At 40.5% G+C, this 121,910-nt stretch overlaps 5 protein-coding genes, 1 long non-coding RNA gene, 4 other non-coding genes and 2 pseudogenes across 10 annotated transcripts; 8 read left to right on the top strand and 4 right to left on the bottom strand.

Annotated features, from left to right (window-relative positions):
* Nucleotides 1–2,330, top strand: part of LOC131225962 (peroxidase 5-like) — a 6,899-nt pseudogene extending 4,569 nt beyond the window's left edge.
* Nucleotides 2,331–5,774: 3,444 nt separating this feature from the next.
* LOC131225423 (peroxidase 5-like) lies at nucleotides 5,775–12,633 on the top strand. The gene is made up of 2 exons (XM_058220954.1): nucleotides 5,775–6,042; nucleotides 11,714–12,633. The coding sequence occupies exons 1-2, from the start codon at nucleotides 5,833–5,835 to the stop codon at nucleotides 12,539–12,541; spliced, it is 1,038 nt and encodes a 345-aa protein (XP_058076937.1). The 5' UTR covers nucleotides 5,775–5,832; the 3' UTR covers nucleotides 12,542–12,633.
* A 6,608-nt stretch (nucleotides 12,634–19,241) lies between these two features.
* TRNAF-GAA (transfer RNA phenylalanine (anticodon GAA)) lies at nucleotides 19,242–19,314 on the bottom strand. The gene has a single exon. It is a non-coding gene; the product is annotated as a tRNA-Phe (tRNA).
* A 16,008-nt stretch (nucleotides 19,315–35,322) lies between these two features.
* On the bottom strand, nucleotides 35,323–35,395 carry TRNAF-GAA (transfer RNA phenylalanine (anticodon GAA)). The gene has a single exon. It is a non-coding gene; the product is annotated as a tRNA-Phe (tRNA).
* A 4,258-nt stretch (nucleotides 35,396–39,653) lies between these two features.
* LOC131225963 (probable beta-D-xylosidase 5) lies at nucleotides 39,654–41,515 on the top strand. The gene is made up of 2 exons (XM_058221588.1): nucleotides 39,654–40,145; nucleotides 41,067–41,515. Exons 1-2 carry the CDS (start codon nucleotides 39,654–39,656, stop codon nucleotides 41,400–41,402), a joined length of 828 nt encoding a protein of 275 aa, XP_058077571.1. The 3' UTR covers nucleotides 41,403–41,515.
* A 1,311-nt stretch (nucleotides 41,516–42,826) lies between these two features.
* Nucleotides 42,827–46,264, top strand: LOC131225964 (probable beta-D-xylosidase 5; the record flags this gene model as incomplete). The annotated part of the gene is made up of 3 exons (XM_058221589.1): nucleotides 42,827–43,169; nucleotides 43,940–44,353; nucleotides 45,450–46,264. Coding segments are annotated over 3 exons (1,371 nt in total), but the record flags the coding sequence as incomplete, so codon positions are not given.
* An 8,675-nt stretch (nucleotides 46,265–54,939) lies between these two features.
* LOC131225259 (autophagy-related protein 8i) lies at nucleotides 54,940–60,643 on the top strand. Its single transcript, XM_058220757.1, has 5 exons — nucleotides 54,940–55,097; nucleotides 55,184–55,239; nucleotides 57,760–57,812; nucleotides 60,163–60,281; nucleotides 60,381–60,643. The coding sequence occupies exons 1-5, from the start codon at nucleotides 55,067–55,069 to the stop codon at nucleotides 60,467–60,469; spliced, it is 348 nt and encodes a 115-aa protein (XP_058076740.1). The 5' UTR covers nucleotides 54,940–55,066; the 3' UTR covers nucleotides 60,470–60,643.
* Nucleotides 60,644–63,303: 2,660 nt separating this feature from the next.
* LOC131225258 (E3 ubiquitin-protein ligase hel2) lies at nucleotides 63,304–79,165 on the bottom strand. Its single transcript, XM_058220756.1, has 7 exons — nucleotides 78,839–79,165; nucleotides 74,494–74,799; nucleotides 67,864–68,072; nucleotides 65,799–65,847; nucleotides 65,597–65,686; nucleotides 65,343–65,405; nucleotides 63,304–64,961 (listed from the first exon to the last, which is right to left on the bottom strand). Exons 1-7 carry the CDS (start codon nucleotides 79,004–79,006, stop codon nucleotides 63,339–63,341), a joined length of 2,508 nt encoding a protein of 835 aa, XP_058076739.1. The 5' UTR covers nucleotides 79,007–79,165; the 3' UTR covers nucleotides 63,304–63,338.
* A 2,257-nt stretch (nucleotides 79,166–81,422) lies between these two features.
* LOC131226539 (small nucleolar RNA snoR83) lies at nucleotides 81,423–81,552 on the top strand. Its single transcript, XR_009161914.1, has one exon. It is a non-coding gene; the product is annotated as a small nucleolar RNA snoR83 (small nucleolar RNA).
* Nucleotides 81,553–81,796: 244 nt separating this feature from the next.
* On the top strand, nucleotides 81,797–81,928 carry LOC131226538 (small nucleolar RNA snoR83). The gene has a single exon (XR_009161913.1). It is a non-coding gene; the product is annotated as a small nucleolar RNA snoR83 (small nucleolar RNA).
* Nucleotides 81,929–82,440: 512 nt separating this feature from the next.
* Nucleotides 82,441–84,061, top strand: LOC131225716 (uncharacterized). The gene is made up of 2 exons (XR_009161496.1): nucleotides 82,441–83,632; nucleotides 83,749–84,061. It is a non-coding gene; the product is annotated as an uncharacterized LOC131225716 (long non-coding RNA).
* Nucleotides 84,062–87,817: 3,756 nt separating this feature from the next.
* LOC131225965 (glutathione S-transferase U9-like) lies at nucleotides 87,818–99,414 on the bottom strand (annotated as a pseudogene).
* Between the last annotated feature and the right edge of the window lie 22,496 nt (nucleotides 99,415–121,910).

A 121,910-nucleotide genomic window follows, 5' to 3' on the forward strand; every position in this document is an offset into this window, starting at 1 on the left:
TGATATCAATTTTCTCAGAGGGTTTGAAAATCATCCAAACATCTATTTTCCCTGGGCTTGTTTGAATACAGTGACTTCATAGGCTGATATAATCATTATCCATTGACAATTTTTCTGCTCATAACAGGAAAGTGAATTTTAAAAAATTGAATTATATTTAAATAATTTAAATTTATTAAACAATAGTCACCTCATATCTGATATAATTTAAATGGTACATGAGAGTAATAATATAATTATATATATATATATATATATATATATATATATATATAAAATCTATGTATTCAAACAACTTATATCTTATCATTATCCCCACTATTTCCTCTTGTGTGATCCACTTGAGTTTTGGATTTGCCTCATGTTTGAACTCATGTCCTATAATGAGTTGCCAAAAGATAAAATACATACAATGAAGCCACATAGCTTTGACACCAACTAGCTAGCTAGTGATCAGGTTACTAGCCAAACCCCATCCTGATACATGGAATCCATAGGTTAAGGTAATGATTATCTGGTGATAAATTTCTTATTTGTCATTAGAAGCTGGATTTTTTTTAATAAAAAAATAAAATAATAATAATAATAATAATAAATAGTTGCATTTAAATAGCAATTGAAATGCTTAAATTCATTAAACAATAGTCATTTCATTTCTAACACTAAATTAAATTTAAATAATGTATGAGAATAATAGTTTACTACAGATTTCATGCATTCAAAGAGGTTAACTATCTTGCCAATGGAAATGAATTTTTATTATTGCATGAATTTGATTTAAAAATTTTAAAATAAAAAAAAATTCAATTACTTTTCGACGCTTCCGAATGAGCCCTTAATTAAATTTATATTTTGAAATGAAATAGCGACAATAAAAAAGATTGCTTCTATAGGGTTGTGATGCTTCGGTGCTGATAGACTCAACGGTTAAAAATGCAGCTGAGAAGGACTCATCAGCCAACAACCCTAGCCTCTGTGGCTTCGAGGTGATTAACGCAGCCAAGGCCGCATTCGAAGCACAATGCCCAAACACTGTCTCATGTGCCGACATCATCACATTCGCTGCTCGAGATAGTGCTTCCCTCGCCGGGAACATATCGTACCGAGTCCCCTCAGGCCGAAGGGATGGTCGAATCTTCACTATAGCTGAGGCTAACATTAATCTCCCACCGCCATCCTTCAATGCCACCCAACTAGTTGCCAACTTCACGGCGAAGAACTTAACAGCTGAGGACATGGTTATACTTTCTGGGGGGCACACTCCATAGATGTAGCCCAATGTGCTACATTCACTGATAGGCTCTACAACATCAGTGGCACTGGTAGACCAGATCCAACCCTTAGTTCATCCAATGTCGAGCTCCTCCAATGCAAGTGCCCATTAAATAGCAGCCTAACAGATCCAATCTTTGCTACACTAAACATCATTACACCTATCGTTCTCGATAACAAGTATTACGTGGGCGGCCTTATTAACAATTTGGGACTCTTGATATCGGATCACGCTCTTGTGACCTATACTTTGCTAGCAGTGATAGTGAATGAAAGTGCAAATAATTAGAGCGGGTTTAGGGGTGTACATCGGGCCGAACCAGGTCGAACTGGGCTCAACCCGGCCCGGCTTGGTCACCAGCCAAACCAGTCCGAACCCGGCCCGGCTTGGTCAGCAATCGAGCGAGTTCGGGCCAGTTTTAGACCCACAATTTGGACGGCCATAATTTTTTGACTCTGCTCCAACTACTCCATGGGAAAGGCTTTAACAGGTAACTTGAACGGCCTTAATTTTTAGGGAGGACTTTTGTCATAGATTTTTGGGACTTTGGTCCATCTATAAAGGGACCCACAATTTGGACGGCCTGGATTGCTATAAATGGTTATGGTAACTGGGTAAGAATTTAGGAATATATATATATATATATATATGAAGAGTGTGCTTAGCTTGTACAATCCATAGATAGGCCAAGTCGGGTTTCGGGCTGAGTCAGGCCGAACTCAGTTTCGGACCGAAGAAAATGGCCCGTCCCGACCCGAACTCAGTTGCGGGTCGAGCTGAGTCAAGTGAGTTAATCGTGCTAGCCTAGTTTGTGTACAACCCTAAGTGGAATGTTTGCAAAATTTGCGCAAGCAATGGTGAAGATGGGCAATATTGAGGTTTTGGAGGGCAACCAAGGTGAGATCAGAAGGAATTGTAGTGTAGTGAATAGTGCCAGTTCCTGCTCTCTCATCAAGACATTGCTTGGGTATGATCTTGCTAGCAGCTGAGTGCAATACATGATGAAGAAATGTATCTCAATAAAGGCTGGATTTAGATCAATCGAAATGAATCTAAGCCGTTTATCTTTATTGTGATTGCAATTACCGTTAGGATTACTGGTATGAAGAGTGTGCTTAGCTTGTACAATTGTCCACTCGGTTTCTATTTTGACTCATATTTCTCTAAGTGATTGTCCCAAGGATGGTACCATGAGTTCCTGCCAATATGATAATATATTGGACATCAGTACCGTGAAAACAGTAGGCCCTACCATGAAGATCACCATTCTTGAAAATCAAGCTGATCGGCTCACTAGATGGGCCACACTTGTATGGTGAGCAAAATTATGAGTTGTCCATTATTTCAAATGGTGGGGCTTACGTGATAGTGGGCCAGGCTGATTTTTTTAGTGGGTGATCATCTTCAAAAGAAGGTACAGTATCACAAGTGTGTTTGGGAATTATTCCAATCAGATCAATGTGTATTAACAGGTGACCTTGGTGGCTTATAATAGGTGGATTTGATTGTGTCATGTACTCCAATCCAAATGTTTTAAATTAAGTTGTTCCAATCAGATAATGTTAAATAGCCTAATTAACTCCTATCACATGAAAAAGTCCGGGTGTCCTACCTATATGCAACTTACTTATATCAGAAAACTCCACAAATGAATATGAAATGTTCAACCTGAGGTGGTGGGATTTAATTGAACCATGTGTCATTATCAGAGCCACGCGCTTTGAAAGTTCTTTGGTCGAATAAATGCTTGACCTGCCCCAGCTTTGGCTGTTGCTAATGACCCAATCAATCAAATCCAGACGTGAATTTCCTAACCAAGCCTTCCTGCGCAAGGATGCTGGGTGGGGCCCACTCCAATGTATGTAAGAGATCAATTTAGCACGTGTGACGAAAAATGAAGTGGATACAAAATTCAAGTGGGTCACAGGAGAGGAGAAATTGGGAAAGAAATTCCTACAGTAGAAACCTTTCTGTGGCCTACGCGACAGGAAAACTGTTTATAAGGTCATTTGCAACGGGATGAAGTGAAAACACTAAAAATATAGCCTTATACAAAACTTTTATATCCATAAGAATTCTTCAACAGTGCTCTTTCCTCTCGTGTGGCTTACTTGAGTGTTAGATACACTTCAGTTTTGGTGGAACATCCTTTAAAAAAATGGATTAGAGAGGGGTGGATTTCTTACAAACATCTCGGAAAGGCTTTCCTAGGAAATCCGTGTCCATCAAATCCTGATAGAGAAGATCAGGATGGTCAAACGATCTTAACCATGTATAAATCATCATCATCATCATCATGGTTGCCACCTCAGCCATCATCATAGCCTATTTTGATGAGTAGAATGGCTTATTTTTGAGTGAAGTCATGTTCATGAGGGAGTGCACCTGATGAAAAGCCTAGATCTTGCACGTGTACGTACCATCCTGTGAGGACTCGTGCGAATATCTTTACATTTCTTCTCGTAAATGATCTCAGTTAAGAGACGCAACAGACCTGGGTCTGATCCTGGGTGTATCAGGCAATTAATTTTCATACACGTGGCATGCATGTGATTGATCCGGACTGTTCATCTATTGTACCCCACGTTGGATAGATCATGTGCCAAAAATCACACGAACCAGATTATTCTAGGAAATAATTAGAGGTTGTTGGCCCATTGAAAATGGGCCGTTGATTCGACCTTCTCTTCATATTTGTATCACACGACCAGTGGTACTTTTGTGATAGACTTATCCTCCGTATGTCCCAATGGATGAATGGTTCAGATCTCGTACACGTGGTGGACCACCTATGTTAATCTAGAGTCGGCTGCTTCATAATAATTTTATATTTTTTTATAATTAATTAAAGTAAAAGAAACAATTAAGACTTAATAACACAATTTAGTCTGCGGCGGACCCAGTTGCCTACATATGGGGCCTACGCTCTGTGATCTAAACCTTCGATCTGCCACACCATGGATCGATGATGACCCCAAATCTACAAGAAATCTAACCTTCGACATGTGGTCCATTTTGATCTGAACGTACACCATTAATCTACTCTTTCTCTCGACTGTTAATCTATTCACCAAAAATAGAGGGTTATGGAGCGTCCAAGCTAGCATATGTTGATACAATCGTCCATCCTAACAGATTATCGGTTTGGATTACTGGGAAAGTTCTCAGATATACGAGAATCCGCTGCTTGATGAGAAGGACGCCATACTTCGCTTCGGAGCACCGAGCTCGTGATATTTTAAGAGTTTGAACCGGTAAGTGTAGTACACGGCGGTGCGCATTGTTATATTTTCTTATTCAAGGGAGAAGGCATTTTTTAAAGGAGTTTACTGAGTACACGCGCATGTACATGGCTTCTCATGTACACGTTATCACATATGTCATCATGGACAACCCGTGTAAAATCCACTCCTTCCATCAGGTGGGTATGGAAGTTTAGATTTCTTCTAGTAAAAAAAGAGTTTATTCCATTCATCATGTGGGCCACTGCGTTAGAAATTTTTTTACGGTTAATAAAACTTCATCCAAGCCTTCATCCGCACATTTGTTTCATAACATGTACTCCACCTGACAAGTGAAACTATCTGGATCGTGTACTAGAGCGTCTACGTAGTAGTACTCTGATGAACGAATTGGATCTTACGCCAATATTCCATGCTGTCACGTGTGGCATGTACATGAGCTATTGTACACACGTGTGAGTTTTAAAAAGTTCCATTTGTTTAAAAAAAAGGAGAAAAAATTAGCTCTATAAACGCTTAACTTTTATATATATTTTTTTATGAACGTAGAAAACTTATGTTATGAAAGTAGATTTTTCGGGTACGAAAGCTTATGTTAGGAAAGTAAATTTTTCAAGTACCGAAAAAGGGTTTTGGACAAAAATATCTCTATAATTTTCTAGGTAAAAGCAACCGAAAAGTAAAAGTATTTTCACCTTTATTGTTTTGTTTATACCAATAGAAGTCTAGGTTAATAAGATAGATATGTACATGTTCAAAAAAAGTCAAAAAAAGGAAGGTAGATGGAAGATCCCGTCTATAATAAAAAATTGAACACGGTGGGTAGAAGTGCCCTTGTGATACCATAATTATTCTAGTGAACTATTTAATTAGTGCCCATGGCAACAATCTGGACTGTCCAATTAGTGGGCCACCCCAGGTTGAGGGTCCTTCATTTTTTTATTTTTTATTTTTTTTTCACGACGGTTGAAAAGGATGAAAAAACTATATAGTTTTCCTAGACCCACATGTGTGTACATTACTGTCCATCCAATACATCTTGGCCGAACCTAACCCAATGTCGTTTTTAAATTAAATAGAAATTTAACAATACTTTTCACTAGCCATTTTGTCAGTACCTTACTTTTCACTAGTCATTTTGGCAGTACTTCTCACTAGCCACAAATGCCGACGCATACTTAGTCAACCTAGCTACATAAACAATGTTCAATCTCTCTCTCTGTCTCTCTTCTATAAATTCATCTCTCAGCCCATGTAATTTCATCACAAGACAGCAAAGCTAGCATAACAAAGCTTGTGTAATTAGCTTTCATTACAATGTCCGCAACTCCCATGCATTGCAAGGTCTTCGTGTTGGTGGCCGCATTATCGACGGTCTGCGGAGCCGCCCTGACCGTTGGTTTCTACAACAGAACATGCCCGTCGGCTGAGCGAATCGTGCGGCAGGCAGTTGCCAATGCCTTCGCCAACAACCCGGGTCTCGCCGCGGGTCTCATCCGCATGCATTTCCACGATTGCTTCGTAAGGGTATGTATTTTGTACGTCTGATACAATTTAAGTCATACAATTCTCTCGTAGTGAATATCTGATCCGTTCAATACATGGGCCACACCTTAATGACAATCTAGGCAAAGGTTAGGATGGTTTGCTCATCACGTTGGTTAGCTACACCATAGAAAACTGACTCATTTTATGGGGATGGCCCACCTTAATTAAGTTGGTGGGAGAGAGAGCATTGCGTGTGGAAGTTGTACTTGAATATTTCTCCTCAAATGGCCTTCTCGTAGGATCATACATATAAAATCATTATACTAGATAATGGACAATCACTAGAAGAAAAGGAGACTTAGCCTTGGTTCAAAATTGTGGTTAAGAAGGTTAAAAATTGAGGCAAAAGCCTTTAGCCTCAGTTTTGCCTCAATTCTCCAAACTGAGGTTGGAACCGCTGTGGCTAAAGGTTTTAGCCTCAGTTTTAACAACCGAGGCGATTCTTCAAGTGAGGCTAAAATAATTTTTTTAACTTCAATTTTCTCGAAATAGTGCTAAATCAAAATTTTAACCTCAGTTGCCTTTAATCGAAGCTAAATCCATTTTTAACCTCGGTTCTTAACAACCGAGGCTAAAGCCTTTAGCCACAAGGGTTGTGGTCTCAGTTTGGATAACGGAAGCAAAACTGAAGCTAAATTTTTTATTTAGTTCAGTTCTAAACTGTGGTTAAAAATGTTTAATTTTTAAAATATTTGTTTAAAAAAAATCATAAAAATACAATACCAATAAAGCAGCTAACAGTCTATTTAAGGTTTTCAAAATACTACAGGCACAAATAACACTAAGCATAAAAATACAATACCAACAAAATAGTTAACCACCTATTTAAACTAACAAAAAAGACAAATAACACTAAGCATCAAGTTCTGCTTCCTGTTGCCTTCTACGCAAGTTTGAAAGCTGCCGTGTGCTGCAGGTTTTGAGAGCAGATTAGATAAATGCCCTATAGACATTTTCTGATTTCCCCACCTCAGTCTTTGCTAACATTTCCCTCTACATACGAGCAAACGTTCCTCACCATCGCACCCATCTGCTTCAGTCTATTTTCTTGTTGCACGCTCAATGTTGTGTTCGACTACAACCTAAAACAAAAAAAGAAATAATTCAGAAGTGAGATCCATGGTAGTTATGCATATGCACTGTATGTTTTTTACATGTGAAACCATCTGCAAAGAAACGCGAATGGTAAAACACCTTACGCTCATCGATAAAATGCCATACCACAATCTCAAACACGAGACCATGATTTGAAGTGGATTCCACTTTACATACCTATACCTTAAGAGTCCAAAGCAAGAAAGTGGGACCCACTTCCATTGCTAAGTTACATACGACGTAGTTGTATGTGATAATTCGAAAACGCGTTGCTCTGGATGTTTGGAAGATACCGACACCGTGTGGAAGAATTTGTATGGTCGTCATGTGTTACAACGTTAAATTTTCCTGCTGCGCAAGTCTAAGAAAGTGGGCCCTAAATTTAGGTGATCCAGACCGTTGATCTGATAGATCTAAACTTGGATAAAGGGTTTGGAAGTATATCCCATTTGAGGTGTCCCATAAAATCAACTTTCTCGATCCGCAAACGACAGCCACACATACGGGGATTGGGTGCATCAAGATATTAGAACTCAATTCAATGCCTGTCTGTGGTTTGGACCGGAATCCTCCGCAAAACCTGTTTTATGCAGGCGTAAAATACAGAAGCTCTATGTGGTCCACCAGGTTGAGTATGTAAAATCTACTCCGTACATCATGTTCCTTCCTTGACTCTAGAGCGTAAAAAGAAAATTTAATGGATATCATAAGTAAGATGTTTGAGTAGCCAATATGTTTCCATCTCCACCGTCCATTATATGAGCCACCTCATTTAGGCTCAGATTGACAAATCTTGCTGTGATGCATAGGTGAACCACATCAAAGAGAACTATGCAATTGTGGCTAAAAATTAGACTTTTAACTTTGTTCCTGTGTTACTGAGGAAAAATAGCAACTGAGGCTGAAAAGTAGACTTTTGTCCTCGATTCGTATGCAACTGAGGTTAAAAAGTAGACTTTTGGCCTCAGTTCGTATGCAACTGAGGCTAAAAAGTAAACTTTTGGCCTCAGTTTTTCATCAACCGAAGTAAAAGAGAAGACTTTTGGCCCCAGTTCTCAACAACCGAGACAAAAAGGCAGACTTTTAGCCTCAATTACTCACCAACCGAGGCAAAATGATAGACTTTTAACCTTCTCACCAATCAAGGCAAAAGGGCAGACTTTTGGCCTCAATTTCTCACCAACCGAAGCAAAAGGGCAGACTTTTAACCTTCTCACCAATCAAGGCAAAAGGGCAGACTTTTGGCCTCAATTTCTCACCAACCGAAGCAAAAGGGCAGACTTTTAGCCGCAGTTGACAGACTTTTGGCCTCAATTTCTCACCAACCGAGGCAAAAGGATAGACTTTTGGCCTCAGTTCTCAACAACCGAGGCAAAAAGACAGACTTTTGACCTCAGTTGCTCACCAACCGAGGTAAAATAACAAACTTTTGGCCTCAGTTGCTCACCAATCGAGGTAAAAGGGAAGACTTTTGGCCTTAGTTTCTCACTAACTGAGACAAAATGATAGACTTTTGGCCTCAGTTTCTCACCAACTGAGGCAAAATGACAGACTTTTAGCCTTAGTTGCTCACCAATAGAGACAAAAGGGCAGACTTTTGGCCTCAGTTTCTCACCAACTAAGGCAAAATGGTATACTTTTACCCTTAGTTTCTCACCAACTGAGGCAAAAGGGCAGACTTTTAGCCCCCTTTTGCCTCAGTTACTCACCAACCGAGGTAAAAGGGTAGACTTTTGGCCACAGTTTCTCACCAACAGAGGCAAAAGAGTAGACTTTTGACCTCAGTTTCTCACTAACCGAGGCAAAAGGGTAGACTTTAGGCCTCAGTTTCTCAACAATCGAGGGAAAAAATGAACTTTTAGCCTCAGTTTCTTAACAAATGAGGCTGAAAAGCATATTTAATTAGCCTCATTTTTTTTGAATCGAGGCTAAAGGCCTACTTTCTTGTAGTGAGTCATGAGAAAATGAGCCACTGTTGGATGGTTAGGATCATCTGATCGATGTGTCCACGTGTCCAGTAAACTCCATTATCACTTTAAGTAGGTAGGAAAAGGTGCATAGGTTTATTTATCATGCTTTAATGTCCTTCTGAAATATCTATCAGGTAGGTCGCACACGTATGAAATCAAAAGACCACTTGAGAAAAACGTACCGCATCTTTTAGACCGTCCATTTTTTTATGGTGCATCTGCAAGAACCCATCTGATTTGTGGGGCTACAAAACCCGTATAACGATTGGATACTCGACTCATGTGCCAGAGGGCTGCATGCAGAGGTCGTGTGCCAGTGCTGATAAAAGTAATACAAATATATATATATATATATATATATATATATATATATATATATATATATATATATATATATATATATATATATATATATATATATACACACACACACAGCCTTTGATTGATGAATAAGCTTATTCCAGTACAAGGTGTGTAGGAATCACAATGATGTTTCATGAGATCTGGTCCGTCCATCATGTGCTCCTCCTAATGTTCTCTCTTGAGCCCAAAAATCAGGCTGATCCAAAACTCATGTGGATCAAAAATCTATAAAATGCCGTGGTGTGGTCCACTTGAGTTTCTGAATGGATTGATTCTTTAGATTAACGATTAATCATGGTGGGTCACATCTCGTGAATGATTGGATTGATATTTAAAAATGGTGGACCCCACACACAATATGGAAGATTTTAATGGTGGCCGTTTCCACCCCAATTCTTCCCTAGGTGTGATCCACTTATGGTCTGGATCAAAATGATCCTTTTCATTTGAGGATAAATCGAAGGGGCACACAGTTTGGACCGATTGGATTTGAGCCTTCTATTACGGTGGGCTCCACATAAATCGAAAGGCCGCACATTTGATGTGGGGCGCTAGGAAATGGTGGTGACTCTTCAACCGTACCCATGTTATAGTTGTATGGTGATCCAAACCGTCCAACCAAACCACCGATCCAGTTGAGATGGAGCATAACCCAAAAGGCTAATATGAGAAGATGTTAGTAACTATCTGATTTAGCCTTACTCACTATTTTACTTTTAACCATTTATTAATGTCCTTCGATTGGATGGTTGTGATTGCATGATATATATGATTTTAGAGATTGGATTCACCCACAATTTGGCCCGCAATTTAAATGGTCTAGATAACCATCCATGAGTGACACATGCAAATAGTAAGAGCCATCATATCCACCGCCATTTTCCAAGTGGTGGTAAACCATCATTGGAGTGATGTCCTTAATTCAGTAGACGGTACTGCTACAAGTTGACATGTTTCTTCACTCGGATTCGGTTTTTTTTTTCCTGTAATTATCATCTGCGAAAAGTCAAATCATGCCCACGTCCTACCTAACTTTCTGTATACTGGGGTGCGTTTGGATGCTCAATTGAATCAAAAGTCAAATCATGCCCACATCCTACCTAACTTTCTGTATACTTGGGTGCGTTCGGATGCTCAATTGAATCAAATAGCAATTCATTCAAATCATAATAAATCAAATGCAATGACCAACGACATTAAAGTGAAATGTAGGTACAATATCGATTTCAATTTTTTCACAAGGGTTTGAAAATAATCCAAACTTCCCATTTTTGCTTGGGCTTGTTTGAATGCACGGAGTTCATAGGTAGATATAATCATTGTCTGTTGATAGTTATCCTGCTTATAAGAAGTGGATCTAAAATAATAAAATTATATTTAAATAGTTTAAATTTATTTAACAATAGTCACCTTATTTCTAATGCTAAAGCATTTAAATGGTAAATGAAAGTAACAGTACTTTATATAATCTGTATATGCAAACGGCTTCCATCTTGTCATTGTCTCCACTATTTCTTTTGGTGTGGTCCACTTAAGCTTTGGATCTACCTTTTTTTTATAAAAAACACACGCACCCGCCATATACCCAAGCACGCCTTAGTGGGATTTCACCACTTATGGGTTTCAAACCCAAGTCCCCGTGTTGAAACTCCTCGGAGTCTTCCACTCAGGCAAGGACTGAACCTAGGATCTGCCTTATGTTTGAACTCATATCCTAAAATAAGTTGTTTAATGAATGGATAACATGGATAAAATAGATACAATAGATCTATAAAGTTTTGACACCAACTAGCTAGCTAGTGATTAGGTCACCAGCCAAACTCCATCCGGATGCATGGAATCCATAGGTTAATGTAATCATTATCCGGCAATAAATTTCTTATCTGCTAGTGGAAGCCGAATTTTGAAAAAAAAAATAAAATGAAATGGAACCGCATTTAAATAACAAATGAAATGCTCAAATTCAGTAAACAATAGCCATTTTATTTATAGCACCAGAGAATTTAAATGATAGAAGGGAATAATAATTTACTATAGATTTTATGCATTCAAACATCTTAATTGTCATGATAGTGAAAAATAATTTTCAATCTTGCACGAATTTGATTTAAGATTTTTAAAATAAAAGAATTTTAATTACATTTTTACGCTTCCAAACGAGCCCTTAATTAAATTTATATTTTGAAATGAAATAACAATATTAAAAAACATTGCTTTTATAGGGTTGTGATGCGTCGGTGCTGATAGACTCAACGGCCAACAACACAGCTGAGAAGGACTCACCGGCCAACAACCCTAGCCTCCGTGGCTTTGAGGTGATTAACGCGGCCAAGGCTACACTCGAAGTTCAATGCCCAAACACAGTCTCTTGTGCCGACATCATTGCATTCGCTGCTCGGGACAGTGCTTCCCTCGCCGGGAACATATCATACCAAGTCCCCTCAGGCCGAAGGGATGGTCGAATCTCCAATGTGACTGAGGCTAACATTAATCTCCCACCACCAACCTTCAATGCCAACCAACTAGTGGCCAGCTTCGCAGCCAAGAACTTAACAGCTGAGGAAATGGTTATACTTTCTGGGGCACACTCCATAGGTGTGGCCCACTGTGCCACATTCACTAATAGGCTCTACAACTTCAATGGCACTGGTAGACCAGATCCAACCCTTAGTTCATCCTACACCGAGCTCCTCCAATGCAAGTGCCCGTCGAATAGCAACCAAACAGATCCAACCGTCGTCGCACTAGACATCATTACGCCTATCGTTCTCGATAACAAGTATTATGTGGGCCTTATCAACAATTTGGGACTCTTGACGTCGGATCATGCTCTTGTGACCAATACGTCGCTGGCGGCGATAGTGAATGAAAGTGTAAATAATCCGAGTGGGTGGGCCGCAAAATTCGCGCAAGCAATGGTGAAGATGGGCAATATTGAGGTTTTGGAGGGCACCCGAGGGGACATCAGAAGGAATTGCAGTGTAGTGAATAGTGCCACTTCCAGCTCTCTCATCAACACATTGCTTGGGTATGATCTTGCTAGTAGCTAAGTGCAGTACATGATGAATGAATGTATTTGAATAAAGGCTGGATGTAGATCAATCGAATATGAATGAATCTAAGCCGTTTATCTTTATCGTGATTGGAATTATTGTTAGGATTATTGGTATAAAGAGTGTACTTTGCTTGTACAATTGTCCACTCGGTTTCCTTTTGGGTCATATTTCTCTAGGAAGCGATTGCTCCCAGGGATATTACCATGAGTTCCTGCCAACATCAGTACCGTGGAAACAGTAGGCCCTACCATGAACATGGCCATTCTTGAAAATCAGGCTTATCAGCTCACTAGGTGGGCAACACTTGTACAATGAACCAGACTCCATTGTTTGGAATAGTGGGGTCTACCTGATAGTGGTCCAGGCTTATATTTTTTAGGACCTGATCCCAAAAATTAGGTAGATCTAAATCTCAGGTGGACCACACCATGCGAAAACAGTAGTGATTGAATGTCCACCATTAAAAAAACCTCCTAGGCCCACTGGAATGGTTATTTGACATCTAACCTATTGATTAGGTCATACAGACTTGGATGAAGCGAAAAAAATATATATATGTCAGCTTGATCCAAAACTTTCATGGCCTCAAAAAGTTTTTAATGGTGAACGTTCAATCAACACTGTGCGGTCCACTTAAGATTTGGATCAACATCATTTTTGGGCTCATAGCATAAAATGATCGGGAAGAATGGGTGGACTGCATGGATGAAACACATACATCATGGTGGGGCCCATGTAGCACCGACTACTAGCCATTAGCTAGTGGCAGGGGAAGTAGTCAATCCCTTTCCGGCCTACCATGGCTGGATTTGATTGAGTCATGTACATTGTCATAAATGAAAAGTTTGAAAGTTGTTCCATTCCTGATAAGTGTCACATGGCCCAACTAAATCTCATTATGTTGGTGTCTTGGTGACCCACCAAGCAATATGCTTCTATCACCAAATTTCATGAATAAATGGAAATTGTCCAATTTAACATGGTGAGATTTAATTAGATCTTGTGCCGCTGTTAGAAACTAAGCCCATCACCTCATCTTTGACTGTGGCTTATGGCACAATCAAATTCTACCATGTTGGATCCTCGCTTTTGCTCGGGTGGTAAGACTCTCAGGAATTTCAACACCAGGTCAAGGGCTCGAGTATCCATAGGTGGTGAAAGCACACTACAGTGTGAGTGTGTGGGGGTGTGTGTGCGTAACATTTCCATGCTCCTAATGAGCTCCTCCTGAGATCTTGTCAAAGGCCATTCAAGTCATGATCCTGCACAAGGTCAGGGTTGCACGGCTCGAAACTTACAAGGGTGTCTCTACACCGTACAATAAAATGAAGATGATGGTCATCCTCAGTGCCTTCAAGACACCATTAAGGTCCCAAAGGAAGACAGCTCGACTCTGCTGCTCGAACATTTGGCCACGAACCTAGAATTCAACAGAAGGCCGAATAAATATTGAAAGAAGAACTGACCACAGCCTACTAAGCACCTAGCTCAGGGAGGTCATCATCAGAACGGCCATAGGTTTAAATCCTTTAGTTAGCTTGGATTGTCGACCTCGGTCACCAACCTCATATATTACCAAATTTCAACCATTCAACTTTATCATCACCGAGGATCTTGGGAAACCGCTGAGAAATGGCTGCTAAACGCATGCATATTATTTAGGGAGCGTTTCTATCTACGTAATTGACTCTTGGCCTATAAATAGAGGGCAAATCCACAATAAAATGTACGCATCGGCAAACCCCTAACTCCATTAGACCCAGATCGTTTGATTCTAAGTTAGGCATCAGAGGGTCCCCCTGCTACAACTAGGGTCTCCTTTTTCATTTTCGTGTGCAGGTATTCGGAGGTCCAGTGAGGGTTAACCAAATTTCAGCATCAACATCTATTATCAAATGGACCACACGAGGGAAGGATGAGACGTCTATCATTAAAATCTTATAGATTGCATTTAGGGCCCATTGTAATGGGTGGAAGACATCCAATCCGTTTAGTGTATGTGCATGCTTTAATACTCTCTTAGGGCCCCTAAAAAAAAAAAATCAAGTCTTTCTTATGGGATTTGCAGATTTCGGAAGGTTCACCGCCCATGCTCTATGATATGAATACCTACTTTATTTATTATAAACATTTTACAAGCTAGCCAAATATACAATTTTTTTACCTATAAATAGATTACTACTTAAAAGCCAAATAGAATAGCATGTAAACAGATTACACATGAAATTATTTTCATGTGTGATGTGTTTACAACTAAAAAAATTACAAGCATCCAAGCGACCCTAAGTAATTTCTTCTTCCTTCCATCCAGGTAGGGTGTCAATGGGCCGGGCTCAAGCCTAAAAATCAGAATAATAGGCCCAAATGATGGCCCGGCCCAAACAGTTCAAAATTCGGGCTGAGACCTATCCAGGCCTGGCCCATTGACAGCCCTTCATCCACATTAGTTGGGTCTTTGCCCATTGAGAGCCTTCTAACCGGTAGCAGGTCACTCTTTCCTCAAGCAATGTTATGGGTGTCATCGGCTCGGTTAGGGAAGAGCTGAACTCTAACCTTGGGCCATGTTGTAGAACATAGGTCCAAGCTCAACTCGAGCTTGCGACGGTTCAAAACAGTCCAGCCTGCATGTTTATGCTGCGCCCAAGCTCGAAAACCCATCTTCTAAAGAAATATCCATCTTCTTCTTCTATTAAAAATTCATCAACTTATCTGATTACTTCTTCTTAAAGTTCCGATAATGTTTAAGCTCTGAGTGGCTTTAATTAGAGTCGCCCAACAATTCCCCATATCTCACTTTTCTCTCCTTCTTTTCTCCACAGACATGGCTTAAAGTTCTATCATGCTACTTATATATTCAAGACATTATTATACCATATCCTGTTTCATCCAACTCTTCAGATTTGCTGTAGAGCTGATAGAATTGGAATACATGGCTTTGATTAGAGAGAGAGAGAGAGAGAGAGAGAGAGAGAGAGAGAGAGAGAGGCTTTAAATGGGATGTGTTTTTGGAAAAGATAGATACTATAAAGGAAGATGTGTTTTTCTGGGAGAGAGGGAGGCTTTAAAGAGTATGCATTTTTTGAAGAGAGAGATACGTTTTGGAGAAAGGGAAAGATGAGGAAAAACTAAAATTTGATTTTTTTTAAAAAAATTAAAGTATATTACCCAGGCCCACCTCAAGATGAGCTTTTGGACAACAAAGTCCAAGCTTAACCCGCTTGAAAAAGCTTTGAATTTTAAGCCCGAACCCAACCCTCAGGCTCAATACTCCAGCCCAAGCCCAACCCGATGTGGACTAGGCCGGCGCATTGACAACCCTAACATAGTTCTCACCTTCTTGGTCTTTTTATACAAGGCCTAACTATAATACTTTCTTTCCCTTATCCCGAATGCATGCCAGTGCCACTCTTAAATTCTTTCCCTCACATTCATTTCTATGTCTATCATTCATCTTTTCGTAACTCATCATTTTCATTTCTGCCATACTCATCTGATGAACATATTATTCTTTAACTATCTAACATATATCCTATAAAACATGGCTAGTCTTATAGTTATCTTTTAAAATTTTCATTTTAGTGTAAGTAGTACATGACGACCACATAAAACTCTAAAGGCACATCTCCACTTCTTTTGCATATCTTGAGATTGGTAAGTGACATTCTTTTCTCTCCATTCTCCTAAATTATTAACCCAATATATCAAAAGTCATCATTTTTTTTCTAGAAATCTTAACTAATTCCTCATTACCACTAATATTGTTACTATAATTGCATCCCTTATACTCTATTTTAATTTTATTGATTTTAAATCCTTTTTATTCTAAAACACCTCTTCGTAAATCAATTAAAATCATTTGATGTGCAAGAAGCATGTGCTATAAAATCTCTTCCTACAAGTGCCTTTCTAACTTATTCATAACCAACACAAAAAACAAAGGGTTCGATGGCAACCTTGGTGTAAGCCCACTATAACTGAAAACTCAATTATCTCTTTGCTAGATGTCACCACATATGTTACACACCCTTCTACATATCCTTAATTATAATAATATTTTCTTAGATAAATGTTAAGAGTCGTGTGGCATCTCTACTAATAAAAACTTATTTGTTTATTCTAAAAAAGGAATGAGCTCCTAGTTTTTAAATCGACTCTTTAATAAAGCTCTAAAATTAATGCTTTTTTTTTTTTCATAAACTAATGTAAAAGCTCTTAAAAAATAAATAATTGGGATGCCACTTTTTCTTTTAGAGATTATTTAGCTTAAACAGGTAGATATATTATGTTAATTCTTTGACAAGTTTATCCTTAAACTGCTTAAATAATTCCCATTTTTCTTTCATTTCATTTCTTTACTATCTCTTTAAGGTAAATCTACATTATGAGTAACCAATATTGAAGGTGGGGCTACACAAGATGAATGATCCACATCAAAGGTGAGTTCACATTATGTATGGTCAAAGGTAGGACCCTCATGATGGATGATGGACACTGAAAGTAGAACCACATGAGGGAAGGTTGACATCAAAGGTAGGCCCATATGATGAATGACCCATATTGGAGGTTAGGCCCCTCATGATGGACGGTCCACAGCAAAGGTGCGACCCACATAATGGATAGCCCATATCAAAAGGTGGCTCCACATGAGAGACTATTTACATCAAGTGGGCACGAGATGATGGATGGTTTGTAGCAAAGGTGGACCCACATGATGGATGGTGGGCATCAAAGGTGGGCCCACATGATGAACGACCTATATTGAAGGTGCCCCCCACATGATGAATAGTCCACATCAAGGTGGGCCCATATAATGGATGGAGGACAACAAAGGTGGGGCATATGATGGACCATCCACGTTAATGGGCCCCATTTAATGGATGGTTCTCATCAAAGGTGGGACCCACATAATGGATGGTGGACAACAAAGGTAGGCCCATGTGATGGACGGTTAACATCAAAGGTGGGACCCACATAATGAAAGGAGGGAAACAAAGGTGGGCCCACGTGATGGACAGTTGACATCAAAGGTGGGCCCAGATGATGAACAATCCATATTGAAGGGGGGGCCATATAATGAAAGGTCCACATCAAGGTGGCCCATACAATGGATGGAGGAGGCCACGCATGATGGATGGCCCACATCAAATGTAGTCCCTCGTGATGGACAATCCACATTAAGTGGGCCCCATCTAATGGACGGTCCACATCCAAGGTCTCGCATGATGGACCGCCCATATCCAAAGTGGCCCAACATAATGGATGATCCACATAGAAAGTGCATCTCACATGATGGGAGGTGGACATAAAAAGTGGGTCCCACATGATGGACAACCCACTTCGAAGGTGGGGCCCACACAATGGACACATCAAATGTGGATCCACACATTGGGAAGTGGACACTGAGGGGCCACATAAAGGACAATTAGCATGGATGGTGGGGCCCACATTATGGATGACCTCAATCAAGGTAGTCCACGGATGGATGATGGTACACATGAAAAGTCAACTCCTAATGATGAATGGTCGACATCCAAAACAAGCCTCGCATGATGGATGGGCCACTTTGAAGGTTTTGCTCACATGATGGACGATCTACATCAAAGGTGGGCTCCATATGATGGAAGATCCACATCAAATGTTCGACATAATGGATGGCCCAAATGTCTTAAAACATGAAGGTTGTAGATATCCATTCTTAACAATTCTATGGATCTAATTCTATAAAAAAGACTTTTATTTAAATGTTTTACCAAACATACTTATTTTACATAAGAGCATTTTTTTAAACTTTTTTTTTTTTTCTTTTTATTAGGTTAGCTTGTTAGCACACACCCATGTCAGTACACACACTCCATGTTAGCCACCGCCGCTAGGGATCGATGCCAAGACCTCAAGTGTTGACACTAGGTATCTCCACTCAGTCTGCCAATTGAGCTATGGATCTGCGTGTGCATTATTTTTTAACTTGATTTTACCAAATAAACTTATTTTAAACAAGAGATAAAATAATAATAATAATAAATTACTAAGGTAGCTTTTATTTAAAAAGTTCTTGTTAGATTATAGTACAAATGCCAAACGAGTCCTTATTATTGTGAATTTATCGTGTAAACTTGAACACAATATTGGACAATCAAGAGTAGTTGACAAAAATAATTAAATAAAAAGAAGGTAAGATGGTCCAGATTGATATAATGTACATTGCTGAGTAATTGGTCATCAACATGGATGATTTATCCAAAGTAATTGATCAAACATAATGGACAGTCCATATTAAGGGAAGAAAACAAAAAATAAAATAAAATATATATGGACATAATAGACGGTCTAGATTGGTTGATCAAAAAAAAAAAAATACAAAAAAAAAAAAAAAAAGGAGAAAAAAAGTTCTGATTAACACAATGGACACTCCACGGCAGTTGGTATAAACACCGACATAATGAACAATCCAGAGTAGTTGATCAAACAAAATGGACAGTCAAGATTAATTGATAAAAAAAAATATATAATGAATATTGACATAATGGATCATCCATATTAATTTATCAAACATAATGGAGGGCCCAGACTAATTGATTAAAAAAGTAAATATGGACATCATGGACCGTCCAGATTAGTTTATCAAAAATAAAAATAAATATGGGCATCATGGACCGTCCAGATTAATTGGATAAGAAAAAAAAAAAAGTAATTTTGCGGTGAGCGTGGATCGAACACGCGACCTTCAGATCTTCAGTCTGACGCTCTCCCAACTGAGCTATCCCTGCCGTTAATACTCATATATTTTGGTAAAAAGTAATATAAATTCACATATTGTTTTTGGGCCCTTAATAAACTTTCGTGACATCCACGCCGTCCGTCATTTCAGAAATATCATATGGAGAGAAATCTCCAATTCAGGTAAATGAAAAACTCAAATAAGCTACACTAACGGCACACATTGAGAATGGGAACACGCACCATTGAAACCTTCTTGGGGCCCAGAGTTTCGTCTGGTTATTCCCTTATTCCTGGTGGGCCTCACCATATGAATAGGTTGGATGGCATATAAACATCAATTTGGGACCCAGAAGGGATGGCACAAACATCACTGCCTGACCCAAGTTGGTTTCAACGGTGAGCATCGTCATTCCCACTTTTCCCTTCTGTGTGGCCCACTTTATTTTCTGATCAGCCTGATTTTTGTTCTCATGCTTCTACATGAGATTGAGAAACTGATGGACGGAGTGGATGTCACCCAAACATCAGGGTGGATCCCGCACAACGGTGCTTTCGTTGCACCACGAGGATTACAGGCCGTGCTAGTGTGGGGAATCCCGTAGTATTAATCACTGATTAACTGCGCCAGTCATATATATGAGGCAGTTGCATAACAAACATCACTCGAACAATCTCAACCATCCAATTGGCTGTCTTAAAATGTTGACAGTATAAGGATGGTTGATGGCCCACTTTGGTAAACTGTACGATTAAGATCGATCGTACATGTACGCAATTTTTGCATGGTCACGCATCCAAGAAAATCCTGTCATTATCAATCAAGGGAGCTGATTCAATGCCCCTTGAGGCATGAGAGTCATGATAACTGATTCAATATTCAGGTCTCTTTATTTCGAAAATAGCCATGCATTTCGAGTGTCCATCTTTGTACTTGCATTGGCAGGCAATGTATATTTATTGTCCATCTCCCTAACTATATTTTATTGACTGTCCATTTTTTCCATGGATGGCATTTATTTGTATTGATTGTACTTATTTGTAACCTTTCAGCTTTTGTACAATTCACATGTTATACATAGATTATGTTGATGATGGAATCTGGTTCTCCTTGTTAACCTGCCTTCCGCCTGTAATTTAACGGAGAACAAGAGAAGTCCTACTTCACCTCTGGCGAGCCGCTAATTACTTGTAATTTAATTGAGAACAAAATAATGTACTACAAGTGCTGATAAAGGCTGAGGACTCTTTGATGCCTAAGTCAGGCATATGGACTCATACTATGCGTAATAGAATAGGTATATTTGTGTGTACCTTTTGATTACTTGTGTGTTTTGATTGGTTTGAGGATATGCTAGAGGAACCCGTATTGGAGTCGGACTGTAAGCTCAAGAATATCTCTGACTTTACCTTGATAGGCGTGATTTTGGTGGAGATCTCAGGACGTAATCCACCTATATACGGAGAGGATTCTTCTTTCTATTCCGAGGTCAACGTCAATACCTGAGGTCGAGGTTGGTACCCGAAGTACCTGAGGTAGATGTCATTGGTCGGCACCTGAGGTCGGGTCGATACTCCACCATTCTCTGGGGAGTCTCCTATGATCCATTTGTTTTATTCTTAGTCATCAAGTCATTCTGATTTTACCCATAACAATAGTCGAGCGCTATCTCCAAGGGCTGAGGAAGTAAGTAATTTTGGATTGATGTGACCTTAACTCATCATGCGATCAAGAGGCTTCAAGTGTATGGGAGATTGGCTCACTTAGTGTGCACCTCGTCATTTTACTGCCTGGTATTTACTGTGGGGGTAAGGATAGGCCTGTTGCAGTGATCAATGAGGATATTACGACAGTATATCCGTACGAGTAGTCATACATAATGTAGCGAGCGTCGTTTTGCCTTTATGTGTGGGTGGTCGTGTATAATGACTTATTATATATAATAGTTGAGCATGTAGGGTTTTAGTCGATAGCTAAACATATAGATTTATAGTCGATAGTCGAGCGTGTAAATTTTCAAGTCACATCGCAAGTAGACAAAATATTAAGAATGAGAAAGAACACCTTCTTCCCTTTAACTGAACGAGGTCACTCACAATCAAGCACATAGTAGATCGGATGAGAGACCTTTTCCCTTCAACAGAGGGGGTTCCCTGCGGTCGAGCATGTACGTTTAACAGACCAGATAATAGAAATAAAGAAATATTTTTTTCCTTAACTGGGGAAGGTTTTTTTATGGTCAAGCTTGTAGATAAAGATGGTAGACAATACAATAGAAGCAAAAGAGTGGACCTTTTCCCTCAACTGGGAAAGGTGCCTCATAGTTGAATACAAGTAACCTATACTGAGGCAACTAGTCAAGCATAGTTGTTTAACTTGTCAGATTTCCTCATGGGTAGTAGATCTTTATATGCTCCGCGTTCCATGAGTGAGATAAGAGCTTACCCTCAATGTTTTCTAGTTGATACGTCCCTCAATACCTGAAGTCGAGGTCGGGGTTGGGCAATGACCTTTATTACCGACCTTGGTTGAATGGTTCAACTCGGTCATCAGTTTTCTTTGCTCAGCCCATCTTCCCTAAGTACCTGCTCTGACTTTGTGTTTAAGGGAGTGTACCGATGGAAGCGACTTTTCAGACGTCGGTTGGTATGCTAGCCTCGATTTTGGTTGTTCTCCTTTCTTTTGGTGTTAGCGGCAGATGGCTCTTCTTCTTTCTTTCGCTTCATATCCTTAGTCAAGTTGTTTCCTCTTTGAGTAGCTCTTCGTAAACTGAAGAGTTTCTCAATGTTGAAATATTTTTGAGCTCGGTTAAGTAGGTCGACGAGAGAAATTAGGGGTTCTTACCAATAGAGGAGAAACTTTCCTTATTTAAGACTGGCTACCATGGCGGCCAGAGCTATCTGGTCAGAATAATCTCCGACCTCGATAGCTTCAGCCTTAAAACATATGATGTAGTCTCTTAGAAGCTTGCATTCCCTTTGAGTGATCGTAAGGAAGTGGGTTGATGGCTTTCTCATGTCTTTTCCATCGATGAATTAAATGATGAAAGCATTACTAAGCTGGTGAAAGAATTGATAGAATTTGGCTTCAGTTGTTTATACCACTTTCGCACCGCCCCTGATAGAGTCAACGAGAATGCTCGGCACATTACGGAGCCAGATGCACCGTAAAACTCCATCTAGGCCCTAAAGGACTTAAGGCGGTCAATTGGGTCCCTGGACCCAGAGTAGGGAGCGATCTGTGGTATCCGAAACCTAAACGGGAGCTGAACCCCCATAATGTCTTCGGTGAAAGGTGGTTCGGTTTCCTCGAGCATGGCTTCCATAGAAGTGGGTCCCTCGGCTCGACATACTTGTTGAATGTCGCCGAGCTGGCTCCAGATTTCCTCGAGTTCTGCCTCCCATAAGACCTTATTCTCTACGACGTCTTCAGGGGCCTTCCCATGCCTCATCTTTTCTAAGGTGTGACATATGTCGGACTCAGCGAGCTCAATTTCTACGGTTTGCGCGGGGATGCACTTACTTCGTGCTGGTCGATCCTTCACCACATACGAGCTAGGAGGCGGTTGTAGAGATTGAGACTGGGTAGAAGCTACTCTCAATGCTACACCCTGGTCGGGGATGGGGTGTTGTTGTTCTAATATACACATGATTCGATCAACATTTTTGGCCAGGGTCTTAACTTGATTTTCTAGAGAGACAAGTTGCCCTCGATTCCTGGACCTCTGCACAACCACCGATGAAGGGAGGTGTTGAGGGTCAAATATTACATATTATCCCTCATTTATATCTTGGTTTTATGAACATGATAATTGTCACGCCCCAAACTCGAAAACCGGGCTCACCAAATTTTCGATCGCTGAATCCGACACCGACAGCCTTTGTAGAATCTCATTCTCGGCTCCCAGAGCCCATTCGCCAGGTTCCAATCCTGGGATGCTACGAGGAGGATTTTCAACATCAGTTTGATTCGTAATAAGCATAACCAAAGACATAACCCACAAACAATAACCAAAAACTCCATCACATTTTTACTATGATCAAAAACTTTACAAGTATAATGAGCATAAAGGGAAATACAATGATGATAAACAAAACTCCAAAATAATCTGCCACGTGCTCAAGCCTCAGCGCTGCTGCGATCCAACATCACCTGCACGCAACGGTCGTGCATAAGCTTATAGAAAGCTTAGAGGGTGGTGAAAGTGTGTGCTCAAGGTGGTAATGCAGTTATGTAGTATCATAGTAATGCGGAACATGCTGATGAAAGCCAAGAATACCATAGCCGTACCAAAGGCCATGCGGTGTAAAACATGAATGATGTCGGCCATACCAAGGCCCTGCAGTGCAAAATGCAACTCAAGCATACAAATCCTCATCTAAGTCCACATATCAATACAGCTAGAAATCTGAAATATCACCGGGGTCTAGTACACTCCAAGCCAGATTGTCGCCCCATCGCGCGTAATAAGGTGAGTAGAAAAGACTTCACTATCCGCTTGCCAATATCGGGCTCGGCTCGTCAATAGCGGACCTATTCCTCGAGCTAATCAGACTCAGCCTAGCTTTGCCCCCTCCTCTCGGGCGAGTAAGGCCGCACCCTTTTCCAATTGATCACGACACAGTTGAAAGCGCAACTGTCTGGTAATCGGCACTCGGCACTCATACACCCACTTGGTCTAGACGTTGGAGCAACGTCTTGGTACCATAAGGGTTTAGGGACTTTTACCTAGGGATATCTATAGCACCCCATATAGAAGAATATTTCTGGTATCCAATCCTGCTAACCACGATACGTCAGTAGAGGCTACGGCCCTGATGTCACTAGGGCGTATAGTAATCATATCACACAATGCGAATGCATGAATCATACTATCCAGTCATACAGCAATCTTGTGCGTATCATGCGCTCATGTAGGGCAACACCCCCTATCCGGGAGCCCCTAAATAATCTGCCCGAAGGCATATGCTATGATCAGTTACTCCTCATATCAAGCATATATATGATGCGTATGATCATGAGTTATGGAGTTATACTACACATGATATAAAGTAATGCACTATCTTTACAATGCAGATGGCCTAAACGGCCTACATACAACAAGCACGGGTCAAACAATGGGCCCTAGGGAGAGTTGTAATGTGGACATTTAACCAACATTATACTTGCATTGTGGACATCAAACCAACATTGCTCCCAAGGCACGACCGTCGTAAACATCATTGCATAAACCATGTTGAGATCACACATTGCAATGGACCTTAGGTACATCCCATTGGGCCTTCAATATATCAAATGAGCCGTATCACATGAGCCTTACATTCATCAAATGGGCCACGTTAATGGGCCTTACTAACGGGCCTTATGTACATTGCAATGGGCCATAGCCCATGGGCCTTAAAATACATCACAATGGGCTTAATCACATGGGCCTTATGTAAATCAAATGGGCCGCACCAATTAGGCCACATATGTTCATCAAATGGGCCTCATAACATGGGCCTTATAAATGCTAAGGTGGGCCCTAAAAAAATGGCCACAAATACATACATATATATAAGTATATACATGAATCATGTCAAAGGATTAACCGATCCTCACTTCAAATAGTAGTGGCAGGACCCACTTGAACCACGAATCTGACTCATTCTTTAGCTCATGCCTTAAAATGAGCTTGCAAAGTGGATTGACGGTTGGGGTGCAACACAAGCATCATGGTGGGGTCCGCATGGATGGGCAGCATGGAGAGAACACATGCATCATCGGGTCCGGGCTGGACGGTGTGCTGAAGACACATGCACCATGGTGGGTTCCACCGTCCATGGTGGACGGTGTGAATAAAACAAATACATCACCGTGGGTCCCATGTGGGACCCACCATAATGCTTATGTGCCATCCATTCTACCCATAAGGTCACGCAGACCTAGATGAAGGGTGAAAACAAATTTCATCCTGATCCAAAACTTCTGTGGCCCACAAAACAATTTCAAAGGCAGAAGTTTAAGATCACCGTTTCCTGCAGTGAGGGCCACCTGAGTTATGGATGGATCTGAAACTTGGAGGGGGCCCACTGCTGGGAGTGGCCCACCTCGTGAACGGGTTGGATGATAAATAAACATTAAGGTGGGGCCCATGGCTAGAGTCGTGGGTTGCTGACCGCCAGTCCGTCCGCCCGAGCGTGCGCAGGCAACGCCTGCTGCCTTTCTGACACAGCAGCATCGACTGCTGTGTTAAACATCTTATTTTTTTTAATTTCAATTATTTTGTGGTTTTCATAGGTGGGGTCCACATCTAAAGAATCCACTCCGTCCAATGGCCCTCCATGGCTCAAGACAAGCAAAACAAGCCCAATATTGGGTATATTTCAGCGTATAACAATATCAGGGAAGGTTTCAATGGTGAAAACTACCATTTGCTATGGTATGGCCCACCCGAAGGTCTGATTGGTCCCATCTTTCGGCTCAACGCCTAAAAGGGGCTTGGGAAAGGAATGGATGGTATGGATTGTAAACATACATCAAGATGGGGCCTACACAAGTGGACCACCCCCATTGGCTTGGAACCAAGCTAATATTTGTGTTTTCCAACAAACGTCCAGCGTCCCTGGACGCTGGACTTTTCATGTAGCAATTACAATAGAGGTGGGCCCTGCTTAGGTGGGCCACCTCATGGAGAGTGGTGTGGATACAACACACACAAAGTGGGCCCCACTTGTAGATGGTTTGGATAGAATGCATGCCTCATGGTGGGGTCCATTCAAGTGGGCCACACAACCTCATTATCATGATCTTAAAAAAGGAAATGAAAAAGAGAGGGAGAGAGAGAGATAGAGAGTGGGACACGCGTGATGGAGGGACCCCGGCACTATGGGCCCTCCTTTGCACTAAATCATATATCAAGTGGGTCTCATTACACATAGGCCCATTAAATCAAAATCCAGCGGTGGAGATCCCTTTTCCACTAAATTAGACGGTCTAGATGACCCTAAATATGCAAGGAAAATAAACATCATGATGGGGTCCATGGAGAATGGCCCCATCATGGAATGATCATGATGATCCAAGTGGGCCATTGGCCACATCTTAGGGTCCAAAGTGAGATCCAAACCATTGATCGGTTGGCCTCACTTGGCCCATCTTAAAAACATTAAAACTACCCTATCAAAGCACCCACCACTTGATCTTCTTGCTCCCTTAGCTTCCTTAGCTCCTTAGCTTCGATTCCAACGGAGGAGATGAGGTTTGGATGGTTGAGATGGGGGATGAAAGGGTAGGAAATGGGCCACACTTGAAGCTTGGGAGGAATGGGAGAGGCTTGGACGGATGGTGCTCTTGGGTTACTTGGATTGATTTGAAAATGAAGGAGAGAGAGAGTTGTAAAGAGAGATGGGTGATGTGTGATAGAGTGATGGATGGGAGAGAGAGGGATGGGTGTGTAAGAGACTTTTTGACTTTAGGGGTTTGGTGTAAGAAAGGTATGGGCTTGTAAGAACTTTTTGACTTTGGGGCTTGCTTGGGAAAGGGTGAAAGGTGATGTGTACTTGACATGATGGGATGGATTGATTGATTGATTGAGGTGACATCTCGTAGAGATTCTCTCGGGTTTTGCAACATGCGGCGTTTTCCTTACACCGAATGCTAGCCCACCTCCCGACCAGGGTAACGCCTCGGCGCGCGAGTCACAGCATCAAAACCACGGTGACGATACGGTCATTATGGTACAAGTCTTGGGTTGAGTCAACTCGGATTGACGGCATGAGAATCAAAGTCGCGCAAATACCGGTTAAGGGTCGAAGTTGTCAAAATTCAACCGAGAAGATCGCGGAAGTCTAAGGAACGGTACGATCTAGAATACGGGGCTTACAATAATGCTTAATGTTCTATTTTACTCATGTTTGTGTTGCAAGATGAATTTAAGGGCTTGGATTAAAAAGGGTGCTAAAAGTATAGATTTAAAGCTCAAGAATCACCAAGGCAGGGGATGGAACTTAGGAGACCAAGAATGAAGAATTCGCATGCCAAATATCCAAGAAAACCAAGTGAGGAATGAAGATATTTAAAGATTTGAAGTAAAGAAAAGGAATCCTGAAATCGTCCTAAAAAACGTATTCTGAAACTCTTAGTCATTTGTGAAATTGCGTATAGTGAAGTCTATTTTAGCAAATTGTATAAATTTAAGGTGGTTTTTAGAGTTTTCCAACTAGGTGCGAAAGTTGGAGTTCCGCAACTATAAATAAGACTCTCTATGATGTGCATCTTATAGGGTTTAAAGAGTGGAGTAAAATTGTGGAGAAGACGTTGTCAAGAGTTTTTTCTTCTTCCTTAGTTGTTTTCATATTTTTCTTAAGAGACTTTGGTCCAATTATGTCTATGGTTGGCTAAACCTCTTAGGTATGGCTAAAAGGTGAAGCTTGTAAAATGATAGGATGTTTCTATTGCTTTCATTCATGTTTATGTTGAACTCCACGGATTCTAAATTAATATTTAAGGAATACTTTCAGTTTTTAATGGTTTATTGTGACTTAAATTACAGTAGATCTGCAATAGCTTTGAATATCTTCTTTTCCTGATTTGAGATTGTGAAATTAGTAAGTTCTGTTGTTTACCATCATCCCTTGGGCATCGTAGGGTGATAGAATCCTTCCTAATCTTCACAATTCTCCTACTTTTAGATTATGGGATTGGTAAATCCTATTATTTGTCATCATCTCCTGGGCATAGTTTGATGATGGAATCCCTACCAATTATCATAGTTATTCTTCATTGAGAATTAGGTCAATGAAAGTTCAGATTTGGTTTTATTGATATATTTTCCAATTGGATAGGATAGGACTTCAATTCTAATTGTGTTACTTGAATCAAGCAAGAGGGCTCCCTAATCAGTACAAGTGGATCCTTGGCACCCTAGTTCTTACCTTCAAATTCTTAGTTTTAATTACTAAATTCACAATTACTCTCTCAATCACTTCAGAATTAGTTTCACATCTTTTTCTAGTTCTACTTTTAGTTAATTTCAGAAACGCACAAGATCAGTCCCTGTGGATTTGACCTCGGTCTTACCGAGATTATTACTACATCGCGATCCTACACTTGGGGTTGTGAATAGGAGGTCAGGCTGAGGATCTAACTGCGACATTTGGGAGGTCTCAGGCTGGCCTTCTAGTACGAGTATTGGCTCAGTAATGGTAGTGAGAGCCTTTTTCTTTCCTTGAACCATCACTGAGCAGATGAAAAGTTGATGATTCTCTTGATGTGAAACTTTTAAGGTGGTTTTGTTATTGTTCCCACATACGACGCCAAATTGTTAGTGCTGAAATCTAGTTATCTTTGCTAACCCGCCTTCCACCCACAATTTAATAGAGAACAAGAGAAGTTATAACACCCCGTACTTTTGCGTACTCAGGTATTATCATGACATCGTAGCTTATTAAACCATTCTCATACACTCTAGTCAAAATCTAACCGTAGGAATGATCTTCGTCTAGAGATCGAGCTATCCAACCCTTGATTTTAAAGATAAACCATCACACCATCACGAAACCCACATTTTAGCCCAAATCTAGCTCTTAAGATTAACCTACATTTCTGGATCGAGTCTTTAATGACCGATTTTCCAATCCATCACTAGATCATTAATTAAGATTAATAGTTAAGCTGTAAATTTAACAATCCTTAAAGACTTAAGAACCCACATGAATCAGTTATAGATCGATCTAACTGAAAGATTGCCTAGAATCGACAACGAACATCATAGATCATCCTAAGCAAAACAGATTAAACCATTCATCTTTCAAGTCGGGAATCAAATTATCAAACCCACCTTACATTTGGGTCCAACTTAAAGGCCCATCACTTAATCATCACACATAGACCACCAAATTAAATCCCATTTAGGCAGACTCTAGAACTCTATTAAATGCTAATGAGTAACTTGAATACAATCTAGCCATTAGAATGGTAAGAATACAACTAAATAACCAAGAATCTGGATTTGTGGCCATTCGGAGATTAGGATGCTCTGGCTAATTTACCAACCGTCGAAGTGTAATTTCACTGACTTTGGAAACCTATAGAACCACTAAGATCAGGATTAGAAGCCTTCCGATCGTCGGATTTCCTAGAACTGACACTAATAACGAATTTCATGAAGTTTGGCCCACCTGACCTTTTGAACATGCAAATTACTATTCAAAAGTGATTAGTGGACCTTCCACAAACGAATGGACGGTTTAGATCAACTCCGGTATCAGAGCGGGAGGTTTCGTGTTCGAGACTCCTCACCAGGGGTGATTAATACAGGGGCATTTTCACACCGGGCTCGAGTGGGGTGGCCTGTGAGATGCAGGGGCACACTCGGGGTGGACGGCCTGTGTGAGACAGGTGGCTCGTGAGATGCGGGCCCCACCCGTGTGACTCAGGTGGCTTGTGTGAGGCGGTACCCATGTGATTTGGGGCCCACGAGGGGGGTTCGACCGAGGGCCTAACCCATGAGACGTGGGGCCTCGACAATGAGATAAAGGGATTAATTCACCATACTCTAACAGTTCGAGCTTTTAGAGTGCACACACCAGTAGCGTGCTCACACTGCACACCGTAACCGTCAACACGATTTGACCGTGTTGCCCTGTTAGAAACGAGAAATAGGAAGATTTTCTCTCCTTCATCTTCCCGCCAACAGAGAATTTAAAAATGGGCCCGCTGATTGTGTCCCAATTAATGATCAGGACCATCCATCTTGACCAACGGACCAATCCTACGAGGACTATAGGCGTTTCCACACGAGTTTCAGGCGCACCTGTGAACAACTCCATCCGCAAACAGGGCTTTGTGTGCACGAGATTTCTAAAAACAGAAATTTCATTTCGCTGCCAGTGAGCTGGCGATCCATGTGCGGGAGATCCTCTCATCTAACCGCACACTAGGAAAATCCAAACCCTTCATTTTGGGGCGCTCATCTCATTCTTTTTGCAAGAGACTTCGCCGCCGCCGCACTTGGAAACCTAATCTCCGTAGAAAACCTAAACGACCATTCGAATGGTGGGTCCCACCGTGTTCTATGATGAAATCCACACCATCCATTCGCCTCTGATCATTGGATCAACCATCCAGCGGTGACCCGCCATTAAAGGCCGGGTCATCTCCTTCGTTGGCTGAAAGGACCCACCTCCTCTTAGTGGGCCCCATTCCTTGATCTAAGCCGTCCATGTGGTGGCTCATGGTCTTAGATATCCATCCATAACATTCGATCCCAGCCACGCAAACAGTCCTTAACGATATCAACAACAATCTCTCTTTCTTAATTAAGATTAATGGACAAAGCTTGTAATAAATCGGTGGATTAGTTATCGGTCCTTTTAGACATCTATGAGGGTATAAATAACCCTCTTTTCTTTTAGGGCAAGGGATTCAAAAAGTTAGAAAAGAGAAAAATAAATAGAGGGGAATAAAGAAGGGGTGCCGCTGTGATGCTGCACCAAGTCGGCTCAACCGGGTGTCGAGTCCTGTATGAGTTGAGACTCTCCCTGTCTAAGGAGAGTAGAAAGGAAGGAAAGGAAGAAGACAACAAGAGAAGATGAAGGAGAAAACGAGAGAAACGGGTGGGTACGGGTGCGCCTCTGTTACACCGTGTGTGCAAACTCGCTGGCAAGTCGAACCGAGTTCGGCTGAGTCCCATTGTTGGGCATTAACTGCGGATAGGAGAAGGAGAACGGAATTAGAAGAAAATGAGAAGAAAGCAAGAAAAGAAAGATGGAAATGGAAAGAGGGAATACAATCCAGTCGAGTTCGGGTTGCTAGGCTGATTTGAATCCAAGTCGAGTTTCACCGAGCTTGTCCAAGTCTAGACTGAGTCCAGACCCATTTATAGTCATCTGGTGAGAAGAAGAAGAAAAAGGAAGGGAAAGTATGGGAGGGAGAATGAAGAAAGAAGGAGAAAGAAGGAAGATAATAAAGAAGAGGAAGAAGAGAAGCGAGTTGCTGAGTCGTCTCTGACTCATTGGCTGGTCAGGTCTAGACCTTGCTGGAAATTCTTAGCAAAAGAAGAAAAGAAGAAAAGAATAAGGATGGGAATGAAGAAGAAAGAGAGGGTGAGAAAGTTACCGGCTGCCGAGTTAAGCTGAGTCGACTCAGTTGGACCTTTCCCAAATGTTCCACATTTAGTTCCACGGTCAAACCAGGCTTGAATCCATGCAAGTTCAAATTCATAAGGTGAGGGATATCCCACATGGCTTCATCATTTCATGAAATTCTAAAATAATTGTAGAAAGAAATTCTAATTGTGCAAATAGTAGTTGTGTTTCTTTAACTTTGAATTGACATAAATAAACATGTGAGAATGCCTCAATTTATGTTACCCTAACATATCTTATGAGAATTACTTTAAGATCACCATGCCATATTTGGAATTGCTTACGTACACGTATATGTCTACATGTTGCACATTCATTATGCCACATTTGAAATTACTTAAGTTTATATATAAATCTTCTAGTTGTATTAAATGTAAGAATTCTTGCTTCCACTACAATGATAAGTTTGCTCCATTTCTCATTATATGGGTTAGAATTGTTATAATTTGATATTAAGGAAGTCTTACAATAATACCCATAGTAAGTAACCCTTTAGTTTCCATATGGATGTGATGAACATGAGTTAGTATATTAAATTCCATTACTCAAGCCCCACAGTTGGTAACTATGTAGTTGGAATTTAGCATTTCGTTCTCTATGATATTTTAGCATTGGCTTGATTTTGGGCATAGTTCTACTAGTAATGACAAGGGTCATGATATTCCATTTCATCCTATTTTACAAACTAACGTTATGTATGGAATGTGATCTTTCATGAGAAATGTTGAATGGATTTGTTAACAATTTAATATGATGGAAATGTAATAATTATAAGCCCTCCTTTGGACCTTGGGAAAGTAAAGGAATTTATATTGAGCTCATATTTAAATGTTAGATATCCTATTAAAAGACCACAAGTCTTAATCATGCTTATGAGAGTAATCTTGTTAATCCTATGAAATGTGCATGAGCATCATGGTACATGACATTCACGCATGACATATGAGCTTTTCTGAGTGCTCAATGTAAGCCACACTCTGATTAAATTTCTAAAGGTTCTAGTACTTCAGTTAAACTCACAGAACCTATGCATTTGGGTCACTTTGGGCACTCTTCTTTCATGAGGCTTTTTCAGGATTTTAGAACCTCCTCGGGCATACCCCGTGTATTTTTTCAGGAGGTTAGACATCCTTGGGCGCACTCACTTACATGACTTTTTCCAGGTAGATAATCTACCGCGGGCGGTCTACATGGTCTTTTCCAGGCGACTAGTTCTCCTTTGGCGTACCTATGAGTATTTTTTTGGGTGACTAGTTCTCCTTGGGCGACTCTTTATTTTGACAGCTGGATGTGCATCCCCAGACTGCGACTTGAGCATACATTCATACTTCCAAACATTTACATTTTCATATTATCCTCATTATGATTGCATATGTTTGATTTAAACTATTTTGTAATGACATAGTATGCATGAATCCTTACAGAAAATTTTCACTGAGTTTTCACTCATCCAATCTTGCGGTTAAACCAAATAGATGCAGGATTGATGACAGGTGGAGACCCCTATGATGGGAACTTACGGATAACTAAGGAGGAGCTCGACAAGGAGAGCCTTCATACCGATGTAGTTGAGCCGTTGGAGCTCAACTGATAATTTCGAATTTGCATATTTTCATGTTTCATACTTTACGTTTTACTTGGATTGTAATAAAAATTTCCCTGTTGTGGGATTTCATTTTGTTCCCATTTATATGTATTAGACTTCTTTTTTGTTACTCTTGATATTCTAGTTTACATGGTAGTGGCCTTGTTTTACGTCATGAAATCTTCTAGTAATTAGATGTAAAGTTGTTCACTTCGTAGTGTAATACTCGGGTTCTCGTACTCGAGTGATCGTCATCGGGTTATGAGAACCAGGGTGTTACAGAAGTCTTACCTCACCTCCTGCAAGTCTCTAAGTACCTAAAATTTAATGGAGAACGAGATAATACACTAGGGGCGTCGGTTAAGGCCGGGGACCCTCTGATGCCTAAGTCAGGTGTATAAACTCACATTAGGCATAGTATAATCGGTATATTTGTGTGTACATTGTTCCATAGTGGGGAGCCTATTTATAAGATCTCTCGATCACTTGCATGTTTTAGTTAGTTCTAAAATATGTTGGAGGGGCCCGTATTGAGTCAAACTCTAATCTCAAAAATATTTCTAACTTTACATCGATTGGTGTGATTTTTGGTGGAGATCTCAAGAGGTAATCCACCCGTATACGGAGAGGATTCTTCTTTCTATTCCAAGGTCAAGGTTAGTACCCGAGGTCGAGGTCGGTACCTGAGGTCAAGGTCGATACTCGAGGTAACTGAGGTAAAGGTCATCTTTTGAGGTCGGTGAACAATGCCGACCTCCAAAGTCATTGGTCGACACCTGAGGTCGAGTCGATACTCCGCCCTTCTCTAGGGAGTTTCCTATGATTCCTTTGTTTTATTCCTGGTTGTCAAGTCAATCCGATTTTACCCATAATAGATTACATGAGAGAGAAAACTCTATCACTAAAATTTAAAAATTCTATTGTTTTGTAATTAAATCTATATTCCTATATGGTATCGGAGTGAAGAGCAATTTACTCTTCTTCCTCATAGAACGATCATGCACCTTTACATCTTGCACCTCCTCTCAACATCTTATCTCTTCATGATATGGATAGTGTTTTGATTAAAAAATATTTTTAATAAAAAATTTATATATAAATATCTAATAAAGTTTTGTAAAAACATAGGTTTATGTGTTTTGGGAATAGTCACATGGATGTCTACAATGCAGGTAAGGGACCCATGGAGAAGGAGCTCGAGCCCCAAGGTCCCCATCATCCTGAGCTGATCAAGTCGACTAACGCCAAAGGCAGTACGAGGAACTTATAGGGAATCTCGCTTTAGTCCCGGGACAAGAGGATCAAGCTTGATCTCGACCAAAAATTACTTTGACAAGTGTAAACTGACAGTGGGTGTACTAACAAGTTAACCACAAAATGCGGGCTTGACAACATGAGACAAATTCTCATAAGAATATGGGCTCTCCAACAATCACATTAGTACACGACAGTTTCAAAACTGCCTTTGAAACTCTACATATACAACCACCCTAAACCAAAATAAAGGATGTGAGATGTAAGCCCTAATCTACATCTTTGAGATTATCTACATGTCTGACTTAAGCATCAGAAAATTTACTGCCGGCCATCAACACTTTCCATTTTTGTACATTCCATATCTTTTGCCGATCCATTAGAGGGCGTAGTTACACATTCTTCTATATCTGTTGGCTAGAATCTTGAGACAACACTATTTTAACCCAATTAATTTAAATCCTTTTGATTTTAAAACACTTCTCTATAAACTAATCAAAATTATAACATCTACAGACAACAAGCGACATAAAATCTTTTTCCGCGAATATCTTATTAACTTGTCGGTAACCAATGCAGAAAGGTAATGCTCAATGTCAACCCTTGCACAAGCCTACAGTACCTATTAACTCATATATCTCCCACCAGCAGTCATGGCATATGTCTAGATTAGTTGATAAAAAAAATAAAATAGTTTAATTAATCAAACATAATGGACGGTCCAGATTTAAGTGAAGAAAACCTTTTAAAAAATGGACATAATAGACAGTCCAGATTAGTTGATCAATTTTAAAAATAAATACCTGAGAAAAAAAGATTTCAGATTAACACAATGAACACTCAGCACAGTAGGGCATAAAGACGGAAATAATAAACAATCCTAAGTTGTTAATCAAACATAATAGACGGTCCCAATTAATTGATCAAAAATAAGAATAAATATGGATATAATGGACAGTCCAGATTAATAGGACATAATAAACAATCCTGAGTGGTTAATCAAGCATAATGGACAGTCCAGACTAATTGATTAAAAAATAAAAATAAATATGGACATAATGGACCGTCCAGATTAATTGTTAAAAACTCATGCGGTGAGCGTGGATCGAACACGCGACCTTCAGATCTTCAGTCTGACGCTCTCCCAACTGAGCTATCCCCGCAAGTGATGTACTTTCTTAGTAAATGATGATATATATTTATAAATAGTTTTGTGGAGCCACATCTTCACCGTCCATCACCTTATGAATGGGTTGGATAGCATATAAACAACAATTTGGGACCAGAATGGATGGTACAAACATCGCTTCCGGACCCACGGTCGTCTCAGTGGTGACTACCGTCATTACTACTCTTCCCTTTGATGTGGCCCACTTGAGTTTCAGAGCAGTCTGATTTTGGTTCTCATGGTCCTAGATGAGATTGACCAACTGATGGACGGACTGGATTTCACATGGACATCAGGTTGGGTCCCACATCACCTGCTTTGGTTGCAGGACTCGAGGTCGAATTAGCGTGGGCGAATCACGTAGCATTAATATACTTGATTAACTGCTAAAAGTCACGTATATCGGGCAGCTACCAAACAGGCATCGCTCAAAAAATCTCAGCCATCCAATTGGCGGTCTCAAAATGAAGACATTATGCAGATGATTGGTGGCCCACATGATAAATTGTACGGTTAAGATCGTACATATATCCAATTTTTGCATGGTCACGGATTCAATGCCCCTGGAGGCATGAGAGTCACCGTGCCTCCACATCCATTACACTACACGTGGCAACATGCCTTTATCCGGGCTGTTCATCTCGTGGCCCCACTAATGCTACCAATCCCAAATTGACTTCGCCGGACGCTCCGAACTAATAATCTAGTTGTCCATTTATTAAAAGAAGGGACAGGATTGTTACATCATTCTTATTTCGTACAGTGGTCTTTCAAATTTAGGGCCCACAAGATTGTGGAAGAGTACAACTAGGGGTGCACATGGGTCGGTTTGGTTCGGTTTTAGGGTGAAACCGGAATCGAACCGTTCCTAACGGTTCTAGAATATTCGAAACCGAAACCGGACCGTTGGCACCCTAGAACCAAACCGAAACCGAACCATTAAAACCAGTTCGGTTCTGGATCGGTTCCACAATTCTGGGCTTTTTATAATCCAGCCCAATTGCATATTTAATTCTATTATCTGGCCATGTTCATCCATGTTGTGGTCTATCTGATGAATGGTTTAGATATTGTATAAGGTGTGCAAAAATACATTTATAAAAATAATTAAGTGGTGCATTATAAACCATAAATCATGAGTCAAATATGGAAACAATCAAAGGGTTCTTAGTTCGGTTCCAAGTTCGGATCCATGGTCCAGTTCTACAGATTGGATTCACGGTTTGGTTCTACGGATCGGTTTACGGTTCGGTTCGGTTCTATATACCCCCAAACCAAGAACCGAACCGATGTAACCGGTTCTTTGATTTTGGAACCGGAACCGGAATTGGTGCACTCTAGAATCGGATCAAACCGAACTATTTGATCGGTTCCAGTCCAGTTCCACAATTCTACCGGTTTAATATGCACCCCTAAGTACAACAAGAAAGACCTGTGCCGATCATGTTGTCTGTGAGACAATCCAGTCCGTCCATCAGGCGCATAGATCGGTGCTAGGCCCTGGTGCACAAAATCATCTGGATCCACGACTCATGTGGGCCACACTAAAGGAAATGATGATGTATGAGAAGCCAACCATAGGTTTGTACGATTATTTTTTGGAGAGCATGATTTGTGGGCCCCACCCGCATAACAAGCTTTACCTGCCAAACGTAGCACAGCGAACGGAAAAGGTTTATCCTTCCTGCCTAGCTCCCGTTTCTAGGGAGACCGTGTTACGGAAAGTCTGTGGAACCCACCGCGATGTTTGTGTGATATCCAATCCGTCCATCAGTTTCAAAAGCTCATTTGAACACATACTACAAAAAATAATGGATATCTGTAACTTGAGGGATCCACACCATAGAAAAAACTGAGTAAAGAGACGCCCACCATTGATTCCTATATGAGGTTTACTGTAATAATTATACGCGATCCAATCTGTTCATAATCTGATTTTCCCAAGGATAACTGGAAAAGACAAATATCAACACGATCCAAAGCTTTTGTGGGTCCCACGAAAGTTTTGATGGAGGTCGTCCAGTGCCCACTGTTTCTTGTAATTTTGCTCACTCGCATGATTTCTGAAATAGACTAACATGACTTGGCAAAACGGATAGACGTATATGCCACGTGGATATCACGGTGGACCTCACATAGGCTTTGTGGAAACGGATTGGCTACTCCCTTGGCACTAGCCCGGTGGCTGGTAGTCGGTCCTCTGCGGGCTCTACTACCAAGAATATCTTTTATCCATGCTGTTTATCCATTTTTACATATCATTTCAGGGCTTGATGCCAAAAATGAGACATACAAATTTAAGATTGACTACACCACAGGAAAATAATAATAGTTGGATATCCACATTTAAAATCCTCTTAAGGCCCACTATACTGTTTATTTGACATCTAATCTGTTGGTTAGGTTATACAGACTTAGATGGAAGGGAAAAAAATGATCAGCTTGATTCAAAACTTTTATGCCCCTAACAAGTATTTAATGGTCGACGTTCAATCAACACTATTTCCTATAACATGGTCCACTTGAGATTGGGATATACATAATTTTGGAGCTCATACCATAAAATTATCTAGAAAAATAGATGGACGGTTTGGATGAAACACATACATCATAGGCCACAGAGCACAGGGTAAGTAGCCAATCCGTTTCCGGCTGGACTCGGATTGCGTAGCTTAGGACACATCACCCACATTGGTACTGCCTGCTGCTGGAAAAGCTCTATAGACCCCACAATGATGCATGTGTTTTATCCATTCTGTCCATCAATTTTCCCAGCTCATTTTGGGCCATGAGCTAAAAACAAGGCAGATCTAATCTCAGGTGGTCCACACCACAGAAAAGAGTGGTAATTAAACACCCACCATTAAAAACTTCCTAAGGACGACTGTAACCTTTATTTTCTATCCAACACGTTAATAAGGTCACATAGACCTGGATTAAGTGAAAACACAAATATCGATCTAATACCTTTGTGACCTCATGAAGTTTTTAATGGTGGACGTTCAACCACTATTGTTTTCTATGGTGGGGTCCACCTGAGGTGTGGATCTACCTTTTTTTTTTCTTGTGCCCTAGAATGAGCTGTGAAAATGGATAGGTGGTGTGATAAAACACATACATTATAGTGGGCCCGTAGAGCTTTTACAGTAGCAGACCGTACCGACCTCGGTGCTGTGTGCTACGCTAGGCAAACTGAGTCCTGAAAAACTAGGCAAGACAGAGTCTTCTCCAATGAGGACTTATATGATACTCGAGTTGCGTATGGCACTTTATACTCAGCATTTATAACTTGTACACGTGACATATATTATGTTAAACCGACTAAATCCTGGAACCCACTGTCTCTAAAGTCACAATCCAAAACTTAGATCGATTGAGGAATCCTAACCCTTCATTCGTGTATACTTGTTTGTCCAAATAGGACCACTGAAATTTTCATTTTTAACCGTTCAATTAATGTTTATGAATCCAATAGTTAGATAATGAAATAAGCCTATTTTTTTTAATTTATGATCAATCTGAAAAGGGAAAAACAATTTGGACGGCTTATATTAACTTAATTGTATTCCACACATGCAAGTCCTAAGTAGTTTTTAAGTGCCTATGTATCATCCATCACTTTCTTTCAGAGTATCCAAGTTATGCCCTTTCAGATACCTGTTGCGAAATGACAGTGACCTATTGAGTTTAAACAAAATTGATAGTTAGCCAGGTGCATGGAAACCTTTCAATACACACCGTTGCATTTAGTCATGGGCATCCACATATCCAATCTGCACCGTACATTAGTTGTAGTTCACTAGTCATTGCCTGTCCCAAAAAAATTGATACTAATCAGATGATCCAAATCGTCTAGTTACTGGCATGAAAATTTGGATGGACTATATCATTTGTGGAAGATACATCAAGCCATAGATGTTCAGGACCATCTTATTATTGCATAATTTACACCATATAAGGAAAAAAAATTTTGGAATTAATGGACGGTCTAGATAGGAGATACGTGTGCCAAAAAGTCCAAATGCATCAAGTGTGGCTCGATATTAGATAAGAGAAGCTTGTTACTCTCATTCCACACCATAAGTAAAAATTCTCCAGGTTAGATTAGGATACTTCATTGAATTCAAATTAGTTCTTTTGGATCATCCAAAATTCAAATTACTTCATTTGGATAATGTATCATTGCTTATGTTATCCAACTACACACTCTATATAAGGAGGATTATCTTCTCTCACTAAATTACTCTAGAACCATGGCTTCTCTCAAGCTAGTTCTTTTTACTTCTCTTGCTCTTTTCTCCATATCCACAGCCTCTAGATTGATCCCACAATCTCAAGCCCCATCTCAGCAGGGCCCACTAACTACATCTCCATCACTATCTCAAGCAACGCCATCTCCGCCGGCATTTACCTATGTGTGTGACCCACAAAGGTATTTTGATTTGGGCCTAAATGTTTCATCCTTCTCTTTCTGTGACACATCGTTGCCATTCGATGTGCGGGCGAAGGATCTTGTCGATAGTATGACGGTCGAGGAAAAGGTTGTGCAGCTTGGTAATACGGCAGTCGGTGTGCCGAGATTAGGCCTTCCTAAGTATGAATGGTGGTCTGAGGCTCTACATGGTGTATCCAATGTGGGTCCTGGGACTAAGTTCACTGATGAAGTGCCTGGTGCAACCAGCTTTCCTACTCCCATTCTTACAACAGCTTCTTTCAATGAGACCTTATGGAGAACCATTGGAGAGGTAACCATGTTAATTATATTTTTATTGAACTAGTCTTATTTTTACTATGGTCTTTGAATCTAACCCATTAATCTACGGCACATAGTGTGTGTGTGTGTATACACTCCCAATTTTCAGCTTGAACCAAAACTCTAGTAAGCCATAGCAAAGAGAAATGCAAATTCTTGGAGGAAATTGTTTCCTTTTGCCATGGTCCTTTGAGTTTTCGATCAGGCTAAAAGTTTGGCTTGTAAGGTTTTAAGGGGTGCTCATCACGTGGATTGTTCAGATTCTTTTAAGACATGTGTGCAAAGGTATGCATGTGTGCTCATGTAAGACGGTCCACGTGATGCAGCAACCCTTGAAAACCTCAGGGCCCACCTTTTACTTTGATCCAGAACTTTAGTGGGGCACAAAAAAAGATAATAGTTTCCTCAATTGATTTGCATCTCTCTATTTTATGGCCCACCAGAGTTTTAGATTAGGGTGAAAATTGGCCTATTGGGGTTTCATAGAACTCCGCATATATCACATGGACAATTGGGATTAAACGCCCATTTTGTTAAATGACCTTAACCATTCATTCTTTTCACTATCCATTTAAAATTTAGAATCTTATTTCTTAAACTACTTCATGGATGGGGCCCACAACTATGTACATAGCTTGGATATGTGAATTCTCCTATCAATATTTTGTCCCCCAACGTGAATGGCTCGCTTTGTGACCTTAACCATTCATTGTTAATTTAAACTTTAATTTTCAAAATTAAAATCATTCTTGCTAAAATAGCTTTTTAGGTGGGCCATCACATCATCTGCCAATGATCCCCACACAAACCACCATTTACATAGTTTCATTGGTACAATGAATCTAGACTGTTAATCTAGTATCACTTCTTTGGCCCAATATAACCTATGGTTTCTTTTCTTTTTTTGTTGCAGTCTGTTTCTACTGAAGCAAGGGCCATGCACAATCTAGGTGCAGCTGGATTGACATTTTGGAGTCCCACCATGAATGTGGTTAGGGATCCTAGGTGGGGTAGGACCCTCGAGACACCTGGTGAAGATCCATTTGTCGTCGGCCGCTATTCTGTTAACTATGTTAGGGGCTTGCAAGATGTTAAGGGCCATGAAAATCCAACTGACTTGAAATCTAGGCCTCTTAAGGTTTCGGCATGTTGTAAGCATTACGCAGCCTATGACGTTGATAATTGGTTAGGCGCAGATCGCTTCCATTTCGATGCAAAGGTAATCGTTTCCAGCCTTTGCCAATTTTAAATGCTTAGTTGATTTTTTGGTAGTGTTTGGTTGCACTAAATATCATGATATTCATGGTATTTCATGATCAGTTATTCTAATTTGGTGTAATATATATTAGGGGTTTACATGGTTCGGTTCGGTCCCAAAATATATATTAGGGGTGTACATGGTTTGGTTCGGTCCAGTTTTGGGGTGAAACTTGAACCGAACCGTTCCCAACAGTTCCATGAAAACCAGAACCGAAACTAGATCGATTGCACCATAAGACCAAATCAGAACCAGATTGTAAAAAACCGGTTCGGTTCTATAGTTCCAGCCTTTTTATAATCCAGACCAATTGCATGGTTTGTTTTTATAATCCAGCTCAATTGCACATATTTTTTTAATCCAGTCCAATTGCAAATTATTTGAAAGACAGAGAGAGGCCGCGAAAGAGGGGGGGAATAAACAAAGATTAGGTTTTTTTTTGTTTAAAAAATTAAAATTTAAATAATTATTGGCTTAGGCATCTGGTTTCAAGCTTTGATTCTATGGACCGGTTCACAGTTCAACTCAATTCTATAGAACCCCACACCGAGAAGTGAATCGAACTAACTCATTCTTTGATTTTCAGAACCGGAACCAAAATTGGCGTGCTTCATGATTAGACCAAACAGTGCGGGTTTGGTCTATTTCGGTCCAGTTTACCAATTCCATCGGTTCCGTGTGCACCCCTAATATATATCATAAAATTCATGATATTTTGTATGACTAACCCTACCCTTAAATAAAGGAAATTAAACTATAATTTGAACATTTCCTCTCTATTAAACTAATTATTACAATTCAATTGACTTGTGCATCCAAACACACCATAAATAGTTATGATTTACTTAATCTAATCATCTTTTAATATATTTTTAAAGGTGACTGAGCAAGACATGCTTGAAACATTCTTGCGTCCTTTCGAGATGTGTGTGAAAGATGGCGATGTTAGTAGTGTTATGTGCTCGTACAACCGAGTCAATGGCATCCCAACATGCGCTGATCCGAAACTCTTGTCCGAAACAATTCGAGGAGAATGGAATCTTCATGGGTAATTACTTTTGTGTTATTTTTAAAGGGAACATATACATTTCTTGCATTAACTTCTACTAAGAACGTTTATGTGCCGCCGCATTCGGTTTTTTAAATACCTTGATCGATGGATATTGAACTAACCATCTAATCATCCTTCAATATATGTGCTCTTCTACAACAGTTACATCGTCTCCGATTGCGATTCGATCGAAGTTATGCGTGATGGCCACAAATGGCTAGATGACACCTCAGAGGATGCTGTTCAGCAAGTGATTCGAGCTGGCAAGTTCTCAATTCCACTGTGCCATGTTGCATTCAATATATAATTTCTATCTTTTTATGATTATTTTCTTCTTCTTCTTCTTCTTCTTCTTCTTTTTTAAACAGGGTTGGATTTAGATTGTGGAGATTTCTACCCTAAGTACACAAAGCCAGCCATTGATCAAGGAAAAGTCAGAGAGTCTGATGTAGACAAGGCTCTAAAAAATCTATATATTGTTCTGATGAGGCTTGGGTACTTTGATGGCAGTCCTCAATATAAGGACCTAGGAAAGGATGATGTGTGCTCTGAAGAGCACATTGAGTTAGCAGCTGATTCAGCTCGGCAAGGAATTGTTCTACTCAAGAATAACAACCTCCTACCTTTGAGCCCCACCAAGTACAAGAAGTTGGCGGTTGTAGGCCCTCAGGCCAATGCCACCAAGGCCATGATTGGAAACTATGCAGGTAATTAAAAAGCTTTTGTTGATGACATCCAACCCATCCATGCAAGCATTTTTTAATGTGCCCAAAAAATCATCTTTTTTCAATCATCAAGTGGGCCACATTAAGGGGATAGTTGGCTTGATCAGGTGCACCCTAAAATGTTGTATTCACCCTTAAATTAAATTTTAAAAAAAATGTTGTGTTCACCCTTTAAAAAATGAATATGAATCCCCTATTTACTACAAACATAAAAAAATTTACTGCATTGTGATTGGTCCAGCTTCATTAACTGCAGTTTAAGATGATATCGCTCAATCATATTGCAATAATGACAAGCAGGATTTACTGCATTTTGATTGGTCCATATCACCAGTGGCATTACCAACACCACAGCATTAAATGCTGTGTAAGATGACATCGCTCAATCACATTACAATAAACAGGTTTTTTCCTTTTATGACAAGCATATGATCCCCATTCCTATTATTAAAAAAAAATTTTAAAAAAAAAAAGACCATAAACAATCACGATGACCCCAACAAGCAAATGTATCTTTTTTTTTTTTGTTTACTTATCTCGGCCATCCATTTTTAGTCCTTTGATAGTACGGTTTGAATGATCCAATTGGTGTCATTATTTCATGGTAGCCCATGAAAAGCATGATGATCCGCTTGGATGGTCCAGATCATGCAATAGGACAATCCAAGTGGCCATACTAAGTATATTCCCAGCATATTTTTAAAATACACACAGTGCGTAGTTTACCCCTAATACGTCCTTCGTTTTTGCAGGCATCCCATGCAGGTATGTCTCTCCCTTAGAAGGCCTCTCCAAGTACGCAGAGGTCGACTACAAGATGGGCTGTGATCAGATCATATGCCGCAACGAGACATTCATCTTCCATGCCGTCGAGGCATCGAAGCATTCGGATGCTACAATCATTTTCGTTGGATTGGATTTGTCCGTCGAGAATGAGGGTTTGGATCGTACCAATCTCGTCCTTCCCGGCTACCAAACACAGCTTATTAGAGAGATTGCCGATGCCGCTAAGAGCCCCGTCATTGTCGTTGTCCTCTCTGCTGGTGGGGTCGACATCAATTTTGCTAAGAACAATGGCAAGATCGGCGCCATCCTCTGGGCTGGTTACCCCGGCGAGGAAGGTGGTCGTGCTATTGCCGATGTTATCTTCGGAAAATACAATCCTGGTATGAATTCTTTGCTGATGTGATATTATTCAATTACCTAATTCCTTCTTATGTTTTGTTCGCTTCAGTCCATCCACTTTGGTGGACACACCACAAGAACCAATGTACAATCATCCCTAAAGCCTATATACCAACCTTCTGTAGCCCACCTGATTTTTAAAATGACCTGAGTATCTGTCTGTCCCTACATCCTGGTGGGACCCACCTGATGACTGAGTAGTAGGGCTGAAAGTTGGGCGGGTTCAACCCGACTTACCCATGACCGACACAACATAATTGGGTTGGGCTCGGCCAGGATGCATCAGGTTCGGTCTCGGGTTAGGGCTATACAAACACCAACTTGATAAAACTTGGGTTGACCAACCTGAATCTGATCGATAAATAAGTTACTAATAAATTATAATTGAGTGGGTCGGGCTCGGGTTGCCGGACTTAACCCAAATTTGATCGATATATAATTTACTTATAAATTATAATTGAGTGTTGATAGTCTGTCTTGAAGCCACAAGAAATTTTAGTGTTGTCTGGTTTCATTGTTCAAATCGTTTTGGATGACTAAAGCTGACAACTTCTCTCCCAAATGGATTGGGTGTTACAATACAACTTTTAAAAGAGTTATATTTTAGGAAAAATGAAATTTTTTACTAATCGGGCTTATTTGACACTTCAATGAACCGTATCGATCATAAATAAGTAAATTGAATTAATATCTGAAGATCAATTCTCTGCATAAGATACAACTTGGAACAGAGAATTAACAAGACATATTGAAAATATAATAGACTAATATAATAACGAAAATATTAGCATGTATAACCCGAGGTTGAGTTGGGTTAGGGTTAGGTATAAGAACCTTGACCCAACCTGCCCGACTCCCAGCCCTACTGATAGTCGATCCAATAAAGAAACAAAGCATTCAATTTGCAAAAGGAGAGAGAGAGAGAGAGAGAGAGAGAGAGAGAGAGAGAGAGAGAGAGAGAACTATACCGGGTTTCAAGAGGAGCTATCAACCACTATCTCTCCGAGAGACAGTCTCTATTTTAGGCACCATTTTCCTGATTTCAGTTACATACTGAAATGTTTCTTATTCTACCAGGAGGGAGACTACCGGTCACATGGTACACGCAAGACTACGTGGACAAGCTCCCAATGACGTCGATGCAACTACGGCCCAACGATGCCTTGGGTTACCCTGGAAGAACCTACAAATTCTTCAATGGATCAACCGTCTACCCGTTTGGATACGGCCTGAGCTACACCCACTTCGATTACTCCATCAAATCATCAAGAAGGTCCCTTGTGACGAAGAAGGGCCCATACCAACACTGCCATGCATTGCACTACAAGTCCGACGCATACGTTCCACCCTGCCCGTCCTTGCTAGTTGAAGACACCAAGTGCGACCAGACGATCGACTTTGAGATTGAGGTTCATAACAATGGGACGATAGATGGCTCACATGTCCTGATGGTCTACTCAATCCCTCCGGCCGACTACGTTGGGGCCCCAGCAAAACAGCTGGTTGGGTTCCAGAGGGTGTTCGTGCGAGCTGGCCGTTCCGTTACGGCGAAATTCTCACTCGATGCATGCAAGACATTGAGCATGGTGACCGACACGGCGTATATTGTTCTTCCATGGGGGGAGCACACTATCCAGGTTGGTGATGGAGATGGTGCTGTGACTTTCCCGGTGGAAGTTAGCTTTCAGTAGGATATGGAACGAGAGATTCATGGAGGGTTATTCAACGTAGGGTTGAATATCAGGGTTTCTTAGTAGAATAAGAGAAAGAGAATCTAATCTTTTAGTGTTTTTATTTTATTTTTTGTAATTTTTTATACTTCTTGTTTGATGCTAATAGTCATTGAAATCTGTTTCAGCGAAAGTATTTATGAAAATTTGCTGTTTGATGGGTGGTACTATGCGTCATTTATAATTCGCATCAGTTGTTAATCTTATCCGTTGAATACAATTTCATGGTCTACTAAATAAGATAAATTCCTGATTCCAAACATAAAGATTGGATGGTTTCATTTAATGTAATTCCATACCATTTAATCCTGCGGACCAAACAGGCCCTATCCATGGTTTTCATTCATTGCGGCCCACTGTATCAACGGTTCTGATGGTTTAAGGCACTGTTCGAATGGTGCTCCTCTTCGAACTAATTAACATTTAAAATGGATATGACTGTTCTCTACGTGTGTTCTACATCTACACGTCAGTCCGGCCGTCTAAATCCTGTGTTCTACATCTACACGTCAGTCCGGCCGTCTAAATCCTGATCTTGTGGCATTTCGATCATCTACCACATATCATAACGGCCAGCTCTTGGATAAGCCATTGGCTAATTTTCAGACTGATTCGATCGTCCAATACATGCAGAAACTTTCCCACTATATCAAATTTTGGGGTGACCATTCTAATGGACAGCCCGGATCTATATGAGTGCCTGTTTGGTCCGTGGAATAAAATGGTATTGAATTGTAATTAAGGGATCAATCACAACCGATGTCGTTCACATGTAAACATACATAAGAATGTCACTTGTAATAGGTGTATATGGATGGAATGGATAAACACACTAAATGCAATTCCTTCTCACCTAATCCTAAGCTTTCTCATCCTACCCAAACGTTGAATGGAATTTGCATCAATGTGGAGCCCAGTGTAGTGAATTTTAAAATCTACAAAAATTCCAGACCAAATGCAATTCCATCTCACCTAATCCCAAGCTTTCTCATCCTCCCCGGATGGATGTTGGATGGAATTTGCACGGCTACAAATACAATTCTATCCTACCTAATACCATCTAATACCAGTTTTTAACAGTAAGCGTTCAATCACTGCTCATCTTTGGAATCATGCCTTAAAATGAGCGGGAAAAAAGATGAATAGTGTGAATAAAACATATAAACTATGGTGGGGCTTAGAGAGCACCGACCGGTAGTCCGGAATCTGCGTCCTTTTATTTGGTGAGTGGGTGCGTCCCTGACCGTGGGCCCACCTCTGTGTAATTTTTGCACATCCACACTGTCCATTGGTTTTTCTGGCTCATTTTGGATAATGGACCTGAAAATGAAGTAGATACATTTCTCAAGTGGGCCACACCACAGGAAACAGTGGTTATTGACCATTAAAAACTTTTGTAAAACATTACGGTGGACCCTGGGAAGTTGTTGTAACACCCCGATCTTTTCAATACCCGAGTATTGAAAGTCCTCGAGTGTTACCATGAAGTTTAACTTGATACATGCATGTGTACGACACCAACTTAGCTATCCTAACCCTACATCCATTCCCCAACAAAAATTGAACCATTGGAAATGATCTTCTTTCATATATCAAGACATCTGACCGTAAACTTCAAGGTTAGACTCTCTATCATGAGATCTAACGTATGTGTCTTCCCTTAAAGGAATTGACAAATAACGCCCTATCCATAACAATTTAGATATACATTCTTTTCTAAGAATTGCTTAGAAGCACGCCTAAAACCATGTGGAGTCATTAGATTTCACAAAACTCTCATATCAGTAATAATTACAAAAACGCCATTGCCTAGGCCACTTGATTCTAGATCACGTGGTTTTCACTATCCGTTTAATGCAAAATTTTATACCATGCCTAATTACCAAAAATTAACCGTACACGTCGAATTTCAGGCCTTAGATCACAGTAAATCAACCACTTGACCTCTACATCCGTTCGTACACTTATCAGATCAAGATTCTGATCCGTCCATCTTATTCACACCGTATGAATATGCTTAGCCCACCATTAGAATCAGAATCTGAGAAACTTTCGTGTATAAGAAAGTCACTCGAATCTAACATTATATCAGTCTTACCCCTAATCACTCTGAAAACCCACTTTGTGTTTACCTATTCACAAAACTGACCATACATCCACTCATATGCATGGTTAGAGTGCTAACTATAAAGCTTCCTTATTTTTAACAAGTCACCTGACCGTCCATCAGGTTTGGATCCGCCAAATGGGCCATCCGAATATCAGGATGAATCGGTCATTGTGAAGATCTTCGGGTTTAAGTCCCAACTACCTGGTAACTAGTCAATTGGAGGTGTACAAATGTTATTTTGAATTACGGAGTGTGCAAGCCACTAAAGGAGCATCTTGGATATCCTTGGGAGATCGGGGCCCAAACTGGACCAAGAGAAAGAGCATGAAAAATGAACAATGTCCGCCAAAATTTAAGAAATTCGTGCGGCGCACTTTGACGTAATGGACGTCGGAAGCTGGTTGAGAAATGAATGGCAATATCGTAAATATTCATGAATGTCATTACATACTACCGTTGAAGCTAAAACATACCGTGCGGCCCACCCGATTAACAAATCTGCCCCATTTTTGGACCTTAATCCTAGTAGGGCATGTTAAACATAATGAATAGAGCGGATCGTACATCTACAAATAGTAAAGTGGACTTTTTGAAAAATATCAATTCATTTAAATTTCTACGTGCATGGGGATTTCACGGTAAATACCATTTAATGCATTATTTACTTCAAATTTTAGACCATGGGTTATCACGGCATGCCAAAGACGGTGAATGGAGTAGATCTTCTGAAAGATCATCACAGGTGGACCCCACCTATTTTGAAAAGAAACATTCAAAAACTGGAAGTGACGGTAGTTTCCACCACCATGTCCCTACAACATATGAACCCAATCATCTGGTAAATTCCAGGGACTATTTTAGCCATTGACGTTCAATTTCAGAACAATCTGACTATTAGATCAACGAGAATCCACCGTTAAAGCTAGGAATCGACCTGTATGACCCACCTAGACCTTAGATCAGTCTTATCAACGGCCAAGGTCCGTTAGTGGAGCTTCTAGAACTCAATGGATGAAGTAGATTTGGCAAGGAGTTGATGGACCCTACCCCTAGATTTAGAGTGTGCACACAGCACGTGTGCACCAGCAGCACACCAAATGGCATGCGTGGTCAGACCAGACTCTGTCCCACCATTTCCCGAAAATGGGAATCCTCCCGCTGCGCTGCCGTTTAAACACGGCTCGTTGTGTTTTTCCCTCCCCCGTTTGATTAAGAAATGGTCCACCATGAGGGGCCATATCAACGATCCGAACCATCCATCTGATCAAGATGGTAGAGCTGACCAAAACGCCTAAGTCCCAAATGATTCCACACATGTACATGCACACAGTCCTCGCTGAAAATAGACCCTACAAAACACTATGTCCAAAATTGGCAACTGTCCTCCTTGCCACGAGGGCAATCCGCGTGATCTCCTCTCCGCCCAACCTAGTCGTCTTAAAGGAAGTCATCTCAGCCATCCAATGGCTCTCCACGGGGGAGAGGATTCCCGCCCACAGAGAAGCAAAACCACGACCGGTATTTACAATACCAGCCATGTGCAAAAATGGTTTCCACCAAATCCAATCTGGAGCGTTTGTTGTCAATCCGACGGACCAGGAGAAGGCTAGGCTATGTTAAAAACATGGGAGGATTGAGCAACAGAAGCTCATTCTCTATTCTTGCAGCCGTTCGAGAGAAAATGATCGTCACCTTCCACCCTTGAACCCATCACCTAAACCTTCCTCAAGCTTCAAAAAGGCTTGTCTGGAAGCTTCCTAAGACCCACACGAATCGTCTAGAAGGAGCGGATTGGAGGAAGAAGCTCCATATCTGAATCCACCATTTTAGCCCGGTCATCTTCCTCGTTCAAACTACACCGAGCCGCAGTCCAAGTTGGGTCAGTTTGTGCCTCACTGGGTTTCCAGCAAAAGAGAAAGAAAAAAAAAAGGAAGAACCAGGGAGCAAAGAGAAATAGAAGAAGAAAAGAAAGAGAAAGAAGGGAGTGTGAGTGTGCACGTTCCAACTCCAAGCCAAACTGAGTCAGGTAAACCTTCTCTCCATCTCCTCTTGAGACTCCAAACTAAGCTAAACAAGGACTTCATCAGGTCTTGTATCAAGCTGAAATTGACCCTTGTATCAAGCTGAAAACAGGCTTTGAGAGGAGCCAAAATCAGGCCTTTCTGGCCCCTACAACAGACTGAAAATGGCTCTCCAGTTGGGCTATTATCTGGGCTAAATGCCAGCCCAAAACTGAGCTGAAAACAGGCCTCAGCTGGGCCATGATACCAGCCTTCAGCTGGTGCATGAGGTGGGCTAAAACTAGCCCACGTTCTGGGCCTAGACTCGCCTCAAAACTGGGCTAAGATTAGACCCAATTCCAGTCAAAAGGGACTGGGCCGTGGTCAGTAAAGTTTGGGCTGCAATCTGGGCCTGACTTCAGCCTTGCTCCATCTCAAGTTGGGCCGCAGCTGACTTCAAATTCCAATGGGCCTCACTGTACAATGCAGCGGGCCGCACCTAAGATCAAAATGCACATGGGCCCCACCATATATACAGTGGGCCGAACTCTGGTCCAGATCTGTGGGCTGAGATCAACCTTAGTTGGGCTGTAATGTGGGCCATGGGCAGCCCCTATCATGAGCCACATTTTGGGCTGAGAACAGTCCTGGATTTAGGTTGAAATTAGCCCCAGTCCAGGCCTAAAATCAGGCCCAAGATTAAGTCCAGTTCGGGCCTTAGGCAAGGGCAAACTAGTGGCCCAATTTCCCATATTAATGAGCCCTTCAGACCCACACTAAGCTATTATTTTTGTATTATTGCCATTATTACTGTTAGGATTGTTAATATTAGTAAAGATTAGCCATTAGTAAATGATCTATACTAATATTAGTTATGGTAGTCAAGAATAAAATAAAATAATATAATATCATTACTAAATACTAGTGTCTTGTTTTGTCACTCTTAAATATTATTATAAATAGTGGATTATAATGATAATTATCATCATAATGATTTTTAGTAGCATGTTAGCTAATATTAATACTGTCATTAATATTAATAATTAGCTTATAGTTACTAGGTTAGCATGGTAAATAAATTTTACATTAATTAGCGTTCAAATCCCAGAAATATGAGCTTAGAACTAAACTCTAGGATGAAAATCCTAATTTTACATCAAAGCCCTAAGATAAGTAAATTCAAAACCCTAGGCCATGATCTTGACCTAGGTAGTACGTAGAACTTGGATCTAATTGTACAAGTTCATGATTTTTGATAGGATACGATTCTAAGGGTACAATTACTTAGCGACACTAGAAGGCGATTCAAAGTGTAAGGTGATGATTCTTCCCCTTGAGCTTTCCATCTTCTCATTAGCTTAAGATATAGTTTTTATTTAAATTTATATTTAATATCTCTCTCTTATAATCACATGTGTTAGCTGGTGGAAATTGAATTACTACATTGGCTGTTTAATGTTCATCCTATATATTTGTTCATGAATTATTTGTGGATTGCTCATGGAACTTGAATTGGTACACCAGTGGGAAACCCCCACCTTTATGTGTACACCCATACTTGGGATGTAACCCGACTGGTTGTGATAGTAATGGACCTTCGGCTCAGTGGTTATTGAATAGTGGTTTAAATTAACCAATGATGTGGGCCTACCATCCAGGGTTGTTGTGTCCAACGGTTTTCAAGGATGGTCTTTTATCGTATGATTTTGATACTCGCCCTATGTGGCTTATTTTGATATTTGTCTTATGTGTCTTGCTTTGATATCGCCGCATGTGTCATTGTCCTGGTATTTTCCCCATATGGGCTCGATGTTTTTATACTGTGCAACCATGCGATGGCAAGCCCCATATGTTATAATATGATTGACCACTAGTCGACGGTTTTTCCATTAAATATCCTAAGGTGGTAGCCTTATGAGCCGGGGATGGTGGTAATGGGACACTATGCCCGAGCTGTCGGCCTACGTTGGGCTCTGAGCTCCCCGTAGTGACCTTGAGCTTACCTAAATTGGCTGATTGTAACTGGACTAATAACGATTTGGCTAATCATGCATCCATAGCATGTTAGCGATGACGGGTGGTTAATCTGGATGCTGTAGCACGTGCCCTTAGGATCTTCGGGGTATCGTTTCGCTAGCTCCCAGACCACCAACTATCGACCCCTGTCCGACTGGATGATTTTTCCAGGTCGATGATTTGCATGGGTGACGAGCCCAAGTCCGGCTGGATGTGCATCCCCAGGCCGATGTGCATTTATGCATCCATGCATTTAAAAAGATTGCATCATGTATGGTTTTGATTACCTTGTTATTTTATAACTATGCTTACCTAATGCGGCGGTGTGTAATCTTGAGGGGAATTCACACTGAGCTGGCCACTCATCCATCAAATATACAACCGTACAGGTAGTGCAGGTGGCCCTGTTTATTGGTGAAGAGCAGGCTATGGTTGACAAGGGTGCATGATTCTATTTACTAAGGGCTGCTACATGATTTTACAGTTCAAGATTGTTGCAGTTTACCTTGTTTCACATGTAATATTATGTCAATTTTGTATTTGTAAGAATGGGGACATTGGTTTGTATAAGTCATTATGGGCAGCCACTTGTATATTGTAAATGAAAATTTAAACTTCCCTTTTAGCTTACTTGTCCATTCTACGCTCATCTGCTTACTCTGATAAAGAAAAGAAAAAAAATACGTGAATTTGACCATCCTTTAAGATTAACACTCGGGTTTTTGGGAAACGAGTCATATACTCGGCTCTCTAAAACACGGGGCATTACAGTTGTTAATGGTGGTTGTTCAATGACCACTTTTCCTGTGTTAGAGTTCACCTGAGACATGTATCTAGGGGTGTACGCAAACAAAGCTAGCTTGGTTAGCTTGCTTGACTCGACTCAAAAAAGCTCGATTCAACTTGGTTCGAAAATGAGTTCGAGCCGAGTCGAGCTGATTTTTTTAGCTCGAAAATGAGTTCCAGTAGGCCCCAGCTCGACTTAACTCGGATCGAACCAAGCTCAAATTGAACTTGGATTGAACCAGATTGTGACTCGGTTACTTTGATATTAAGGTTGCTCACCAAGTGTTTGATGAAAAATAAAGTGTGGCTAGTGGCAAGGAAGGTATGTACGTGAAACAAATACCCTTTTTTTCTTGATTTTTATATTGCATAGAATGTATTTGTTAAAATACATGTAAAACCATTGCTAATGTTTTACATACAGTGGGATTTTGAAGGTGCAGTCCAACTGTCTGTAAAAATGCTACATAGCAAACTCGGCTCGAACTGGCCAAGCTGCTGACCAAACCGAGCTAGCCAGTAAGGCTTGAGGATCGAGCCGAGCTTAGTTCGAGCTAAGGTCATCTGGTGGCTGAGCCGAGTTGAGTTGAGGCCAGCTCGACTTGGTTCAACTCAATGTACACCCCTATATGTATCTACTTCATTGTTGGGGGTCTATATTCTAAAATCAGCCAGAAAAACCGATGGATGGCGTGGATATACAAAATATACATAGAGGTGGGTCCCACAGTCAGGTAATCACCCCCTATGCTGTTACATCGGACCGCGCCTTTATTTGATGCTTGAGAAATTGACCACTGTACACCACCTTTTACCCGGCATCTTTTCAAAATGCTCCCAAACTTTATTTTTCCAAACTAACCATTTTGCACGGACACTATTTGCGAGACAAAAACACCTTTGTATTAATGGTGGCAATATACTTCTGGATACGGCTATAATCCGTAGCTATAGGTCATTTATGCATGGTTATTTTCATATGCAAATAGTGTCCGTACAAAATGTATTACGCTGGGAAAGAAAAGTTTGGGAGCGTTTTGAAAAGACGCTGGTACACAGTGGTCACTCCGGTAGAGAAGTGGATTAGGTGCCGCCCCGGCCTCGGCCTCACCGAAGACGGTGCGCCCACATTGATGCATGTATTCTATATCTATACCGTCCATCCATTTCTCCGGATCATTTCATGGCATGGGCCCAAAAAATGAAGCAGATCCAAAACTCAGGTTTATGTGACCTTATCAACTTGTTGGATGGCAAATAAACATTACGGTGGAGACTTGGAAGTTTTTAATGGTGGATCGTTCATTCTATACTGTTTCCTATAATATGGTGCACCTGAGATTTGAATCTATCTCATTTTGGGTCTCATCTGCTAAAATAATATGGAAAAATGGATAGACTGCATGGATATACAATATACAAATCAAGGTGGGCCATGGTAAGGGCCACACCTAATCCGCTCCCTCCGGTAGAGTGTAATGATCGAGGGAGTTGTTTGATTGGACCACGTGCATATTTTCATCACAGCTGGAGTAATTGACCATCTTAGCTCCCCAATCCTTTCTTGGAGTTGTTTGATACTCTAAAAGCGTACGATGCTTGATACACATGCACACAGATACTGCACACGTGGAATGCATCAAATCAAATCAAACAGGAGAAATTGGGAAACAACTGTCCCTAGACCACCATCCCAAAATCAGATTGGCTGAACCGTTCCAAATTCTGATTAGGGACACTGGTTTAAAGTAGGACCATTGGTTGATTATCATTTTAACTGTCAAATAAATGTCCACCAATAAAATAATAATTTATTAATATAATCTTTATTTTTTAATTAACGGTCATTTGGATAGTTAATTTGAACCACGTCAGCATTTTCTAAGTGCCTGCGTATCATCCATCGCATTCTTCCAGAGTACCAAAGTTTTTCTGTCCCTCCCGCGTCCGTTTTCAGGAAAAGGTGAAGGGAAGAAACCGCTTCCTCGCGCTTTTCATCCCTTCTATCAAACCCTCTCTCTCTCTCTCTCTCTCAAATCGCCATCGAAGAAGATGAAATCTTTCAAAGAGGAATTCTCCTTAGGTTTTCGTTTGTCTTCTAAATTCTCAGAATATTTCTTTTTTTCCCCTTTTCAACAATCTGAATTTCGCCGTTTGATCTTTTTGCAGAGGAGCGAACCGAGGAATCTCGAGATATCATCGCCAAATATCCCGATCGAGTTCCGGTAAGTCCCAAGATCGACCCCCTCTCGTCGAATCATCCCCACCGTATATCACACAATTTCTCAATTCAATGTAGAAAGAGCGTTAGATGAAATTATAGATTTTTAGCCGATTTTTTGGGATATTTTAGGATAAATAATTGAATTTCTAGATGTGTATTTTAGAAATTCAAGTATTTTGGTGAATGATTGATTTTTTTAAGAGAAATGCAATCATGTGGACAGGCTTACTGGAAAAATCTCCATTGCACACATAGAAATAGTGTTTGGTGATCGGGACCGTTGATATTTTGGTACACAGCCTCGATTGGCAATATCACGAAAAGAAAAAAAAGAAAAAAAAAAAAAAACTAGGAGTTGGATTATGATGGTCATCCGATCAGTAGCCTGAAAAGGGATGGTATGCTCAAACAAGACCACAATCCACATTCAATAGGCAAAGCTTACAACAACTGCACGGTCAGGGGTTGCCTGATCACTGCAATTTTCGTCCTATCATCCAATCAACATAGTGGCCCACCAGATCAACGGTCTGATCACCATTCATGTTTGCCACGTGTATGGTGAGGAAGGATCTGAATAGAACTTCGATGAGTGCATGCCATAATCGTTATGGCATTCCTCATTTCTTTATATTGCTTTTAATTGCTGTCTTTGTTCATGTTTTCGGGAGATGTTGGGTGTTAATTAAAGAGGGTTTCTGTCCTTGTTGGAGCAGTTTCTGCAAACTAGAAATATCTGAAGTGAAGTGAAGTGAACTTTTGGTCAGTACTTTCTGAGTATGAGGAAGAACTTTTTCATATTCAGGTTTTCGTTTTATGTAGGTCTAATTACTCTGTAGTTCTTGGTATCATGTCTTCTTTAGAATTGTAACTGATTTAAAAACTCAAAAGAAGTCCAGTTCGAGGTATGTAACGGACTAAGAAAATTTGACTAATTTAGGACTGTAATCTGTTAAAATAATAAAGAAGTGTCATTCGAGGTATATGGAGCAGAAATATGCTGAAGAATGTATGTTCTATGGTGGCCATGTCAGAAAGATCCCTCTCTGATACCTAATATAATCATTTGGATTACCGATTCTCCTTTTAGTTGTTGATTTACCGTAACCTCTTTGGGTCCTTTTTCCAATAGATGACCGATGGCTCTAGTTTTCTGTGTGCCAGCCGATAGTAATAAAGCTGAGTCTTTTGGTTTTTTTTGGGATCCCATTCGCTTTGTTGTTTGTGCTTGGAATGTAACTTAACAATATCCAATTTGAAGGGTGACTAGTAGTATTTTCAATGATGAGCTGATTTGCTGATGGAGAAACATATTTTTAGGCATTTGTGACAGCTATATCTGCAAGAATTACAAGGTTTCATAGTAATAAATGAATTGAGTTTGTTTCTTTATTTGACGAAGCCAAGAGGAATGGTTGCAAATCAGTTGTGCAGGCATTGAAAACAGAAATCTTGTTTGTTTTATGCATTATCAGATATGGCTATTTTGGGAGTTTTATATGTTATTAATAGCAGCTAAACTGTCTTCTTCTCTGAGCTCTTTTCGTGAATATGGATCCAAACGTGTTGGTTGCTAATGCAATTGATCAAGGTAGAAACTAATTGCAATAAGATTCGACATCCAGACTGAAAGTTCGAATCACAAAAAAGAGTAAAGATGTGATGACTGTGAACAAGCTTAACAGCCCCCTAGTCTTATACTAGAGATCACTACTCCCCCTCTCCAACACACTACCATAGAGAAACAAGAGCACTTGCTTAGAGAAAATATCATGCACCTGTGTTTTATTCCATAGGGCCTATGCCTTATTCATAGAGAGTGCTAGCAAGATTTCCTCTTTGAGACAATATCCAACATAATCTAAAGAATCTAAAAATAGGATCCCTTGCCAACCAAGATCTCCAAAATAACAAAACAAGAAAATATAATAATACTTATTTCCTAACATAGAGATCTCTAAAATATGAAAGCATTTAAACAAGAAAATCTAATAATACTTATTTCCTAAAAGAGGGATATTTTCCTAACATAGGAATATGAAAGATAGGGAATTAGGAACAAGGTTAAATAAAATTAAAAAAAGGAAAGGAACCTTTTGCTTGTGCACATGTGTGGGATACATAGCAATTGCATCAGTTTCCCACGTACATTGGTCATTCTGTGGACTTTGCTCTACATTCTTCTTTCTTCTTCTTTTTTTATGTGTAATACTTAACATTCTATTACAACTTATCAATACCAGTGTGTTACTGTAAGTTGTATTTTAATCCCAGGGTTAGTTAAAGAAGCACATGAAGGCACCAGGATATAAATGTTGTGGAAGGTTTAAGGAATTGGCAAACCCCAAAAAAATAAATAAATAAATTTTAAAATGCTGCAAATATAGAACTCGTAATCCACATAACATATAATGATTATGATCGAGTTACGAATATGCAATCTCAAACATGAAGCAAGTCCGAGTAACTTGAAAGTAACTTGAAACATCAGATTTCACAATTGCTCTTTGTGCATTTGCAGGTGGTCGTCGAAAGATACTCAAGGACTGACCTTCCTGAGATGGAAAAGAAGAAGTGAGTCCAAGCTTTGACCTGGGTTATGCAAGTTCATACCTTTATGTTTTTCAGAGGCAGTGTTTTAAATAGCAAATAGCATGTTGCATAGCATTCACCCCTCTAAAGCATGAGACATAAGCTGCATGCCGTGTAGTGTAAGCAACAAGCTACTTGATTTTTAATCAAGATTGTGCTTGGTGCACCAAATATCATGAAATTTCATGCTACTTGCACCAAATTAGACTGATAATAATGAAATTTCATGATATTTGGTGTAACCAAACACATTCTAAAATAATAGGAAAATAGGAAGTATAAAAATAAAAAATAGAAGTGCAACCGATTTAATCATGAGCATCATCTAAGCCTTATCCCAATTAATTGGGGTCAGCTACTTGAATCCTGTTCCACCATTCCTGTTTTGATTTGTGATGAAAGTTATGGCATGAGTTTGATGCCGGCTCCCAACCTGACGCAACCCTCCTTTATCCAGGCTGGGACGGGCAATGAGAGCACAAAACTCCCACAGGTGCAATGTAGATACAGGTTGATTACAAACAAGCACTATCTAATACTCTATTACTTAGGTTGATGACAATTGACAAGTTAGTGGAACTGATTTAATACAATTATATTACTTGAAATCATTGAAAATATGAATAATTTTAATGTTTAGTGAAAAATAACTTTTAGTGTAAGCTAGAACTTGTAATGTAGGCTAATTACTGTATAGCATTGGTTACATGTGAGTTATTTTTGTGAGGTACGTAGCCTAAAGCCTAAGCTACACTACATAGTGTAAGCTATTTAAAACACTATTTGGAGGTAAATGATCATTATCACATGATTCACATCTGACATTCTCTCCATCATTATTTCACTGTTATCAGCTTCAAAGAACTTGTCACCTTCTCATTGACATTCTCTCCTTATTCTTTTGGGCATTGTGGGACTGGACACGAGACTTCCAGTTAGCTTGTATCAGAAACTCTACTATTGATTGTAGGAAGTTTATGGTCTATTCATGGTGAAAAGATGGCACCTGACACCATGTTGCAAGCTGCTATTTTGTTTTTGTATTATTTTAACTTCCATCTGCACAACTCCTAAAAAGTAATGAGGTAGCCGATTTTAATGAGGAGCGCCTATACCACAGATCTGACATAATCTTAGATCAAAAGACGTTATGGCAACTGTACAAAAATTCTTAAAAGGGTAATAAAGCACTGAAAAGTTGGGGTGGAAGACTATACACAGAGAAGAACCTTTATGACATCTCGTCTTTTCCATACCATAGAATTTTTTAAAGAAAAATGGCTACATTTATCATGGAAAAAGAGTCTGATGAACTATGCGCCACAGCCAAGACAGTGTGTATTAGCAGTTGAAAACGTACTCTACATGGATAGTTTACTCCAAGCATATGCCTATTTTGGACACATACTGATATAATTAATGGACACATGTTTGGATAACACTGCATGCATATTCTCCTAAGATAGTAATCAGATGATTTATTTGCGAAAAGGTCCAGAGTTTTGTCCTATTAGCTTTTGTGGGTCTCATTATAATACGAATGCAAGAGAAATGACCAGATGATTAAATAATATCATCCCTAAGATTGCCTTCCCGAAGAAAACCAAGATCATGGACGGATTAAACACATCATTTAGTGCTCTGTTTAATACCCTGCATAGAGGACATTTCTCCACAATCCTCTCACCTGTCCCCTGTAGCAGAACATAGCCTTCATAAGTAAAGAGAGCATATCACTTCTCTTACATTTAGTTTTGGAAGCTCTTCACTGTCATCACATTGTCTCTGGGGTTTGCTTGATTCTTCCCCTTTATTTTCTCCATACATCCCAAATCTTCTTAATTCTCCAATTAGTTGGGGTAAGGGCGTAAGGCTTAGATGATGATGATCGTGATGTCTCGTTCTTCTTGACCAATACTAGCTTCTTTCTAATTTAAGTAATAATGAGGCCAGTCCCAATTTTTTAATATGAAGAGGTTGTAAAGTATCAAATTAAGTCTTGTGACCCAAATGGCTGAGTGAAATTATTGAACAATAATATATCCAGGTTGGCAGCCAGGCTTCAAACTCCTGCCAAGCTACCATGAGAACGAATCCCATTTCCGATCTGATTGAATTGTGAAAAAGGATACTTAAAGCTGGGACAAGAGCATGACTATGATGAATAAGATAACAGGTTTTGCTGGTTTAATATTGAGCCCAGCCAGCAATTTAATTGCAGACAGCCTTCTCTTTTCACTTCTAAAGAAACAAACCACATGGATACAGCATCTCTTCCATTGTACTTTACTTTTTTTTTCTTTTTATTCTTCTTCTTTTTTTTTTTGGGCAGATACTTGGTCCCCCGGGACATGTCAGTCGGCCAGTTCATCCACATCTTAAGCAACAGGCTTCGTCTTACTCCCGGAAAAGCTCTGTTTGTATTTGTTAAGAACACCTTACCTCAAACAGGTACTGTCTGTCACACGTTTAAGGCCTGGCCTTGTAGCCAAATACTGTTTCTCTGATAATTGAAACTGCTAATATGTTCTCCTCATGCATGTTCTGCAGCCAGTCTCATGGAATCAATCTATGACTCTTACAAGGATGAAGATGGGTTTCTCTACATGTGTTACAGCAGTGAGAAAACATTTGGATAAACCTATATTGATCATTGTTTCTGAAATATCATGTATATTCTGTAAAACCTGTTGGCCTGTTTATTCTCCAACATGGATGGATCTTTTCAACTTAAAAAATGCATCCTATGTAGATACTAAATTGGAAAAGGCTATCAGACTCGATTCAGATTATGCTATTTAGTTTGATGTGTACATTGGAATATGTGACTCAAACCATGGCATCTATGGTTGTGCCATATGGTGCAAGGCCATCTTTGGTTGCTACGTGATATGCCATGTGCTTGCTGATGTTTATGGACATGGAAAGCTTTTTCCCAACGAAACAATGCATGCCACCCAAAGTTTTTCTTTGGTTCTTCATTTTCATGGCCTCCGATGTAGATTTCAAAACCCTTCTTGTTGTTGTTTTTTTTTTCTTTTTTTCTAAGACCCCATTTGGATAGGAGGAATTCGCAGAAAAAGAACTGGTTATGTAGAACATTAATGTTTCCATTGTTTGGATTGCAAAAAATAGTGAGCAATTCTTAATTTCAATTCTACTAAATTTATTCTAGTATGGAAATAATGAGTAAAGATTACCTATCTTAAGAAAATCATTATTTTGCACTGTTTGGATTGCAATACAATGTGAGAAACCGTATCTAGCATTTATCGAGGTTTTTTCCTTTTCTTTTTTATTATTATTATTATTTTGGTTGGAAGAGAAATCATGATTACCATCTCCACAATATCGGAAATTTGTGCTTGCGAAACAAATGGGACCTTCGAAAATGGAATCCGTTTTCGAAAAATGCCAATGGAAATAATCATTATTTTTTCCCTGTCTACATCTTAAACTCTGCCACTGAAACAAGGCCTTTCTTATCTAGATTGTTATCTAAGTTCTTGAACTGCTGCTTCTACTAATTCTTCTATTCATGAGGTGGTGTTTGGGTGTTCGGTGGTTGGTATCACTTCCTGAGCACCCATTGATGTGTTTGGGTCACTTTCTCACCTCAACAACCATGATTCGGTTTGATGCTAGCATTAGCTAGGGTAGCCGAGAGCACCCAAATGCACCTTCAGTTCCTTCAGATTCTTGAGAAAGTGTTCTACTCCTTGCACCGATCAGGATTACCGTTTGGGCACTAGGTTGCATCATCCATCCCAAATATCTGACCTGTCTGCTCATTATGGGCGCCCCATACATTGAATATGGACTGCCAATCAAACCATTTAAGCATATGTTTGTCCTACACACGTGACCTACCTTACAAGCAAACCTGCCTGATTTTTTGGCCAAAGCGCATACAGCAGGGGGGCCCTGCATCATGAACGGCCGCTTGCTTTGGCATGTATTGTAGCAGGCTTAGAAAGGCCTGTGGCTTGAGCGTAGCTCTTAGACTGGGACTGGAAGTGTATCGGCTGTGAGCTCTAAACTTGGAACCCAAGCGATCGTCAAGTTGTCCATTTGCACTTGGGGTAATAATGGGCTGGGCCGACACTATAAGATCCAGGCCTGCTACATCAGGGGCTTAACACAGCAGACTCAAGCGCAAGAATGAAAATTGGTTAGGCCCATACCCAGCTTGACCAGCAATGAATCAAATGCGTATTTTCTAGGTGAATGTTTCAAGCTGATGTATCGCCAATATTTTCGACAACATTATTAATATATCGGTCACCAAAAATTTGTTTATTGAAAAAACTCATTTAAAATTATTTTTTTATGGGCACATGGTTGTATGATGAAATGCATGTTTGTATGACGATGGATGGTTGGATAAATATTATGTGCACACACATGTAAGGATCATGCACATATATATGTATATATGTGGATGCATGGATAGATGGTTGGATGGATCCATCATTTTCAAGGATACATGCTTTTAGGCCCTCATTAAAGGAAAATTATGACTCTTAAATGTATAAATATGCTTTTTTTCACCATTATTTAATTCTTAAATATGCAAATATGCGTATTTTAGCATCTCTAGAAGTTTCACCGAAAATTTTCACCATTTTCCCATGTTTTCCTGGTGATATTATCAACGGAAACTATATTGTATCCATATCCTTTGCCAGCAAAACTTGTAGTGATACCAACACTTCAAACACTGGCTATACCATATCCCTTGCCAGCTAAACTTGTAGTGATACCAATACTTCAAACACTTGCCATACCGAGGAAAACAACTTGGAGCGGGACACCCAAGCTGAATGCCCGCACTTGATTTTTACCGGCCATTTCATGAAATCCATTGGCACCATCAGATGCCTCTTCCCAAGTTGAGAGACGTGCACCCTGGATTATTTTTTTAGGCCCACCGTGATGATCATATGGAATCAACTCCAACCATTAGATGCCACACAAAAATTTAGGCCTACAGCCCAAAAATCAGGGCCATCCATTCAAAAGAGAGAACAAAAGCAAAACATGGGAATCTAGGTTGCGTAAATTACTAAAAGAACAAAAGACAGATGTCAGGCAACTCAGAACATAAAGCCCAGCACCTGTATTTTTTCTCACGAGAACAAGGGAATAAAAGACGAGTATATATTGCATCCCACTTCACAATTTGATATAATCACCCACAAAAAAAAAAATGGAAGACCAAAACACTGCAGCTTGCCCGCTACCTTGCTCCAACCATTCAAACTATTTCCTTGCACCCCCATCGGCAATTAACCTCCAAACATACCTGCTTTTAGACAAAAGCACAAACACAGCAGAAAGATATTTCCTTTGATACAACCATATCAAAATGGGAAATAAGCAGTGAACACAGTTGTGAAAGAACAGGCCCCACTGCATTTTCACTCCACCAAACTCTCAAACTCCGTTTTCTTTTTTTCCTTTTTTTTTAAAAAAATCCGGCAAATAACTCCCAACCAAAAAAAGGTGTCATTTCGCGGGACCCTTCTGAGTTCGTGCTACGAGCTTTTGTCCACCGCCATTCTTCCAAACACCACGAACTGGCAAACCTTCGGATGGGTCCACGTTTTCTGCCGTTTCTTCCTCGCGTTCAGGGCTCACACCCGAACGCCCAATGCCAAAAAGAGCTGCTGCTGAGCCATCACCAAGACGGACTCTATGAAACTTTGATGTCTTCCGTCGCTGTTTGGTGTTTCCTCCACCGCCCAAATTCTGGTTAGAGCCACCACCATTTGACTGAGATTCATTGTTGCTGCTCAAATCGGCCGCTCCCAAACTAGCAGAAGTTGGTTCTGCTCGCTCTTCCATCGAAGACACCATTGGTTTTCCCTTGGCAGCACGGTACCCATCTTTCAACAATACCTCCACCTCCTCTGAAGGCTTGTAGCTTGCCTGCAGTTTCCTCACTGTGTTTATAACACTATCTGCCAATATATCCTTTGCATTAATTTCTGCACCATCCATGAATTTATCTTTCCCCTTGCGAGAACCCTTGCCACCTTTTGTGCCACTGCTATTGCCAATGCCATTTTCTTGCGGGCCATCACTCCGCAAACTGGCATTATAAGTCTCGACAAGCTCTCTCTGCTTCCGAGGATCAGGACACAGCTTAGCAAGCTCAAGAACGAGATGAGAAAGCCCAAACTGCTGTACATATGCAAGGTACTCTGGCGTACCAATTACACCTTGGCGATACTCTGACGAGATCTCCTTAAAAGCCGTGTACTTGTTTTCATCCATTTCTAACGCAGCTCGAATCCTCTCCACCAAAGACTTATTTGCAGTCTGAACATCTTCCACATTCAGCAAGTGCTGGCCAATTGCAGGCTGCACTTGGTTATGGCTGCTTCCTGAAGAAGCAACCTTACCAGACATGGAAGAGCTTGATGAACCTCTATCGACAAGGTTAGGAGCTGATACAGAGTGGCTAACCCTACCGATACTACTTGAATTCCACGGGCAACTTGCAGAGCTGGGTTCTGCATGTCCATGAATGGTTGCTGGCCTTGCCTGGGATGAACTTGAAGAACTAGATGATATCGGTCCATGATTTATTGCCGGCCAACTGGGGGTTGCAGAACTAGATGGAAGAAATACACCTGTTCTAGGTCTACCCCTGCCAAAGTTGAGAACCCTTTCACCGTCCTTGTTGAGAACCCTTACACCACCCTGCTTGCGACGAAGGCGGGCTGCCATCGTGCTCCCCTGTGGTCCTTCTGAATCATGTTTGGGCATCTGTTGGCTACTGCTTGGTGCCCCAGAGAGAGGAGGAAAGGAAGATGCTTCCAGAGGAGCATTCAAACTTTGGGCAGCCGCCGCCTGAAGGTACCTTGAGGATGGCTCTGAATCTGGCGTGATGACTAATGATTCAAATGGATCCAAGGCAGCACCAATTTCACTCACCTCCCCATGATCGTCAACTAACTGCAAACTTGAAGGGACATGATTCAAGTTGTCTGCATTGGCAGTTTCAATACTTGCTTGAATGGCCAAGGAAAATTGATCGTCAGATGAATCAGGACGGGATCCACGTCCTCTTCCTCGGCGCTGATCCTGAACACTATTGCGCCGATATCGGAAGCTCGTTGGTATCTAGATAGTAAGGAGTATGTCACGATCATAGTCAGAACAGCAGGCACCAAAAGTAAATTTGCATAGTTCGAATGCAAAAGCTGGCCATGAGAAATGACCATGACGTGGAAATGAGGTAAGAATGTTTTGACAATCATGAAAGTTATCAGCTGAAAAAATGGGGGAGAGAGAGAGAAGTCCACATTTGTGATAAAGGACTAGAACTTAAAAAAGAAAAGTTTGCATCCAGCTCTTTAATTGAGCTTAGTGCAGGACCCTACCAGAGGGAAGAACCAGGCTCAAGTCCCACCGATGTACAGCTTTCCATCCTACCGGAACCCCTATGTACGCCGAGCCACACACACACACACACACAGAGAAGAGTGAAAAGTTAATACACACCTGAAGTGCAGCATTGCGCTTAGAGCGAGACATGTGCCCCCCATGTTCAATAGTATTATGCCTCTAAACAACACAAATGACAAATAAAAATGAATTAAAACTGAGGGTTGGAATTTTTAAACCAAAATAAATGATGAGAAACCAGCACATGTAGCCAAAATAATGCAAAATTATGAATCGCATCAGCACAAACAAAAGTTAAATAATAATAACAATAAAACAAAGTATTCATGCACTATGCATAAAGAGATCACCTTCATTTCTGATTCTGATTGAAAAACAACAAACTTCTTGACAAGGCATGCTTCATTCTCACACAGGAAATGTTCATTGCGGAAATGAATCTGTGACAGATTTTATATTTAAATATAACAAGATTTCAAACTCAGCGAAGTAAAGAAACTGAATAAAAATTATGTCACCAGAAATTATAATGTCTGTGTGTGTCTGTATTACCTCTAAGTCATCATAATTTTTGTAATATTCATATTGTCCCGGATGCTGCCTGCATTTATCAAAGTAGATTTTGGGTTTATGTCAGCAGTTGTGTATAATTTTATAACTAAATTCTCTTTTCTTAATGGAGGGTCTTGGTGGGCTTAATCAGTGGATTCCAGATGGACTGGGAATTTTCAAGTGTCCCATCTTCAGTTCACGGACACCACTATATTATTTTGCGACATAGATTAACACGGGTTGACAATCTTAGAAAGATAATTTACTGCTTTTAAGCGGCGTGGGGATTGAGGGTGAACGTGCAAAAAAGTGAGATACTGAGTAGGGGTGGCCAAAGAGAAAGTACAGACGTTGTCAGGAGTGTTTGGGTGTAGGTTGGACTCGTTTCCATCTCTATGTACGTGGCGTTACCACTATGCATTAGTAAACCCACCAAGCAACTATGTAATCGGATCATTGAAAAGTTTGAAAGGAAATTGTCATTTTGGAAGCGAAGGCACCTATCTTTTTGGGAGGAAGGAACACTTTAATCAAGGCAGATCTATCAAATATCCCATTTATTTTCTAACAATGTTCAAATGCCCTCAAGGTGTGCTAAAGAAATTGGAAAGGCTTAGAAGGGACTTCCTATGGAGTGGACAGGAGGAGAGAAGTAAATTGCATCTAATGAAATGGGACGACATAAAGAAATTGGGCAACAAGGATCTCCTGGGAAAATGGCATTGGAGATTCAGCAGGGAGGGAAGTCATGGTGAGGTAGTTTAGGGCAGAGGGAAAGGGATGGTGGCCAAAGAAATCAACACTATATAAGGCTATGGGAGTATAGAAGGCAAAAGTGAGTGTGGGGGAAAGATTCAATAATGGGCTGGGATTTACAGTGGGAGATGGAAGAAGGATGAGATTTGGAAGGACGTGGGGGGGGGAGGGATGGTAGGCTGCAAGATGCTTACCTAAGGCTGGCAACAATTTCTATGGATCTAGAATGTTCAAAAAAAAATTTTACGTGGATGTAGAAGCAATGATAGCCCAATGCTTCCTCTAGTCACAGGCAGAGCATGGACGCCCCATTGTCGGAGGAATTTGAGAGGTGGAGGAATTCATAAGTTTATCGAAACAACTACTGGGCATGATGCTGTTGTTGGAGCCGGACTCGATCATGTGATAAGCGAACAATTCAGGACAGCTCTTAATGAAATCCTTCTACAAGATGTTGTGCGGTCCCTGTCTGGTAGTAGGAAGGGTGCACTGCACGTCCCTATGGTCATATGGTGTCCCTCTCAAGGTAGTGGCATTCACATGGCTAGTAGGGTGGAACAAGGTGGTTACGATGCTAACTAGGGCTGTCAATGGGCCAGGCCTGGGATTGGTCTTGGCCCGGTTTTTGAACTGTTTCGGGCCAGGCCTATTCAAAATTCTGATTTTGCAGGCCCAAGACCGGCCCGCTGGTTTCATAAGGGGACTACAACAATCTACCATAAGACAAAAGATCTTCTAAAGAGAGTTGATTTGGACCGGGTATCTAAAGACCTTCAAGAAGTCTTCCGCCATGGAGATAAGACCCAGTTTACATGGACAAACTAAGAAAGAGAGGGTTGTACGTTACCAACGCATGTATGCTATGTTGGCAGAATGAAGAATCAATTGATCATCTCTTCATTAATTGCTCTTTTACGAGGGAGGTTTGGGAAAGCTTCCTGAAAATTTTTGGGGCGGCCTGGGTGATGCCAAAAACCATTGTGGATTTTTTTAGGTCATGAGTCAGGGAAGAGGGCAAAAGGGTTTGGAGATTGGCAATGCTTGCAGGTTTATGGGCAATTTGGGGGGAAAGGAATAACCAGTGCTTTTGCAACACAACAATTGTGTTTCAATATGGCAAAGATGAATGTAATTGAATGGGCTTCGGTGTCCGATACTTCAATCGGACATGAATTATCCTGTAATGGACGGGGTGCCTTGTAATTTTTTGCCCACTTGGCCCTTTTTTAATAAAATAAATTCATCATCTTAAATATAAAATTAAAAATAAAAATAAAAAAAATCTATGAGAAAAAGAAAAGCAAAGTACCTTTGGCATATATGACAAGTATAGTGTTCAGTAGACATATGTAAGTACAGCTCATTATCTCCATAAAATGGGCTTCTGCAGAACTCACAAATAGGATGCCCTGAGAAGCCACCCCGTTCATTCTCACTGCCATCCACCTCTGAATCACCAGTGTTTATGTGTTGATTCAACTGTGCTCTAGTATAAAGCTTTTGTTCACAAATAAATACCTGCTTCAACATCCAAATTAGAGTCAGTAATAGCATTCTATAAAGAAAGAAAACAGGGTTGGAAGTATGCAGCTTGACAGATACCAGCTTGAAAAATATTAAGTGCATCGTTGTTCACATTTTTCCAGCAGAAATAATGCTATGAAATTGATGTTTTTTTGTTTTTTTTCGATAGAATGGATATATTTAGTTGAAAATTGGTTGAATTGTGGTTTTTCACAAGACATCCGCAATTGCCTCCGTAGCCCCTGCGACTACTCAAGGGGCAACAGAGGAGTTCGTTAAACCCTGGGAAAATGAAATGCTAACCCAGCAGCAGCAACTCTTACTTCCCTAAGGGCCCATTTGGACGCACCCTCCAAAGGGGCGTTTGATGGCTAAACACTGTTATGATCCAAACAGCAGTTGACGACATGCTTTTGGTTGCACTTTGCAAACCCACATCTCACCTTCCACTAGACAAAACAGGAGCTAAAACTCTGACTCGACAAAAACCAATCAGATTGGTTTTTGATGACTCAATCGAAAAAGCATGTTTAGAACCCCCATTTTATGGCACCTCCTCTTTGAGGAAGTGCTTCCAAACAGGCCCTAAAGACATCCTCAATAGCCTCAGGAACCCAGCAAACCGCTTTAGCCAAGAAACAACAGCCAGGACTGATCCTTCTACAATGATCTCAAAACTAGAAAAATTAAAGAGAATCGGCATCACGGTCTCCTGAAGCGCCAGAGCTGAGTCGTAAACCGAGCTATCAGCCACCACAGGCCCAGAGAAAGCTGGTTCCATCTTCCCTTGAGGGTTAAGAAGAAGGCCTCCGATACCAGCTTTGCCCGAGTCACAGCACCAAGCTCCATGGTACTGCAATATCCAGGTTTGTGCGCCTTGATTAAGATGATTAGGAACCTCGATCTCTTGATCCAGATCAGACCAAAGCATCTCTTTCCAACAAGGTTGGCAAGCTCACAACTCGGACTCAACTCAGTCAGCCCACAAAACTTGACTCGGGCAAGTCAACAAAGTGACTTGTGCTAGTCATGTTTTAATCAGTTTAAAAGTTTTTTTACACGCTATAAAATGTATATTATAAATATAGGAGAAGAGGGACAAAAAAGTTATTCATCTTCATGTAAAAGTAATTCATATACTACTCACCACCCAGTCACCTGCTTAAACCTATGTGGGACCCACCATCTTGTTTGTACTGCATCCAACCCACCCATTAAAGAGCCCCACCATGGTGATGGGATGCTTTGAACTCGGGCCAACGCAATCAGTGGGTGGCCCGCATCATAGAAAACAATTGAAAGCAGCCCACATGAGGGTTGGCTGGATCTAATTTATGCACGTCCAAAATTTAGTAGGGTGTCTCCCCCCCCCCCCCCCTTCCAAAAAAAAAAAAAAAAAAAACTCTAAATTTATGTGGTGAACCACATGAGGGTTGGCTGGATCTAATTTATGCACGTCCAAAATTCAGTGGGGTGTCCCCCCCCCCTTCCAAAAAAAAAAAAACTCTAAATTTATGTGGTGAACCACATGATGGTTGGATGGATCTAATTTATGCAAGTCCAAATTTCAGTGGGGCGCACCCTTTTGGATGGGTTTGGACGTGGTACACACTGATGGTGGGGCACATGCCACTCATTCCATAGGGCCTTGTAGAGGAATTCTTGTGAGAAACTTTGACGCTCCGACAGAGTGTCGGGGATGATGCGCAGCACCTATACATAACTTGGAAATTGCATATTTGAAATGTAGTTCGAATTTAACCACCCAAATTCTGGGTACCAGTCTAAATCTATCAAGACCCAAAATTTGCAATTATTTGATTAGCTAACTGTCCGATTGATCGACATTTATTGGACGGTTAGAAATGAGTCAATGACAATATCCAACAGTCTTGTTTCAAGAAACAGGTGTTCACAAATTGGGGTTTAGGACTGTTAGAACAATCTGGTTTTGGAAATTTGACTAAACAACAGTGAGTCCCACAATTTCACCGGTGCCATTTGACTCAATGCATGCCTCGTGTACAATTTCTCAGTGCCTGAGTATCAAGTTATATCATACATAGCCTGAGTATTAAATATTCTTGTTTCATGCCGTTTCCACTGCTCTTGTGCTTCAGTGGTTTGATGGAATGAACAGTGTGCATGGGTTCTTCAGATTGTTTATGGAGAGGAAGATGGAGAAGCAGAATTTAGATGTGGGAATTCGGGATTTTGATGGAGAAGAAGATGGAAAGGTGGAATTTGAATGAAAGAGAGAGAGGATTGAGAAAAATGAGGAAGGAGAAGGCTGGAGCAGTTGGAGTTCTGGAAACTTCTCCATGAGATGGAGAGTGGGACAGAGATGTCCTGACTCGTGCAGTTTTTGTCACTCAGATGAGTCACTTAGTCACTCAAAAACCAGTTCAATTTTGGTCCCTACTATTTTGACTCGGAAGGGTTTTAAAAATGATTGGCAAGTAATCCAACCTTGCTTTCCAACTTCTGGACACATCCAACGAGACACTGTTGAACAGTTTGTGATTCATCGCTGTTGAACAGCTTCATTGCTCACGCCATTGAACAATATGGGAAAAACCAATTAATTGATCTCTCTGTCGTCGTCATCGCTGTCAATGTTGTCATCATCATCATCATGCCCAAATTTCTTGCAGCCAAAAGTACAATTTAAAATATTATGAAGGGATGAAATGTGGCCAGAATTAAATTACGATGCTCTTCTTTTTCTTTTCTTTTTTCTCTTTTTTCTTTTTCTTTTTTTGAAAGTTGACAACAATTTTATTAAAAAGAGCAATAAGCTCAGAAACACAAAAAACAAAGTTACACCAGCCAAGAAAGACCAATCCTTTTGGTCAAAGTACTTTATACAAGAAGCCCACCCTATTTCATCCATTTTAGCCCTTTTATATACATCCGCCTCCTGCCAGCACTAGTTTTGGAAACACCTATCGTTACTGTCCCCCCAAATGGCCCATAATACAGCCATCATAACTAGCTTCCACACCAAGGTCCCCATTTTCCTCAACCCATCACTAGGCCAAGCTAATAACAAATCTCCAATATATTTCGTCATCACCCAGGCTATGCCAAAAAGAAAAAAAGCAATGAATTTTTCCCACACCTTCTGAGCAAAAGAACAGTGGATAAATAAATTAATCACCATTTCTGCCCCCCTCATGCACATCACACGGCAATTAGGTAAATACTAACAATCTCTTTTGGAGATTGTTGCGGTAAGGTTTCTACCTGCCAACCATGTGAAAGCCACTACTTTGGGAGAAGCAATGCTCAACCATACAAAAGAAAGAGCACCGCTTCCCTTGGCCAAAGCTGAATGCCCAAATAGCTCATAGAAGGATCAGACCAAAAATCGCCCCAATTTTTTCCAAGGACCGCACCATGGAATCCTTTTATCGCCTGAGTGAAATTTAAGACGGCGAAGCCAGTCCAAAAGTCAAGTGAAATCCTCTGGTTTGCCGTCCGAAAAATTCTTTCATGGTGGGTACCATACCACTGAATCACCAATAAGCGAAAAGCATTGATCAGCAGTCCCCTCCAAATCCGCTGCTACTTTGGCTATAGACGGAAAGGCAAATAGAAGCGTGCACTACCTAATCCACAAATCCTTCCAAAATCAAATTCTTTTTCCATCGTCCCAAGAGAAGCGGAGTGCCGGAGTCCATCATTAAACTTGCTTGTCAAAGATGTGACCCCTCTCCACAGCCCAAATGCCCTATAAAGAGATGAATTCTTCGCCCAACATCCCTCTCGAAGCCCGAAATAAGCCTTTTGGCGAACCATTCACCAATATTGAGAATCTAGTTGAACTAATACTCATACATCCAATTTCTCCATCACTGCCAACAAACCTAGACTCCCCAACATGTAATCGAGGAATCCCCAGTCTGTGTGGTCATACGCCTCTTCAAGATCCAAATTACACACAACCCCTTCTTCTCTTCCCTATGCCTCACACCCAAACATTAATGAGCAACAAGAGCATTGTCCAATATTGCCAACCCGTTACAAATGCTCCTTGGGACTCTGAAATAACCTTGTCCAAAACCACTAGAAACCCTTGTAGCTAAGATCTTTACGGGGATTTTACATTAGCCTCCAATTAGACTGATAGGGCAAAAATCACGTACGCATTCCGCTCCCTCTATTTTGGAATTAGTACAATGAAGAAGCTCCTAAATTCTAACGAGAGGTGGCTCCTCCCCCAAAACTCAGCGATAAAGTTGAGCAAGTCTTCTGTTTAACTGATTCCCAAAAGATTTGGGGAAAAAAATGCCATTAAAAAACCATCCGATCCTGGTTCTTTGTCCCCACCTAAAGAATCCATTGCTGCCACAACCTCATCCACTAAGATTGGATTTTCAATACTTTCTGCTTCCACCAATGTTAACTGGTTGAAATATAAATGATCCAATCGAGGTCTCTCCCAACCCTCATCTACCAACATTTTTTGATAAAATTGCACAATGTTGTCGCAGATACGATTTATCTTCCACCCTCCTACCTTCCACAAGTATGCTATGAATTCCATTGTTTCTAGCACAAGCATTGGCAATACTATGAAGAAAAAAAAAAAACTTGGTATTTTTGTCCAATTCCTTCAACCACATTGCTCAAGATCATTGCCGCCATTTTATCTCCTCTTCCAAGAGCCGACTAATATAATTTTGTGATAGCTTTACACTCAATGCCGTTTCCTCTTGTTAGGCAAAGAGGCCTTCTTAGGCTTGTTTCGGGTGAGAGAGAGAGAGAGAGAGAGAGAGAGAGAGAGAGAGAGAGAGAGAGAGACAGACAAACAAACAAACAAACATACATACATTTGGTTTAATAAAAAAAAGAGAGACGTTCCAGAAAGTTGAATGGACACCCTATATTGGTGATTACCCTTCGTTGGGTAATAATGATTATCTACGTTTGGACATGTAGTAATTAGCATACGCTTGAGATTTGTGGGTCCCACTCATGATCTGCATGTGGAATTCAATCCGTACATCTGGGGCGGAGGTGACAAAGATAGGCAGACATTTGGTTTAATAAAAATGAGAGACATTTGAGAAAGTTGAATGGACACACTATATTGGTGATTGCCATTCAGTGGGAAATAATGATTATCTACGTTTGGACGTGTGGTAATTAGCATACGCTTGAGATATGTGGGGCCAATTCATGATGTATTTGGAATTCAATCCGTGCATCTAGTGCGCCTCCTCATGCACACCATACATCCCTAGAATCATCCTAATCCAAAACTAGGTAGGAAATACCACAGGAGGCAGTGCACAATTATGCCTTAAGCAATGTCCCAATTGTTCCCTTTTGTGCAGCCCGCTTGAGTTGTGATTAGGCTGAAATTTTGGGTTATAGGCATGACATGAGGGTTTTCATCTAGCGAACAGGTTGGATGGCATTAAGCCACTAAGTCATCAACGTAGGCCCCAAGCATCTCCAAAATATGTAGTCATTACTGTATATATGATATATCTTCCACTTGATTTCACATAAAATCATAAATTCTCCCCAGTTACTACTAGTTTGATATTCAGGCATAGCATGATGCTTGATGCACAAACTCTAGAAATTGTACACATGGTTGTACATTAATCCAAGTTAAACTGACTAAATCGTGAAGTTCATTGTCTCTAAGTCACGATCCCAAACTCAAAGTGGTCGAAAGTGATTTGTGGACACTAGTTGGTTAAAATAGGTCTGTTGGATGCTATTCATTTTAAGTTTTAACCATCCAATAGATGTCCACCAATCGTGTCTTAATATTTAACAATTTAGTTAAAAAAATAATATTATTGGGTAAATTATGATTTTTTTTTAAAGCGGGTAAATAATGAAAATGCCTTTTGGTAATCAGGTAAGTGGATACAGATATATGGCAATATCCATATCCAACCTGCTTAGAAGTCCAGTAAGCAAGTAACTGGGTGATTGTGTAAAATTTTTGAATTGGCTAAAAAAAAAATGTCCCGTCCAATTTTCTCAGGTTGGATGTCGGGTGATCAGGTAAACGGATATCCATCGCCAGCCCTCCTCAAGAGGCTTGATTTAGTTTCAAAAAGTCACAGAAACGTACTAAGAAAATATGCTTTAAGGTTTTACTCCACTCCATCATATGTATTATTCACATTACGGTTTTTATTTAAAGGAAAGTAGAAAAGAAAAGAAGGAAAAAACTGTCTTCAACATTCAATTTGCAATTAGAGCCTAACAAACCCTTCAATAAACTATGAAGGGATGACACGAGGAATTATTTTTTTCTGAGTAACAATTCAGTATTAATTGTTTTGCATCAGAAATTTAAGCTTCCATCTTCCAAACTAAGGCACTAATGAAAAAACTTTCAAATTAAGGCAAGCAGAAGCCCAGAATATACAGTAAGGGTACTTGCCTTTCTCCCTTCCAAGCATAAATTGCACATGACCAATCTATGCCTGTGGTATAAATGGCCCTTCAATTGCTCAATGTTTCTGAACTTGCTCCTTCTCTTTACCCCATCACTCCCTTGTTCCTCTCCATATTTATCACAAATGCTGCATGAGAGCCTACACATCGCCTTAATCATCCTGTAGTGATCCACGTCATCGAAGTATGCTTGCGTGTCCTCATGGTACCAATATTCTCCTACTCGACCCTCTGTAGCATCACTTGGGAAGACAGAAAAATCACTTATTGTCCTTGTATAATCTCCCAGCGCCTGTCAAATCAACCAGAAATAAAAAGCCGTAAGTTCTAAAGGAAACGGTAAAGAATATATCCCAGACTATCAGTAAATATGAATAAAGAATAGACATGAAGAAACTGAAAAATGAGCAAAAGGAAAACTCTTAACTGTGAAGATGAACACTAAAACATAGAGAACAAGATTCTAAAAACCTATAATGAGGGTGCTTGGATCGATGGAAAACAAAGCAAACCATGGAAATGAAATTGATTTCCACAGCATGACATTCTTCCTTGTCTGCTTCGATTGGTGGAAACAACTGAGGAAAGGAAATCAATTCCCTCGTATGAGAAGGTTTCTCTCATTCGCGAAAGATAAGAGGAATGAGGAAATTGATTTCCTTTTCCTCTCTAAAACCTAGGAAATGGAGATTTCCACCCCTTCTTACCATTGACCATTTCCATTGAAATCATATATGCTAAAACAAAGTTATTTAAGGACTCTTTTCCAGATATTTCCTTTTCCATAGTTTCCCTAAAGATGTGATGTTTTCCTTTCCTCGTCCACTTAATGTTTCCACCAATCAAAACAAGCCGAAAGAAAATTAGGTCTAGAAATCGATTCCCATTTCACTTGTCCTGAAAGAAAGAGTAAAATCATTTCCCAAAAAAAATGTTAATTCTGCATTTCCATTGTTACAAGAGAAGACTTTTGCTTTTTTTATCATTGACTTCTTTTTTTCTTTTTTTTTGAAAGGAAACGAAATTTTATTAAAAGAAAGCGCTAAAGAAAAATCTAAGGTGAAAAGAATAGCTACATCCCAAACAAGGAAGACAAGTTACAACCATCAAGGGCCTTTAAACAAGAGGCACATCCTATTACATCTAGCTTTACCCTTCTAAACATGTCCAACACCAACCCACTCTTATTTCCAAAGCACCAACCGTTCCTTTCTCTCCAAGGAGCCCATAAGACTACCATCAACACAAGCCACCACCGACCCTTCCTTCTTCCCCAACACATTCTTATTTCGAAAGCACCAACTGTTCCTTTCCCCCCAAGGAGCCCATAAGACCACCATCAAGACAAGACACCACACCACCCTTCCTTCTCCCCAACCCCTCCTCCATGCCATGCCAAGAGAAGATCTTCAATTAACCCCAACATCACCCACAATACTTTAAAAAGAACGAGGAAGCTCTCCCACACCCTTTGAGCAAATGGCCAATGGATAAAGAGATGATCAACCAACTCTGCATTTTTCATGCACAACGCGCAAATGTTGGGAAGCATCATCACCCTTTTTTAAGATTATCTATTGTGAGCACCCTCTTCTAGCCGACCGATCAAACAAATGTTGCCATCTTAGGAGGGGCACCATAGAATCAAAATTAGAGGTGTGGTCACTTCTCTCCTAGCGATGATCTCCAAAGTTACTTGTAGAATGAACGGACAAAGAAGCAACCCAACCCATCCTTATTCCACACCATCGCATCCCTCTCACATAAGGATGGGTAGCAACAAAGATGCTCTAGAAGCCCAATGAACTCGTCTACTTTCTCATCCAACAAATTCCGTCTGCAAGTGGGAGACTAAACAACTACATCTCCATGTGTGTGACAACGTTGGGTAATAGGAATATTCATTCCAAAAATAGCTAGGCTAACCTTGGAAACTCAATCTGGAGTTCTCTCTCTGATCCATAAATCATCCCAAAAACAAATCCTCTTACCATCACCAAAAGAAAATCTAACCCCCTCCTTAAACTTAATTTCCAGCCTAGTAATCGCCTTCCACAAACCTCTAGTGTTATATAATAAAGAGTCCCTAACCCACCATCTCCTTTCCTCAAATCATATACTTGCTTGTGAATTACAATTACCTCTCTCCACAAGCTCCCTTCTTTTGTGTCCAACCTCCACAGCCATTTGCCTAATAAAGCAAGGTTCACAATTTCTAGATCCCTTATTCTTGCTCCCCCTTCTCCATAAGGCTAACACACCCTTACCCATCTCGACAGGTGAATTTTTTGTATTTCTTCAGTACCCCACTACAAAAAGTCCCGTCTTCACCCCTCCAGCCTATCCAAAAGACATTTTAGACACCTAAAGAGTCAAGAGAGACATGAAATCAAGCGGCAGATTTGACAAAGTTGTTTTAGTTAATATTAGTCGCCGCCCAAAGAGAGATACCGACTCTTCCATCCCGACAACTTTCTTTCTACCATTTTGATACCTTATCTCACAGATGCCTCGCAAGTTTGCCAGCACATAAGGGAAGACGGAAATACGATGAGGGGAAAGGCCTTGCACAACACACAAGCACCTCTGCCAATCTCACCACCCCATTCCTGGTGATATCACCTAGCATCACACTCTTAAAATTATTAACCTTCAAGCCTAAGACCACTTCAAAGCGTCTCATATTTTTTCTCAAATTTTCTACTATATCATCATATGCATCACAAAATAAAATGATGCCATCACCGCACTAAAGGTGAGAAATCTGAATTTCCGTGTTCTCCACCCTAAACCCCCTCGAATAAGGCCAACCAATTGACTTCTATCCAACATCTTACGGAGCGCTTATGCAACCACCACAAATGGAAGAGGGGAGAGTGGATCACCCTGCCGGAGTCCTCTTGATGCCTTAAAGAAGCCTTTAGGAGACCTATCGACCTAAATGGAAAACTTGGCCACCAATTCCATTTTTTGTTCTACCTTCTCCACTTCTGCCCGAATCTCAATGCCCCAACATATGGTCAAAGAAGTCACAATCAACATGATCATAAGCTTTCTCAATATCCAACTTGCATATAATACCCTTTTTTACTTCCCTATGCGATAAGTTGATGCACTCATAAGCTACAAGGGGACTATCGAGAATTTTTCTACCTGCAACAAATGCACATTGGAAAAGGATTACGTTTGCAAACCACATGAAACCTGAAAGGTGAGATTTTAGCTAAAATCTTATATGGTCCCCCAATAAAGCTAATTGATCTAAAATCTTTCAAACATTTTACGCCTTCAACTTTCGGAATAATAGCAATGAATGAAACTCCTAATTCCAACGACAATCAGCCTCTATCGAAAGACTCACCACAAAACTGGAAAAAAAAAAAAAAAAAAAGCTATAGGGAAGCCATCTGGACCCGGGGATCATTGACCTTCTAAAAATTTCATGGAAATCAAATGTGTTAAAGCAAACATGTTAAAATGAATTCTATTCCACATATGTACCTTTCCCTAATGTGATGTTTGGTTTTCTGTATCCATGTTTTGTTTCCACCAATCCAATCGGGATAAGCAAAATTGCATCCGATGAATAGCAATTACTATTTTCCAAGGCACTCATGGGAGAATCAACAATGTAGATGCTAAAAAACTTTTTTCCAATGAAAAGCATGAATAGTAAAAACCTCCACTTTCCAACAGGGATATAATCATGTCATCCTTCACTGAGGATGTGTAGTAACCTTGCCCCCCACTTGTACAAGTGAAGCCCACGGTTTGGTGATATGGACCCTTGATCAATATGGGCCCCACCATGGATAAAACACGCCACAAAAATCAGTCTGGAAGATCTGAACCCCTATGGTTCAAAGCCTGAAAATTGATGGTTAAGAAATATTCAGCAACAAATCCACGTTGAACTGAAAAAAGAAAAATAAAAAATAAAAATAAAAAAATGCCAACACTGGATGTCTATGATTTTCTTCGAATCATGGACCCCACTTGCACAAATCAGCCCAAGGACAATCCTCCTGATCACATAATTCCTACTCCAAAAAAATCCCGAATCCAAACAATCCAAGCAATCCAACAATTCCAGATAAAACACTACTCGAAAACAGAAAAATTAAAGGAAAAAAACAAAGCCAATCCGCCAATCAAATTCAACACCAACAAAACCCACAGTTTTCAACGGTAAAAATGAAAATCGAAGGAATCCAGCAATTCACATGATTTTCACAAAACACAAACCTCTCAGTCGAAGATAGATAAGATCACATATACAATGAATTGAATTACGGAATTAGAAACTTTCCTTGGATTCATGAAAATCTGACCTTGGTGACGAAGACGGATTGGGACTCCATCTTGCAGATGCAGCATCGGTGATCGTTGAGGACGAATCGAAGACGAGCCACGCAGGTTGAGCAGACCTCTCGGTGGCCGCACGATCCGTAGCCCACCCATTCCAGGGGCTCAGCGCAGACTGCACAGCTGTCGTCCATCTATGGAATCCTAGGGCAGTGGACAGAGAGATCTACGTTCTCGTATCGAGAGAAAGAGATCTAGATTTTCACAGAGCGCGCGCCTGGTTTTCCTAGGGTTTGTGCAGAGAGAGAGAGAGAGAGAGAGAGATTGCAGAGGATCCGTGCCAAGGGTATTTACTTAACCAGGAAGTGTCCGTCCTCTTTATGAAAATCGGATTGCGTACTGAGTTACTCGGTACGCTCGTATCGTACTGAGTAAACTCTATTGGATCCACCGTGAATGCGTGTGGTTTATCCATGCCGTCCATCCGTTTTTCCATATCATTTCAGGGCTTGAGACCAAATTTTAAATATATCCAAATCTTAAGTGGACCATATCACAGGAAAGATTGTAAATATTGATTTCCACCGTTGAAACCTTCCTACGGCCCACATTTTCCTAAGGCCCACATTGATATTTTGATTTATCATCCAAACTGTTCATAAGATCAAAAAGACATGGATTAATAAAAAACACAAATATCAGCTTGATCGAAAACTTCTGTGATCCCTGATAACTTTTCAATAATATACCTTCAATTCATACTGCTTCCGATGGTGTGGTCCACTTGAGATTTTTATACAGTTAATTTTTCGGTTAAAGCCATAAAATTGTCTGATAAAACTCATGGATGGAGTGGATAAAATTTATAAATGACATTAGACCCACAGAGTTTACTCGGTACGCTTAGCGTACTGACTTACTCAGTACGCAAACCGCTTCCCTCTTTATGACTGATTGGATGTGTGGCCCGGATTCGGGAATTTCTACAGTCATAAGCTCTCTGGGGCCCACCGTGATGAATTTATTATATCTACTCCGTTCATCCGTTTCTCGAGATCATTTCATGGGATGATCCCAAACATGAGGCAGATTGAAATTTCAAGTGGACCACACCATAGTAAAAAAATAGGGATTCAAAAGTTACTGTTAAAAACTTATCGTAGAACATGAAAGTTTGGGTTCAAGGTGATATTTGTATTTTTTATTCACACTGGTCCAAAGACACCTCACGAGCAGGTTGAACAGCATATAAATATCACAATTGGCCGTAACTATATTTCACCGTGGTGCATATCACTTTTCCATCGTCTCCTTTGTACGGCCACTTGAGTTTTAGATCTTCGAGGAATCGAATCCAAAACTGACTTCCCCAAATTTGACGTACGTTCGTACGGATGAGCATCTGAAGACCGAAGTACCCCTGCCTTCCTTTCGGAAGCTGATTGGCTGGTGTGCGAAGGCTAGCGCTGACGCTCGTGGGCCCCACCATGATGTATGTTTTTTATCCACACCTTTCATCCATTTGAAGAGATCATTTTTGGGCAATATCTAAATAACAAGTTAAATCCAAATCTCCAGTGGAGCCCAAGACAGAAAACAGTGGGACAATGACGGCCACCACTGAAAACTTCTAAAGGCCACAAAGTTTTAGATCAGGCCGATATTTGTGTTTTCCCTTATTTCATGTATTTTTAAACTTTTGAACAGGTTGGATTTCAAATAAATATTATGATGGGTCTTAGGATAGTTTCAACTGTGGGAATCTTCCCCGCTGTTTTCTTCGGTGGTCCCCTACAGATTTTTATTTGCCTCATTATTTGTTTCATACCCTAAAATGATATCTAAAAATGGATGGATGTCTGTTGTCGGTGTCGAGATGGAGGCTTTATTCAAAGCTTCAGTCACCTTCGTGGTCAGTTCCATCAGGGTAGAAGATGATGGAGACTCACCACGGTTGGAATTAGTGTTGGCCATGAGAGACGTACGGTGGGAAGACTTTAGTTTAAGAGGCTACAACAAAGAGTAGAGGATCGAATGTGTTGTGATACCATGACAACTTTTAGAGAATGTTTTATGTATATTTTTCAAATTTCATTGTACATAGATGAATGCTACATATAGTAGTCTCCTATAGCCTATATTAGTCTACACGCATATATTACACCTAGGCATGCTAAACTTGACCCTCTACTTAAGGAATTACAATCTTTCTAATATTACATCTAAACAACTCACGCTAACATATACTGCTAAAATCACTCTAACATACAACTCACACCAACAGTGAGTGCGTGGGTCTGTGTGGGTTGTGAGTGCATGTGTTAATAAAAAACAAAAGAAAAAGGTGAAAAATACTGATATAGTGCATCCATGTGCAGATCTAAACTCCATACATTTATTTGAACAATCTACATTCTAAACAATTTAAAAGAAATATGTTTTTTTGAAAATTGCTTAAAATTATATAAAAACCAACAAAAATTGAAAATTATTTAAACATGTTAGAATGTAGCAAGATCTGATCAATTTGGTAATATAGTGTTGAATTGATAAATTTGCAGCAACCTATGATTGAGTCCGGCAACTTGATCATGTTATTGTGTCTTCATAATCCCAGATACAACTTCATTCCAGCGTTTATCTGATTCATGGGAGACCAAAATTAAAGATGGAAGCTTCGCTGATAGTGCCTCCTTTTTGTTTTCTGGAAGGTGTTTTAATAGTAACTTGCTGAACACTATATTTCAGTTGCCCATAGAATTTTGTAGAAGCGTGTTTTTCTTTAACACAGGTCTTATGCTTAAAAGGGTTATTGCAAATGCAATGTGATGGATGTCTTCTTGATTCCCCTATCCTAGACTCCTAGTTGCTTGATGAATTTGGTTGAAGAGATAAAAGATCTCTTTTGTTTCTTAATTTTGTTAGCCCCTTTTACAAACTTTGTTTGATTTGGTTAGTTCAGCAACTTTTATCGTGCCTTCATAATCCCAGATAGAACTTCTTTTTGGTGTTTATCTGATTCATAGGAGGCCAAAATTAAAGATGGAAGCTTTGCTGATAGCACCTTTTTGTTTTGTTTTTTGGAAGGTGTTTCAATAGTAACTTACCATACAACACACTTTCAGTTTACCATTACTGGAGCTTGTTTAAATTATATTGCTATTCTAATCAAGAGCAATAAGGAGGTTCTATTGATTCTGATTGGTTAGCGACTTGAGCAGAGCATATGTTTGCATTTAGACATTTTGGAAATGGTTATGTACCTTATAAAGGATTCTATTTTCTCATTTTTTATTCCAGATCTCATTTTTGGAGTTCTGTGTCCAGTTTCTATCTCATTCTCAGTTGATATTTTGTTGTTATGTATCCCCTTCACTGATAAAGCGGAACTTGTTACTTGGTCCATCATCCAGTGTGCTCTTCATTGCTGAAAGGTCCTAAGAACTTTTTTTTTTTTTTTTTTTTAATAATAATGGTTATGTACGAACAAGACTGATCATGCCAATCCTTCTATAAAAAAAATACTTATCATGTCAAGACTTGGGAGCATTGTGACTTGCCAAGCTGTCTATGTTTTGTTGCAACATTTTAGTTCACAAATGCCTTCATATCAACCTTTTTTTTTTCTTTTTTTTTTTTGAAATTTTTATACACACGCACCCGCCACACACCCACGCACTCCGTAGTTGGATTTCACCACCTATGGGTTTCAAACCCAAGACCTCGTGTTGAAACTCCTCAGAGTCTACCACTCAGGCAAGGACTGGAACCCACTTATTTCTCAATGAGCTGTTGGACTTTGGATCCTAGCACTTGATGGTCCATTCTTTTCTAACCGATTGTTTGGTGCCTCCATGGTTTTAGGATTGATGAGTCCACCTACTGCCTCAATCTCCAACAGTAGGTCCCCTGTGCAACCATGATTGTCCAATACCCTCTCCCTACTCCATCCTCCTCTTACCCTGGCCTGTGTCTGTTTCTATGATAGCTGTCCAACATTTCCCTTTCTAATATTTCTGTCAACCAAACACCATATTTACTAATTTCAAGATCTGTAACTCCAGGATGTCAACCATCTCAAAAGATAAGGGAGCTGCTATTTACTCTCACCGTGACTGGTTAATAAAACTATCCTTTTCTACTTTTGGCTACTGAAACTGCAAAGACTGGATGCCTTCATAAAGTTCGGTTAAATGGTTGTTTACAAGGTGAAAATTTAATCTTTGCGAGACATGGATGTGCTTGTTTAACCATTTTATCGAGGCTGACTTTTATGATGAATGAAGGCTTTCTCATCGTATATTTACGTGCATGTGGCATTGTATATGTATGTGAGAAATTCTCCAACGCCCTCAGAGCGCTACAAGTTATAGTGCTCCTGTCTGCTTTGAGTAACTTGGTATTGCCTAACAGAAGTGATTGTTTAGAATCCTAAGCGACACATGATTTTATTATTGTTATTTTTTGAGATTGTCAGATTGGTGTGATATTTGCATCCCATGAAATATATGGATCCAATGTTCTGTCTAGGTCCCAATCATTTGAAATGTTTTTTGTGCAAATGCAACTAGTAGCACTGCAGCTTATAGTGCACTAGGAGCACTTGAGCATATCTCTCTCTGGATATAATGAAAATGTAAAGAATACCATCTTCACTTGGTAGTTGTGGAAGCCTCCATGTATATCCTGATATTATTGGTCTTGTCTCAGATTCCACACCTGAGACCTGCAGAATATAAGAGGTCAAGATTGTCAAGAAACAAGAGGACAGTCAACCGTGCTTGTGGTGGGGTTCTTTCTGGAGGAGCTGTTAGAGAGAGGTGGGCCGCTATTATTCCAATCACAAAATAGCTATTGCCTATAAATTATTGAGTTGCTGTGTGAAGAGGGAAGAAATTTAATTGTTGTCTGGTTTTCTTCATGTGTTATTTTATAGGATCATTAGAGCCTTCCTAGTGGAGGAGCAAAAGATTGTGAAGAAGGTGTTAAAGATCCAAAAGGCCAAGGAAAAGCTGTCCACCAAGAGCCGAAGAGGATAGATGAAATAAGCACAAAGCTTTTGGGTTTTTGTGAGCTCGAAAGAAATTTTGACTTGATGATGATGAAATGGTGAGATGTTTGAGTGCCTTCTTTAAAGGGTATTGATATCTTCTTGCAAATTTGGTTTTGGACCTCTGTTTTAGTACTTCATTCCATGTCGCAAAGCCTTTTGTTTTCAGATTGTTTCTTCTTTTAAGAATGTTTGCTCAGTGCTTGGGTTTTTGCCTTTTGGGGTGGATGGGAGATGCTCCTGCTTTAGCTTAAAAATCATTGTGAGGATTCTTTCCTCATGCCACCAGAAAAAAGATACTTGGGTTAATAGATGTATGCCCCCTGTGGGGTGGGGGCTGCCCCCCACAGTTGAGATGATCCTAGTCATCTGAATGATCTCAAGTGATGGTGATGAAAATCAGTAAGTGTTCAACATCAAGTATTCTGAAGAAAGTAATAGCTGTAATCATCTGATCAGTGTCATCATCTTCGTAGTGTTGTGCCGAACAATTGGGGTTGGCTACATGAATGCTGCACCAGCCATTACACTCTATCAAGGACTAAACCTTGTGGTAGGCTGATGGTCATCTACCTTCGTCCATGTCCTTTTGGGTCTACTCATAGCCCCTACAGATCCTCACTTAACTCTTTCACTGGTGCAATTGTTGGTCTTGGTTGCACATGACCGAACCATTTAAGTGTACTAATCATCTTATTAGCTATGGTGCTACTCCTAAATTCCCACCAATGCATTTATATCTAATTCTATCGTTCTTGCTACTCATCCTTCTCAACATCCTCCTCAACTGCCTATGTTCTACCATAAAGCATGGTCCCAAGCTGGATAGAAGGTTGCATCAGGTTGGTCGGCAGTGTCACACTTTTGGCGTAACTTTCGTCATGATCATCAGGAAAAAGTTATTGTACCAAAAGAAAAAGGTAATCGGTTGAAGCAGGTGGGCCATCCAACATGATGAGAATGTGCAATTGAAACTATTGCCAACGGTCTATCTTGTCTGCAATGTCACAGGCATCCAAATGAAAGATGCCTACTTAATTCTGACATATTTTCTAGCATATGTGGGCAGAAGCACTAGATAAAATTATGAGATCCAGTCTTGCTTGATTTTTGGTTCAATGCATGTTAAGAGCGGGGGATCCAGACACTGAAACGGCTGCTTGATCTTAAAACAATATAATATTTCGAGAGATTGAAGGCGTTGTGAATCAGCGCACATAAGGGGCCTTTTTGGGTATTATATCCTCATTGGTTGAGTTGTTTCTCCATAAGAGAGTTCCATGGATGCTGTTTACCCCCTGGCCGGGGAATGACGTATCGGTGCAATGCACTTGAATTTCTAACTTACATATTTCCTTTTCAGTTGGGGGCCATAGTTTCTTATCATCACGCATGGGGTTTGTATACGTTTTCAGGATTTTGAGAGGCTATTTATATGATGGAATGAGGTCACTGGAACGGGTTAGTTAAGATTCCATGCGCCAACAACGGCAATAAGGCATAGTCAAACATGGGATTCTGTTGGAATTGTAAGTTTAGGGCTTTTTCTTTGGTTGGATAAGAAAAGGTTATTTTACAAAAACTACGTTATTAATACTGAATTTACATCCGTTCCTTTTTGCAAAAGGCCACCTCATTAATAGATATCATTATTATTCCACTAAGAATCCGCTGGACAGCTGTGCCAGCATAGGGTAGGGGTTGGTGTCTCGGTGGGCTCTACCGTGATGTTTATGTAAAATCCATAGCCAACATCAGGTGGGCCCTATGTTAAGCTGCTGAGGGGCCAAAAATCAGCTCCATCTATAATTCCGGTGGGCCACATGATTAGAAACAATGTACAGGGCACTGTTCGCCCTTTTTCTCTCCCAACTACTTGGTTTGGTGGGGCCATTTTCATTAATAATCTCTCTGATTTTTTCTTGGCACCCACATGATGTGTGTGAAATCCACTCCGCTCATTAAATACCTAATTCCAATTCAGGCAAGAGCCAAAAGAATTAAGCTTACTAATAATTTAAATAGGCCACACCAACAAAAGTAGTTTGGAGAGATAGGTTCACCATGATGATTATATGAAATTCACTTTGACTATTAGGTGCCATTTCAAAATTTAGGTCTGGGGCTAAAAATCAAGCCCATTTGTGATTTAGGTGGGCCATACCAAGTTAAACAGGAGGGTGATCATTGCACTCTATACTTTTACCAATCGTGCGGTCCACTTAAATCATGAATGGGGTAATTTTTGGGCCCTTGGCCTAACATGAGGTTACACATCCGTGGTTGAATGGATTTTACATGAATATCGCGGTGAAGCCTACCCAACTACCCTACCGGCCATTAAAGAAATGCAATCAAGTTAGCTTTTTTAAATCCTTTTTGAAGAAGGCACTGCAATATTAATTATGTATTTTTATTTTTTTATTTTGTAAAATTTACTTTAAAAAATTGGCAAGGGTATGCAATGTTGAAATGACATGTGGAAAACTATTTTACTTTTTACACAGTTTTATGCTAAAATGAAAGCTTCTTAAAAGCCTTTTTCCAAGCTTTTGAAGTGATTACTGGCGATCAAATATTTTATATTTTCCTGAAAATCATGCTAACTAAACAGATAATCTTTTTAGAATTCTTTTCCATGAATTTTCTCATCCATGCCTTCTCTTATATGTGACACTTCTCAAATATGAGACTAAGCTTATCTTCATTGGAGAGCACTAAGGGAGCATTTGTATATAAGTTACTTTAGATGCTACCAATGCGACAAGTAGCTTATTTTGGTTTTTACTTATTTTACTTAGAAGTATGTTTGGTAAATAATATATTTATCATTTAAAAAGTAGAAAAAAAAAACACGTGTGGTTTTCAACATCATAAGCATTCTTCCCTTAAGTTTGTTTAGTCCCCATCAATCATTGTTCATCATGTGGGGCCAACCTATGATGTGGACCCTTCCTTGCATGGGCCCTCCTTTGATGTAGGCCGCCCATCATGTGAGGCCCACCTTGGATGTCAGCCATTCATCATTAGGGGATGACTTTTAATGTGCACCGTTTATTATGTTGGGCCTGACTTTGATGTTGGTCATCTATCATGTGCAGCCCACTATCGATGTTATTGTCCATCATGTGGGGACCACCTTCAATATCCACCACCCATCATGTAGAGCCCACTTTTGATGTGGACCGTCTATCATGCGGACTCCACCATTGATGTGGGTCGTCCACCATGCGTGGCACCTTGGATATGGGTCAGTCATCATTAGGGCTAACTATCAATGTGGACCGTCCATGATGTGGCACCCACCTTTATTAATTGCTCATCATATGGAGCCCACCTTTAATGTGAACTGTCCATAATGTGGGCCCCGCCTTCAATGTGGCCTGCCCATCTTGTGGGGCTCGCTTTGGAAGTGTGCCATTCATCATTAGGGGCGACCTTTGATGTCGGTCATCCATTATGTGGGACCCAACTTCAACGTCCATTACCCATCATGTAGAGCACACCTTTAATGTGGACCGTCCATTGCCCATCATATGGAGCACACATTTGATGTGGACCATCCATTGTGTGAGCCCACCTTTGAAGTGGGTCGTCCATCATGCCCGCCCATTTTGGATGTGGGCTATTTATTACTAGGGGCCAACCTTTGACGTGGACCACCCATTATGTGGGCCCACGCTAACATGGATGATCGATCATGTGTGCTCCCTTTTATGTGGACTGTCCTTCGTGTGGGTGGGCCCACCTTCGAAGTAGACAGTCCATCGTTTTGACAGGGAGAGAGAAGTTAAAAAGCTGAAAAATAAAAGAATGTATGAGGATAAGTTACTTTTACAATCATATTCACCAAACTAAATTAGGCGAAAAAGGTAAATTATATTGGTGGTATCCTAACAAAGCCCTGAACATGATACAATCACCCAAACACACCCTTAAAAGGGAGGCACGGCGCTTATGTTTTACCAGCAGCTTCGTGGAATTTCAGGGCCATCTCTTGGACGTGTCGCACACGTGCAACCAACATGTCATGTGGTGGGATCATTTCCTTCACCATGGGAAGCTCTTTGAATGCACTAAACCATGAGAAGAGCATTGGATTCCTTTGTGGGCCACACAACTGGACCCCAATTACTTCCTCTACAGCCCCCAGGAAGTAGAAATTAGAGCCCACAATGATATCGACAAGCCCGGGACTATCCCCGTTAAAGAAAAGAGACCCACCTGAGAAATCCTTCTCAACTCCCTCTGCTAACACCCTGAGGTTCTCAAACAATTCTTCCATAGCTGCCTCTTGTTCTTTCCCCTCGCCTCTTATGACTATTCCACTGCTCGGTAGAAACTGTATTAATGAATTTACGAATATTAGTCAACGAACCATAGACTGGACTAGCAATTAGATGGTTTTAAGACTCGAACGTGCCCCATCAGTCTACTCATCTGGTTCAACACCACCAGTCACCTTCATGGCTAACCCCTGACTAATTGTGGCTCGACTCAAAACTGGGCTAGTCCCCAGCAAGAGGTTGATGGGTTGGGCTTGGAGTCAACCTTTCAACCCAATTTCGTGTTTGGTCGTATGCTCAGTTACTTGGGTCGAGTCTACTTGGTCCATCTTGGTGAGTTGACCCAACTCCTTTGGTCCTGAGTCGAGTCGATGGTGACTTGTGGCGTCGAACTGGGTATGACCGAGTCCGATTTGACTCGGACGAGTTACATCAGGATGTATCGAGTCATTCCTTGATCGATTAGACTGCGTGTTGATGTTATCCATCTGACAGTTAGGATTCCCGAGCAGGCTGGGAAGAGTGGGCTGGACCATATGGACGATCCAGATCCATCTATGAATAGCTACATCTCCTAGTGCAACTTGGTGCACCATAACTAACAGTGCAGTGGAATTTTCACATATGGGTGTATGTTGTGAGGGAGCGTGAACGAACCTTGTGCTCATAGAAGTGGGCCCAAAACCGGGCTTTGGCTTTCATGTAAGGATCCAATGGTAGAAGGGGAGGATCCTTCCACGTCAAGGATGATGAGTGACTCTGAGATGGGCCGTCCATCATGAAGTAGGACAGGGACCTTCTTATACACAGGATTGTAGTGTAGCAGTGACTCATTGGGAAATTTCCAACTGTACGACCCATATATGGCCCATCAACCTTCTGAAGCCCACTTGCTTTTTACCTCCCAAGAATAAGCCCCGGCTGTACGGCCCCATTTCTCAGGTCGAAAATGCCCCTGCTTCTTTCCGGAAGCAGATCGCCTGGTGCTCGAAGACCAGCGCTTACGCTCCTCGAACTCCGAGTTGTTCGAACGGTTCAAAAGATATCAAAGTTACATGGGCCCCACAGTTATGTATTTATTATATCCACAACGTTCATCCATATTTGGAGATCATTTCGAAGCATTGTCAAAAAAAAATCACATCCAAAGATCAACTGGACCACACCACAAAGAGCAGCGGGAAAATTGATTTTCACCGTTAAAAATTGTAGGGCCCACCATAACATTTATTTTCCATCCAATCTATTCATAAGGTCACAAAGACCTGGATGAAGAGGAAGCACAAATTTCATAATGATCCAAAACTTCTGTGACCCCTAAAAAGGTTTCAATGGTAGCCCACAGCCTTTTACAGTGTGGTCCACTTGATAGCTAGATCTGTCTTATACTTCGTCTCAAGCCTTAATACGAGTTTTCCAAATAGATGGACGGTTTGGATATAACACATACCTCATAATAGGACCCACAAAAAGCAATGGGGATTAGGAGAGCAAAAAATAAAATAAAATAATAATAATAATAATAATAATAATAATAGGAAGAATATATGGCTATGGCAGCTTCTATAGCTACGGATTATAACCGTAGCAAAATCCGTCTTTTATATGTATCAAAGGTTTTTCGATATTTATCGAAAGTCTTTCCATTAATCGAAAAAAGTCCAGAACTGTCCAACGAGTTTCCTCAAAATTCCTGCAATTTTCGATACATATCGAAGAGCATTCGATATGCATTGAAGGTGATTTGACAAATAGCTACGGATTATAACCGCAGCCATAAGTATAGTCTGTGCAAGTCTATGAATTTTATTATTATTATTATTATTATTATTTTTTACATGGAAAACTTTATTATACCTACAATTTTCTCTAATACATATTTATATAAATATGTATATATAAGCATATAAAAAAAATTTCTCTCTTTTTTTTTCATTTCTTTATTTTTTCATTTAACAAGAATATCTTCTAAACCAAAATTAGTTACTTGACGTACCCTATATGATTTTGGGGTGGGAGAAGCTACTTTAGCCAACCAACCTGGTTATTTTTCAAGATTCCATTAGGTCTATGGTCGAAAATCCATTTCATTCACTTTGCAGTCAATTTCAATCAGTTCGCGGTCAATTTCATTCATTTCATTTACATCGCAATCAATTCCATGCATTTCATGGTCAATCATGGTGATTCCGTTTTGATTTACGGTCATTTTGATGCATTTCACGATTAATTCCCTTCACTTCACGGTCATTTCCATGCATTTCACGGTCAACTCGCTTCACTTCACGATCATTTTCATGCATTTCGCGGTCAATCCTAGCGATTCTGTTTTGATTCATGGTCATTTCGATGCATTTCACGATCAATTCCCTTCACTTCACGGTCATTTCCATGCATTTCATGGTCAATTCGCTTCACTTCACGATTATTTTCATGCATTTCACGGTCAATCCCGGCAATTCCGTTTTGATTCACAGTCAATTCCATGCATTTCACAGTCAATTCCCTTCACTTCACAGTCATTTCCATGCATTTCACGGTCAATTCGCTTCACTTCATGGTCATTTTCATGCATTTCACGGTCAATCCCGGTGATTCCGTTTTTATTCACGGTCATTTCGATGCATTTCACAGTCAATTCCCTTCACTTCACGGTCATTTTTATGCATTTCATGGTCGACACGCTTCATTTCACGGTCATTTTCATGCATTTCACGGTCAATCCCGGCGATTCCGTTTTGATTCACGATCATTTCGATGCATTTCATGGTCATTTCCATGCATTTCACAGTCAACTCGCTTCATTTCACGGTCATTTTCATACATTTTACGGTCAATCCCGGCGATTCCGTTTTGATTCATGGTCATTTCGATGCATTTCACGGTCAATTCCCTTCACTTCACGGTCATTTCCATGCATTTCACGGTCAATTCGCTTCACTTCACGGTCATTTTCATGCATTTCACGGTCAATTCCCTTCACTTCACGGTCATTTCCATGCATTTCACGATCAATTCCCTTCACTTCACGGTCATTTCCATGCATTTCACGGTCAATTTGCTTCACTTCACGGTCATTTTCATGCATTTCACGATCAATCCCGGTGATTCCGTTTTGATTTACGGTCATTTCGATGCATTTCACAGTCAATTCCCTTCACTTCACGGTCATTTCCATGCATTTCACAGCCAACTCGCTTCACTTCACGGTCATTTTCATGCATTTCACGGTAAATCCCGGCTATTCTGTGTTCATTCATGGTCAATTTGACGCACTTCACGGTCAATTCACTTCACTTCACGGCCATTTTCACGCACTTCACGGTCAATTCACTTAACTTCACTGTCATTTCCATGCATTTCACGGTCATTCTCAGCAATTCTGTGTTCATTCACAGTCAATTCAATGCACTTCACGGTCAATTCACTTCACTTTATGGCCATTTAAACGCGCTTTGCGATCAATTCACTTAACTTCACCATCATTTCCATGCATTTTACGGTCATTCCCTGCGATTCTGTGTTCATTCACGGTCAATTCGACGCACTTCACGGTCAATTCACTTCACTTCACGGCCATTTCCACACACTTTGCGGTCAATTCACTTCACTTCACCGTCATTTCCATGCTTTTGACGGTCATTCCCGGCGATTCCGTGTTCATTCACGGTCAATTCGACGCACTTCACGGTCAATTCACTTCACTTCACGACCATTTCCATGCACTTCCGCGGTCAATTCACTTAACTTCACCGTCATTTCCATGCATTTCACGGTCATTCCCGGCAACTTTGTGTTCATTCACGGTCAATTCGACGCACTTCACGATCAATTCACTTCACTTCACAGCCATTTTCACGCACTTCGCGGTCAATTCACTTAACTTCACCATCATTTCCATGCATTTCACGGTCATTCCCGGCGATTTCGTGTTCATTCATGGTTAATTCGACGCACTTTACGGTCAATTCACTTCACTTCACGACCATTTCCACGCACTTTGCAGTCAATTCACTTAACTTCACCGTCATTTCCATGCATTTCACGGTCATTCCCGGCGATTCTGTGTTCATTCACAGTCAACTCGACGCACTTTATGGTCAATTCACTTCACTTCACGGCCATTTCCACGCACTTCGTGGTCAATTCACTTCACTTCACCGTGCGCGTCGGGAATGACCGTGAATGAACACGGAATCGCAGGGAATGATCGTGAAATGCATGGAAATGACGGTGAAGTTAAGTGAATTGTCCATGAAGTGCGTGGAAAAGGCCGTGAAGTGAAGTGAATTGACTGTAAAGTGCGTCGAATTGACCGTGAATGAACATGGAATCGCCGGGAATGACCGTGAAATGCATGGAAATGATGGTGAAGTGAAGTGAATTGACCGCGAAGTGCATGAAAATGGCCGTGAAGTGAAGTGAATTGACCGTGAAGTGCGTCGAATTGACCGTGAATGAACACAGAATTGCTGGGAATGACTGTGAAATGCATGAAAATGACCGTGAAGTGCATGGAAATGACCATGAAGTGAAGAGATTGACCGTGAAGTGCATGGAAATGACCGTGAATCTAAACGGAATCGCCAGAAATGACCGTGAAGTGAAGCGAATTGACCATGAAATGCATGGAAATGACCGTGAAATGAAGAGAATTGACTGTGAAGTGCATGGAAATGACCATGAATTTAAACGAAATGCTGGAAATGACCGTGCAATGCATGAAAATGACCTTAAAGTGAAGCGAATTGGTCGTGAAATGCGTGGAAATGACCATAAAGTGAAGGCAATTGACCATGAAATGCATGAAAATGACCATGAATCAAAACGAAATCGTTGGGATTGACCGTAATATGCATGGAATTGATTGCGAAGTAAATGAAATAAACGAAATTGACTGCGAAGTGAATGAAATTGATTTTCAACCATCGACCTGATGGAATCTTGAAAAATAAACAGGTTGGTTAGCTAAAGTAGCTTCTCCTACCCCAAAATCATATAAGGTATGTCAAGTAACTAATTTTGGTTTAGAAGATATTATTGTTAAATGAATAAAGAAAGAAATGAAAAAAAAAAAAAAGAGAAAAAAAAATTTATATGCTTTTATATATATATATATATATATATATATATATGCATTAGAGAAAATTGTAGGTAGAATAAAGTTCTCCATGTAAAATAATAATAATAATAATAATAATAAAAAAAAATTTCAAAGACAGGCATAGACTATAGTTATAGCTACGGTTATAATCCATAGCTATTGAAAAAAATACCTTCACTATATATCGAATATTTTTTGATATGTATTAAAAATTGTAAAATTTTTTAGGCAAACTCACTGGGCAGTTATGGACTTTTTTCGATTAATTGAAAGATCTTTGATGCATATCGAAGGACATATCGAAAGATCTTCGATATATAAAAAGACTTTGAAATGGCAGGGGCTATGGCTATGGCTACGGTTATAATCCGTAGCTATATTAAAGCCTGTAGCCATAAGTTCTTGGTTTTTTTAATTTATGATTATTATTTTTTTATTTTTTGTTGTGGCAATTCCCACCGTTGTTTGTGGGTCCTATTATGAGGTATGTGTTATATCCAAACCGTCCATCTATTTGGAAAACTCGTATTAAGGCTTGAGAGGGAAAATAAGACAGATCTAGCTATCAAGTGGACCACACTGTAAAAGGCTCTGGAGGATTGAACGTCTACCATTGAAACCCTTGTAGGGGTCACAGAAGTTTTGGATCATCATGAAATTTGTTTTTCCTCTTCATCCAGGTCTTTGTGACCTTATGAATAGATTGGATGGAAAATAAATGTTATGGTGGGCCCTACAAAAGTTTCAACGGTGAAAATCAATTTTCTGCTGCTCTGTGGTGTGGTCCAGTTTATCTTTGAATATGTTTTTTTTTTTTTTGGATAATGCTCCCAAATGATCTCGAAATATGGATGAACGTTTCGATATAATAAATACATAACTGTGGAGCCCACGTAACGTTGATCTCTTTTGAACCGTTCGTACAACTCGGAGTTCGAGGAGCGTCAGCGCTCGTCTTCGAGCACCAGCCGATCTGCCTGCAGGGGCATTTTCGACCCTTGGGAAGGCGTCCGTACAGCGGGGGCTTATTCTTGGAAGGTAAATGAGGTGGGCTTCATCTCGGAAATGGGCCATAAATATGTCGTACAGTCCGAAATTTCTCTTGTTTCCAGGATCTGCTTCCACGTATTCGTATGGTATGCCCTTCAGCCCTAGGGCCATTTCCACCCTCGTGCAGAAAGGACTACCAAACATCCCATGCACCTTCACTCCCATCACCTCTTCCATGCCTCTCTCTTCCTGAACTTTAAGTGCATGCAAATGGGTGGTTTATATAGAGTTTTCTTTGCATTTTTGATGTAGAGCGGGTCGCAGACAATTACATGGCCAAGATGGATCAGAAAAGGCCCGGTCGACGACAGAAGTGATCCAGAAATGAGTTATCAGGCGTAAAATATATAATTTTGGGGTAGAACGAGCTACTTTAGCCAACCAACCTAGCTACACTGGGTTATGCAAGCTAGATTTGTGAAATACCCCTGGATTGACGGTCATTTCCTTGTTTTAATTTCGTTTTTACTATAAATAGTAAGTTTTAGTTTGATTATAACTCTTCATCCGTCGGGCTTTAGGAGTTGTGCCCAACGTGAAAAGAGCTTAGAATAATTAGGAGAACGGTTTGGTGAAGCCAAATAGGACACTTACTATTTTTGGCCGAAAACCTTGCGCACTAGTAGACATCACGACCGTCTATAAATAGTAAGTTTACTATTTATAGTAAGTCGCGGATTCTAAGAGTTTGAGTTGTAGTTTGCTTCTAATTTCTTTCCCATTGCTTGGTAGCCCTATTTAAAGGGTTGTGAACTCGTTTTAATTCATCAATTAATCAATTTCGAATTTATTAGAATTTATTTCTATTTTCTGCTTTCTTTTCCTCGTGGATTCGAGAAGTCTCTGTGAGGAGTCCAGAGAAGCTCCGTGGATTCGGGGTAGTTATCCTCATCACGTTCATCCCTGCGTCAATTTTCCTTGATTTGAATTTGATATTAGGTGGGCCGTACATTTTATTAGTCAATGGTGATTATGGGATTAATATAGGAATGAAAGTAACAAAATAAGGTAAATGTAAGAGTTTTGTCTTGGCTGACACGCAAAGTGGATATGGTGTCATGTGCTACAAAATGGTGGGGACTCGTTCATTCACCACCATGCTAAGTGTAGGTAGCATTGTGGATATTGCATGTTTAGAATCACATTCATCAAGCGATCCTAACCATCCAATTGATGGGTAACAGATGAAAGGTTAAGAGTGAAACATTTAACGGTCCCAATTTCTAAGGAAACAATAAGATGTTTACCGTATTGTCTAAACTAAAATTTGGGCCATACTCCATCAACAAATGGATCATGAATTGGGATAGTCTAGATTGCCTTAATGCTATGCCATGGGTGAGATTCAAGAGTCAGTGCCATTTTTTTTAATGGTGGTGAACTATCAATCGATCATACAAGTCTTGCTCCTTCGTCCCTCTTCAGTAGTTAATTACATTGATTTTCATACATGGAACCATTTAAACCCTTTATTTAACTCTTTTCCTTTGAACATTGATCGTATCCTTAACCGTTGCTTTGTGGGCCTTTGATAAAAAAGCATAGAATCTCTCTATCTTGGAGATCTTTGGGGCAGCCACCATCAGTTGTGTATTTTCTCATATTAATGATTTGGATCACCTAATATTACACTCGATCTAGAGTTATAGTCCAAACATATCATGCGCCAATACATAGACACATCAACCACTTAAAAGTTTTCTGGCCCCTACTTCTAACCGTCCATTTTGCATGTTGCCACTTTAATAGATCACAGATAAGAAAACTTGAGGAGATGAGAAGCAATTTGAACCAATGATAAAGGCATTTAAGTAATTTGAAAGTGCATGTCTACTAGGTAACAAATGGTTGAGATTTTACTTGCTTTGCCATGTTCCATCTATTAATGAGATTTTACTCAGTTTATAAGAACATCTTGTCATTTTAAAGTGTTAATTTGAGTAGCCTGCACCTGTAGGGAACCCTCACAAAGCAGAAGATGAATGCTCCAACGGCTCACCTATCTACTACTGGAACAGATAGATCTATTCACACCTCTGATCCTACGGTATAAGTGGTTCCGGATTGCGATATATGGATTAGATCGTCTTAAGGACTAGCCAAAATGGACAGACTACTGTGCACACTATATCTCTCTCCGTATAATCTCCGTATTACTTATAATCTTTTTAACGAAAGAGAGTCTCATCCATTTTATAGGAAGGAATGAGAGTTTGGATGAGACCATATCATCCGGTCTTATCCTTATCTCCTATCATAAATTAAATTCAAAATTAAAATTTAAAATATAACAGAAAAAGAAAATGCCGGAAGAAGCATAGAACATACCCACTAGTGATTGCTCATCAGTGGGCCCCACTGGCCCAGGTCCAACAACACCCACACCAAAAATGAAGATTGTTACGATACAAACTAACCTATTGTTTTAGTATACTTTAAGGACTTCAGCCTTTGGATGATGGGTATCTTCCAACGATTAAAAATGATTGGATGGCATATACAAAACACATTGGCTCCACACGTAGTTTGGAAGGGACGTAGGCAATTGCCTACTGATGCTGTCATAGCCAATAGCAATTGGACAGTGCTATGTGAACCGCATATATGTTTTATGCACTCCATTTGGTTTTTCAGATCATTTTAAGCCGTGGGACCAAAAATGTTTCAAAAAACAATATTGATTGAATGCCCACCATTAAAAACGTTACGGAGACCACAAAAGTTTTGGCTGAAGCTGTTAGTTGTGTTTTCCCTTTATCGAGATATGTGAAGCCTAATCAATAGGTGGGATGGCAGTAAACGAAAAAAAATGAGACATAGGAAGGTTTTAATGGTGGGTGTTCAATCACCACTATTTTCTTATGGTCCCGTCTACTTGAAATTTGGATTTGTCTTGATTTTGGGCTAATGCACTAAAATGATTTAGAAAAATTGATGAACTGATTTTATTTTATTTTTTAAATTCTTTTTTATAATAAAGGTAGATTTGATGGGGCACACATTATAAACCGAGTGGATGTGGACCCTAAATCATGGTGGCCCATGCATATAATTGTAGAATAAGCTTATTCCACAATGGTGTACAGGAATCAAGCTATTAGTAAATGTTAAAAACTGTGGCTTTTGCATAGACTTGCATTTAGGGAACTAATCACCTGTAGACACGTCTACGTGCACTACTCGTGTTACGGCCTTACAGGGCGTTTTAAGCCACCGGATGCATTAAATATTTTATTTTTTTTCTCCCCACGTCTAATGCATCCAATGACCGTGTGGAGAGTCACGACCATATATGTGATTTACCAGGATATCCATGTTTTGTAGCGGTTTGGCTCTCAGATGTCTTGGTATCGCATATTTCTTAATGCTTCTGTGATGACATTGGATCCTATGCATATGGGGCTTCCATGGTTCTAAGATGGATGGGTCCACCTGCCACCCTCAAATCTCCATCGCTAGAAATTGCCAACCTCCGGTGGACATGGTTAGATTTGATTTGGTGGCATGCCACTGTTAGATATGACGTTTATAAAAAGGCGGTTATACTTGGCTGACCACATATTTGACAATGATACATGTCCCAATTAAAGTAGACACAAGTCACCAAGCATTCTAATAAAATAAAAGACTAACCTATCTTAGTGTCATCAATCTAAGATTGATGACAGCTAGGATAGGTGTGGTCTAGTCATCAGAATTCTCACATGAGAACTAAGGTATATTGGGACTCGTGGAAGCATGTAGAGCGGAATCAAACAAGCTAATTACAATCGCACAAGCTAATATGACATAGAATGCTACAAATTCATGTGGACAGAAAAAAATTATAGCACAAAGTAGCAATGCACTATAAATAACAAAGTCACGAGAGAAGAAACCTTGTTGGCAGATTCAAAGCCCCGGGAGAAAAATCCTAGTCTTTTCTTTCTCCAAAATCCTATAAACACCTTAAGTATGTATTTACACATATATTTAAGGTAAAACGGATATAGAAGCAAATCGTGTAAAACCGTATTAATTATGCAATACGTTGACCTATTGATTAAAGTTTTCGACCTGTTAAAAACTCTAAAAAAGGTCCAAAGAGTCCGATTGAATCGACAAGTCAACTAAAGTTTTCGACACGTCGAAAACTAATCTGAAAACAGTACTAAGAGTTTTGCCAAAAAACCGATAATTTTCAATATCCTTTGACCTGTTAACCAAACTATCAAATCGATGGTCCATGTTTCAATGGGCCCAACTATTGTGGTGGAGTTGCTTCAAGATAAACAGATCATATGATCCTGGCCATCTGAACTGGGCCTTAAATGTGGGGCACAAGTTCAACATCAAGTGACAGCTAGCCAAGTGATGGCGCTATGATTGTCTGTTGAGTGTGATTTTGTGTAATATAGGCCATCCACAACGGGCCCAACATGATGGGAGCAGGTGGACCATCCTAGTATGATAAGGATGGGCAATTGCAAGTATTGTCGACTATCCACATACTGCAAATCCTACATTGTATCATGCCACCGTGTGCTGCGCTAACACTTGCAGCTGGTCATTCAATATACATGTGTGGTCCACCGGATAAGTGGACAACTCAAGCCCTTTTCATTTGCCAAGCTGAATTTACGATTGGTGTAGATCTGCACACGCTTTGCACGTGTGCTGTGTGTTAGACGTGCCTTTTGCCTTTCAAAACCCTCGGTTGTCTTCTCTACGCTTCTTCTGGAGACTGGCTGCCTTTCAAACCACTTTATTGGTGGGGCAATGCTACACTACGGTTTGGATTGGCTCCACAAACAACGGTCGGCCCCACAAGCCCTACAAACGTTGTACCCGATCTGAGCTCTTTTTATACCTTTGTGGGTCAATCAGGTGGACCCCAACGGCTTCTTTTATGGCATGGTATAAGCATAGGCTCGACCCCAAGATGATGTCGAGAAGCCCAGGGCTATCACCGTTCAAGTAAGGTGTCCCACCTGAGAAATCCTTCTCAACTTCCTCTTCTAGAATCTTCAGGTTCTCATCCAACTCCTTCATGGCTTTCTCTTGTTCTTCACCCTCACACCTCGTGATGATTGCACTGACTAGTATCAACTGTATCAATGAATAAACTGGCATCAGTCACCACCCTTTAAAATGAGTGTGGTGACAGGTTAGCCCGGCCCGTTGGGACAGGCTCATCCAAAATTCAGGTGGACCACACCATAAAGAACAATGTAAAATGCTGACTTAAAATTATAAATTCATGTGTTATGATCCACCTTAGCTTTTGAAATACTGTGACTTTTGGATTTGGTCCGTGGCCATGAATAATCATCACGGGCTGGGCTCGGGCCTATTTTTTGTACGTCATAGACCATTCTGGACCGGGCCTGGGTTTTACTTTTTGGGCCGAGTTTGGACAGACCTAGTTTAAAGGGAGTAAGAACAATGTTTCTAGGTTCCAACAATCAGTCGAAACGGAAACTCAGGTGGGCCATATAACAAGGGGACAATTTGAGAGAAGGGATGCCCACCGTTGATTTGCATGGTGTGATCACCATGTTGTCCATACTGAATCCAGGCCGTCTAGGTCCTTCATCTGTTACGGTGAAGAGTCAGAACAAAAATCAGCCTGTTCTTAGACTCAGGTGGGTACCGGTTTAAATCAAGGGCAGGCATCCTTTCCTATCTTGTTACCTGTGCTGTGGTCCACCAAAGTTTTGGATCGAGCTGATTTTCAGTTTTTATGGGTAACCTGAGGAAACTCATCCGAGGTACTGGTTGGATGTGATACATAGACTACGTGGGCCCCACTAACCGGTACCATTGGAGCACACCTCTTTTTCTTGTTTTGAACTCGAATATTTGATATCAGGTGAGTCAAACACGACTTCGGCAGGTAACAATTGCCATCGAGACAATAAAATAGCAAAGCTTAAAAATCAAACACGACTTCGGCAGGTAACAATTGCCATCGAGACAATAAAATAGCAAAGCTTAAAAATCTTGTCTTAATTGGGAAGGAAAAGCAGTTAGGCCCTAACGTTAGTTTTATGCTATTTAAAAAATGAAGGTGGCTATCATTGCTCAAATCTGGTCAACCCCATAAAAGGGATAACACTGGAGGCGCTGGTGGTAGTCAGAGATCCTCTGATGCCTAAATCAAGTAGATGAAGTCAAACTATGTAGGATTAGAGTTGGGATCTTTGTGTATGCCTTTTTCCTTAAATGGCGTGATGTATTTATACATTTGCTAGGCAATCTGCGTATCTGAATAGATCCATGACATATCTTGGAAGGACCCATAGTGAAGTTAGAATCTACTTTCGAGTATGTCTCGATTATGGTTTGATTGGTGTGATCTTTAGCTAGTATCTGGTTTGGTAGTCCTGCTCGGATACGGCATGGGATTCTCTCCAGATATTTTCATCCCAAGTGTTGAGGGTCAAATATTGCATATCAGACCCTATTTATTACTTAATCTTACGCGCATGATAATTCTTAATGTTCTATTTTAATCATGTTTATGTTGCAAGGTGAATTCAAGATCTTGAATTGAAAATGATACTAAAAGCATAGATTTAACGCTTAAGATTCACCAAAGCCAGTGACAGAGCAACCAATCAGCCACCTGATCTCTGGTTATGCCTCAATTTTGAACTCAACCACTTAAATTAGATGGGAAAGCCGATGGGCGAAGTAGATTTCTCAAAACATCTAGGTGGGTCCCACTTTTGTGTGGCTGGTGTACACAGCAGGAGTGCACCCGCTGTGTACCGAGCCACCAAGAACGGTCAAACGACATTTGACCCGTGAAAATTCAAAATTCGAATTTCCGCCTGCGTAAGCAAACAACGACTTGCGGGCAAACTCTGGTGGGCCACCATCATCAACCATTTCGATGATCCAAACTGTTAATTGAATCCGGGAGGTCAAAACGACCGTACCCTAAGCTGCGGCTCGATTTTCTCAAACATTGCACGTACATGAAGGTTTAAACAGAAGACGGACGGTGCCAAGAGAAATTCCGTGGCCCACACCGAATCCGATCCAAAATCGTGTATTTTCGACACGGTTTTTCTAGGAGAATTCAATGGACGGAGTGGATCTCCTAGCCAGAGCTGATCATGGGCCCACTGATCATCACAACACAAGAACTTGCGCAGGGCGTGCGTCTAAGAAAGTCGGACGTTTCGGCACCAAGAACGATCAAAACAGGGATCAAAACAATGATCTAGACCGTCCAAGCTTCGAAAAAGGGGATTTCTATCCTTCTGGTCTGGTCAGATTTCGTGGACCGGAGGATCTTTCGTCCCAGTCTCAAACCAAACGCAACCCATCTTTGCGTTTTCGCCGCATAGAACAGGGGTGCGAAAGAAACAATCACTGCCTCCCTACTGCTATAAAAGGGAAAAGGGGGGAAGGACGTGTGAGAGAGAAAGAGAAGGAGGAGGAAAACGTGAGGAAGAGAGAGAGAGAGCGTGGATCGGTCGACTATCTCCAAGAGGTTTTTTTTCCTTTCTCTTAATTGCTTTTGTTATGTTTTTAGAGATTCTAGTTTAATCATGTTTATGATTGGCTAAACCTCTTAGTTAGGGCTAAGTGGTGAAGCTTGTAGCGTGATGGGTTGTTTCCTATTGCTTTGATTCAGGTTGTTGAACTCTCTTTGAATTTAGTTTGATTATAAGAAATACTTTTAGTTTTTTATGATTTGTTGTAACTTAAATTCTAATAAATTTGCGATACTTTGAGTATATTCTTTTTATTGAGATTTGTGATTTTAGGAAATACTGTTGTTCACCATTGTCTCCCGGGTATGGTTGGATGATGGAATCCTCCCTAACTTTCACAAATTCTCTCAGATTGGTTGTGGATTGGTAAATTTTGTTGTTTGTTTTGTCTCAGGGGCATGGTTTTGTGATAGAATCAATTCTAGTTCTCATACCTTTCATCCATTGAGAACTAGATCAAAGGAGGTTCAGATTTGATTTTTAATGAGGTATCTTCCAATTGGATGAAGATGGGACTCTGATTCCAGTTGTGTTCGTGAATCAAGCATAAATCGCCCTGATCTCTACAAGTGGATCCTTGGAAACCTTAGTTTCCCACTTTTGAATTTCACAAGTTTTTCATTAAGTTTTCATAATTATTCTCTCACTTATTCAAATTTAGGTTTTCATCTTCTTTTAGTTCTAGTTCTAGTCGCTCTCAGAAAACACACAAGATTAGTCCCTGTGGATTCGACCTCGGTCTTACCGAGATTATTACTACATCGCGACCCTACACTTGTGGTTGTGAACAAGTTTTTGGCGCTGTTGCCGGGGACTAACCGTTGCATTTTTCTGAGATTAACTAGTTTTGGGATTAGTTTAAGATTAGGTTTTTATATTTTCTAATTTTAGGATTAAGTTTTTATGTTTGGTTTTTAAAAATAACCTAACTTTCCTGTTTTGTAGGATCCTAATATAGACTTTCTAAATTGGTAGTCTCTTTCTAATTTTTCTATTTTTTGTTTCTATTTCTAGATTAGGTTTTATTTTCTATTTTTAGAAACTTTCTAATTCTAGGTTTAGAACTTTCCTAATTAGTTTTTAGAAACTAGGTTAATTATTTTTGTTTTTAGAAACTTTTTCTAGTTTTAGAAACTAACCCATCTTTTTATTTAAAAAAAACTTTTTAATTTTAGAATTTCTATTTTAGAAACTGACTTGTTTTGTTTTGTTTTGCAGGATCTTGATTTAGGAACTTCTAATTTGGTAATTTCTTTCTAATTCTCTTTCTTTTTCTATTTCTAGATTTCTATTTTATTTTTAAGTTTATGTTAGAATCTGAATTTGCAGGCTCAGAGTGTTTCATGCCCAAGTGAGTCCGTGACAACACTCGACGTCTCTTAAGTGAAGGAGGATTGGTCGAGGGGTTATCATCGCAGGATTAGACACCACTCGAGATCCTCATAGTTAATTGAAGTGATGGCTGCAAATCAACAACTTCAACCTAGGGCTGAGGAAGTCCAGGATGAGAATGAGGTGCATTAAGCACCCCCGCCTCATACTTTACGAGATTATTTACAATTGGCGGGGGTGAGTATACCCTCATGTATGGTTTTTTCCAGAAAATACAGGATATATGGATATTAAGCTAGGGGTAATCCAACTTCTTCTAAAATTTCATGTCTTGAAATGAAAATCCATATCTACATCTGAAAGAGTTTGATAAGATAATAGCCACTCTATACCTTCCAAACGTGTCTGAAGACACGGTCAGGCTGAAACAGTTTCCTTTTTCTTTGAAAGAGAAAGCTAAGACGTGGTTGCATTCACTTCGTCCTCGATCTATTGATAGATGGAATAACATGACAAGGGAGTTCCTAAAGAAAATTTTCCCATACTATAAGACAAACACCCTTAGAAAGTCAATCATGAACTTCGCCCAAAAGAAAGATGAAACATTCTTCCAATGTTGGGAACAGTACAAGGATCTTGTCAGTTCATGCCCACAACACGGTTTTGAAACGTGGCGCATCACGAACTTTTTTTTATGATGGACTGACATCTCCCATGTGCCAATTAGTCGAGACAATGTGTAATGAAAAATTTATGAATAAAAGTGTCGATGATGTGTGGGACTACTTTGATAAGCTTGCTGAAAACACACAATCATGGGACGTCTCCCCAAAATCAAACACCATGTCTAGGTCGACTCAATCTAAAGAGAGAGGTGGAATGTATCTCCTGAAAGAGGACAATGATATTAATGCTAAAGTGACTAATCTCACCAGAAAACTCGAGGCCATGGTATTAAAAATGGATAAGGCTAAGGAAACTGTTTGCGGTATTTGTGCTTGTAATATTCACACAACTGAAAATTGTCCAACAATACCTGCCTTTGAAGAGGTGTTGAATGAGCAATCCAATGCCGTGAATAATTACCAAAGACCTTTCAATGGACCTACCTCCAATACATACAATCCTAGTTAGAGAAATCATCCAAACTTCAGTTGGAGGAATGGACAAACTGCTACCCCTCAAGGTTTCTTTAACCAAATTCCAAATCAAGAGAAACCTCAAGAGGATCCGGTTCTTAAACATCTTCAAAAGCGAGAGCTTTTCAATTAGGGGATGCTACAAGCCTTTCAAGATCTTACAAAAGCTATACAAGGGATTGACATAAGGAATACGAGTGGGAATAAGGGGAGTCTTCTAACTCAACCTCTTCCCAATCCAAAACCACAATATGAAGTTAGTGACTCGAGCTCTGTAAACCAAATGGAGCAAGCTAAATCTATCACCACCTTTAGGAGTGGGAAGACCATTGACAAAACCATTCCGGTTAAGGCTGAAAAGCCTAAGGATCCGGAAGAGGAGAACGATGATAGACCTAGCACTGCTCCATAAAAATTAGAACCGGAACTTCAAGGCAAGCCAATTACCCCATTATCCCAACGGTTGGTTGCACCAAAACCTCTCTCTAACTCTCAGGACATTCTAGAGGTGTTGAAACAAGTGAAGGTCAATATTCCTCTACTGGATGTAGTTAAACAAATACCTTCATATGCCAAATTTTTGAAAGAATGGATGTACGACCAAAAGACGGCAAAATATTCAAAAGAAAATCTTTTTAATTGAAAAAGTGAGTATCATCCTAAAGCAAGATGTGCTACAAAAATTTAAAGATCCCGGTAGCCCAATCATACCCCGTGTAATTGGGAACTACTAAATTGAGCACGCACTTCTTGACTTAAGAGCAACGTAAATTTGATTCCCTACTCAGTCTACAAACAGTTAGGTTTGGGTGAATTGAAACCCACCTTAACTACATTACAACTTGTTGATCGTTCAATTCGTGTAGCGAGAGGGATAATTAAGGATGTGTTGGTCCAGGTTGACAGATTCTACTACCCAGTAGATTTTATCATCTTGGATACAGAACTCATCAGTAACATGAGCACTCAAATTCTCGTCATTCTTGGTCGCCCATTCCTTAACACTTCAAACACAATCATTAATTGCAGGAATGGAGTCATGAGTATGTCTTTCGGGAATATAACATTGGAGTTGAATATCTTTTTCAACACAGGTAAACGGTTAGATGATGATGACGATTTCCATGACATTAACATGATTGACTCTTTCATGGATGATAGAACTCTTTTTACCTTATCCTCTAACCTCTAGCGACGTGCTTGGCCCACTCCCATGATTTAGATGATGATATGATTAGGGAGGCTGATGCCATGCTTGATACTGCACCGGTACTTGAAGTTAACCGGTGGAGGCCACACTTTGAAGAATTACCCCAAACCGATGAAGTGCCTCTACCGTCTAACCTCAAGGCACCAAAGTTTGACCTAAAACCTTTGCCCTCTGATTTGAAACATGTCTATTTAGGTCAAGATGAGACATACCTGGTGATGATTTCATCCCACCTTGAGCAAGAACATGAGAGTATGCTCATATCTACTCTCATTGAGCATAAGGGAGCCCTTGGATGGGCGATTGCGGACCTCAAGGGAATTGACCATTCGGTTTGTACTCACCGCATTTATCATGAGGATAATGTGAAGACCTCTCGGCAACCACAACGTAGACTAAATCCAAACATGAAGGAAGTGGTTAAGGCCGAGGTTCTTTAGTTGTTGGATGTGGGTATCATATACCCTATATCCGATAGCCAATGGGTACATCCAACTTAGGTGGTTCCTAAGAAGTTCAGAATCACCATCATAGCCAATGTCAACAATGAACTCGTGCCAATTAGAGTTACTACTAGTTGGAGAATGTGCATTGACTACAAGAAGTTGAATACTGTAAAAAAAAAGGACTATTTCCCTTTGCCCTTCATTGATCAAATCTTGGAAAGTCTAGCTGGTCACTCGTACTATTATTTCCTTGACGAGTATTTGGGCTACAATCAGATAGAGATAGCTCCTGAAGATCAGAAAAAGACCACATTCACATGTCCCTTTGGCACCTTTGCTTACCGAAGGATGTCATTCGGACTATGTAATGCCTCTACCACTTTTCAGTGATGCATGATGAGTATTTTTTCTGACATAGTGGGGCAATATGTAGAGGTCTTCATGGATGACTTCTTTGTTTTTGGTCTATCCTTTAACGATTGTTTGGAGAATCTTAAATGTGTGCTGAAGCGATGTGAAGAAAAGAATTTGGTACTTAACTGGGAGAAGTGTCATTTCATGGTTCGTAAGGGAATTGTCCCTGGACATATCATCTCGTCCAAGGGAATTGAGGTAGATAAGGCTAAAATTAATCTTATCTCTAACCTACCTCCACCCAAAAACATACGAGACGTACAATCCTTCTTGGGACACACCGGGTTTTACAAAAGATTCATAAAGGACTTTAGTCACCTCTCTCGTCTTCTATATAATCTACTTCAAAAGGAAGCACCATACGAGTGGACTGAGCAATGTCAGGAAGCTTTTACTAAGCTTAAGGGCATGTTTGTCACACCGCAAAGTCGGAAACCGGGTTCACAAAATTCCCGATCGCCGAATCCGGTGCTGACAGCCTCCGCAGTACCCCATTCTCGGCTCCTTGCGCCTGGGATGTTACAAGGAGGATTTTTTTGTACATTTAACTCGTAATAAGCATAACCACAAGCATACCCAAATCACAAAGGCAACATTATCATCACTTATCTACTAATATAAACATTTGAATACAATGCTGGAAGGGAAATACATAAATCAAAAATTAAGCTCCAGAAGACCGCTACACGCTCCAAGCTCAACGCTGCTGCAACCTAACATCACATGCACGCATCTATTATGCATAAGCTTATAGAAAGCTTAGAGGGTGGTGTAAGTGTGTGCACAAGGTAAGTGCCAAGTCATACACTACCGAAAATACTGGTAATCCATAAATCATACCATATCGGAATAAGGAAAAATATTGACAAGATCATGAATTATCAGGGTAAACAGAAATACTGACAAGATCATAAATCATACGATAACAAAGTAAGCGGAAATACGGACAATTCCATGAGTCAATCAATATCAGAATACGCAATATAGAACAGCTATACAAATGAGGAGTCGTAAAGAGCCAGGTATCAGATGCCGAGGATGCGATGCAATATGCAATTCTTGATGAGTCCATGAATAGCATCAGTCGTATCTAGACCATATAATGCAGAAATACAGTAACCCAAAATGTCATATGCTATGAATGTAATGCAATATGCAGTGCAAATGGAACGACCATGTTAGAGTGTGAAGTTGGGATGATAGTACGTAGTATCGCAAGCTATGGGGTCCATCACAAGAGACTTCTATCTAAACCAGTCCCATACCTAAATTTGGATAGTCAGACCCAATGTGGTAAACTCCTGATCTCAGGTTAGTCACGCTCCCAACCGAAATCCTGGCCATGCGAAGGTACACAGCAATTAGTTGTGCACCACCAGCCCGAGTGGATGGTGAATGAAATGAATGCATGAGTATGCAACTCCTACTCAATAAGTCCACATATCAGTACGGTTCCTCTCTGGGATCATCACCAGGGTTTAGTACACTCCAAATGACATTGTCGCTCTCCTAGCCGCACAGTCCAAGTGAGCGTAAGAAACCTCACTATCCGCCTGGCCAATAGTCTGTCAATACCTATTCGGCACGTCGATAGCGGACCCATTCACGAGCTAGTCAAACTCAGCCCAGTATTGCCCCTACCCTCAGGCGGGTAAGGCCACACCCCCTCCCATTCGACCACGACACAGTGGGAGACACGGCCTCCTGGTATTTGGCACTCGGACGCTCATGTATCCACTCGATCTCGATGTTGGAGCATCTCCTGGCCACGAATGTTTAGAAATTTTCACCCAAGGACATCTATGGCGCCCGTATGCTAGAACCAAACATTTTCGGTGTCCCATTTGGCCATCCACGATATACTTGTGGAGGCTACAGCCCTGATGTCGTTAGGGCGTACAGTAATCATATTGCGAGATGCATGAGTCATACAATCCAGTCATGCATCAATCTTGCGCATACCGCGTGCTCATGTGAGATAACCTCCGCCTATTAGGGAGTCTCATAACAACATGCTCAATGACATATGTAATGATCAACCGCGTCTCATAACAAACATGCAGATGATGCGTATGGGCATGTATCATGATGCTATGCTGTCACATACTCACAATCGGTGTCAATAACCGGCCTCAACAGTCGACTTCGACAATGTGGACATTTAACCAACATTTGCCCCCAAGGAATGGCCCACATAGATCCTAACATATAGTGGACCCATGACCTCACACAAAGGCCTGACATACAACATAGTGGGCCTTACTCAAGGGCCACATATACATAACAGGCGGGCCCTGCTCATGGGCCTTAAATACATGACATGTGGGCCCTACACATGGGTCTCGAATACATCGAATGGGCCATGAATACATCACAATGGGCCTTTCTCATGGACCTAACATATATCATAATGGGCTCTATCGCCTAACCCTCAAATGTATCGTAATGGGCTCACCATATAGACCTCATATACATCACATTGGGCCTTAGACACGGGCTGAATACACATCACGTCGGGCCACATATACTTCACATTGGGCCCCGACAATCGAATTCGGTAATCGGTCACGACACATCATAATCGGTAATCGGCCTCGATCGATAATCGGTAATCGGCCATGACAATCGAAATTGGTCGATAATCGGCCTTGATTGATAATCGACAATCGGCCACGACAAATCAGAATCGGTAATCAGCCTCGATCGATAATCGGCAAACGGCCAAGAAAAATCAGAATCGATAATCGACCTCGATCGATAATCGGCAATCGACCATGACAAATCAGAATCGGTAATCGGCCTCGATCGATAATCGGCAATCGGCCACGACAAATTAGAATCGGTAATCGGCCTCGATTGATAGTCGGCAAACGGCCATGACAAATCAAAATCGATAATCGACCTCGATCGATAATCGATAATCGGCAATCGGCCACGACAAATGAGAATCGGTAATCAACCTCGATCGATAATCAGCAATCGGCCACGACAAATCGAAATCGATATCGACGTAAGGCGGGGTCCATAGATGGATGACCGATGATGGACCAAGCAATATCAATGGGGCCCATTCGTTTGGGTTAACCCACTAGAGAATGATGAGAATGGGCCTAACCAGGCGTAAGGAAAGGTCACAATATGGACATTTAACCATCATTGTCCATCAAATGTGGACCTTTAACCAACATTGCTCCCAAGGAGTGCCCCATATAAACATCATTACATACATCACATTGGGCCTTGAATACACAACAGGTGGACCTTGCGCCCGGGCCTCAAATACGGGCCGCATATACATCATGTCGAGCCTTGCCAAAGGTCACGAACACATCACAGTGGGCCTCCTCACGTGGACTTATATACATATCAGGTGGGCCTCATACTTGGGCCTCATGTTCATCAAAGCAGGCCACATCTCATGGGCCCCGAATACATCGCAGTGGGCCATGCCCATGGGCTTCAGTACGCAGCAGGTGGGCCCCATCACATGGGCCTCAAATATACAACAGGTGGGCCGCATCAATGGGCCGCACTAATGGGCCACAAGTATATTAAAGTGGGCCTGACGGATGAGCCACAAACACATCAAAGGTGGGCCTCATGGATGGGCCATACACACATCAAAGGTGAACCTCCTCAAATGGGCCTTATGTATATACCAAGGTGGGCCTCATACATTCCCAAAAAAAAGATCATATTGAAGGATCTGGACCATTCCACAAATAGCAGTGGAGATAATGATTTTCACCGTTTACAATTCCAAGGCCCACCATCAAATTTATTTCCATCTAGCTTGTTAGTAAGGTTACAAAGACTTGGTTGAGAGGAAAAATAAATATCAATTTAACCCAAGACTACTATGGTCCAAAAAGGACTTCAATGATAAGTGTTCGTCTCTCCACTGCTTTCTGTGGTGTGGTCCACCTGATAAATCAACCTCATTCTTAGTCTTAAGCCTAAGATGGCTTGCCAATTAAATGGATGGTTTGGATGCAACACATGCTTCAAAGAGGGTCCCACACATGGGTTGCACACGTCACCAAGGTGGGCTCCACATAACCTGCTGCTTCAACAGCAGTTATAGGCTAGTGTGTGGTACACCTGCCAATCTAATCCCATCACAGGTGGGTCCCAAGTGGGGTCCACTATATAACATCATATAATATTTATATAATATTATATACCACTATTATTTATATTAGGAATTATTATATATTATTACTATATATAATCAAACACCAGCCTCTGGACACTCATTCCACGAATAGTGTGATTATAGAATATAGACAGTAAGGTGGGGTCCACTTGAACCTTAGATCTGACTTATTTTTAGTCTCAAGCCTGTAGGACGAGCTTGCCAAAGGATTGGACGGTTTGGATGCAACACATGCATCATGGTAGGTCCCATAGGAATGGACAGCATACCTCATGGTGGGGTCCACATGTGTGGCCCACTAGATAGAAGGACGGTTGGATATAACACAGACATGGTGGGGCCTACTGGCAGTCCAACGAATGCCTGGACGGCATTGATAAAACACATACATGTGGTGTCCACTGTCCACGGTAGTGGACGGTGTGAATAAAACACGTGCATCACTGTGGGTCTCATGTGGGGCCCACTATAATGTTTACTTTCCATCCAATCCGTTGAAAAGGTCACACGGACCCATATGAATAGGAAAAACAAATTTCACAATGTTCCAAAACTTCTGTGACCCAAAGAAAAGGTTACAATGGCAACCGTTCAATCACCACTGTTTCCTATGATGTGGGCCACCTAAGCTTTGTATATGAATGATTCTTGGGGTGGCCCACTTCCCGGAGGGGGCCTACAAAATGGACGGTGTAGGTATACAACACACATCACGGTGGGGCCCACGGCTGGGACCGTGGTCCCTGGTCCGTCCGCCTATGCAACAGGACGCTCGCTGCCGTCCTTTGACGGTAAGCAGCAACAGCAGCTGCTGCTGCCATTATTATTATTATTTTTTTAAAATTAGTTTTTGTGTGGTTTTGTGCAGGTAGGGCCCACATCAGTCAGATCCATACCACCCATTGTATTCCATGGCATGAGATGGACCAAAAAAGTCCAATATTCACTATATTTTTGGTACATCAAAATAATAGGGTGGATTTCAGTGGTAGATACACTGTTTGCTATGCTAAGGCCCGTCTGAGAGTCAGATTAACCTCATTTTTCGGCTCAACGCTTAAAATAATCAGGGGAATAGAATGCATGACTTGGATTAAATGAATGTATCAAGGTGGGGCCTGTATGAATGACCCATCCAAAAGTCTAAAATCCCACTGACATTTTATATACATATTATATTTATATATTTTTGGTTAGCTTGTTAGTACACACCCATGTCAGCACACCCACTCCATGCTTACCAGCTTCACGTCCAGCGTCCAGGACGTTGGACGGCATGGATAAACACAGTATTATGGTGGGTCCCACATGTATGTGGCCCACGCTTTATCAAGGTGGGTCCCACATGAACGTGGCCCACCTAATAGGTCTGCTAGCATTTCTCATCATCCATAAGGTAAGGTTCACATGACTTGGATGGTTTGGATAAGACATATATCTAGGTGGGGTCCATCCAAGTGGGCCACACATCACACAAAAATGAAAGAGAGAGAGAGAATCACCCACTTTAGATCTTGGACTCCTTCTTCTACCAATGTGATATAGAGCTCCAAGGGAATAAGATTCAATGGTTGGGATTGATTTTGGAGGGTTGGATTTAGGGGTGGAGAGCTTGAAAAGGGTTAGAAATGGAGAGCTCTCATGGTCGTGGGGAGCTTCCTCTTGTTAGAAAATAAGAAAGAAAGAGGGAGGGAGAGAGATAAGAGAGAGAGATGTGATGGCAATTAATGAGTTTAACTTATGGAGAAAAGGGAAGGGGTGGTTGCTTGTAAGGGGTTAAGGCTAGGGGTAGGGTAGGGTGATGTAACCCCTAGGGTGACATCATAGTAATTATATTTTTACGAAAGTACAACAACAGGGATAGGTGAGTCCCACGATCAAGCGATCAACAACCTAGATAATGCACGGGTCGGATCTCATAATCTAAGCATCGCATTGACGCACAAGACGCGTCGTCGGAACCACGGCGACGGCGCGGTCGCAATGACATAGGTCTCGTTTTAAGTCGGCTCGGGTTTACAGGATGTGATTCAAGAGCGTGCGCCAATGCTATCTACAAGTCGCGGGTCGTCGAAATTCGACTGGAAGGATCGCGAAAGTTTATGGAATGGTACGGGCCAGGATATAGGTCTTACAATGTTAATTACTGCACCTATCATGCAGCCACCCGATTGGAGCTTTCCTTTTGAACTTATGTGCGATGCGTCTGACTATACTCTTGGGGTGGTTTTAGGCTAGAAAAGAAAAGAAGCCCTACATTATTTATTACGCAAGTAGAACTCTAAATCCTGCCCCAGTGAACTACTCGACTATGGAAAAGGAACTCTTAGTTGTAGTGTTCGCTTTGGACAAATTTAGGTCCTACTGGATCGGATCCAAGATTGTCATTTACACAGATCATGCGGTGCTCAAGTATCTTCTTTCTAAGAATAATGCTATGCCTCGCCTGATTAGATGGATCCTCTTACTCCAAGAATTTAATTTGAAAATAAAAGATAAAAATGGAGTAGAAAACGTAGTGGCTAACCATCTTTCTCGCCTTGATCTCCCTAATTCCCTTGAGACGACACATATCAATGACATGTTCCCTTACGAACAACTGTTCAAAGTCTCCCATTCACCTTGGTTTGCTGATATTGCTAAATATCCTGCCACAGGTTTCACGCCGACACATTGGACTGCGCAAGATAAGAAAAAATTCTTCACTAAGGTGTGTAAGTTCTTCTGGGATGATCCGTATTTGTTTAAATATTGCCCAGACCAAATCTTAAGGAGATGTGTGTCAGACAATAAACATCAAAGTGTCATCTCCTTCTGTCACTCTCAAGCCTATGGTGGTCACTTTTTTGCTAAAAAGACCACGGCCAAGATTCTGCAGTGTGGCTTTTACTGGCCCACTATGTTCAGGGATACTCATGAGTTTTACAAAGCTTGTGAGCGTTGTCAGAAATTGGGAGCATTGTCCCATCGAAATATGATACGCTTGAACCCCATTCTTATCATAGAAGCATTTGATTGCTGGGGCTTCGATTTCATGAAACCATTTCCCCAATCCTTTGAAAATCTATATATTTTGCTCACCGTAGACTATGTCACTAAATGGATTGAAGCGATTCTGTGTCGAAACAATGACTATTAAAAGGTCATTAAATTCTTAAAAGGGAACATCCTTTCCCTGTTAGGAACGCCTCGAGCCATCATTAGTGACGGGGGCTCACACTTTTGTAATAGGTCATTTGCGAATTTAATGAAGAAATATGGTATCTCCCACAAAGTGAGCACTCCATACCACCCACAAACAAGTGGGCAAGCTGAGACTTCCAAGAGAAAAATTAAACACATCTTAGAAAAGACGGTTAACCCTGACCATAAGGATTGATCAATCCAATTGACCAATGCCTTATGGGCTTACCGTACCGAATTTAAAACCCCTATTGGAATGTCACCCTTTAGACTTGTCTATGGGAAGGCTTGCCACTTGCCTATGGAGTTGGAACATAAAGCCTACTGGGAGATCAAAAATTTGAACTTCAATTTGGACAACGCTGGCTCGCTCGCAAACTTCAATTGAATGAAATCGAAGAAATCCGGAATGATGCGTATAGGAACTCGAGAATTTACAAGGACAAGATGAAGGCGTTTCATGACCAACACATTCTTCGAAAATCATTCATACCAAGTCAGAAGGTCCTCTTATATAATTCTCGGTTACATCTCTTTCCAGGTAAGCTTCGATCTCGCTGGACTAGCCCTTTTAATGTTACCAATGTTTATCCTCATGGGGCTGTCGAGATTCGAAATCCAAACAATGGCAATGAATTCAAAGTGAATGGACATCGATTAAAGCCATTTTTTGAGCAATTTGATTCAGAGGACATGTCCATACCTCTGAACGATCTTGTTTATCAGGATTGATCTCCTAGTCTGACGGAGGTGTAGTTAGGTTTATTGCTTTCATGATTATGTTTAGGATAGTTGGTTTTATACTATTTATGATAGTTTGCTTTCTGATTGTTTTAGGATAGTTTGCTTTTGTTGCTTTAACTCTTGCGCTAACCCACCTTCACGCTGAGATTCTTTGGAAAAAGCTACAAGATTTCTTCCTCAGGTACTATCTTTCCATCACTTCTCCTTCAATTACGTTGTCTCTTTTGCAAATCTTGCGTATTTCTTTTACATTGAGGACAATGTAGATTTTAGGTTGGGGATGAGAGATTAGGTTACCTAATCAGTGTTTTCTCAGTTTTAAGCAAAAGCAAAATTGAAAAAATAAAATAAAATTTGGAAAGCGATAAGTTGTGTGTTTAAGATTGTTTTGAGTATGACAATAAGATAGAAATCGAGTTTTGAATTGTTGGAAATGGAGTAACTAAATAATCTACCACTTATGGTTCTTACATTTACTTGGTTAAGAGTAAGTTCGAATATTATTTTATTTAAATTGTTCTCTATGAATAGTATTAGATTTTCTGATTGTTAGTATGTTGATCATTGAAAGATATTTAGAACCGAGTCTGGAGAATTTTAGCCACCTTAAAAGAAGAACAGAACTAGTTAAAAAATAGGAGATTGACAAAAAGGTCATAAAAAATGATGAATGACAATATCTTTGAGGGGAATGAAAAATGTCTTTGAAAATATGTAATGTCTAAAAAAAAAGGATGAAAAGAATGAATAAATACAAATGACCGTCGATATAAAATCAAAAACTAGAAAAAGAAAAAAAAGGGGATAAGTTCGGAATCAGTATTTGGGTTTTTAACTAATCTTGAAATGATGAGCATGGCTAACATTATGAAACGATAGTATTTTCACTGAGCACGTTGAAAAACTTAATATGCGAACTATGCTCTGACCTAATGGATTAAGGATTAAGGATTTATTTGATTGGTTACTTATGTGGTTTGGCTCCAGGTTTTCAAAAACTCAATTTTCTTATCTTGAGTCTACTCATGCATACTTTGTCACGCCTCAAACCCGGAGATCAGACTCACAAGAATCCCAATCGCCGAATCTGGTGCCGACAACCTCCGTAGTACCCCATTCTCGGCTCCCAGTGTCCATACGTCATATTCCGATCCTAGGATCCTACATGGAGGATTTTTCAATGTACATTTACTCGTAATGAGCATAACCAAAAGTTTACCCAAATCACAAAGGCAACATCATCATCACATATCCAGTAATATAAAATTTGAATACAATGCTGAAAGTAAGATACATATGTCAAAATCAAAGCTTCAGAAGACCGTTACACGCTCCATGCTCAATGCTGCTGCAACCTAACGCCACCCACACGCATCTATCGTGCATAAGCTTATAGAAATCTTAGAAGGTGGTGTAAGCGTGTGCGCAAGGTAAGTACTAAGTAAGCAATATCAGAATATTCAGAGTAAGCGGAAATACTGACAATCCCATAAATCATACAATATCAGAATAAGCGAAAATATGCTGATAGGCCCATAAATACCATCAGCCTTATCCAGGTTATGTGATGTAAAACTATAATAAACTAATATCATATACTAAGGAAGCAATGTAGATCAGCTATGCAATGCGGAGATAGTAAGACAAATACTATGTGCTGAGGATGCAATGCAATATGCGATGCAAATGAAATGACTAAGCTGGAGTGTGAAGTCGGGATGATAGTACATAGTATCGCAGGCTACAGGGTCCACCACAAGGGACTTCTATCCAAACCAATTTTTGAGTTTAGGGCATGACATACTTAATACATGAAAGATTGTTTTCTGAAAAAAAAGGTTGAACATTGCGCATTAAACTTATTTTTCGCATACTTTGCTTGGGACTAGCAAAATGCTAGTTGAGGATTATGTTGAGGGTCAAATATTGCATATCAGACCCCATTTAGTACTTGGTCTTATGCACATGGTAATGCTTAATGTTCTATTTTAATCATGTTTGTGTTGCAAGGTGAATTCAAGAGCTTGAATTGAAAAGGATGCTAAAGGCATGGATTTAACGCTCAAGATTCACCAAAGCCAGTGACAAAGCAACCAATCAGCCGCCTGATCTCTGGTTATGCCTCAATTTTGGACTCAACCACTTAAATTTGATAGGAAAGCAGATGGACAGAGTAAATTTCTCAAAACATCAAGGTGGGCCCCACTTTCGTGTGCTGGTGTACACAGTAGGAGTGCACCCGCTGTGTACCGAGCCACCAAGAACCGTCAAACGACGACCCATGAAAATTCAAAATTCAGATTTCCGTCCGCGTAAGCAAACAATGACTTGCGAGCAAACTTTGGTGGGCCACCATCATCATCCATTTCGATGATCCAAACCGTTCATTGAATCCAGGAGGTCAAACCGACCGTACCTTGAGTTGCGACTCGATTTTCTCAAACATTGCATGTACATGAAGGTTCAAACGGAAGACAGACGGTGCCAAGAGAAATTCGGTGGGCCACACCGAATCCGATCCAAAACCGTGTATCTCCGACCGGTTTTTCGAGGAGAATTCAATGGACAAAGTGAATTTCCTCGCTAGAGTTGATCATGGGCCCACTTATCATCACAGCGCAAGAACTTGCGTAGTGCGTGCGTCTGAGAAAGCCGGACGTTCCGGCACAAGAACGATGAAACAGGGATCAGAAAAATGATCCAGACCGTCCAAGATTCAAAAAAGAAGATTTCTACCCTTCCGGTGTGGTCAGATTTCGTGGACTGGAGGATCTTTCCTCTCAATCTCGGACCAAACACAACCCATCTTTACATTTTTGCTACGTAGAATAGGGGTGCAAAAGAAATAGTCACCGCCTCCCTGCTGCTATAAAAGGGAAAAGGGGGAAGGACGTGTGAGAGAGAAAGAGGAGGAGGAAAACGTGGAGAAGAGAGAGAGAGAGAGAGAGAGAGAGAGAGAGCGTGGATCGGCCGGCTGTCTCCAAGAGTTTTTTTTCCTTTCTCTTAATTGCTTTTGTTATGTTTTTAGAGATTCTAGTTTAATCGTCTTTATGATTGGCTAAACCTCTTAGCTAGGGCTAAGAGGTGAAGCCTGTAGCGTGATGGGTTGTTTCCTATTGCTTTGATTCAGGTTGTTGAACTCTCTTTGAATTTAGTTTAATTATAACAAATACTTTTGGTTTTTGATGATTTGTTGTGACTTAAATTACAATAAATTTGTGATAACTTTAAGAATATTCTTTTTATTGAGATTTGTGATTTTAGGAAATCCTGTTGTTCACCATTATCTCCTGGGCATGGTTGGATGATGGAATCCTCCCTAACTTTCACAAATTCTCTCAGATTGGTTGTGGGTTGGTAAATTCTGTTGTTTGCTTTGTCTCATGGGCATGGTTTTGTAATGGAATCAATTCTAGTTCTCATACCTTTTATCCGTTGAGAACTAGATCAAAGGAAGTTCAGATTTAATTTTTAATGAGTTATCTTCTAATTGGTTGAAGATGGCACTCTGATTCCAGTTGTGTTCGTGAATCAAGCCTAGATCGCCCTGATCTCTACAAGTGAATCCTTGGAAACCCTAGTTTCCCACTTTTGAATTTCATAAGTTTTTCATTAAGTTTCCATAATTATTCTATCACTTATTCAGATTTAGGTTTTCATCTTCTTCTAGTTCTAGTTCTAGTCGCTCTCACAAAACACACGAGATTAGTCCATGTGGATTCAGCCTCGGTCTTACCGAGATTATTACTACATCGCAACCCTACACTTGGGGTTGTGAACACCAAGCTCAAGGTTAGTATACTCGGCGTCCGTGATCGAGGTGATTGAGATTGGCATACATGGTTGAAGTCTGTCAATGAACCTTGTCTCCTAGCTGGGTTAACTGATTTAGCTTGGTCATTGGGTTTCTTTGCTCAGCTCATCTTCCCTAATAGTAAGTACTTTAGTGATTTGGGGAGTCTGTTATGATGGTTCTCTGCTGTGTGTTACATACGTTAGGTCAGCTCGATTTTCCCCATAACAATAACCATTGCCTATATTTAGCCAAGCTATACAGAATGCAGACACTGTCCAAATGTAACACCCCATACTTTTTAGTACTCGGGTGTTATCGTGTGACCCTGTACTTAAATAAAGAAATAAATAAAGGTCCTACTTTAGAATCTGGATCATGATAATATTTCAAAATACACCTATTTAGTACAATTAAATCACATAAAGTAAATTAGTGATCAGAGTCACAAGATCCACCATTCATCAGGTTACAACATCTCATCGGATTATCCAATATTGGGAAACACAAACCGGATCATCTATCACCATATTTGAATACCAGATCACACCTAAATGCTTCTTAGGATTCGTAGGACAATTAAATAACTAAAGATGAGTCGATCCAACCGTTGAGTTATTTGGATCATTAGGATAAGTGGGCGTTACACCTAAGCTTGAATCAAAACACCCGAAGGCTCTTTAGGATTCCTATAACCATTTTTACCTCTAATGTTCCAATTGTATAATGATCTAACCCTTAGATTGGAAGAAACCCATGAATGGACACGCCGATCGTGATGTATTGACCACTCGAACCTTGGATTAGTCTGATTGCTGGCCCGACGTCTCAAATGAGACTCCCAGAGAGAATGGACGGTGTGGATTTGAAAAATACCCCATCTTGGAACCCACCTAGCCACTCGTGTGTACACCAGCGTGTGCACCTGATGTGCACCGAGTTGGGAAGCTCGGTCAATAGGCGCTGACCCGATATTTAAAAAAAAAAGAGTTTTCTCTGTTTTGGTTGCTGCCGCGCCTGGACGAACGGACAACATCCGTCTATGACTCCAATGGCCCATCTCCATCATCCCAAATCGTGATCTGAACCGTCCATCGTGTCCAAAATGCGATACTGACCAAAATCATACCAACCTTGTGCATTCATGCACACATGCGTGCTCACAGGGACGTGTGCAAGTGGTCAATCGTACAAAGCATGGTTGTGTTTCTAACTCTGATAAATCGAGCCGTTTGTGATCCATGCAAGCCACCTAGATCTAATCCAAACTGTTCATATGATCCAGGAGGTGGGTCTGACATAACCCTCACCGTCAGTACCCGTGCATGCACACATGCATGCACTCAAACTGAGCCCAAAAAGAGCCACGTGTGGCATTTCCGGAAACAGAAACTACAGCTGGGAGATTCTTTCCTCCCCATGATCCGCGTGAGCCCTCCTTCCTCAATCCTAGCCGTCCATGGGGAGTGAATCATAGCCCTTTGATTTAGGGTTTTCCCAGCAAACAAAACCAGAAATATCCCCTTTAGACGAAAGATATTTTCGACCTCCGAATGCATCATAGCCATTCATGGCTCTTCAATCAATCTAGGCCATCTAGGTGACCCTAGCAACTCAACTAAGAGCCAAGAAAACCCTGAAAGCTAGCGACATGGAGAGAAACAGCAGCCGCACAATTCTTCTCGGTTTCAGTGGTTGAAATCGAGTTGCCATCTCCTCCACTCGAACCCACCACCCAAACAGCCCCCAAGCTTCAAAATATTCATTCCACAAGCTTCCAGGGATTGATCTAAGACGTCCTCTAGCCTCGTTTCGGAGAAACACATGGCCGTTCAAAAAACGACATTAATGGTCGTCATCTTCCTTACCGCTCCAACCCGAGCTAGACTCGGTTCGGGATGCCATTTTCAGGCTCTCACCATCTTGTGATGGTGCTAGGGAGGAGAGTGGAGAAAAGAAAGGAAGAAAAGAGGAACAAATGAAGAAGAAAGAATAAGGAGAGTGGTGCAGCTGTTGCACCGCACCAACACAACCACTCGAACCGGCCGAGTCTCGGGCTGAGTTTGAGTCTGTCCAGACCACGGCGCTGGTCATGGATGACCCCGTGTTGCTCCAAAGTTCTGGAAGAGAGAGATAGGAAGAAGGAGCTAGGTTGAGATAGGGAGTGAGGGGTGCGTGTTGCACCAACTCGATCAGGCCAAGTTCGGCCTTAGATGGGTCCGAGTTAGGCCAGGGACCCTGCCGGTGTGCTGGTCTGAGTCAGGCCTGGTTTGGGCCATGTTGGAGTTCCAACAAAAGAAGAAAGAAAGGAAGTCGAGGTAGAGAGAGAGAGAGAGAGAGAGAGAGAGAGAGAGAGAGAGAGAGAGAGAGTTGGGTTAAGTTGTGCCAAGTTGCACCAACTCGCTGCACAATCCTGACTCAGGAACCTGACTCGCTGCCACTTCATGCAGCCACCGCGCCGACTCAGCTCGACTAAGGCTGGGTCAGGCCAGGTTTGACAGCCGTTGTTAGGTGGTTCCAGCAGTAGGAAGGAAGAATAAGAGAGAGAGAGAGAGAGAGAGAGAGAGAGAGAGAGAGAGAGAGAGAGAGAGATGAGGCGGGGCGAGTTGACTCAGCGATCTAGCCAAGTCAACAAACAAGGTAAGTCAGCACTTTCTTCCTAAACCAAACCCATATCAGTGTATTGTTGTTGTTGTTGCCACCATTTTTATTAGGGTTATAAATATTAGATATAGTTAGCCAATATTGGACTATTTATGCTCAAACTAGATATCATAAACAAGGTTGTACTTATTAAGTGGTATTATTTTGTTTTTAAATAGTAGCATTAATAGTATACCATAACACTTATTATCATAACAGTTATTGGGGTCATGTTAGCTAATAATAATCGCTAGTATCAAGGGCGGTTTTGCGATTATTAATATTATTAGTATTGTGAATAATCGTACATCAATTGGCATATTGAATCTTATAACTTAGCCTAGACTTAATTAATTTAAACACTAGGTCTATACTTAAAACGTAAATATTAAGTTAAGTTCGGATCTAATTGTAGAATGTCATAATTCATGATAGATCATAGTATCTATTATCGTGACTAGATTCATTATTAACAGTTATGACTTTTATCATTAGAACGTACTTATCATTTTCCTTATGGAATTAGTACAATATTTGTTAATAAAATTATTAGCATTAGTCCTTATTATATTATCGTTAGTGAAGATTTTATTATTATTACTTGTGTTATTTAAGAGATTTTTTTTAGTCATTATAAGGAGATTAGATAAGGTCGGTACATTTAAATATGAACTTATGAACTATCATTATTAATAGTGATGGATTAATACTCCTATTATGAATATTATTTGATCCATATTGTACGATAATAATAATAATATTATTATTAATAATTTAGAATTCAAATCCTAAAATCTCAACTTAGGACTAAACCCTAGGATGAAAATCTTAATTCTACATTAAAACCCTGAGGATAGATAATTCAACCCTATGCTATAACCTTAAACTTAAGTGGTGTGTAGAACTTGAATTTAATCATACAAGTTCATGTTTGTGGTAGGATTCAATTCTAAGGGCGCAAGCACTTAGTGACACTAGGAGGTAATTTAGCTCATCAGGTGATGATTTCTTCCCCTTGAGCTTTCCACTTTTTCATTAGCTTAAGTGATAGTTTTTATTTT

Source organism: Magnolia sinica, chromosome 14 (genome assembly GCF_029962835.1).
Source record: "Magnolia sinica isolate HGM2019 chromosome 14, MsV1, whole genome shotgun sequence".
Classification (NCBI taxonomy): Eukaryota; Viridiplantae; Streptophyta; class Magnoliopsida; order Magnoliales; family Magnoliaceae; genus Magnolia; species Magnolia sinica.

What these genes read in the sequence shown, in the direction of transcription:
- LOC131225423 (XM_058220954.1), top strand. Translation starts at nt 5,833, where the DNA reads ATGTCCGCAACTCCCATGCATTGCAAGGTCTTCGTGTTGGTGGCCGCA. An exon ending in TCCACGATTGCTTCGTAAGG is followed by an intron (nt 6,043 to 11,713) that starts GTATGTATTTTG and finishes TTGCTTTTATAG; the next exon opens with GGTTGTGATGCGTCGGTGCT.
- LOC131225963 (XM_058221588.1), top strand. Translation starts at nt 39,654, where the DNA reads ATGGCTTCTCTCAAGCTAGTTCTTTTTACTTCTCTTGCTCTTTTCTCC. An exon ending in TATGGAGAACCATTGGAGAG is followed by an intron (nt 40,146 to 41,066) that starts GTAACCATGTTA and finishes TTTTTGTTGCAG; the next exon opens with TCTGTTTCTACTGAAGCAAG.
- LOC131225259 (XM_058220757.1), top strand. Translation starts at nt 55,067, where the DNA reads ATGAAATCTTTCAAAGAGGAATTCTCCTTAG. An exon ending in CAAAGAGGAATTCTCCTTAG is followed by an intron (nt 55,098 to 55,183) that starts GTTTTCGTTTGT and finishes ATCTTTTTGCAG; the next exon opens with AGGAGCGAACCGAGGAATCT. An exon ending in AATATCCCGATCGAGTTCCG is followed by an intron (nt 55,240 to 57,759) that starts GTAAGTCCCAAG and finishes GTGCATTTGCAG; the next exon opens with GTGGTCGTCGAAAGATACTC.
- LOC131225258 (XM_058220756.1), bottom strand. Translation starts at nt 79,006, where the DNA reads ATGGACGACAGCTGTGCAGTCTGCGCTGAGCCCCTGGAATGGGTGGGC. An exon ending in TATGCTTGGAAGGGAGAAAG is followed by an intron (nt 68,073 to 74,493) that starts GCAAGTACCCTT and finishes ATGTTGAAGCAG; the next exon opens with GTATTTATTTGTGAACAAAA. An exon ending in AGCGCAATGCTGCACTTCAG is followed by an intron (nt 64,962 to 65,342) that starts GTGTGTATTAAC and finishes CTTACTATCTAG; the next exon opens with ATACCAACGAGCTTCCGATA.